The sequence below is a fragment of the Esox lucius genome, chromosome 19 (assembly GCF_011004845.1).
Source record: "Esox lucius isolate fEsoLuc1 chromosome 19, fEsoLuc1.pri, whole genome shotgun sequence".
NCBI lineage: Eukaryota > Metazoa > Chordata > Actinopteri > Esociformes > Esocidae > Esox > Esox lucius.
Genome location: NC_047587.1, coordinates 21,194,488 through 21,315,105, shown reverse-complemented (window position 1 = coordinate 21,315,105; position 120,618 = coordinate 21,194,488). Strand labels below are relative to the sequence as shown.

Here is a 120,618-nt window from a genome sequence, read left to right as displayed (position 1 = left end):
AACTGCATACACACACCAACCACATATATCCATAAAAAGGACATTCTGAAAGCGTTGTGTTGGTTGATAGAGTGCAGGAAACTCACTGACATTCCGGAGACCTCATCTTGTCTTTGCTAACAGTGTGTATGTGCGAATGAGTGTGTGTGTGTGTGTGTGTGTGGGTGTGTGTTTGTGGGCGCATGTTGTTTGACTAGACTAGATGAAAGCCCGACGCATGCGGGTAGATGGTACTCAGTGGTTGTCTCTTATCTATGTTGTGCCAGTCACCTCAAAACAAACATACCCTGGTGCCACAGAACGGCCTCGCGCCTTCTCATCACAGGATGACAAACTCTCTTTCTCAAATGTCAAATCCACATTATAGAAATTAATGTTTTATTATGTATTATTTTATTAATCTCTCTGCCATGAAAATCTCAGTGTGAGTCAGGGGTTCTGGGATGTATTGTTGACTTTCACTTCATTCTTTACTGTATTCTTTACATTCTTTACCGTATTCTTTACATTCTTTACCATATTCTTTACATTCTTTACAGAAAGCAATCCAAAATATGAATATTTCACAGTATACTGGGGCTGAGGTGTGGGTTCTGTGGGAGTGAATATTAAAGCGGCTAATACTTGAAGAGGTACTGTACTGACAGCACAACAGCACTGTGGTCAAATTCCCATTAGTGCAGCTACTACTGGAAGAGGTCCAGAAGAATGGTTAAGTGCAGCAGCAGTCATCACCCATCCACCTCATTGTCATTTTTAAGTCACCCTGGATAAGAATTTCTGCTGAATGTCTAAAATGTTAAACTACTGACTGTTGTTTCATATTCATTCTGATTTATTGCCTCATTCCGTGCACTCTCTTTTAATATAACCATGTTTTGCGGTTCCCGTAGGTTGCTCTCATAACCCGGCACAACGCTTAGTTTCTCCTACAACCCCATATTCAAATCGTACAGTTCCACATGGGGCTGCCATCTCTGGGTCTGGAAATGCTTCACCAGTTTCTCTCTAAGATTTCAGGTCGGGTCAGGACTCTGAGCCTTGTTCAAACCCACAGAAACAATGAAGGCAGTTCAAACAACACACACGCATTCACAAACACGTACGCACGGTATGAACTCTGACAGCACACCCCACGTGCACAGTAAACAAACAAGCAGCACACATACACACACATACACACACACACAGTTAAAACACACACCACAACCCTCCCCCACACACCATGGGAGTCACGGGGGGAGTCTGGTGAGACTCTGGTGTGGAGGCTCTGTCAACGGAGCTCCACAATCTGATGCCATGACCCCAAGGTTGCCGTGACCCCCACGCAGCCTCCGCATCTGCCATTGATGACCATGCGAGTGTGGGTGTGTGTGGCACGTGTTGATGGCACACCATTCCCCCTCGTTATGACTCACTTATGTCGGTGTGCGTGTTTGTGTGTGTGTGTGTGAGAGAGAGAGAGATGAGACGTGAGAAAAACCTACAACCCATCAGCAGCATCGACATCGCCCCCGCTTGCACACCTCACGATTCACAAATAATGGAAAGACTGAGAACAACTGGAGGGTGTGGATCTTATGTGACTCACCCCAACATCGTTGATCATTTCAAAAGGAGAGAGTGGGAGACCATGAGAAAGGAATGAATGCAATTCACAGAGCAAGGGAATAACGAGTGAATGGGTAGAAGAGAGAAACAAAGAGGGTCGGAGACTGGTGGAAACAACAGGCAGCAAGTGATTTAGAGGGAGATAGGGACTACAGGAGAGAGAGATTAGGATGAATGCAGAGCGAGAGAGGAGGGTGAATATAAAGAGAGAAGGGTAAATAGATGAAGTAGAGTCAAGAGAGATGGAGAGAGAGCTGGGCGAGTAAGGAGAGAACAGAGGCAATGAGGCAGTGAGATTTTCTCACTGGAGACCCAGAACCTGGCAGTCAAACTGTAATGTGGCTGTTTTCATTGGCGTGCCCTGGAACTGCAGGAGCCTCTTAGAATGCACTGGCCGGAGGTTTACAGAGGCTGCCGTCTGAAGATTTACCTGACAAGAATTCAATAGTGGCATGTTAGGATCACTGCTATCAATCACGGAGAACAGAATGCCATGACCAACAGCCGTGTTTGACTGTGTGTGTTAAATACGCTCTTTGGAGCGGTGGTTAATCTATTTGTAATCATGATGTATCCCTGTGAGATTTTCCCCTCAAATCTCTCTCCGTGTCTGTCCTTCCTCTTCATTACATCACTATGGCCTTTTGCACTGAAGATCCGCAACGACAGCTGGTCTAGGCCATAAAACACAAACATGCATGTTAACGGGTTTGTTGGAGCACATATATTAGAAAGAGTGTACAGCCGGTACCGAAAATGTTTTGGTCAGCCACTACTCAGATTGCATAGGGAACTCTGAATCCAAGTGGGCTGTGAAAAATTAATATAAATCAGATAGTCAGCAACATTTTCTTTCCCTCGGTAGGAGCTCCATTGGGGGAGCAAGAATAAATCAATGATAACACCGCTTACAGCATTAGCATCATGAATGATACAACAATAACTTGGTTGTGAAACAGGTGTATTTCACTGAATACATCCAGTTGCGTAGCCTGTATGTTGTGTCTACCTGTTTAGACTATGCTATTGGGATACTGCAGGAGAACGATATTTGATGGGTAGACGCAGCATTTTTGTTTTGTGTCTGTATCACTCAATAGATGTGCTTAGTGACTGCAAAGACATAAACCAGTGTGTGTGTGGGTGTGTGTGTGTGTGGGTGTGTATTTTTAAGTGTGTGTGTTTATTACGACAGCAGCTGGGAGGCTGAAGTTGCTGTTGAATATTTGATGAGAGAATGGATCCTCTCTGTGAACTGTTCGAATACAGTAGCCCTAGAACCCACATACAGGATATTCTCTTTTCAAGGAGCAGAGTAGCTATGATGTTTCACATCCACAGTAAATTACATTATATTATTCCCCATATACACACACCAGGCAGTTGCCAATGGAGGTGATAAAAAGCTATAACACACACAATCAAACACACACCCACTCAGCAGGTAAATGCAGTGAAGGTGATATTAGAGTAAATGCCAGATGAAAAGCACACCTGAAAGTGATACATCTCAGCATACTTTATGGGGCTCAATAAATAAGGAGACAGTCAACACACTGCCAAGGTGGAGAGCAATGGATGACAGATGTCAGAAACAGATATTCTGAGAACACCAGATGGGGCAATAATGAAATGACGTGAAATAACACTGCAATGTTCAGCCGTTTGTTTAGTTCATGTCTTATTATTGTCATCATCATCCACCATTTTTAATAGCATTATTTTAATTCAAAAGCATTTATTTTATTTAAAAAAACATGAGGTATGAAGTGCTTGCAACAACCTGAGAGAAAGAGACAGACTAGCAGGGCAACCAGAACCACTGACCTGAGCTGAATTTCTTGTCCATCTCCTTAGAATATATAGAATATATACAGTAAATGACATTGTGCGATGTCTTCAGAGCTGATCAGATGGCAGAGAACCCGGACAAGACCAGAGGAGGTGGGCTGTGGATTTATGTAAACAAAACATGGTGTACAAACACAAACTTAAAACAGGAAGTCACTGCTCAACCAATCTGGAGTACCTGATGATTAGATGTAGGCCTTTTTAATTTGTCTTGGGAGTTGTTATAACAATTGTTGTTATTGCAGTCTACATACCCTCGGATGCTATCGCTAAACTAACAATGAAAGAACTGCAGGCTGCCATTAGCCAACAGCAGACAGAACACTCAGATGGTATTTATGTGGTTGCAGGGGACTTCAACCATGCAAATCTGAGAACAGTTTTTCCCAAATTCCACCAAATGTCTCCTGCCCCACCAGAGGAGACAATACAATAGACCATGTGTATACTAACATACAAAGCCATTCCCCTCCCCCACCTGGGACAGTCTGATCATGTTTCACTGATCCTACTCCCGAAGTATTTACCCCTCATTAAATGTGTGAGACCATCAGTGAGGACAGTCAAAGTGTGGCCAGAGGGGTCAGACTCACTGCAACAGCAACATTTTCAACAACCAGACTGGAGTTTGTTTGCTACTCAAGCCACCCTTGACTCCCATACGGACACTGAAACATAGGCATCCTCCGTTCTGGATTACATCAACACCTGCATCGACAATGTCACCACCCACAAACAATAAACACCACAAACTGCGGATTGAGAATCATTTCAATAACAACTCCCCCACGATCATGAAGTGATTTGAAAGACTAGTTCTGGCCCACCTTAAGTCCTGCCTCACCCAACTCTGGATCCCTACCAGTTTGCCTACCGGTCAAACAGGTCTACAAAGGATGCCATCTCCACAGCTTTACACTCTGCCCTGACCCACCTGGACAAAAAACCAACACCTATGTGAGAATTCTATTCATAGACATTAGTTCAGCATTCAGCACAGTCATCCCCTCTAGGCTGGTCAACAAACTCCATGATCTGGGGATCAGCCCCTCTCTCTGCAACTGGAATTTGGACTTCCTAACCAACAGACCCCAGTCTGTCAGGTTAGTCAACTTCAAGCACTGAAACAACCTTGATAAATATTTTAAATTATATACGGCTAAATACTGATTTGGATAAAATAACAGTTCTGGTTCTATTAGATCTCAGTTTAGCATTTGACACTGTAGATCATAGAACACTTCTAGATAGGCAGGAAAATCAGGTAGGATGTCTCCGGGACAGTCCTTAATTGGTTCAGATCTTATCTAGATGGCCGGAGTTACTTTGTCACCATTGGTAATCATGAATCTGATAGGGTGGCTATGACATGCAGAGTTCCCCAGGGATCAGTTCTCGGACCGCTTCTGTTCAATCTCTATATGCTACCTCTGGGCCAAATTCTACAGAACAACAACATTAACTACCATAGCTATGCAGATGATTCTCAAATATATATGGCTCTCAAACCGTATGACAACAGCTCAATAGACTCACTGTTTCACTGTATAGAGCACATAAATACCTGGATGAACCAAAATTGGCTACAATTAAACCAAGATTAAACAGATCATTGTGTTTGGCAACAAACATAAAATAACTAGTATTAGTAAAGAGCTGGATTCTCGGGCCCTAAAAACCAGGGACCAAGTGCGTAATCTTGGGGTTCTGATAGACTCAGACCTCACATTTAGCAATCATATGAAAGCTATCACCAAAATAGCATTCCATCATCTTAAAAATATAGCCAAAATCAAGGGCTTGGTGCCCCAAAAAGACCAAGAGAAGCTCATCCATGCTTTTATCTCTAGTAGGGTTGACTACTGTAAAGGCCTCTTAACTGGACTCCCCAAAAAGTCTGTAAAACAGTTGCAGCTTGTTCAAATGCTGCTGCTAGAGTATTAACCGGGACCAAGAGAACAGAGCACATTACTCTGGTTCTTAAATCTTTGCACTGGCTTCCACACAGTTACAGAACAGTTTTTAAAGTGGTGCTTTTAGTTTATAAATCACAGGTTTAGGGCCCAAATACATTTCTGATATGTTTGAAGAATATAAACCGAGCAGGGCTCTTAGATCCATGAACACAGGTCAGCTAGAAGAGCCCAGAGTCCAAACTAAACATGGTCAAGCTGCGTTTAGCCGTTATGCTGTACACAACTGGAAGATCTTAGACGTGCCACAAACATATCCATTTTAAAATACAGGTTAAAAACATTTCTCTTCTCACATTCATATGTTTTATACATTTTTTATTCTGTTTCTATTTTATTATTCTATATTTTATTATTATGATGTTGTTTTGATGTTTTCATTTGAGTATTTTTTTTTATGCAATTGTATTTTAAGATTTTTTCTTTTTCTTTTTAAAGCAGATTGAATTGCTGCTACTGTATGTATGAACTGTGCTATATAAATGAACTTGCTTGCTTGCTTCTCCACCCTGGTCCTGAACACTGGTGTTCCACAAGGCTGCATGCTGAGCCCCCTCCTGTACTCCCTCTTCACCCACAACTGTGTTCCTGTACACAGTTCCAACACCATTGTCAAGTTTGCACACAACACCACGGTGGTAGGTCTCATCAGTGACAATGACGATTCAGCCTACAGGGAGGAGGTCAAGGGCCTGGCGGCTTGGTGTGCTGACAACAACCTGGCCCTCCATGCAAAAAAGACCAAGGAGCTCATTGTGGTTGACATGGAAGTCTAATGGCTGCAGTCACGCCCCAGTTCTCATCAATGGCACTGAGGTGGTGGGTGTGTCAAGCGTCAAATTCCACATCTCTGTCACATCTCTCCTGGACTCTCAACATCTCAACCCTGGTCAAAAATGTGCAGCAGCGCCTGTACTTTTAGCGGAAGCTGAAGAAGGCCCGCTTGTCTTCCCAGACCTTCATGAACTTCTACCACTGCACAATCAAGAGTATTTTGACAAACTGTGCCACAGTATGGCTTGGCGGATGCTCCATGGCCAAGCAGAAGCCCCTTACAACAGGTGGTGAAAACCGCCCAGCACTTCACTAGTGCCCAGCCATCGTGGACCTTCAGCGCAAGTGGTTTCTGTGCAGGGCATCATCAGAACCCCTTCACACTCATGTCAAAAACAGTTTTCCCTCCTACCATCAGGCAGGTGGTGCAGGTCTCTTCAGTCCCGGACCAGCAGGCATAGGAACAGCTTCTTTCCATCTACTGTAACCCTGCAGAACTCTGTGACACATCACATCACTATCCGTTCCCACCCGCCCACCGCTTAGTACTGCCTGTCAGGAACCTTGTTGAACTACTCCCTCGTACTACATATCTACCTCGGGAACCTCATTGCTGTTATCCATGCATTTCAGTTTGTACAGACTACCTAACACCTCCAACTTGATCGATAGCACAGTCAGAAATGTCATTTGTACTTGGGTTTGCCTAATCGCACAACTATTCAATCCCACTTGCACATACATATACTTAATAGTTGTACATTTATACATTTTCTGCCCTCCCATTTTTGCCCTCATTGCTCATTTAGAATTGCCATTTTGCACTGTATTCGCCTTCATTGCACATCTATACATTCCACCTGTAATATACACTTCCCTTAATACTTGCACATTTCCTGCCCTTCTTCTATACTTCTGGTTAGATGATAACTGCATTTTATTATACTGTACTTGTACTGTTCAATGAAAATAAAGCTGAATCTAATCTAATATATCAGCCATCCAATATTGTGCTCCCAATATAGTAACACCTGTAGCATCCATGTTAGACAATTTGAACTATCACCTAATGTTGTTGCTGCTTGGTCAGTAGAGGTAGAAATTAGTAGCAGTACTTCTAGATTCTCCTTTCAAAGCAGCTGGAGGAAAGGCAGCATTATAGGCATCATTAGACATCTGTGCCTTCCCTGTACATTCTCTATTCCTCTCCCCTCCTCTCTTATCCTCTCCTGCCCTATCAGAGATCACTAGTGATTTCTTACCAACGCCTGATACATTTGTGTGGGTGGGAAGAGATTAGGAGGCGTGCTCCACATTATCACTGGGATTCTGCCAGGAAAGGAGGTGGAAAGGAAGAGATAGCCCTTGATGAGAGCGAAGTAGGAAGGGAGGGGACATGGTTGACTGAGGAGTAGGGAGTGAGTAACAGACATAAAGGGACCTGGTGGAGGGCTACAAGGATGCTGGCTCTTTAAGAGTATTTTTAGAATGGCAATAAGCAATGGTCACTGGTCACGAAAACAGCCTTTAGGGTGACACATACAGAGTGATAGAGGCCTCTTTATACATGAAGGTTTTTTTTTTTTACAAGGACTCTTTTACATGACATTAATGGCTCCAACAATTTTAAAGAAGTCATGTGGGTGAGACTTCCTGTGTTAAGGAAAGGTCACATAATTCTATCCAGGTCATTAGGGGGAAAGGTCAATCTGGTCCTGGCCTCTCAAATGGGTGAACAGTTTTGTTTTTGCCCTTGCACTCCCACACCTGATGAAAAGCTTCAATGGTAGATACATCTTACTCTGGTCTGCATAATGCCACCGCCCTGCAGAGGAAGCGCCTTAGAAGGAATCATACAACAGGACAATTCATGAAATGTGAGATGTCTCAACATAATGGGACATATTCGCAGAACTACATTATTCGCTGTCCTAGTACTTGTGCTATGCAATTTGAATACATTTGAATCTCATTTCAAGACATCTCTATTTCTTTCTATACAGGTTGGTATGATAATGGCAATACAAAATGAATATATACAGTTGAAGTAAAGGGACATGATCACAGATGTTTTAAGCCCAGAGGTCCAACATTGCAATACTTCTGGAAACCCTTGGGAATCAGACTCAACAGACCAGCGTTTGGGGTCTTACAAGTGGAGGAGTGAAAAATTTGTTGTAGTTTAACATTTTCTAGAAATTGAAATACAAATCCCAGATTTGTGGAAACATCTTAAGTAGCTCAAACTGATATCACTAGTTGAAAGACATACTGACACATTTTAATTTTCATCAAATACAACTTTATATTGAAGGGATTAGTTTAATTTGCACTTGCACAGTTTGGAATGATTATTGCTTATGAGATTAGCTAGCTAACACCACATGACATTGCGTACAAGGTTGTTTTGGGATTTCTATAACTGAAGCACGCTCTGCCTATCTTAACACTATCTTTGATATTACAATAGTTATTTCAGGTGCATTCACACTGCACCTGAGCATCTAGCCCAATGCCAGTCTTAGCCTGGGTCTAAGACAGACTGGGGCAAAGAACAATGCAGTGTGAAAAGACCTTCTGATTCAGATAGTAAAGCCTGGGACAATTAATGGAGCCATCAATCACCTTTGATGTATATAAGACATCACTGGAACACAGACCATGGAGATAGAAGTAGTATGCTGTCACTGGCATGCAGTCAAACACTCTGTTTAAACAATTGGAAATTTGACAAATCTGTCATGATTTATTTATTGTAACAGGCCCACAATTTGGTGACTCAAGTTTTCGCTGAATAACATTTAAACATTGTCAAACATAAAGGTCAAGAGTTTGAAGAAGCAGTCTTTAATCTCTGTGTACTGCATCTGAAATAGCTAACCTCATTTCCAAAAAAGTTGAGTTGTGGCATAAAATGCAAATAAAGACAGAATACAATGATCTGCAAATCAATTATCCTTGTATCTACTTGAAAATAGTACAAAGACAACATATGAAATGTTGAAACTGATAAATGTAATGCGGTGTAGTGTTGCGGAGCAAGGAACCAGGTTGCAGGCAGAGATAGTCGGTGTGGTTTCTTTAATTTCATTAAACAAAAGTAACACCGAACACAAACAAAACACTATGAAAGAAAAGGCTGGCTAAAGGAGCGAAACGGCAGTACATAAAGATTCTGCAAGACGTACACACAACAACAAACACAACAAGAACAATGACCCACACTGTGGGGAGCAGAGGGGAAACATTTAAACACACACAAACGATATCAATTGGGACCTGGTGTGAAAGATTGAAAACATGTGACAGTCCGGGATGTGTTCGTGAGTGATGGGAAACTGAGAATGTATGGTATGGTGGCGCTGCTGCTCACCGCACCAGGACACCCATTATGAATTCGTTACCAGCAACATGTTTCAAAGAAGTTGGGACAGGGGCATGTTTACCATTGTGTTGCATCACCTCTTCTTTTAACAATACTTTGTAAGCGTTTGAGAATGGAGGAGACCAAGTGCTGTAGTTTTGAAAGTGAAATGTTTTCCCATTCTTTCTTGATATAGGACAGAGGTGTCAAACCGGTTCCACGGAGGGCCGAGTGTCTGCAGGTTTTTGCTCTCCCCTTGTACTTGATTGGTTAATTAGGTCACTGATTGGTTAGTTTCTACCCTCACCTGGTTGTGTAGGTATGAACTAGGAACCAATTTATAGGAAAAACCAAAAACCTGCAGACACTCGGACCTTTGTGGAACCGGTTCGACACCTGTGATGTAGGATTTCAGCTGCTCAACTGTTTGAGGTCTCCTTTGTCATATTTTTCATTTCATAAAGCGTCAAATGTTTTCAATGGGTGACAGGTCTGGACTGCAGGCAGGCCAGTTTAGAACACAGACACTTTTAATACAGGGCGGTGATGTTGTAATTTGTGCAGAATATGGTTTGGCGTTGTCTGGCTGAAATAAGCAAGGCTAATAAAGATGTTGTCTGGAGGGCAGCATATGTTGCTCCAAAACCTGTATAAACCTGTATACAAAATGAATGATGCCTTCACAGATGTGCAAGTCACCCATGCCATGTAATAATGCACCGCCAAACCATCACGGATGCTGGTTAGAACTGTGCACTGAAAACAAGCCACATGGTCCCTCTCCTCTTTACCCCGTAGGACTTGAAGATCCTGATTCCCAAAAATAATTTAACATTTTGAAATGAGTGTCCCAAATTTTCCTGTCAGACCACAGGACAGTTTTCCACTTCGCCTCAGTCCATTTAAAATGAGGTCTAGCCCAGAGAAGGTGGCGGCATTTCTGGATCTTGTTTATATCTGGTTTCTTCTTTGCATAGTAGAGTTTTAACTTGCATTTGTGAATGCAGAGACATACTGTCTTCACAGACAATGATTCTCAGAAGTGTTCCTGAGCCCATGCAGTGATGTCCACTACAGAATCGTGTCTGTTTTTAATGTAGTAGCACCTAAGGGCCCGAAGATCACTACCATCCAATATTGGTTTTTGTCCTTGTCCCTTGCATACAGAGATTTCTCCGGATTCTCTGAATCTTTTAAAGATATTATGTACTGTAGATGATGAGATCCACAAACTCTTTGAAATTTTACATTGAAAAACATTATTCTTAAATTATTGCACTATTTACCTGCGCAGTTGTACACAGAGTGGTGAACCCCCCATCTTTACCTCTCTGGGATGTACTTTTTATACTCTATCATGTTACTGTCCTGTTGCCAAATAACCTAATTAGATGTGAGATGTTCCACCAGGTAATTTTTTATAGCATTACACAACTTTTCCAGTCGTTTGTCTCCCATGTCCCAGCATTTTTAAACGTGTTGTCGACATCAAATTCAAAGACATCAAGGGTACACCGATATGAGCTTGTTGGACATCCCATTCCAAAACCATGGCCATTAATATTGAGTTGGACCCCCTTTTGCAGCTATAACAGCAACCATTCTTCTGGGAAGGCTTTCCACAAGATTTTGGAGATTGGAGTGTGACAGGCAACTGGAATACCCAGCTGATCTGACACTGTAGTTACTAAGCTATCTTAGGTCTCTAACTAGCCAATGTGTGAAGTCCCTTTAGTCAACGTACATACTAGCAGGTCGTAGCAAACAGAAAGTCAAACATTTCATGAACATATATTGGGTTTGACATCCATACAAACATACCCCAGTATAGTGTAAATTATGCTTACAAACAACTGGCTAGTTTAGCTGCGGGATGAGGAGTAGATTTGTATTCTGTCCCCCACGGCATCTTTCCCTCCCACTTTTACATTGAAGTTCCATTGTTTTGGTCAAGTTCCATTGAACTCTTCACTGCATCTATTTGTGACATATTCATTCTATATTTATAACATCAGTGGAAGCCTGACAGTGGCCCACCTGGTCTCAGAGTCATGGTCTTGCAGTGGGTAAAGTTTCGGGTCCATATTTTCCCCTCTCTGGCGCAGATATGTAAATTTAATGCCGCTGGCAAAGTGGGTGTGCTCAGGTTACTATATTGATTACACAGTGACCCTGCTCTGCTATGCTCAGCTCTGTCAGAGACTATCAGAGCAACAAAGAGACAAACCTTGAGGAGATCCAGGTATCAGCTCCATGCAGGTTACAGCACCACACCGCTCTACACCAGGGAAAGATATGCCTGGCAAAAACTGCTTTGCCTTTCTGAAAAGCAAACATCAGAGGTAAGATACAATAACAACGTTTTATTACCGTTGAACAGAATTGTGTTAATATCAAGTGCAGTCCATCTCACAGAACCTGTAAATGTTTTATGTTAATGAATGGGTCACTCTAAGCTAAAAAAAATAAGAGCACTGTACATTTTAAAGAACTTGATCTCACAAGCTCAGGTCCGCATTGCTGTCAGATGTTTTGCTGGGTGGTTGAAGTTTCAGTCTGACTTACAGACAGACAGGCTTTAATTAAAACACAAGAGTGATAAGTACTTCTGAGGATTCAGCTCTGTATGCATGGGAGAGTGTGTGTGTGTATATGTGTGTGTGTGTATGTGAGGGAGGGAGGAGGGGGGAGATAAAAGTGAAACGTTTCTGTGCTTCATGCGTGAGTGAGCAGTGAGACATTATGGGTGTAGGCTGGGCTTTGGATCACAGAGGCAGTTTATCAGAGGCATGCCCCCATCTTCACAACAGACAGGGAAGGCTCTAAAATGGCAGCCAGACTGGGGTGGAAAGAATGCTGAAAATTGCTCTCAATTAGAAGCACTGTTACTCCTATTACATTTTACTCAAGTAGACATGCTGCCACTTCAGTGACATTTTACTCAAGTAGCAGCACTGGTACATCAATTACATTTTACTAACGTAAAACTGAAGTAAAAGCAAATGGTTTATTTGCAAAGTATTCAGAATTTAGTTAAGAATGTGTGTAATAATGTGACATGTATTACCGTAGCTATGGAAATAATCTGTATTGCAAATGTCATAGAGACCTCTGCTGACATGGCATGCAATGCTGGCCACACTCGGATCGCATATTCCTTGTTCTGAATTCATTCAAGAGGTGTGCACGAAAGCTGTTATATAAAAAGTACGCTTGAAAGCACATCTGGTATTTGCTAGAGAAACATAGAATGACCCACCATGGTTAGAATATAGCAAAATAGGGATTTTGGGCTAAAATTCATAGCTCCATTTGTTGCACAACACTAAGACTCTCCATGCCTCAAGACACCCACACTACAATGAAGAATGGCGGATGCAGCATTGTGCTGTGGAGATGCTTCTCATCAGCAGGGACATGGCAATGAACCTTGGGATGATATTCACCTTTTAGCAAGACAAATGATCCCAAGCACAAGGCCAATCCCATTGAGAATACTTATTGCCATCTAAAAAATATTGGACTCCCCAAGCGTCATCCACCAAACCTTAACAATTTGGAGCTAATCGTACCAAAGTACTTAAAGTTGTTATTGCATCAAAAGGTAGCACTATATATTAATGGGTGGGGGTAAAATATTTATGCTAGAATAATTTTTCATTTTTCATACAAACATTTTAAAGTAAAACATCAGACTGAACAGCACTATATATGGCATAAACAGTATATACAGTATATAAAAGTAGCACAAGCACCCTCAAGGGAAAAAGTTGTGAGGTTCCTGGAAGATTCCCATTGCAACATTATTGGGGAGGTATATAAAGGTCCCTGCAGATCTGGCTGGGAGAGAAGAAGAAGAAAATGCTGAAGGGAAGATATGGAATCAAAAAACAACATTGAACCATGCTGCCCTCGATCTGGGTCTGCCCCAGTAACGCGTGTGCTGAGGAAGGACGAAGACAGACAGAAAAAGAAAGGTGGAGAGGCAGCTATGACCACCCGCAAGAGGCTGTCCCATAGACAACTCGGTTTGGTTTAATAAAACACAATCCAAGGCCTGGACTCTTGGAATGTGTCTGTTCCCTGTGTCAGTTTCCAGTGTATTATGTGTAATTATACAACCCTGTTTACCAAAAAGTTGGGACGCTGCGTAAAATGCAAATAAAAACAGAAAGCTATGATGTACAAATCTTTTGTCACTGTATTTATTTAAAAAGATTACCAAGAAAACATATCAAATGTTGAAATTGAGAAATGTTATTGTTTTGGATTTTCAATTTGATGCCAGTAACATGTTTCAGAAATGTTGGGACAGGGGCATGTTTACCAGTGTGTTGCATCACCTCTTCTTTTAACAGTACTCTTTAAGTGTTTGGGAACTGAGGAGACAACATTTTGCTGTAGTTATGAAAGTTAAATTATTTCTCATTCGTGCTTGATATAGGATTGCAGCGGCTCAACAGTTCTGGATCTCCTTTTATCAAGGGAAGACAGATCTGAACTTCAGGCAGGCCAGTTTAGCACCCAAACTCCCTTACTACAGAGCCATGCTGTTGTAATACTTACAGATTGTGGTTTGGCATTGTCTCGCTGAAATAAGCAAGGCCTCCCTGAAATACAGTGGTTATAAAAAGTCCACACACCCCTGTTAAAATGCCAGGTTTTGTGATGTAAAAGAATGAGACAAAAAAGAAAAATCATGTCAGAAATGTTCCACTTTTAATGTCACCTATAATGTGAACAATTCAATTGAAAGACAAACTGAAATCTTCGAGGGGTTAAAATGAAAAATAAAAACCTTACAATAACCTGGTTGCATAAGTGTGCACAGCCTCTTATAACTGTGGATGTAGCTGTGTTCAGAATTAACCAATCACATTCAAACTCATGTTAAATAGAAGTCATTACCCACCTGCCATCATTGAAAGTGACTCTGATTAATCACAAATAAAGTTCAGCTGTTCTAATAGGATTTACCTGACATTTTCTTAATTACATCTCAGAGCCATGGTCCGCAGAGAGCTTCCAAAGCATCAGAGCGATCTCATTGTTGAAAGATACCAGTCAGGAGAAGGGTAAAAAAATCCAAAGCATTAGATATACCATGGAACACAGTAAAGATAGTCATCATCAAGTGGAGAAAATATGGCAAAACAAAGACATTACCAAGAACTGGACATCCCTACAAAATTGATGAAAAGACAAGAAGAAAACAGGTCAGGGAGGCTTTCAAGAGGCCTACAGCATCATTAAAGGAACTGCAGGAATTTCTGGCAAGTACTGGTTGTGTGCTACATGTGACAACAATCTCCTGTATTCTTCATATGAATGGGCTATGGGGTAGGGTGATGGAAACCTTTTCTTACAAAGAAAAGCATCCTAGCCCGGCTGAAGATTGCAAAAACAAACATCAAGTCCCCCAAAAGCATGTGGGAAAATGTTTTATGGTCTGATAAAACCAAAGGTTGAACTTTTTGGCCATAATTCAAAAAGGTATGTTTGGCACAAAAACAACACTGCACATCATCCAAAGAACACCATACCCACATTGAAGCATGGTGGTGGCAGCATCATGCTTTGGGGCTGTTTTTCCTTCAGCCTTTTCTTCAGCCTTAGTCAGGGTGGAGGGAATTATGAACAGATCCAAATACCAGGCAATTTTGGCACAAAACCTTCAGGCGTCCGTTAGAAAGCGACCAATGACCAAAAGCACACATCCAAATCCACAAAAGCATGGCTTCACCAGAAGAAGATTAACGTTTTGGAATGGCCCAGCCAGAGCCCAGACCTGAATCCAACTGAACATCTGTGGGGTGATCTGAAGAGGGTTGTGCACAGGAGATGTCCTCGCAGTCTGACAGATTTGGAGCGCTTTTGCAAATAACAGTAGGCAAATATTGTCATGTCAAGATGTGCCATGCTAATAGACTCCTACCCAAAAAGACTGAGTGCTTTAATAAAATGAAAAGGTGTGCACAATTATGCAAGTATTTTTTCCTTTGGTTGATACAACAATAAGCGACAAACTGGTTTGTCTATTATAATAATTTTGTGAAATTAGGCTACATGATGGCGCATTGCCAAACAATTCTAAACTAGATGTAAACATACTAAAATTTAGAACCAAACACGTTTCAGTGAATTTTCTGCACCTATAACTTTCTGCAGAGCTGTAAAACGCTCTGACATCCCATGAAAACCTATGAAAACTGGCATAGTTTAAAACATATGTCCAGTATGCTCTTGGCCGTAATTCTCGAATTTTTACAGCCATATTGGCCATCAAAAAAATAAGCCTAGCATCAACCTTATTACTGACCTGTTGCCAACAGACCTGATTAGTTGTGTGATATTCAACAAAAAAAATGTACACAACTTTTACAGTCTTTTGTTGCTTCTGTTCCCACTTTTCTGAGACGTGTTGCTGGCATCATATATAAAGTGGGCATATATTTTTCAAGAATTTGATATGTTGCCTTTGTATTATTTTCTATTGAATAATGGGGTTTAAATGATTTGCACATCACTGCATTCTGTTTTTATTTACATTTTATGCAGCATCTCAACTTTTTGGGAAACTGGGTTGTGTGTATATATATATAATCCTTGCTAAATCCGTTCCCCCATGCTGATACTGACGGTGGTGATGTATAATCTCTCTCAGAGCAGAAGACTGAGTGGTCTCTAAAGTCTCAGAGCTGCTTTGCTCTTTGGAGCCACTGCCTTTTCCTCACACCCAATGGTTGGAGCGCTATATGTTGCTCAAAGATTCAGTGAATATTTGGGTTGGCAGATACAGAGTGAATATTTGGGTTGCCATATATAGACCCTAGCTTCAGAACAGCCAGAGTTTTGTAGGAATTTCAATCATTACATTGTAAAATGTTTCACTAAACTCGTATTTCAACTTTTATTTAACGGACTGCTTGAGTGTAATGAAACAATAAAAGCAGACTGCTGCTTTAGGTAGATCATTACCTTCATCTTGGAGTTGCACATCCTGAGCAGATAGAGAGATGAGACGACAGTCTGTCATCCACAGCATCACTTCAAACTGATGCTAGGCCATGGAGAGGATAGTCCAGCCTGTCTCCACTTATCACATCTGCACTCCAGAAGAAAAATTCAGCTGGGACAGGATAGGGAGACTTGATTGGAGTAGCTGATGGAGTGCTTCGGGCTTGTGGCGGATCTCTCTTCTTGCTATGGAGCTCTATGATGCATAATCTCAGACAAAAACAATTGGGCACAGAAACAGAAGTAGAGTCTAGAATAACTTATTTTTCCAATTAAAACTATATTGTGGGTCTACAGGTACAGTAGTGCTTGATTCCTAGGTGTCTGTGTAGAAGAGCCCTGAGATGGGCACACATTTTTTGAATTACATTTTAGTAACGTTGCGGATGCTTTGTCTCAGAGCGACTCGCAGCATATCATGTGTGTACAGTGAACATAGCATCACTCTTCCTTTAAGTTCCTTAAAGCGTCTGTCAACAGTGTAAACTATAACAATGCTGTCCCTTATAACACAGTCACACCCAATGTTTTCCTAGTTAAATCATAGCTAAAGAAGGACACTCAACATCGCACAGAGCCTTTGCTAATTTTGGCTCCAGATGCCCCCTGTTAGGTTCCACCAGTCACACACCACTTCACACACCACGTCACATAAACTACATCACATACACAACGTCACATAAACTACATCACATACACAACGTCACATAAACTACATCACATACACAACGTCACATAAACTACATCACAAACACAACGTCACATACACTACATCACTGCGTAGCCGCAGACCATTCAGGGTGCCCATGCTGACCCCTGTGTCCACTGCTGAAAGTGCCTACAATGGTCACATGAGCATCAGAACTGGACCACGGAGCAATGGACGAAGGTGGCCTGGTCTGATGAATCACGTTTCCTTTTACATCACGTGGATGGCTGGGTGCGCGTGCGTCGCTTACCTGGAGAACACATGGCACCAGGATGCACAATGGGAAGGCAAGCTGGGGGAGGCAGTGTGATGCTTTGGGCAATGTTCTGCTGGGGAACCTTGAGTCCTGCCATTCATGTGGATGTTACATTCACACGTACCACCTACCTAAGCATTGTTGCAGGCCATATGCACCCTTTCATGGCAACGGTATTCCCTGATGGCATTGGTCTCTTTTAGCAGGATAATGTGCCCTGCTACAAAGCAAAAATGGTTCAGGAATGGTTTGAGGAACACAATAACAAGTACAAGGTGTTGACCTGGCCTCCAACACCTTGAACTTGGTACCACATCAAACACCACGTCACATACACCACATCGCATACACCGCGTCGCATACACCATGTCGCATACACCACGTCGCATAAACCACGTCACAGGTATCATGTCACATACACCACGTCGCATACACCGCGTCACATGTACCACGTCACATACACCACGTCACATACACCACGTCACATACCATGTTGGGTACCACGCCGCATGTACCACGTCACATAAACCACGTTGCATACACCCCGTCGCATGTACCACGTCGCATATACCACGTTGCATACACCATGTCGCATACACCATGTTGCATACACCACGTCACATGTACCACGTCACATACCATGTTGCGTACCACGCCACATACACCACGCCGCATGCACCACGTCGCATACACCACGTCACATGTACCACGTCACATACCACGTTGCATGTACCACGCCGCATATACCACGTCGCATACACCACGTCACATACACCACGTCACATGTACCGCGTCACATACACTACGTCGCATACACAGCGTCACATGTACCACGTCACATACACCATGTCACATACCATGTTGCGTATCATGCCGCATATACCACGTCGCATAAACCACATTGCATACACCACGTCGCATATACCACGTTGCATACACCATGTCGCATACACCACGTTGCATACACCACGTCACATACCATGTTGCGTACCACGCCGCATACACCACGCCGCATACACCACGCCGCATACACCACGCCGCATACACCACGCCGCATACACCACGTCACATGTACCACGTCACATGTACCACGTCACATACCACGTTGCATGTACCACGCCGCATATACCACGTCGCATACACCACGTCACATACCATGTTGCGTACCACGCTGCATGTACCACGTCGCATACACCACGTCGCATACACCACGTCACATGTACCACGTCACATACCACGTTGCATGTACCACGCCGCATATACCACATTGCATACACCACATTGCATACACCACGTCACATGTACCACATCACATGTACAGCGTCACATATACCACTTCACATATACCATGTCAAATGACCACATCACAGACCACATCACATATACCATGTCACATTTACCACATCCCTTAAAGGACTGCAAACCACAAAAATGTAGCAAAGAAAATAGCATAATTGAGTGTGTACATTCAAAAGTTCCTCATTGTAAAAGACAATGTGGCATTTGTATTGGACTGATTTAGAGTATTTGATTCTGTCTGTACCTTTGAGTAACACTAGTATTATAAGGTGCCTTATTAACACATACATTTTCATGAGCATAATTCAATGTGCGATTTGTCCATTCCTGCACTTATTTTATCCCAAGTCAAGCATTGTATCGAACAGAGTTGTTTTTATCACTCTCCCTTAAAGTCCACTTCTGTGAAGCACCCAGGCTATTGTTACAGTATGCACAGTGTTTCCCAATTCATCCCCAGGAGACTAAGTCTCCTTTAGAGTAGCCATAGGCCTCTTTGTTGCCTCCCTGATAAATTGCTTTTCTCACCCAGATACAGATTATATTTTCAGGATGGTGTGTTATAGACAGGGTTAGTTCACAATATTCTGTCTATTTCTTATTCGTTTACTTAACTGTGCTCCGGCTAATATTTAATGCCTTGGAAATGTTGTTTTATATCCTACCATTGATTGGAGCTTTTGATAATCCTTATCCCGGATTTGCTTTTAAATGGTCCTTCATCTTAATTATGTAGTTTTTGTAAGAAATTGTATTAACCAACTGTGGGACCACCCAGATACAGGGGTATTTAATTGAAGTCATGTGAAACATCCGAATTGCACAGCAATGGACTCCATTAAACCAGTTTTTCTTAATCCTGGTCCTCGGGACTCAAAGGTAAACACTTTTGTTTTTGCCCAGGCACTCACAAACCTGTTTCAAATGTTGCCCTACCACCTACACAGCTGATTAACATAATCAACCTCTCATCAAGCCTGTAATTTGAATCTGCATTAAACTAATAACATGACTTCTAAAGACAATTGGTCATTCAGGTAAATCACAGAAAAGGGGATGAATACATTTAACCCAAACATTTAGAAATTGTCAAACATAAAGATCAAGAGTTTGAAGAAGTACTCTCTGTCTCTATGTACTATATCTGAAACAGCTACAACCCCGTTTCCAAAAAAGTTAGGATGCGGAATAAAATGCTAATAAAAACAGAATACATTTATCCCTATATTTAATTGAAAACAGTACAAAGACAGACTGAGAAACTGAATTGCTTTTGGAAAAATACATGCTCATTTTCAATTTGATGCTACCAACACATTTCAAAAAAAGTTGGGATGGGCGTGTTTACCATTGTGTTGCTTCACGTCTTCTTTCCTTTGTCGTATTTTTCATTGCATAATGCGCAAAAAGTTTTCAGTGGGTGCAGACAGGCCAGTTTAACACCTGGACTCTTTAACTACACAGCCATGCTGTTGAAATACGCTTAGAATGTGATTTGGCTTTGACTTGCTGAAATAAGCAAGGCCTTCCCTGAAAAAGATGTCTGGGTGGCAGCATATGTTGCTCAAAAAACCTGTATATATTGTTCAGCATTAATGGCGCCTTCACAGATGTGAAAGTCACCCATGCCATGTGCATAAATGCACTCCCATCCCATCACGGATGCTGGCTTTTGACCTGTGTGCTGATAACAAGCCGGATGGTCCCACTCCTCTTTAATCTGGAGGACGCTGTGTTCATGATTTCCAAAAATAGTTTCAAATTCTGATTCGTCAGACCATAGGGCAGTTTTCCACTTTGCCTCAGTCCAACATAACTGAGGTCAGGCCCAGAGAAGGCAGCAGTTCTGGATCCTGTAGATTTATGGTTCATGAGCCCATGCAGTGATGTCCACTATAGAATTGTATCTGTTGATGATGCAGTACCACTTAAGGGCCCAAATACCACAGCTATCCAATATTGGTTTTCGGCCTTGTCCCTTGCATACAGACATTTCTCCGGTTTCTTTGAATCTCTTAATGATTTTATGTACTGTAGATGATGAGATCCTCAAACTCTTTGCAATTTTATGTTGAGAAATGTCATTTGTAAAATGTTGCACTATTTTCCTGCACAGTCTTTCACAGAGTGGTGAACCCCTCCCTCACTTCTGACAGACCCACCCTCTCTGGAATGTTCTTTTAATACTCAATCATGTTACTGACCTGTTGCCAATTGAAATACTTTGTTGTGTAATGTTAAGTTTAATATTATAGCAATCCACAACTTTTCCAGCCTTTTGTTGCCTCTGTCCAATCTTTTCTGAAATGTGTCGGCATCAAATTCAAAGTGGGCATAAATTTTTCAGGAAACAAAAAACTGTCTCAGTTTCAACATCTAAATATATTGTCTTTGTACGATTTTCTATTGAATATAGGATTTAAATTATTTGCACATCAATGCATTCTATTTTTATTTACATTTTACACAGCATCCCAACTTTTCTTTTGTATACACATTTTTGTAATAACCCACCTTAGAATTCAACATTCATTTGTCATTCTTTTTTAATCAAAACTGACTTAATTAGGAGTTTTTGCCACTGATTAAAACAAAATGTTGATAATGTCAAAGTAAAAAAAAATATAATCTACCACATGTTATAATTTTATCACTTTTGACAATATTCAACTTTGTCTTTATTGTCCTTGTTCAACCTTGAAAAACCTATATTCTGTTTGTAATTCATTTATACATCTTGCAGATTTTTTTACTTAGTCTTATCAACATTTTGTCATAATCCATGATAAAACTCCTACTTAAATCAGTTTTCATTTAATGTTGTATGACAAAGGAATGTTGAATTGCAAGGGGGGCTAATAATGGGGTGGGGGGGGGGACTCTTTGTGACCATCTCATGGATGGTCAGTCTGAGCATCCATAGCCGTGTCTAAATAATGGTGACTGTCCACTGTGTACTGAGTAATGTTTTGCTTAAAGGCAACTTTTGAGAGTCTGGCCCCTGCTACATTTGTTGGCTCTATCGTTATTTAAATGTGGGAATACTTCGGCTCGTCAATAAATATCAGTTTTACTCCATTATGTATCTTGATAACCTGGCTGTCAGGGGTCACATAAAGCGAATCAAATATACTTGAAAGAAACACAAACAAACGCGCATTCACGCGATACGTTTGTGGGCTCTTGATTGTAGTGGGCAAATCACCTTGTCCCTTTAATTTAATTTTACTTCATGATGCATCTTGATCACCTGGCTGTCAGGGAACTGCGCATGCGCTGAGTCCTGGGAGGCAGAATCCGTGGCTTGAGTGGACGCTTTAGATTCGCGCTGCTCGGTCGGTGCCCTCCATCCTTCCGCAGCCAGGCACTCAGAACACAGAAACGGACAGAGAGAGGCGGACTGGAGGAGTGCTTAGCCAAGATGGGGAGAGACATCGGGCACGAAAGAGCTAGAACAATGAAAGGTAGCATTTACTTGGTCTTTTTCAGAGAACCGTGTGCTGTACACATGTGTTTGACATTGCTGGACATTGTGACCGCAGAAGGTGAAAGATGCTGGGCTGGAGGAAGAGGAGGGAGGGGAAACTGGACTGGATTATCCGCGGGGATGCCTCTGATAGCATGGGGTTTAATTCTCTCGGGTGACCAGAGATTATCGTGGTTCCGACTCATTCTATAGGCTTTTACGAGATGGGGTGATTGCGGGGGAATGTCAAGGGCGCACAGAGCGAATAACGTCCGAATCAAGGGTTTCTTCCTTTTCACTTCCGCGATAATCTGTGTTTTTAGAATGTCTGAGGTCTGGTACTATGCGGATTGCGTCGTGTATACTCAACTGGAGAGTAATAGCCAGGCTGTTTGTCTGACTGGCTGATGATAAATTACAACCAAACGCGGGGGTGAAATGCTCCTATTTTAAATTGGATAGTTCGATCTTCAACAGTTATGAAGGGGAATCATTTTCTTTTAAAAAGGATATATCTTTCGTAACTGCCATGACAAGAAAATTGCTACTATTTATTAGCTATTCAAGGTTACACTGTTAACACAGTTGTTACTATTTCCGGCTGAGGACTAAATATGGAAATTATATTTCCATATCAGCTTGAGTTCCCATGCATCATTTGCCTTCTTCTGCCCGGATGTGCCTGTGGTTTCTACAGAGAACGCCAGATTTGCTTTTTGTGTGTGTGTTTACTCGGGTTTGCAGGTTCTAAATCAGCCTCTGGATTTTCTATCCTTTTAGGTGTCTGGTGAAATATTGTATCCCACATTTGATGGTACGTGCCACGTTATTACTAGTTAGTAGTATAGGATGCGGTTACAACCAATCATATAATTTGAATTGGCTATGCAGTCTCTACCTCCCATGGCTGTGTAGAAGAGTGGCCTGTCCTATATTGCATTTTGGTTTGAAAGGGATCTCAGATTCTAGCTTGGTATAAACCTTAATCAACAACCTTGACTCTGTGATCCTGTCCAGGGTGCTGAAAGCCCAACAATAGACATGACTCTGAGATCCTGTCCATGTTGTTGAAAGACCAACAAGACATGACTCTGAGATCCTGTCCATGTTGCTGAAAGACCAACAACAAGACATGACTCTTGAGATCCTGTCCATGTTGCTGAAAGACCAACAACAAGACATGACTCTGAGATCCTGTCCATGTTGCTGAAAGACCAGCAACAGACATGCAGAGTTAATCAAAAGGAGACACATTTTTAAATGCCTCAGCTGAATGCACCCAAAAAATTCATTTCTCGATTATAATTATCCATGGACATTCACCTGGTTTGAATCTGTGTTTGTGTGTCCCAGAAAGTATAATTATATTCATGAGCTAATTTATTAAAATGTTTTGTTCATAAGACATCTTGTTTCTAATGTGTTTGTCAGGGTTATTTTACATTTTATTTTTCTTGTTCCTCTTTCTTCACCATCATTCATTATGTTTTTGTGTTTTCATATTCGTATATCCTTATGTAATGTAGTAAGCTACTCACTATTCAGAATGTTGCTGCCCCTTGTTCTGTTCAAAAATCCATCTCCATTTCTGTCTCCTTCTGAAAAAGGTGTACATGTTGCATCGGCAATCTGTTGCTATAACCATGCAGTCAGTGATGAATGTGGGTATTTTCAATCCCTGATATTAGCATGTGAAAGGAGAGAGGCATGAAGGAATAAGGGATGGACCTTAGAGACATTTAAGGCATTCTGGTGTTCTCATTATTTTCCAATACATTTAGAGATTTTTTTTATTTGTTTACCATCATAAACCTGCCTGGGGTAGCATGTTTAATTAAAAATAGTACATTTATTAGATATATGCTCATATTTCTCTCACTCTCATTTGCTCTCTCCCTCTCTCTTTTTCACTCTCCCTCCCTCCTTCGCTGTCTCACGTCCTCCCTCTCACTCCCTCCCTACCTCCATACCTCCCTCCCACCCTTAAACACTTTTTCATGCACACGTCCATTTCTCTCCCTCATCCCGTTATTACTCTTTCTCTCTTACTCTGTTTCTCATGTCTGTAGAACGTCTGGTGTAGAAGCTGAACCAGAGGAGAGCCCAGGTAGCAGCAGTAGCAACAGTTGCAGTGACAGCAGTAGTGGGGCTTTAGATGCCCTCGTCCCAGCCTCAGTTCCTCCCCAGGCCCCTGCAGGAGGGAAGACAGAGGACAGCTCCTGCTCTGACTCAGGCAGCTCTGTAGACTCCAGCGAAGAGGAGGAGGAAGAGAAAGACCCTGCCATGTTCTCTAACTTCTTAAGTGGGACAAACCCCCTCAGCTCCGTCTCTTCTGCTGTCAGAGGAGGTCTGTTTGGGGACAGTGCAGAGGGGGAAAAACAAAAAGCAGGCCCTCAGCAGTCTGGTAATCAGGCCCAGGCTCCCCCTAAACAGGGTGGACTTCAGCTGCAGGGGAATGGCCAGGCTGGTCAACCATCTAAACCATCTGGGCAGCAAGAGCCTGTTAAAGGTGGAGCCCAACAGCAAGGGCCTGTTAAAGGTGGAGCCCAACAGCAAGGGCCTGTTAAAGGTGGACCCCAACAGCAAGGGCCTGTTAAAGGTGGACCCCAACAGCAAGGGCCTGTTAAAGGTGGACCCCAACAGCAAGGGCCTGTTAAAGGTGGACCCCAACAGCAAGGGCCTGTTAAAGGTGGACCCCAACAGCAAGGGCCTGTTAAAGGTGGACCCCAACAGCAAGGGCCTGTTAAAGGTGGACCCCAACAGCAAGGGCCTGTTAAAGGTGGACCCCAACAGCAAGGGCCTGTTAAAGGTGGACCCCAACAGCAAGAGCCTGTTAAAGGTGGAGCCCAACAGCAAGGGCCTGTTAAAGGTGGACCCCAACAAGGTTCTCCTAAGGTTGGAGCTCAACAACAAGGTTCTCCTAAGGTTGAGGCTCAACAACAAGGTTCTCCTAAGGTTGGGGCTCAACAACAAGGTTCTCCTAAGGTTGGGGCTCAACAACAAGGTTCTCCTAAGGTTGGAGTTCAGCAACAAGGATCACCTAAGATTGGAGCTCAACAACAAAGTAATAACGCTGGACTGAAACAGCAAACTTATAAGGGACCACAGCAGCAATCCACTGCGATCCATCAGCAGCAGGTTTCCCCCAGGACTACTCCCCAGCCGAAGGCAGTTGGTCAACCCCAGTCTAAGGCTGGACCTATGGCTGAAGTCCTGTGTCCAGTGTGTAACACCAGGGAGCCACCTAACCATAACACCTGCACACAGTGTAAGACTGTCGTCTGCAGCAGCTGTGGTTTCAGTCCTCCTGACTCAGGCGTAAGTAACGCTCCATACCAGGGCTGCAAGCTTTGGATAAAAATGGAATTGCAATTCTGTTTGTCAAATATTGCAATAATGATTATGATTCATTATTGCAATCATTATTTCTTATTACAGTGATTGATTATTATTACAATGATGGTGTATTATTACGATTTTGATTTCTTATTATGATTTCTTATTACAATGATGATTTACTATTGCAATTATGATTTATCGTTACAATTATAATTTATTATTACTATTTTGATTTACGATTTTCTAACAGGGTGTAAACAGCACAGAAAAATTCACTTTAAAACCCAAATCATAAAAATGACTGCCTATACAATGTGCTATTAAACTGAATAAAAAAACTTTTAGTGCTTTTAAAACATTTTAAAAATGTAATAAGCTTGGAACAACAACTATTAGAGGTTGGCCTTAGTAGAAATGACTTATCATTTGGTAGGAGTGACCATACTGAGTGAAGTATTTGTCATCTTTTGAATTACTGGAAGGTACGCCTCCAATGGAGCAGTATTTTAAAGTTTTGATAAACAGTCGTCCGTTTTATTTTATTTATTATCTAGCCTGAGCTAGCCACATATGACATTTACATAATTTAGCTAAACTTGCAGTATTAAGTGCATTCAATCTCTATCCAATCCGCACTGCAAACTGAAATAAAAAAAATGAAATACCATTACAAATGGCCATCTTGCCTTGTTTACATTTATGTTTAACATCATTTTGGCTTTCCATTAGACTACTACGGGGATGGACAACAAGTTGCTGATAACTGTATTTTGCATTAACTGTATATCGGCACTCAAACGTTGAGACATCCATGCGGACATCACACCACCATCAATATGGCCGGAGCATCACAGAAATGTCAAGAAACTATCCAACTTTGTCTCCCCACTTCATTAAAGCAGCCCATAGTAGTAGAGTAGAGGGTTTCAGCACCTTCTAAAGGTGCTCAATCCAAATTATGCGTGTCCCTGTTGTACCTATTTGAACAAACAGGTAGCACCCACACTATATGAGCAAACCAAGACACAAGTTCACAGCGCACTGGCGGGTTGAATTTGTTCAGCCCAACACAAGGTTTCCTTTTCATTTTTGATGAGCCATGATATTCTTTTTTCATGTAACTATATACAATAATCGTTTTCATTTAAATATAAAGTGTTGGTATTCTTGACTGTGCTCTCATCAGGCATTGTATGGCTCATATTATCCCTGGGTTAGTGGTGAATCTTTTGCCAAATAAACCAAAACTGGTATCCTGTAACTATTGACAATCCATTTTTGAGCTGTACTGAAACCATACTGAACCATGACCCTCAAAGTGCAGAATATACCACACTGTGGGTTAGACGTACTGTAACATCCCCAGTGTTTACTGTAGGTACTGTTTAAATCAAGGACTGGGGGTTGAGAGCCAAGTGCTTTCTACTATGTCTTTGGATTTCAGCCAGGGATCCATAAGGTCCACCATCATGGATTTTTCTCCATTAAAAAATGGTGTGAAAAACAATCGTCCTCTGGGATTGAATAAATGCAGTTGACCAATAACCATTCACGATCGCTAGGCCAGAAAGACACATTACAATATGTTTCAGTCTCAGTCCAGACTGTCCAAGTGCCTGTGCGTATGTCACACACAATATCTCAATTCTTTACAAAAGTGTTTCTGTTTCAATATTACACTGATCGGCCAAGTGGGGTCACTTCAAGGTTTGACATGTTGATCAGTTTGCAGTTTAGACCAATTAACATGTTGGTATTATTTTTAGAAGGTTTCAGATTTTACAATCAACACAGAGGTTTTACTAGTGCAGATACGGGCTTGCTTGACCATTGCATAGTGCTGCATGTCGTACATGCACATATTTACGGAAACACACAGGTTATAGACACAATCGACTCCAGCTCTCTAGCTGCTGTAGCTCTCATGCTACATCTAATAATGCGATAATGTGAATACAACGCCTTGTGAACTGTACAGAAACAAAGTCTTTTTTCATGAAATACGCAATTTTCAAACAAGTTGTCATTGGGAAGGCATTAGCTGTTATAATTTTTTTTTAATGAAAATCAATAACTTTTACATGTGAAAACACAGAATGCTACTTATTGTGCCACATGCTACTTCATTTTCTTGTTTTGATGGTTCAGAATCACACCTGGTTCCAAAAGGAATACATTCAGCTTTCAGCTGGTGTAAAACGACTACGGCGACAGGGATAGATTAGCTGAAGTGTTATGTTGGCTGCGCTGGCTGTTTGGCTAAGCAGTTTGAGCTTGTTTGTGAGAACAGAGAATAATATGTAAACCAAAAGATTCTGCAGTATGTTGAACATTTTGAAAAATTTTCGTAAAGGTTCTAACCAGGGAGATAGACTTCATCTTGGCTTCAGCACTGTATTGTTTTTGCCTGGTGTTAGTAATGATCATGGTTGTTCAATTTACATTAAAAGGCCTTCACTTAGCTGCCACACACTGAGAACCTAACTTAAATTGTACTCTAATTCATCTCATCAGGCCTCACCTTAGACAAGCTCACTGGTGTTAGGAAACTGGTTGTCAAAGCCACATCAGCTCTGCTAGACAAATTATCATGGCTTCATTAAATTATAAGCTTAGTTAATTAAAAAAGAATCCTAAAAATATCCTCATGCAGTGGAGCATACTGGAAGAAGTTAGGCAGGTGTTGGAGTTTGGTTTGGGGAACACTGTAAGCATTTTGACTGAAACAACGTACATTGTTGTATAGAGGCTTTGGTTGAATGGAACTCCCTTCATATTGCTAAAACTCAGAATGAGACTAATTTAAAAAAACAAGTGGCTTTTCATATTGGATGTTAATGTGCATGATATTTTTATTTTAGTTTTTCTTTCTTATTTGTTATTTTGCGTGTTGATGATTTTTCGTTTTTCTTTTGTTATGTGTTTTGTGTGGACCCAAGGAAGTGTAGCTGATGTTTTTTTGCATCAGCTAACAGGTATTCTTATAAAATCTAATCAAATGGTCTCATGAAGAATTTAAATCTAGTTACTGATGCATTTCAGAATGTATTATTTTTAATTCCTTTCCTCCTTTATGAAGACTGCAAAGGAGAGTGAGACAATATAGAATTTAAATGTTACTTTGGAAAATGTTTTAAATGTAAACATATTCTTTACTACAGCATCCATAAAGTTTCTAAAACTTTAAAATATACATTCAACCAAACTTTTAAATAGGCCTACATTTTTTTGACAAACCACAACTGTTTTTCATTGCAACATTTGGAAACAACTTCCAGTTTGAAGGCTTTGATAACAAGTTAGACGCAAACAGAGAGAATAGGAAATATATAACGTGTGGTCAAAATACTTCTTACACAATTACAACAATTATTTACTTGTAAAGTTGCAATCTAGAGCCAGTATTAGTAATTCATCATTCAACTGTAATATTTAATCCAACTGGCTTATATCTTACTTTTGGACCTTAGATCCTACAACCTTTTAGAATGTATGTTACGAATCACATTCTATTTTAAGTATTTTCATATTTTTTGTGTTGGATTGAGTGTACTTAAGCCTAGCCAGTGTGATTTGATCCATCATAATATTGACTCTATTTGCCACATAACAAGCTGCTTAAAAAGAGTGATCTAATTTAGTGACAGTTCATTTATCGTTGCTCACTGCATTCCTTAAAAGAGTAGGAGTGTAATGAGCTGTAATGGATATATGGAATTACTTTATATAATAATATAATAATCAAAGGTTAATAAAAAATGTCTGACCACCTAATTAATAGTAAACATTTACAGAAATCAAACATAGATCATGCAATAATGTAAAAGTACATTATTCGTTTTTTAATCTGTAAGTTAAACAAAAATCTGTGCTAAAAGTGTCATTTTTGTTTCTTGCAGGGTACCGAGTGGCTATGTCTGACCTGCCAGATGCAGAGAGCACTTGGAGGCTCTTATACACCTGGACACCCCAAGATGAAACCCCAACCGTCACCCAACAAAACCTCTACTCCTCCTGCACCCCAAAAGGAATACACTCCAACACCAGGCTCCCCTCAGAGAAAGCCTGCCACATCAGCAGCAGAGCGACCCAAGCCAGATGTTGCTAACACAACAGACCCACAGAAACTGTCTAGTCCAAAGCCTGCTCAGAAGGCACCACAGGAGAACCAGAGAACATCAGGGTCTCAGAAACCACAAGAGCAGCCAGGCCAACCTGGGCGTAAGCAAAGTAATGCCATATCGTTCCCTCAGCAACAACCTCCAAAAGGTGGATCCTCTCCTGCCAAAGCTGTGCCACCACCACAGCCCCAGCCCCCCAAACCGGAATCTGGAGGTTTATTTGGATTTGGTGGTTCTAAATCTCAGCCGGCCCCCTCAAAACCTGAAGAATCAGTGTCTGGGAAGATGTTTGGCTTTGGTTCCTCCATCTTCAGCTCAGCATCAACTTTAATCTCCTCAGCTGTTCAGGATGAGCACCGCACCACGCCGTCAGCTTCCCCCAAGATGTCTGCAGCAGCCCAGGCCTCTCCAAAGATCCCCCCTGCAAAGGAGACCAAACCACCTGCTGCTCAGAAACCAGAGGAGAAGGCAGATCCACCCCAGCATACTAAGGTTCCCCCATCAGTTCAGGCCAAGGTGCCTACAAAGGGAGCAGCATCATCCCAACCAGTTCCCAAAACAGACAAGTCCACCTGTCCACTCTGCAAGGTGGAACTCAACATGGGTTCCAAGGACCCTCCCAACTACAACACCTGTACAGAGTGTAAGAATACGGTCTGCAACCTCTGTGGATTCAACCCCATGCCACATGAAACAGAGGTAAAATTGATTTTATTTTCACTTCTCTGTGGGCTGTGTGTATAATAGTGCTTGAAAGTGTGTGAACCTTTTAGAATTTTCTGTATGTCTGCATAAATATTACCTAAAACCTCATCACATTTTCAGTCTAAAACATAGATGAATTGTGACACACATGTCTGTATAATATCAGAGGATTATTAGGTATTTGGGCCATGTTCTCCTGCCTGGATAACGAAGGGTGTCAGTCTTTTGTTCCTCAGGAATGTGGTCCTTGGGGGGAGTAAGGTCAGTTGGCCCCTTTGGGTAAACACTACAGTAAACATTATGGCAGGAAGGATAAGGTGGGGGGACAGCCCACCCTTTGGGTAAAACCTATGTGACACAAGACAGATGGCTAGCCACTTACCACATCCCTTTTTGTATGTGATATATACTGTTGAATGAGCTATTTAGAGTTAGAGACTCCTCTGACGATTATGTTGGTAAGCGGTTGACGCATCTCTCATATTTGCATATTAGTTAATAAAACTGTTAGCATGTGCCAAGAGAACTTTGTCTCTGTTTCTTACTCCTTTAAGAGTGTCGATACATGGAATTACCATCACAAACAAACAAGACAAAAATATGATACTTTCATTTATTTATTGAGGAAAACGATCCAATACAAGTGGCAAAGGTATGTGAACCTCTAGGACACAGGTGTCAAAATGATTCCATGGAGGGCCTAGTGTATGCTGGTTTTTGTTTTTGCCTTTAAATTGGTTCCCTGTTCAGACCTAAACAACCAGGTGAGTGTAGAACCTAACCAAATAGTGACCTAGTTAATCAATTAAGTCCAAGGTTAACCGGTTTGGAACCGGTTTGACAGCTCTGCTCTAGGATACACAGTTCATTTGAAGGTGAAATTAGTCAAGTGTTTTCAGGCAATGGGATGACAATCAGGTGTGATTGGCCACCCTGTTTTATTTGAAGGACAGGGATCTATCAAAGCCTAATCTTCACAACATGTGTTTATGGAAGTGTACCATGGCACGAACAAAGGAGATTTCTTAGGACCTCAGAGAAAGAGTTGTTGATGTTCAGGCTGGAAATGGTAACAAAACCATATCTAAAGTCTTCTGACTCCAGTAATCCACAATCAGAGAGACTTTACAAATGAAATAAAATGAAGACCCTTTTACCCACCCTAGGAGTGGTCGAACAACAAAGATCACTCCAAGAGCAGGGCGTGTGATACAGTAGTCCGTGAGGTCACAATGGAACCCAGGGTAACTTCTAAGCAGCTAAAGTCCTCTCTCACTTTGGTTAATGTCAATGTTCATGAGTACACCATCAGGATAACACTGAACAGCAATGATGTGCATGACAGGGTTGCAAGGAGAAAGCCACTCCTCTCCAAAAAGAACATTGCTGTCCGTCTGCAGTTTGCCCAAGATCACGTGGACAAGCCAGAATGCTATTGGAAAAATGTTTTGTGGACGGATGAGAGCAAAATAGAAGCTTTTGGTTAAAATGAGAAGTGTTATGTTTGGTGAAAGGAAAACACTGTATTCCAGTATGGGAACTTTATTTCACCTATGAAACATGGTCAGAATCAGAAAGAGCTTTAGTGCCCAGTAGGTTTCACAACAAACAAGGAATTTGTTCTGGCATTGTGCAACAATACATGCAGATACATACATACAATACATACAGAAACAAATAAAATCAGCAGACTGAGCATAAAAACACAAGACTGCATTAATAAATTACAAAAAATATGAATGGTGCAAGATTTTTCTAGGTTTGCGGGTTGTGTTTGTATGTGGGGAGGGGTTATAGATCTGTCCAGTTGAGGGTTGTATGTATGTTGGGAGAGGGTTATAGATTTGTCCAGTTGATGGTTGGGTGTTTATGTGGGAGAGGGTTATAGATTTGTCCAGTTGATGGTTGGGTGTTTATGTGGGAGAGGGTTATAGATTTGTCCAGTTGATGGTTGGGTGTTTATGTGGGAGAGGGTTATAGATTTGTCCAGTTGATGGTTGGGTGTTTATGTGGGAGAGGGTTATAGATTTGTCCAGTTGATGGTTGGGTGTTTATGTGGGAGAGGGTTATAGATTTGTCCAGTTGAGGGTTGTGTGTTTATGTGAGAGAGGATTATACATTGGGGAGTGGGGATAGTGGGGAGAACAAGTATTTGATACACTGCCGATTTTGGAGGTTTTCCCACTTACAAAGCATGTATAATTTTTATCATAGATACTCTTCAACTGTGAGTGATGGAATCTAAAACAAAAATCCAGAAAATCACATTGTATGATTTTTAAGTAATTAATTTGCATTTTATTGCATGACATAAGTTTTTGATACATCTGAAAAGTAGAACTTAATATTTGGTGCAGAAACCTTTGTTTGCAATTACAGTGATCATACATTTTCTGTAGTTCTTGACCAGGTTTGCACACACTGCAGCAGGGATTTTGGCCCACTCCTCCATACAGACCTTCTCCAGATCCTTCAGGTTTCGGGCTGTCGCTGGGCAATACAGACTTTCAGCTCCCTCCAAAGATTTTCTATAGGGTTCAGGTCTGGAGACTGGCTAGGCCACGACCCATCTTCAATGCTCTTACTGAGGGAAGGAGGTTGTTGGCCAAGATGGCCCCATCCATCCTCCCCTCAACACGGTGCAGTCGTCCTGTCCCCTTTGCAGAAAAGCATCCCCAAAGAATGATGTTTCCACCTCCATGCTTCAAGGTTAGGATGGTGTTCTTGGGGTTGTACTCATCCTTCTTCTTCTTCCAAACACGGCGAGTGGAGTTTTGACCAAAAAGCTCTATTTCTGTCTCATCAGACCATCATGACCTTCTCCCATTCCTCCTCTGGATCACCCAGATGGTCATTGGCAAACTTCAGACGGGCCTGTACATGAGCTGGCTTGAGCAGGGGGACCTTGCGTGCGCTGCTGGATTTTAATCCATGACGGCGTAGTGTGTTACTAATGGTTTTCTTTGAGAGTGTGGTCCCAGCTCTCTTCAAGTCAATGACCAGGTTCTGCTGTGCAGTTCTGGGCTGATCCCTCACCTTCCTCATGATCATTGATGCCCCACGAGGTGAGATCTTGCATGGAGCCCCAGAACGAGGGAGATTGACCGTCATCTTGAACTTCTTCCATTTTCTAATAATTGCGTCAACAGTTGTTGCCTTCTCACCAAACTGCTTGCCTATTGTCCTCTAGCCCATCCCAGCCTTGTGCAGGTCTACAATTTTATCCCTGATGTCCTTACACAGCTCTCTGGTCTTGGCCATTGTGGAGAGGTTGGAGTCTGTTTGATTGAGTGTGTGGACAGGTGTCTTTTATACAGGTAACGAGTTCAAACAGGTGCAGTTAATGCAGGTAATGAGTGGATAACAGGAGGGCTTCTTAAAGAAAAACTAACAGGTATGTGAGAGCTGGAATTCATACTGGTTGGTAGGTGATCAAATACTTATGTTATGCAATAAAATGCAAATAAATTATTTAAAAATCATACAATGTGATTTTCTGGATTTTAGATTCCGTCTCTCACAGTTGAAGTGTATGATAAAAATGACAGACCTCTACATGCTTTGTAAGTAGGAAAACCAGCAGTTGAGGGTCATTTTGGTTCCACGGGTATGTGCATGAGGCCTACTGCTGTAGGAAAGAAACTATTCTTGTGGCGAGAAGTTTTTGCCCTGATAGACCTGGTGGTGGGAGTATTACAGGTTCCCCCTGTTTTGCTGCATCTGTGCCAGGACGGCTTGTCATGATTGATGGAACAATTAATTCTTAATTTTACCAGCAAATTCTAAAGGAAAAAGTCAGGACAACTATCTATGAACTGAATCTCAAAAGAACATGGGTCATGCAGCAAGACAACAACCCAAGCACACCCAAAGTTGTTCTACCAAAGAATGGTTAAAGAAGAATAAAGTTAATGTTTTGGAATGGCCAAGTCAAAGTCCTGACCTTAATCTGATTGAAATGTTGTGGAAGGCCCTGAAGCAAGCAGGTCATGTGAGGAAACCCGCCAACATCCCAGAGTTGAAGCTGTTCTGTATGGAGGAATAGGCTAAAATTCCTCCAAGCCGATGTGTAGGACTGATCAACAGTTACCGGAAACTTTTAGTTACAGTTATTGCTGCACAAGGGGGTCACACCAGATACTGAAAGCAAATGTTCACATACTTTACCACTCACAGATATGTGATTTTGGATAATTTTCCTCAAATAAATAAATTATCAAGTATAATATTTTTGTCTCATTTGTTCAAATGGGTTCTCTGTATCTACTTCTTGGACTTCAGATCAGATTATGTTTTAGGTCATATTTATGCAGAAATATAGAAAATTCTATAGGGTTCACAGACTTTCGAGCTCGACTCTGGGGTGTTTTTTGATAATAAAACAAACAACAGGTCAAAATGGCTGCAGTAAAGGCTGTACAAAGCATCTCAAATGATATCAAGAGTTGGTGATATCAGTTGGTCAAAGATTCACTGCTGTTATTGCACGCAAAGGATTTGACTAAATACTGGCTTTTATGCTTCTTACTTTATGCCTTAAGTTGAATTGTCTCAATATATGTACATGCATGAAATGGGGGATGGAACTCTGACAGTACTGTTATTCTTTGTTGGTAAAATATACAGTATCAATCACAAGTTTAGATACACCTACTAATTCAAAAGTTTTTCTTTAGTTATATTAATTTCCAAATTGTAGAATAATAGTGAACACTGTGAAATAACTGTGAAATAACATATAGCAACTAAACCAAAAATTGTTTAACAGATCAAAATACATTTCATATTGTAGATTGTTAAACATATCCACCCTTTGGATCTTTGCACACTCTTTGCATTCTCTCGGTGAGCTTCATGAGGTAGACATGTATCATTCCAGGCCACAGGCTATATTTGAATCTTAACCTCACTGCTGTGCTTGGTAATATTTTCTGGTTTGGAGAGATACATTTAGCATAATGGTTTTAGCTAGACATTCACTCTATATCCATGCTGTCACAGTAATTACGTTTGTGAGGTTGAGAACTGCTGTTGATGTAGCTATCTTAACCCTGTGCTGTGCTGCGCTCAGGCCTCTCTAAGGATCATCTGGCAGGGAACACCATTTTGGGTGGTGCTTCAAATGGATACTCTGTCTTCTAGGTTATTTGCAGAACATGGTACAGGAGTTTGTAATTCAATGCTCATGGTAGGGTAGCATGGCAAGGACAGTTCACGGATACTTGATCTCATGTGATGCAGGTACCCTGCAAACAGAAATGTGTCTGTAGGATTAGAGCCTGACTGATATGTGATTTTTGTACCCAATACCAATAATAATTTTTTTAATGGAACTATTTACTGATACAAATTATATCTGCTATTATATGGTATATATACTGTATATATATATGTTATTATTATTTTTCTATTATTATAGCTAAAATGAAAAATATACCTTTTTCTGCATGGACTGTTCTTAAATCCAACCTACAAAGAATCTCAGAAAGTAGATTTCTTATATTAAAACTATTTCAATGCAACAAATGTATTAAATTAAATGTTTCACTTTGTCCATTCTTTGTTACTTTGTAACAACTTTTCCATACAATGGAATGTATTGAATTATAAATATAACATAATAAAGTAAAAAGAAAATAAATAACACGAGTAAGGCAACAATAAATATGATTCGGTTATCAACATTTGCCGAAAAAATATGTTTTTTTACCAATGATTCATTAATGCACGTAACCCTATTGAAAACATATGTATTGAATTGAATGGTTCGCTTTCTTCACTATTTGTACTGAACTTTTTGCAGATAACTCTAAGATTATTTTTAAAGTAGGCAAATCATGTGGAGCTAAATAACAATTCTTGACATGGATGCAAATTATTTCCCCTATGTTCAACAGAAAGAGGCAATTTTCAAACAACCTGTCACTACCGCAATTGTAGCAACAACTAAACATGGATCTAATGCTGTATTCACTCTGAGCCAACTCACGTTAGCCAACTTGACAAAAACGAGATGACAAAAACCTCTACAATGTATTGTTATGTAGCTATGTTTTTATCAACTGTAGGAACATTGCCAAATAAGTATTAGTCATAAAATAAACTGCTTTCGTCCAAGCTGAACTCCCCAAGACAGCTAACTAGCTAACTAAGCTTAGCTATGTGATGAAACTACTTTACTTTAGTCAAAGCTAAACGTACCCCCCACCCCGTGACTGTTGTGAAACACATTTCCCCTGCCCCCCAGACCTAACTTTAGTTAGATAGCCAGCAGTCATGTAAATAAGGAAACACAAGTGGTGGCTTTTTGAAAACCCATACTGTACATCACAGCGTTAATACAAAGGGGGTCCGTTGCGACGCCCTGTTGTTATGCATCTCTAAAAATATAATGCCAGAGCTTGAATTGTGCACAAACTTTGCAGGCTCTTTACTAAAAGTAGGTAGGGCGCTTTTCGCTACGATTTCAGGAAAAATTTAACTACCATACCTTGTTACAACTGAGTATAGTCGTTTTCACAGAGTTGGGCCATAGCATCAGTGTTATGACGTGTAGCATTCATTCTTTGTCCAAAAAACTAGGCAGCTAAATCGTAAACACCTTTTTATGCCACTTTAAATTAATGTACAAAGTTTATGTGCATATTGTGGGACCTTTTTACACTGGCGCTTCTATTTAAACTCACCTTAAAAGCATTTTGTTCTCTTCGCTCCCACTGTTTTAAGGTTGTGGGTGATGTCCTGTATAGAGCGCAAGCTTACATCCAGAGAATGAGTGCCCTTTTCTGAACAAAGAATGAATTGCAAACAGATAATATCAATCTCTTTGCGTTGAATTAATTGACGATACAGATATATCGGTAAATTGATAATATCGGCCAACAGCATCGGCCAACTGATATATCGATCAGAGGCTCTATGAAGGACGTCCCTGGAATGTCAGGAAGTTGTGTGAATGCACCGTTTGCATAGTGGCCTTTGGAGTGGTTACTCCCTGATCACCAGCCTCAAACGCAAAGTTTGCAACTTACTGTTTTTCTTTTGGACAAGTCGATGCGGAGCTGCAGCTACACTTGCCACCATCTGTCATGTTTTGGATCTCTGGTACCTACGGTGCTGAACAAAAACCAGTACTGTCATGTTTTGGATCTCTGGTACCTACGGTGCTGAACAAAAACCAGTACTGTCATGTTTTGGATCTCTGGTACCTACGGTGCTGTACAAAAACCAGTACCGTCATGTTTTGGATCTCTGGTACATACGATGCTGTGCAAAAACCAGTACCGTCATGTTTTGGATCTCTGGTACCTACGGTGCTGTACAAAAACCAGTACCGTCATGTTTTGGATCTCTGGTACCTACGGTGCTGAACAAAAACCAGTACCGTCATGTTTTCGATCTCTGGTACCTACGGTGTTGTACAAACACCAGTACCGTCATGTTTTCGATCTCTGGTACCTACGGTGCTGTACAAAAACCAGTAGTGTCATGTTTTCAGAATTTTGGCATGTCATGAGAACCGAAGTATCGGTTCTCATGACATCCCTACTCCTGGATGTCCTGAGAACAGGCCCTGTTTGCTGGGTGTAGACTCATGATAATAGCCTCGTGTTGATTATATAATCCGTATAGTGTTTAAGATAATTTGGGTGTTTCAGACATTCTCTGCAGCACCATTATGGTAAGCTTGGAATAGTTTCATCTGTGGCTTGGTGAACGGGACATGTCTTTGAGCTGATGAGATCGGTTAGTGTTATCATTGAATTATGCAGACCAGTAACTCCCTTACAACTCCCTTAACATTGGGCTTTATCTTTACACGAGGCATCGGGAGGTTTGGGAAACTGTTGCACATAAGCTGTACTGATGGTCTTTGGTTTGATAATCTGCATTATGTGCTTCCCTCAGGAGGGGTGTATCCCTATCAGAGAACAGATGAACATATTAGGACACAGAGCACATGTATGTTTGGAGTCCTGAGGTCCCTGTGCCCATTTACACAATGCAGGCAACAAGCTATGTAGAGTTTTTTTTTGTAACTACTCTTCACTCTGTATGTTATTACGCTTTCAACAATGTTTTTATAGATTTGGTCTATTTTTAACTCGGCATTAGTTGCAATTCATGCTTTATCATGTTGAAATCAGAATTGCTCACTCTGCTTAGTGAATCTTTACCATACCATACAGATACATAAATAAAAGGCTATGCAGACTGTGCAGAGAATGTTATCACTGGCAGCATAAAAAATGCATGAGGATCAGTGTATTGCAATAAATGGAGGTTGACTGGGGATGCATTTTGATCAAAGTTTCTGTTGGAGAGAAATGTACGATTTAGCCCATTGGTTTCATGGTCTGATGGGTTATTCGCATCTCTAAAACTAGAGGTAATCTGAAAGTGGGACGTCCTTTCTCATGGTACTGTAAATCTTTTCATAAATGTGTTTCTTAGAAAGGAACACTGCTTCAATTTAAACCAGCAAAATATTTATTGTTGCTGGATTATTCAAGTTACTAGTATTTAACAATGTAGGATCATGTGATTTCACCATCTTAACACTGCCATGTGTTTTCAGGTGAAGGAGTGGCTGTGTCTGAATTGCCAGATGAAAAGAATGGAACCCCCCGGACCTCCTGTGATTGAACCCCAACCCTCTCCCAACAAAGGTTCACTACCTCAGAAGGCATCTGTCACAACTATTGCTCCCCAAAAGAAAGACACTCCAACACCAGGCTCCCCTCAGAGAAAGCCTGCCACATCAGCAGCTGAGCGACCCAAGCCAGATGTTGCTAACACAACTGACCCACAGAAACTGTCTAGTCCAAAGCCTGCTCAGAAGGCACCACAGGAGAACCAGAGAACATCAGGGTCTCAGAAACCACAAGAGCAGCCAGGCCAACCTGGGCGTAAGCAAAGTAATGCCATATCGTTCCCTCAGCAACAACCTCCAAAAGGTGGATCCTCTCCTGCCAAAGCTGTGCCACCACCACAGCCCCAGCCCCCCAAACCGGAATCTGGAGGTTTATTTGGATTTGGTGGTTCTAAATCTCAGCCGGCCCCCTCAAAACCTGAAGAATCAGTGTCTGGGAAGATGTTTGGCTTTGGTTCCTCCATCTTCAGCTCAGCATCAACTTTAATCTCCTCAGCTGTTCAGGATGAGCACCGCACCACGCCGTCAGCTTCCCCCAAGATGTCTGCAGCAGCCCAGGCCTCTCCAAAGATCCCCCCTGCAAAGGAGACCAAACCACCTGCTGCTCAGAAAGAAGAGGAGAAGAAAGCAGAGAAACCTCAGCAGACCAAGGTCCCCCCTCCAGGACAGGCCAAAGTGGAAAAAATACCACCAGAGCCTCCAAAGGGGGCAGCACCAGTTCCCAAATCAGACCAGTCCACCTGTCCACTCTGCAAGGTGGAACTCAAAATGGGCTCCAAGGACCCTCCCAACTACAACACCTGTACAGAGTGTAAGAATACGGTCTGCAACCTGTGTGGATTCAACCCTATGCCAAATGCAACTGAGGTAAAACTACTATATATTGATTTACTGCTGTGTAATATAGTAACTACTGCTTTATTATGATTTAGAAAAGGCTCTCTCTTTTATTGGAAGATTCTGAGCGTCTAATATAATCTAATGTGATTGTGGTATCCAATTATAGTTGTACCAATAAACTACGTTTGTCCAACCAGGAAGTTAACCAAATCTGCGTGTGTGAGATAATGTGCACTAGAATAACAGTCTCAGCTTGAGGGCACCCGACCCACCTAATGGAGTCACTAGAGTGTTATCGTAAGTTAACCCTTGGTGACGATGACTGCCCCCTAGGCAGTATTCACCACCCCGCTGGAGTCCCAGGCACAGACCGGCAATTGGTTCAGCCAATGCTGTAACTTAGACTGGCAAGCCAAACTGAAATCTCCTGCAACACTGCTGTTTGCTACATATCGTCACCTTCCTAAAATAATGGCCTGAGTAATTTTTTGACAAAAATGATTTTCTCCTCATGGTGCTGGCCACTTCTGGTAAAATTGCCTACATCCTCAGTTGAACAGGTCATGTGATTCTACACCTGTAGTATAATGGCCTATGTCAACAGTATGTCAGTATTTGGTTCAGTGTTTTGTGCTTTCTGAAAAATCTGAAAAAATTACTTGGGCCATTATTTTAGTAAGGTGACGATATTTTATTCTGCAGTCGTTTTGGTGTTTTTAAAAAGTGGGGCGTTGTACAAAAGTGCGTCTGCCATTGGATCATCTCGAAATAATCACATTGTCAAAGCCATTATCACCTTTTCTAAATGTCACTCCATCCATGTGTGTTATATGGCTCTTAATCCACTAATTGGTTTTTGGAACAAAATCAGACTATTTGGTTGTTTTTCCTCGTGGAGGTACTCAAATCCAGAATCCTTTCAGAGAAGAAACGGGGGGTGTGACATTTTTCTGTAGCAAAGAGATTGGGTAGCAAGGCAAGGACTGTGATAGTTTCCTCAGTACTGCCGTACAGAGCCTCAGGCTGCAGCACCACCCAAGATCCTGATAGGAAGGTTATCTGTCGGATTTGTAATGTCTGTACATTTTGATCAGTGTGCTTCAGTTCTAGAAATATCTTTCTTTGACATTTCAACATTGGTCTGTACACAACTTGTTAATTCAAAAAGGATTTCCCCTCAGATCAGGTTTTAGCTTTCAGGAATAGATTGGGATTTTGCTACACTGTAATTTTATTTAGTGAGTTTTTCTGGCATTTGTAAAAGAGAAACAATGCAAAGTCCCAAGTGTAGTAATTGACCCAGATTAATCATACCAACAGTAGCATTGTACTATAGTGATTAGAAGTAGAAGTTCAGATGGTTAAAATTCTTCCCTTTCACTACAATGTGATTTGCACATTTTCAACTTAGATAATACACAAAGTACAAGTCACGCTAAAGCACAAAAAACAAGAATAATGCATTGAAGTAAGCTGGATGATATACAATGTATCTTATAGAGTAAGGGGGGGGGGGTCTCATTGCAGAAACATTTCCTTGGACTGCTTTCCATTGTGAACAGATACAGTCGTAGTAAAACCATATCCAACTCTGTATTTTTCTCACAATGTGAACATGTTTCAGGTGATGGAGTGGCTGTGTCTGAACTGTCAGATGCAAAGAGCACTTGGAGTAATAGAACCTCCAGGGCTGCCCATGATGAAACCTCAGGCTCCACCCAACAAAGTCTCTGCTCCTGCTGCTCCCCAAAAGATAGGCACTCAATCTCACTCTTCTCCGCATAAAGTAGCCACTGATCCAGCCTCACCCAGAAAGGAGCCAGTGAGTCTAGCCCCTAAGTCTGTCCCTTCAAAGCCTGAAGAATCAGTGTCTGGGAAGATGATTGGCTTTGGTTCCTCCATCTTCAACTCTGCATCTACTGTAATCACCTCAGCTGTTCAGGACGTGCCCCGCGTCACACCCCCAGTATCTCCGAAAGTGTCGGCACCTGTTGCACCTCAAAAGAAGGATACTCCCTCACCAGCTGGTGTTCGAAAAGGTGCATCAACCCCAGTGTCACCCAAAATAGAGTCCCAAACACCAGCCGCATCCGTGAAGGAGGACCTCCCAATGCCAGGCTTCTTTCAGAGAAAGCCAGATTCCTCCGCATTGACTTCAAAAGAGGACCATAAACCTGTAGGCCCTCTAAAACCAGGAGAACCATCAGGGTCTAAGCAGGGGAGTATTGCACAACCACAGCAGACTCCTTCACAGGAGAAAACTCCACAAGTCCAGCCTCAGCAGACACTAGCAGAGACAAAGAAAGCAGGGCCAAAGACTCAGCAGCAACCTCCAAAAGTTGGGATCTCTCCAGGGTCTGCTCAGAAGGTAGCACAGGAGAACCGGAGATCATCAGAACCTCATGAAAAACCACAGCAGCTAAATCAGCCTGGGCGTAGGCTGAGTAGTAACATTCCATCCACACAACCCCTCAAGCAAGAGTCTGGAGGCTTTTTAGGCTTTGGTGCTCCTAAATCTCAGCCGGCCCCATCAAAGACTGAAGAGTCAGTGTCTGGGAAGATGTTTGGCTTTGGTTCCTCCATCTTCAGTTCTGCGTCCACTTTAATCTCTTCAGCTGTTCAGGATGAGCACCGCGCCACACCGTCAGCTTCCCCCAAGATGTCTGCAGCAGACGAGGCCTCTCCAAAGATCCCCCCTACAAAGGAGACCAAACCACCTGCTGCTCAGAAACCAGAGGAGAAGGCAGAGCCACCCCAGCATACCAAGGTCCTCCCATCAGTTCAGGCCAAGTTTCCAGGAGAGCCTCCAAATGGAGCAGCATCCACCCAACCAGTTCCTAAATCAGACCAGTCCACCTGTCCACTCTGCAAGGTGGAACTCAACATGGACTCCAAGGACCCCCCCAACTACAACACCTGTACAGAGTGTAAGAATACGGTCTGCAACCTCTGTGGATTCAACCCCATGCCACATGAAACAGAGGTAAGACAACCTGACCGTTTAAGTTTGCAGCGTTCAGCAAGCAGTTGTTTATCTTAAAATTCTAAATAGTGTTATCATCACTGATTTATTTTTAAATAATGGAATATCAATACATGACATGACTATTATCCCAGTGTTCCTATATTATCTTGAAGGGCTACTTAAAGCATATAATACTCGTGAAATATAATCTGACATTATCTTATTTCCTCAATATAATTAGAGAAGTATATCCTTGAAACATTTGTAATTAGTATTTTTTTCTATAAAAAAAGCATAATAAAAACAGGCAATTTCTTTAATCAGTCATGATAGGTCCAAGGGATTCTTGGGCAGGTTGGTCTATTGCCATCTATTTTAAACGTTTGTCTAAGGTATGCCATGCATATTTGCTGCTTGGAGTTGCATGGTCAGGAGAACTATCACACACAGTGCTTTTAAATTATGTTAATTTTGTTAGTACTGTAAATACTAGGCTACAAAGAACACACAAAAACAAACACACAGGCATGCACTGAATGTTAATGATATATCATGCAGAGAGAAGAGTAGAGAAGTCCATAGAGATGTATACATTGTCCTAGATCAGGGCTGCCCAACCATTTTTCTGGAGATCTACTGTCCTGTATGTTTTCTCTCCAACTCTAAATTAGCACACCTGATTCTAATAATGATTAAAAGCTTAACCGGGTTAGTCACAAATGGGAAGAGAACCTACAGGACAGTAGATATCAAGGAACAGGGTTGAGCAGCCCTGTCCTAGATCATTTGACAGTTAAATTCCACTCCACACAGTTCATAGAAATGATGTACTATAGTGTTATATTGCAGTTTCTGAACATTATTTATCTTGTGAAAAAATAATTGTTTAATGTATATTTTATATATATATATGGAGGAATACATTGCTTAGAAGGAACAGATGATCAGATAGCAGCTCAGTCAATTATTTTTAAAGGAGTATTGAGAGTGTCAAGTTTTTTGTAGTTCATTCTAGTCATTAGCTGCAGATGACTGAAATGAATAAGAAACAAAGGTAGTAGTGACTTTAGGAATGGCTAGAGTAAGGTACCTGTTGAAGCGGATGTTACAGTGTAAGGTACTTGTTGAAGCAGGTGTTACAGTGTAAGGTACCTGTTGAAGCGGATGTTACAGTGTAAGGTACCTGTTGAAGCGGATGTTACAGTGTAAGGTACCTGTTGAAGCAGGTGTTACAGTGTAAGGTACCTGTTGAAGTGGATGTTACAGTGTAAGGTACTTGTTGAAGCAGGTGTTACAGTGTAAGGTACCTGTTGAAGCGGGTGTTACAGTGTAAGGTACCTGTTGAAGCGGATGTTATAGTGTAAGGTACCTGTTGAAGCGGATGTTACAGTGTAAGGTACCTGTTGAAGCGGATGTTGCTGTTGGATGTTACTGATCAGTCTGTAGATAGTCTGTAAAAGTTATATCTGCACTGTAGATGATTGACAGACAATTGTGACTCTCTAAATAAATTGATACCCATTATTATATTCAAACTTTAAGTAAGCATCCTTTAAGTAACCCACCTGATGCAATGGTCAGGAACAAAAAAAATATACCAGTCATGTTACTTTCTATGTACATTTTCAGAAAAGTGTAAAGAAACATAGCTTTATGTTAATTGAACTGTTGGATATCAATAAGATAGCATGGAATGCTGTACGAACCTAACTCAGCATTACTCTTTCAGCAGGTGGAGTGGCTGTGTCTGAACTGTCAGATGCAAAGAGCACTTGGAGGAGGACCCTCCATGATGAAACTGTCTCCCAACAAAGTGTCTGCATCTGAAATGGTCACTCCTACCCCCAGTGCAGCCAAAAAGGACATTGCAACACTAGCTGCATCTGCAAAGAAAGACAGTCCAACCCCAGGCTCTCCTCAAAGTAAACCAGTCACCCCATTTGAAATATCCAAAGCTGAAGCTGCTAAAGCAGCAGATACTGAAGTGCAGGCAAGCCCAGCGCCTGCTAAAACAGCACCTACAGAGAACCAGAGAACATCAGAATCTCAGAAACTACAACAGCAGCCCAGCCCTGGGCGTAGGCAGAGCAGTGCCTTCCCAGCTACAAATCAACCCCCAAAGCATGAGTCAGGGGGCTTATTTGGCTTTGGTATTCCCAAATCTCAGTCTACAACCTCCAAGCCTGAAGAGTCAGTATCTGGGAAAATGTTTGGCTTTGGTTCCTCCATTTTCAGCTCTGCATCCACTTTGATCACCTCAACTGTTCAGGATGAAGCCTTCCACACAACACCAACTCCTCCCAAGGTGTCCTCACCTGTTATACCGAAACAAAAGGAGGCTACCATACTAGATGGCGCCCAAAAAGTGGTCACTATACCAGCCTCACCCAAAAAAGATCCAGAGACCCAAGCTTCAATGAAAGAGACCCCTACCACAGGCACATCACGGGAACATGGGGCTTCTCCGGCAGTGACTTCACAGCAGTACCAGAAACCTGTGGGAAAAACAACTCCACAACAGAAGACTCTACAACAACACGGTGAGCCTCCACAGCCCCCAGTCCATGCACCAAAAGCTGAGCTTGCAAAGCCGCAGCAACAGCTTCGTAAAGGCGGGACCTCTCCTGTAAAACCTGTGCCACCACCACAGGTGCAGCCCCCGAAGCAGTCAGGGGGCTTCTTTGGATTTGGTGGTCCTAAATCCCAGCCAGCCACCTCAAAGCCTGACGAGTCAGTGTCTGGCAAGATGTTTGGCTTTGGTTCCTCCATCTTCAGCTCTGCATCCACTTTGATCTCCTCAGCTGTTCAGGATGAGCACCGCACCACACCGCCATCTTCCCCCAAGGTGTCTGCAGCAGCTCAGTCTTCGCCAAAGATCCCCCCTGCAAAAGAGACCAAACCACCTGCTGCTCATACAGCAGAGAAGAAGGCAGAACAACCCCAGCAGACCAATGTCCCACCAACAGTTCAGGACAAAGTGGATAAGCTTTCATCAGAGCCTCCAAAGGATTCAGCATCCTCCCAACCAGTTTCCAAAACAGAAAAGTCCTCCTGTCCACTCTGCAAGGTGGAGCTCAACATGGGTTCCAAGGACCCTCCCAACTACAACACCTGTACCGAGTGTAAGAATACGGTCTGCAACCTCTGTGGATTCAACCCCATGCCTCATGAAACAGAGGTAAGAGAAAATGAAAGCTTACTTTTACTACGTTCAGCATGCGGCGTTGCTGAAATAAGATGGATTAAGCTATTGAGAATGTTACAAATTATACCCTCATGTTCACTGATTGGTTTTTAGATAAACTCACAGATGTCACGGATAAGATGATCCACAAAATATATTTTATAGAACAGGTTTTGAACATTTACATGTATTGTAGACTATGCAAATTATGTCGGCTCGTTCTTTTTGCCAGTGTTTATGTATCTGAGTTATTTATTCACTTTAAATTTAGATTATTTAAAGTAGTCTATGCAAGGGATAATGCATTTTGAATTTCATACAGACCTTCTCACTGGTTATGCAAATTATACCAATTGTGTAACCTGTGTCCGCATTTGGTCATTTGTAAAGTTAGATAAAAACAAACTGAACTCTGCTACCTACAACATGGAAACCTGAGTACATAGTATGTATTTAACACAGCATTACTATTTCAGGTAACGGAGTGGCTGTGTCTAAACTGCCAGATGCAGAGAGCGCTTGGAAGAATGGAACCCCTGGGAAATTCTGCAATGAAACTGTCACCCAACAAAACATCTGCACCGCAACCATTTGTTGTAACACCTGCTGCATCTGTGAAGAAAGACTGTCCAACCCCAGGCTATTCTCAAAGTAAAGCAGCTCCTTCTGCAGCTGAAATATCAAAGGCAGGACCTGCTAATGAATTAGACAGTCAAAAGCTAGCAAACCCAGCACCTCCTCAGAAAACAACACTGGAGAACCGGAGAACATCTGAACCACAGAAACCACAACAGCCATCCAGCCCTGGACATATGCTGAGTAGCACCAACCCAGCCAAACAGCAAACCCCCAAGCTAGAGTCAGGAGGCTTATTTGGCTTTGGTGGTCCTAAATCTCAGCCGGCCCCCTCAAAGCCTGATGGGTCAGTGCCTGGGAAGATGCTTGGTTTTGGTTCAGCAATATTCAGCTCTGCATCCACTGTGATTACTTCAGCTGTTCAGGATGAGCACCGCACTACACCGCCAGCTTCACCCAATATGACTAGAGCTGCGCAGGCCTCTCCTAAGATCCCACCTGCAAAGGAGACCAAACACCCTGCTGAAGCAGAAAAGAAAGCAGAGCAATACCATCAGTCCACATTTTCCCCATTGCAGGACAAAGTTGAAAAAATACCATCAGAGCATCCAAATGGAGCAGCATCCTCCCAACCAGTTCCCAAAACAGACAAGTCCAACTGTCCACTCTGCAAGGTGGAACTTAACATGGGTTCCAAGGACCCTCCCAACTACAACACCTGTACCGAATGCAAGAACACTGTCTGCAATCTCTGTGGATTTAACCCTATGCCCAATGTTACAGAGGTAAGTGATATCAAACAAGTTATTATCTACATAACTTGTTGTTTTCTTGAAAATTCTCTAAACTATATTTTGAGCATATCGTCTATTGTTTTCAGTTTAACATTTTACTTACATTTAAAATTCTACTCATATTTTTTTTTCAGCTGAAGGAATGGCTGTGTTTGAACTGTCAGATGCATAGATCGCATGGTGTAATGGAACTCTCAGGACCTCCCATGATGAAATACAAAGACCCGCTTAACAAAGATGCTACACATTATACACATCAAAAACACACTCCCACAGCTGCGACAACTAAAAAGGACACCCTCACACTCCAAAAAGAGGAGACAACTGTTCGTGCTGCTCCACAAATGGACAGTCAATTACCAGCCTCTTCCAAAATGTTATCACAAAGTCAACATGATTTTACACCACCAGATCTGTCCAAAACTGGTGAATTCCGAATGCCAGATTTACTTGTCCACAACGTTTCTGCCACTCCCCATACCAAGGAGGAACCAACTCCGGCCTCCCCTCTCATCAATGAAGCACCACCTTCACCTTTTGTCAAGGAGGACCCAACTCCTGCCTCCACTGTAACCAACACTGAACCAAGTCTTATGTCCACTCTCACAAAAGAGCAACCAACTCCAGCCTCACCTCTCATCCAAGGGTCACAAACTTCTGCCTCCCCTCTAATCAAGGAGGCCTCAACTACAGGTTTTACACTCCCTAAGACGCCTGTGTTACCTCTCACCAAAGAGGCAGTAGCCTCAGCCCCGACCTCATCCCAGAAGCAGAATGAACCTATACTGGCAGGGACACCACACAGAAAAGAGGCCTCAACATCAGATTCAACAGAAGATAGAGAGGCTGTGCAATCAGAAGAAGGTTTACAACAGAAGAAAGGAGCACCATCTTTGGCGGCATTAGAGACTAAAGAGGGGAAACCTCTAGTTCCAACACAAAGCAAACAGTCACCCATTCTAGAGTCAGCCAAAACAAAAGAGACAACAACAGTTATTACTCCATTGGAAAATATCTCACTTGACAAACAGAAACCTGATGTTTTCCAAAAGTCGGTGGAACAAACAGACACATGTACAACCAAGCAGAAAGAGGCTGTTCAACAATTTCAGGATCCAGAAAAGCTGTCTACAAAGGCTCTGCCACAAGTACAGCCCCTTAAATCTCCAAACCATGACCCTAACATCTCTCCCCCAAAGCAGGAGTCTGAGAAACCAACTAGTCCAGCCATTGCTACTAAGGCACCACAGAATCGTAGAACATCAGAACCACAGAATCCTCCACAGCAGCCCAATCAGCCTGGACGTAGGCAGAGCAGTGCCATCCCAGCCACCAAACAACCTATAAAGCAAGAGTCAGGAGGCTTATTTGGATTTGGTGGTCCCAAATCTCAGTCTACACCATCAAAGCCTGAGGAGTCAGTGTCTGGGAAGATGTTTGGCTTTAGTTCCTCGATCTTCAGCTCTGCAACCACTTTCATGACCTCAGCTGCCCAAGACAAGCCTTGTACCACACCACCAACTTCCCCAAAGGTTTCTGCAGCAAACAAGGACTCTCCAAAGATCCCCTCTGCAAAGGAGATCAAACCACCTGCTCTTCAAAAAGCAGAAAAGCATGTGGAGCAACAGAAGGCCAAGGTCCTCAGACCAGTAGAGGCCAAAGAGGACACACAACCATCAGAGCCTGAAAAGGCAGCCTCCTCCTCACAACCAGCTCCCAAATCAAACCAGTCCACATGTCCACTCTGTAAAATGGAATTCAACATTGGCTCAAAGGAACTTCCGAACTACAACACCTGTACCGAATGCAAGAACACTGTCTGCAACCTCTGTGGATTCAACCCCATGCCGAATGTTACAGAGGTAAGAATAGGATTCCTTTCTTACTCTTGCAAAATATTATTAAAATCATGTTCATTTTAGTTTTTGAAATGTGAAATACATGCCATGGTGTGTACCAAATTAATTATATTTTTATTTTTCAGGTGAAGGAGTGGTTGTGTCTAAATTGCCAGATGCAGAGAGCACTTGGAGGAGTGGAACCCCCAGATCCGTCCATGATAAAACCACAGCCAAGCAAAGTCTCCACCCAAGCTTGTCATGAAAATGAGGCCCCTACTTCAGCACTGCCCATAAAAGAGCCAGGCTATGAGCCTTCCTCCAAAAAGCCGGCAGAGTCAGTGTCTGGGAAGATGTTAGGCATTGGCTCCTCTATATTCAGCTCTGCATCCACTGTAATCACCTCAGCTGTTCAAGAAAAGCCTCAGACCACACCACCAGCATCCCCCAAAGTGTCTTCACCTGTTGCACCTCAACAGAAGGAGATTCCCAAACCTGATAGTTTCCCAAAAGTGACCCCTAAAATGGCCTCACCCAAAAAGGAGCCAGTAACTGCTGCTTCAGTTAAAGAGAATACTGCAGTGCCAGGCTTACCACAAAGGGAGGTTTCTTCAGCAGTGGCATCACAGCAGGACCAAAAGCCAGTGGATGAACCAACTCCAAAACCTGCCCAACCACCTCCACAGCAGAAGACTCTACAACAAGGCAAGCCTCTGCAGTCCCCAGCAGTGGCACCAAATGTCAAGCCTGCAGATTCTCAGCAACAGCTTCCTAAAGGTGGGACCTCTCCTGCCAAAACTGCACCTTCTCCACTTACACAGCCCCCCAAGCATGAGTCAGGAGGCTTCTTTGGCTTTGGTGGTCCTAAATCCCAGCCTGCCTCATCCAAACCTGAAGAGTCTGTGTCTGGGAAGATGTTTGGCTTTGGGACCTCCATCTTCAGCTCGGCATCCACTTTAATCACCTCAGCTGTTCAGGACCAGCCCCGTACCACACCACCGGCTTCACCGAAGGTTTCTGCTTCTGTTTCACCTCCACACAAGAAGACTCCTACACCTGCTGGTTTCCAACAAACGGCACCTACAACAGCCTCACCAAAAAAGGAGGCAATGACACCTGAAACCGTGAAAGAAAACCCAGCACCATCCCTGAATAAAGATGTAACTCCGGCTGTGGCTTCACACCAGAACCAGAAGCCAATGGACAAACCAACTTCAAACCTTGTCCAATCACCTCTTTTACAAAAGATTCCACAACAACAAGGAAAGCTTGAGCAGCCCTCAGCAGGATCACCAAAATCAGAGCCTGATTTATCAAATGCTAAAGCTGCTAATGCAGCAGGCCCTGAAACACAAGCCAGCCCAGTGTCTGATCAAAAAGCACCCTTGGAGAACCGACGAACATCAGAACCACTGAAACCACTACAGGAAATCAAGCCTGTGCGTAGGCTGAGCAGTGCCATCCCAGCCACCAAGCAACCTATAAAGCAAGAGTCAGGAGGCTTATTTGGATTTGGTGGTCCCAAATCTCAGTCTACACCATCAAAGCCTGAGGAGTCAGTGTCTGGGAAGATGTTTGGCTTTGGTTCCTCCATCTTCAGCTCTGCATCCACTTTGATCTCCTCAGCTGTTCAAGACGAGCACCGCACCACACCGCCATCTTCCCCCAAGGTGTCTACTGCAGCCCAGGCCTCTCCAAAGATCCCCCTTGCAAAGGAGACCAAACCACCTGCTGCTCATAAAGAAGAGAAGAAAGCAGAGCAACCTCAGCAGACCAAGCCCCCTAGATCAGTTCAGGTAAAAATGGAGAAGGTCCCCTCAGAGCCTCCTAAGGGAGCAGCATCCTCTCAAGCAGTTCCCAAAGCTGGCCAGTCCACCTGTCCACTCTGCAAGGTGGAACTCAACATGGATTTGAAGGAAACTCCCAACTACAACACCTGTACCGAATGCAAGAACACTGTCTGCAACCTTTGTGGATTCAACCCCATGACCAATGAAACAGAGGTAAGACTGTGAAATTTAGAACATTCAATTGGACCAACTTTTCAGAGTTGCTATGCATATTTTAAATCCAACTTTTAAAGAAACGTGCAACAAAGGCTCTTTAATGCAAATTCCAGATTCATATTTATTGCGTACTATATTACATTTGATGGAAATGTGGCCCAGTTTGTATTGTTGATATTTGTCCCGTTTTGCAGTGATTTCAGACGCTGTATGTCAACTGAATCTCTCGTTTTCTGTTACAGTGACTCATTAACAATGTAGGTTATTAGAGAGCTTTTGTGGGGATTTACTCTGGTGATGAATAATAATACCAGGCCTTGACTTCCTGCTCAGACAGCTCACTGCAGTTTACCCAGCTGTTTACAACAGGGGGCGAAATGGATGTTGACAGGATAAGGACATTATCATAGTTAAGGACATTATCATAGTTCATAACCCACCCTCTGATATCAGTGCTGCAGTGTTTTTAAGGATTTCTAAGGGCGTGGTGGGTGAATGGCCAATAAAACCATTAGTTCCCAGCAGGGACTAGTGGAGCAGGTTTCAAGATCTTTGCAATGCTTTGGGATTGGGACCCATGCAAGCCAACAACAGATGTATGTACAAAACACACTGTATTAGATGTTCTGCTGAGTTGATTCTTAGCTGGTGCAGAACAGTTCAGATAAAATAGAAATAAATAATTAAAAGGGAGCATATATATCCCCCTGGCATGTTTAGAGAGACTGAGGCAGATTTCAAAGTATGAGACCTCTGTAGTTGACAGACTGATCCCTGCATTGGAAATGTTTGAGAGATTGCCTGGAGAGCTGCCCAGACAATGCATTAGCACTGAGGTCTAAGTAAAATGGCTCTATGTAATCTTTATGAATAGTATTTTTTTCCAGAGCCCTCACACAGTATTAAAAATATACTCGAATGCACTCTGTGTAGTGTATGGCTGCCTGCCTCACCCTGTGACATCCCTTTAAAGTGGAACTGACAGCATTTAACTGCTTTGCAGATATGAAGCAAACAGACAATCAAGTTCAATTTATATGCTCTAAAAACTAGTCTATGAAGTTTTGAAAATAGTTTACATTAAACTTTGCGTTCTATGACTTATAATACATTGATGTAGTTCAATTAATAATTCATAGCACTCACCAATTTATTGTTTGGTAGTCAAATAAATAGGTATCTTGTTAAAATATCAAGCATGGGTACTGTTTGTTTCCTCTAGACATTTGTTATTATGCATGTTTCAATTTAAATGATTCCATTCCACAATACTAAGTATGGCTAGGAATATCAACAAAGTTCAACTAGTAAAAGATTAATTTTGTTATAAATTTATTATTATTTAGTATTTGTGATACAATTATTTTGTGATAGATTTATCATAAATATATTATGAACATGTCATCCACATGTACCTTACTGTATCTCTTATTGTAAATGAAATGCAATAGCATTGATTAATTGATCGCTGCAGTCAGGCAGGCAAGTACAGTTCTCATGTTGATTAAGACCAGGTTGGGGCAGAAATAATAATGTTGCAGATTTGAAGAGCTGACTTTCTCCTAGTTACATTTTGCTCTTATCTTGCTCCGGCTAATTGATGTTCTTGTGCTTTTGATATGCACAACTGATGGTGACAGATATTACCTATTTGTGGTTATATGAAGACTGTTGTATGTCTCAATGTAATTGCGATCCTGTGGTAATAACATGTGTAGTAAAACATTCAGGAGAATTTTGTGGCTTTAGCAAATGCTTTTGTAATGATCTAGTGTTAGCAAGCAGTTCATTTGCATGTTAGCACTTTGGACACTGGTCTGTGTCAGGTTAAAGACACATGTTTATCCCATACTGTGTCTGTTATTTGACTTAACGAACGTCCACTGCCCCACTCTAAATTCCACTTTTCCACGAATTTGTAATTCTATGTCATCCCCCAACACTCTGGAAGTATAGAACCACAACTATTTCAGACAGTGCTATAAAGGGCGTCATGTCGTTCCTGGAGCTGTACTTCAACATATTTTAATATAATGTTGCGTTGTTAAAATGCTGTCAGTTCCACTTTAACGGTTAGGCCTCAGTGGACGTGACATTATATAACAGCTCATGCGAGGGGCGCCTCAGCCTCTATGGTCCAGCAGCACAGAAACTATATTGCAGTGAGTTGTGCAACGGCATTAGCAAGATGGGATCTGCAGCTGCGGCTGGCTGGGGACTCTCCAACCCCCATGAGAGATGGCTTGGCCTTGTGGTATGCCAATAAGCAGAGGTGAACAGTATTCATTCCAACACAACACAGCAGGCTGCAGCCATGTGCTGCCCTCACAGATCACTGCCGCTGCACTTCCCCTTTAAACGATGTTGCTCACAGCACCAGTTGTGTGTGTTGGCTGCTAATAGCTGTACACTTGTTTGGCATTCTGTCACCATCAACACACTGATGTTAGTTGGCCAAGGGCTTTATTGTTGGTTTCCGCTCTTTTCCACTCTGTCACCTCTAGGTTAACTAAATGTGTCCGGTGCTAATCAGAAAACTGCCATTTATTTGTATACTTCTATTACCGACTCCATTTCAGGTATGTGAGAGTGTGATAACTTACTGGTATTTGACCATGTCCCGCGCTACACCACAAGTACACCCCAATAAGGTGGATTGTTGGTATTCTTTTTTTCATTAGCTAATAGTATTGCCATAGAATTTCAAGGAGAATGATTAAGTATTTTTTAACATTATAATTAGTATATTAACAACTCTACACATTCACAGAAATGGATAGTCTGATGTCACTCTTTTTACAGGTTCCCCGCTAGCTACTCCAGAGATCCAATGTAATAACATGTCATTACTCAGACCTTTCTTAGTCAAACAACTGGAGGTCTTTTCTAAAGGTCATATTTTGCTGCTTATGCCGAAGTAATAGGGCAATACCAGCACTGTGGATGTGACATTTACACACAAAATCACAACTTAGACATTTTTAAGAATAGACACAAAATGTAAATGAAACAGTTAATATTTTTGCCCATTGTACCTTTTGGGGGCAGTGTGAACAACAGAAGTGGACATCTAAGTTTACTCAAGCCAGAGAAATTAAGCTAATTGGAGGTGTGATGTATGTTTTATTAAACTGATTTTATTTTTGCTTAGACTTTTCCAAATTACCAAAGGGGTTTTGGTTTCTAAGTGTAATATCAAAACAAGGATTGCCATTCTGACAAAAAGCCCTGGCTAAACATGAAAACAATATTATTGTAATTTTAAAATGAAATCACTCAATTAATTAATCACAGGTTGCTCATATACTGTAAATTCAATTCAGCACATATTTTCACCCTAACCACATAACCTTAACTAGGTCACATTATTTTTAAGATATGAACAATTGGTAAACGTTTAAAGAATATATTCCAAACCAACCATGCACAATTTGGTAAATAATGTGCTTCTGAAACTAATATATGATACAGCTCTATTAATCACATCCAAACACACATTAACCTTTGGTATGCATTGCTTTCCTTTTTAACATCTCATAGTCATACCTAAAACAGTATTTTGACTAATAACAACATAAAAGCACTTTTGGCAGTTCAAACAAATGTCCGCAAGTAGTGTAGCTTATAATTACACGGTCTATATGCTTTATCTGATTAAAACTGAGAGACTTGGGAAAGTTTCCATTAGGGAGAGGCAGCTAGGAAGACTGCCTTTGTACTGTTACTTTACAGTACAGATTTTAATTCCTTAATCAGATAGATTTTCTTAGAAAGCTGGTACTGGTTATCCATGGCAAACATGAGATTTGCATGCCCAATGTGTATGATCTGAGCATGAGCAAAGTCTGCCTTCCTGTCTGCCCAGACTCCCCCACAGCTCACCAGATGACGTGGGCTGTGTGGCATGAATTTCCCACTGCAAAACAGAACCGCTTTGATTATCTAGTGCTGCTGAGATCTTATCAAAACCTTCCCTTTCTATGTAAAAATTGTCTAATAGTCATACAAGCAAAAAGCCAGTTCAACACTGGGTCACCAATGGTCATGTCCAAGTTGAGGTGCAAAAAAAAGGAGCTAACACCAGCAGCAAGCCTATCCATTCCTCGTCTATTTCATTTTCTTCTCAGCTAATCTTAAGCTTATCAAAAGCCTGAGTGAATGTTTTCTATTATGTAGGATACACGTGTGCCCACTCCTAGTCAGTATACTGCTGTTTTCTTTTGAGCCGCTACTGGCTGCTTAGCTATAATGTTCCCTACATATTAATAGTGCATAGTAATAATGAGTGAAGATTTGTTGCTGCTTAGCAGTATGACTGATGGCTATACAGCTGTATGCTGTCAATGCCAATATCTTAGCAACAACCGGACATAGCTATAATGTGTTGGTTTCCAAAGGACAAATCGACTTTCAAAATATATAAAGAACCAAAAGAATCAGTAAATTTCGCTCCACTTCTACCACCCGTGATGACCAATCAGACGCCTCATACCTGCAAGTATACTGTATACCTGTCGGCAGCAATCCTCACAAGTACCACCAAGGTTATTAATCAAGGTCATTAGCTTTAATTGTAATACATTTGCGGCAACTCTCTGATTGACGTTTGTTAATGTTGAGGTGTATTCCACTGTAGGCTCTGCCCTCACCTAGGCTGTTGCCTCGGTGACAAGGAGAAACCCCCTGGTGCACCTAACAACGGTTTTAAAAATAGTTCAGCTCAGAGGCGAGACCAAACACTGTTTAACTGCTACTGACTCCCTCCTTCCAGCCTGTGTTTGTAGGCTGTGACATTCATAGGATTCGAACCAACCTCTTTCAAATAGGGTTTAAACATTAAATATGATTTGTGTTTTACTTGTGATAATTGTTACAAAAAAAATGTGCACCATCGCTCACACACTTAATACCAGTCCCATGGACTATACACAAAATGTTCCAGAAAGACCATTTACCCAAACCCCGTTTTCACAGAAGTCTCAGTTTCATTCGACTGTTTTGTCGAATGAAAAAATGAGAACAAATCTTTGTAAAACAGAATTGTCACCATGTTGTTAGCATTTCATTTTTGCATCAACTGACTGGACTAATTTACTTTAAACCTCTCTAGTGTGCTGACTACCCATTTTTACAGTGCATCTGTATGTATTCACACAAGCAGGACAGCACAAGTAAATTATATGAACTTGAATACTCATGTTTTATAAAATGAAACTAACTGTATATGGTAGAAATAATATTTTCATAGAATTCAGATGCACTACTTGATGGTATTAAACCACATATGATTTCTGAGGCCTAAGAACCAGCCATTGAAAACAAAGGTTTAGAGAAATCCAGTCAAGAAGAATAATTAAAGAAAATGCCATTTTCAAGGTAGAGACAGTCGAAAAATATAGCCTCAGATGCAGGTGAAAAAACCTTGGTCGGGTCAGAAACAGGATGCTGAGGCTGACGTAGAAAACATATTTGTCTTATGACAATGACCCTTTACCTGTGTAAAACCCTTTATCCCTTGTCTTCTATGGCAAAATGTCAAGTATTGGTGAAATACTGTGACCTTTTTTTATTTATTTACCAAAGGGATTGTGCTTTCTAAGTGTAATATCAAAACAAGGATTGCCATTCTGACAAAAAGCCCTGGCTAAACACAAAAATAAGATTATTGTCATTTTAAAATGAAACAAAATAACTACTGTCAATATACATTATGACAATGTTGACCTGTAGGCCGCTAGCGTGTACATTGGATACACCGCATGTACATTCAAAACCCAGAACTTTCTGTCCCGGGCGGGGCGGGAGGGTGGGCTAAGCCCCGAATGTATTGTGATCCTAGCGATGTGAATTGGCACGTGTGACTTTTTTTGAACAATTGTGGTCTTTTTCGGTTTTTGGTACATTTCAGCTTACTTTCTAGACTTTTACAGTCTATAATACCAGTAAGCAGTAGCAGCAGCAACTGTGAGTGAACGTGTCCATGTTCATGTTATGTATGAACAAGGATGTTACTGTGTTTGCACTGTAAGTGTGTGTGTGTGCGTGTGTGTAAATTGTCATGAGTGTGTGTGTGAGAGTCTGGTGCTCATGTTTAGTGTTTTGCATGGGAGCCAATAATTATGATCCCTGAAGCTGAAATATGTTGCTTGCTATTTTGAAGGTGGACTTAGCTGTCAGTTGAGAGGGAATAAGATCTCCCCGTTCATGCATCTCTCTTAGCCTCTTTCTCTATATATTCATCCCTCTCTCATATCTCCTTTGGCTTCACCATCCTCCCCTCCCTCTCCTTCCATTCTCCTCTCGTCTTCGTCTATCTGTTGTCTTCAAATAAAACTGTGTTTTGTGTCATCCATAAGATTTGAGAGAGATCAAGATTGGCTCCTCATCTTCAGAACCAAGCACTCTGCTTATTGCAGATTAGTGGGTCAACACACTATTATCAGAGGGACAGATTGATGTGGAGTGGGAGCACCGCGGGGGCTGCTGAAAGCACACTATATTAGCCATCTACAGCCGTTGCCAAATGCGGCTGCCAGAAAATCAATAAGGAACTTACCAGCACGAGCATCTGCAAGAATAAAGGCTCTCTGACAGCCTGAAATATACTGCTTCTAACACAACCCACAGGCCTTTTATTCAGTTCAGCCCTTAGAAGGTCTCATATCAGATGTAAATGTCCAGTATGTCTATATATACCATGCCAGTAGCCATGGCTGGTGCATTGTGCTTATGACGAGAGTAATGTTATTGTTTTGTTAATGAGGACATGTTGAAAGTAGTATGTTTCCTCACAGCAGCAGTGTTGGATTAATAGGTTCTCTGGTTTCACGTTTGTTTTGAAGAGCATTATTTGCTGAGTTGTTCACCTGTGTTATTTGATATCTAAGCCTAATGTTGTAGCTAAAGCCATTGATGCTGTAGATATTGTTGTCACACATTGTAAATACACAGCGGGCCCAAAATGTCATCATTTCAGCTAGTTGATTGATGGTCCAATGTCAGTGTTGAAATGTATTTTTGTTTTGCTTGTGTGTGTGTTTGTGTGTGCTTGTGTTTGCTTGTGTGTGTGTGTGTGTGGGAGGGGGTTGAGTTATTTGGCTGTTCCACTGAGACGTGTCATCACATTGAGTACTGTACAGCAGAACAAAAGAGAATGTGTGATTTAGTGTAGAGCTCAGCAAATACACGTAGTGGTGCTATAGATTTAGAAGGCATGGGTCCCTGTGTGTCAGCATTGCAGCTTCCTGAGAGCTGTCACCGTAAAGGCCTTGTTAATCCAGCTTTGAGCCTAATCACAGTCAATGCCTGCCTCCACTGCTCCCCTGCACCGATCCCCTGTTCCTCCCGCTCGAAGCACAGAGCTGCTCCAACATATTTAATTAAAACACGGGAAGATAGTAGGCCAAGGACTCAGGGCTCACTACATGACTGGAAACCTAGTAACAGCCGTCATTACAAGGTTGACCTCTTGAACATTGTGTCTTCCACTGGGACATACGCATGTCTCTACATCCTTCTACAATCTCATTACTGTGTTTACATGTTGGGCTCCTCTGGTGCTGGTTTTCCATCTTCGTTACTGATGTTAGCGAAATACTGGTTGAAGGGATGAGGTACATATAATCTAGCGGGTGCCTTAGCTTGGACTGGCACCGTTTCGCCACATGTAGAGGTGTGATGTCCATATTTAGCCCAGGGGAGTGGAGAGATAATAGGGGACAGGGTGGTTCCTGTAGTTCTGAACAGGTACAAAGGTTCGGCTCAGCCCTCTGAGTCAGCCATTGTCATATTCAATTTCCAGCATAGTTTCCTCCACCACCTCTGCCAAGTCTTCTCGGCTGCAAAGCAACATAAGGTGGGTGTTGAAGAAAATGTAGCCTTTTCTATGAGTTATGCAAATTAGGTTGCAGCATAGACTAGTTCATTTACAATTGAAAGGACATCTCAATCTAGAAGATGGCATTTTGTGGTGGGAGGAAACGAGTAAGCATATACCTAATGTTCACCTTGAGTGGAATCATGTCGTGGTGGATGAAATTGCTCAGGTAATCGAACAGTGGAATATACTATTCTACTGTGATGAGAGACAGTGACTCGCTGATACTTAAGCTATTATTTATGAGCTAGAATTTTTTAGCTAATCGAAAGAGCGCACTCAATTATATTTTATAATTGCATAATATACCTCCTAGCTCCTCCGTTGATATTCAGCCACAAGCTCCTCCACTGAGTTTAAAAAGTCCTCAGTATTGAACAGTATTGAACAGTTGGATTCTACACAGTAGAGTTGTTGGATTTTGCTTTTATCCCAGTATTTCGGTAGATGAAGCTTTATTGCTGGTTTGAACCAACACAGTATGTTTGCTTGTGAGATAATCTTTACCCTGTGTGTTGAGTTGGAGGTAAACACAGAACTGACCCGGTAGCATGGTTTGCTGTAACGTACTGAGTGCTCTTCATTGCAGTTCCCTTCATGGACACTGCAACTTGGTTTGCAGGCCAGATGTCGTTCTTCAACCACTCAGTCGTCTAGGCTGCCCTTTTTAATTTGATGCTGGTGCGACCCGGTAGTATTCAATGAACTACAGATGATTTCAGCTTTTAGAATCCACAATGTCGTTCATTATCCAATATATCTGACAAGATAAGGCTTTTGCTAATATGTGGTATGTAGCTAAATGTGTCAATATGGATATCTGATTGCAGACACGCTTAAGGATGTTTATAAAGCTTTGGAAAGCTCTATGGCTTGCCCTGGTCTGCAGTATGTTCCATCCTTCTAGAGAGAAATAGTTTGGAAAAAAAACTGTCAATCGTGTAATAATCCTACATATTGTCTAATAAAACATAATAACCAGTTCAAATGGGGGCAGTGTGTGGGGGCAGGAGCTGGAGGGCTGGGATCTGGAGGGTTGTAGAGCTGAATCCACTAGCTGATCCCAGTCTGTGATTTGCATGATGTATCTCAGGTTGGTCACTCCTGACAGGTGAAGTGAATAACACTGAGAATCTCTTTATCATGGCACCTGTCAGTGAGTGGGTTATATTAGGCAGCAAGGGAACATTCTGTCCTCAAAGTTGATGTGTTAGAAGCAGGAAAAATGGGCACGTCTAAGGATCTGTGCATCTTTGACAAGGGACAAATTGTGATGGCTAGATGACTGGGTCAGAGCATCTCTAAAATTGCAGCCCTTGTGGGGTGTTCCTGGTCTGCAGTGGTCAGTACCTATCAAAAGTGGCCCAAGGAAGGAACATTTGTGCTGACCCCTGTCCACTGTCCTGGTCTGATGAATCACATTTCCTTTTACATCACATGGCTGGCCGGGTGTGTGTCGCTTAACTGGAGAACACATGGCATCATGATGCACTATGAGAAGAAGCCAGTGTGATGCCAGTGTGTTGCTTTGGGCAATGTTCTGCTGGGAAAACTTGGGTCCTGCCATTCATGTGGATGTTACTTTGACATGTACCACCTACCGAATCATTGTTGCAGACCATGTGCACCCTTTCATGGCAACGGTATTCCCTGTTGACATTGGCCTCTTTCAGCAGGATAATGCACCCTGCCACAAAGCAAAAATGGTTCAGGAATGTTTTGAGGAACATAACAACGAGTTCAAGGTGTTGACTTGGCCTCCAAATTACCCAGATCTCAATCCAATCGAGCATCTCTGGGATGTGCTGGACCAACATGTCCAATCCATCAGGGATGTTTTGGCGGCAAAAGGGGGACCTACACAATATTAGGCAGGTGGTCACACTGTTATGGCTGATTGGTGTATGTAACTGTAGTGCCATGTTGAGTAAGTTCAAATTATTGAAGAAATGAATCCAAAAACAAGCCCCTTTTGCTTTGTGAGGGCAATTGCAAACAAAAGGAACTTGGTCAGATATCTCACACACAAGGGCCATTCTCTTGACAGCCTTGATACATTTGCTTAGCCACTGATCTGAACATCAAGACAAGAGGAAAGATTGACCCCTACTGGCCCACCAACACCACATCCAGCAACAACAGGTTACACATCCAAGGGGCTTAGCTTCAGAAGCGTGCCAGTTGTGGGGTTCAGGGTGCTACGCTGCATTAATGGGCCGATCTACAGGAAAACAGATTCTCCCATGGGAGTATACTGAAAGTGGGCAAAACATGTTTTTTTATTTGATTGCTATTGGTGATTTTGTCTCCCCAGCACCACTCTACCAGCCCTATGTCTCTGATGAGACCGATGTGTTGGGATATACGTGGCGATCAGAAAACCAGGAAGTGTCAGAGCTTCTGATTACCAATTAATCGGCTGATTTAACCCACTGGTGAGATTAGTTGATTAGCATATGTATGAGCTAGGAGCCCTTTGCCTGTTAGTGCTGATTACATCAACACAAAAAGCAATGGAGGACGAGGAGGAGAGTGGAGAAGGGGGAGGGGTTGTCATTCAGTGACGACAGACAGAACAACTGAATTGATAGTTTAGTATTTTAAACCCTCCCACATGTTTTTACAATGCAGGTCTGCAAAAAAGATTATAACTGATCCTCAGTGTTATCTGATTCAGATGTTATCTGAATTTGATACTACACTGCTCGAAAGAATTAAGGGAACACGTAATCATTACAGTATAACACCAAGTCTGTTAAACTTCAGGGAAGTCAGTCTGTCCATTTAGGAAGCATAAGCAAATGTGAATCAATGTCACCGGTTTTGGTGCAAATGAAAGTGACAACAGTTGCACTGGAGAGGCAACAGCAAGACAACCCCATGAAAGGGAAGGGTTTTGCCGACAATTGCTCTCTCTTTGTCCATCCTGACTGATTCTTCTCTAATTTTGCGTGTTGCTAGTGTCCTTGTCACTACTCATAGTATGAGGCGGTACCTGCAGCCCATTCGGGTTGCACATGTAGTCCAGCTCCTCCAGGATGGCACATCCATATGTGCCTTCATAAGAAGTATTGCTGTGTCTCCCAGTACAGTCTCAAGAGCATGGAGGAGATGCCAGGAAATGGGCCATTACATGAGAAGAGCTGGACAGGGCTGGAGAAGGGCATCAACCCAGCAGCAGGACCGGTATCTGCTCCTTTGTGTAAAGAGCAACAGGAGGAGCACTGACACAGCCTTACAAAATGACCTCCAGCGGGCTACTGGTGTGCATGTTTGAGGGTGGCATGAGGGTGGCATGAGGTCCCAACGTCCTCTAGTGGGACCTGTGCTCACAGCCCAGCACCGTGCAGCTCGATTGGCATTTGCCAGAGAACACCAGAATCGGCAGGTCCGCCATTGGTACCCCGTTTTCTTCACAGATGAGAGCCGGTTCACACTGAGCACACGTGACAGACGTGAAAGAGGCCTCTGGAAGGAACAAGCCTTTGCTCTCAAAAAATAATTTCAAAATGCAACTGACATTTGCCAGACATCAACTGGGTAAAGACCACAATTACTTGAAGTGCGCTCAGACTCAAAGAGGAAGTTGAACTGAACATAGATCTTGGAAAAGGACAATGAGTAAACATTTCTATATGCAAAGGGTGACCATATAAACATTAGTAAATCATTTTCAGAAGGAATGCCACAACAATCCTGCAATTATTATCTGAAATGCATATAAGATCAAATTGGAAAATGTTGAACACATTTCAGTCAATCAATGAATTTCCCTCAGTTTAATAAGTTCAGATATTTTGACTCTGCTATCTCTGCTAATGAATCCTGGACATACGGGTTGCTCAGATTAATACCTTTGAATGATAAGGTCATAGTCGATAATAGCTTCAACTTAATAAATTCAGAACAATCTTTTGAGGAAGATAATTATTTCAAGATGCACTTTTACTGCTCCATTGGTTCCTGCTACTAATGCTGTTTCTCACAGAAGTACAGTTCTATGAAAAACAGACGTGCTCATGCAGCCTACTGATGCGGAAAGCAAAACGTAACTCAGAGTTTTGCTGCAAGACACCAATCGAGTCTCAGAGAGAAGCATATGTCTTGAAAGACAGATAATGACTGTTTGAGCTATTGCCTTGTGGTGATGTTGGACACAATGTAAGGTCAGAAAGAGAGCATTTCATTTCAGTCTCCGAAGAAAGCACCTATTCGTTCTGCTGGTATCATAATTAACTCTGACGGACAATTTTATTCTGTGCTGACTTTGCTCTGAGACAGTCATGACTTCTAAAGTGTCAAATTTCTTTGTCGGTCCTGTTTGGCTCTGATTAAATTGCCTACTGTCAGTTGCAATGAAATATTATGGTAACTCAGTCTTTCTATGGTATACATGATGTTTCCCATTATTTGAAATTGGCGTACAAATAGGGAGATGTAACTATTTTGTCTGTTGTAAGCATTAGGATATGAAGCCAAGGCTTGTTGGTTCTGACCCCCTGACACCAGATGTTTACATGGCAAGAGCAGGGTAGTGGACGAATGTTGGCCTTATTTCTGAGAACACACACAGGATCCCCGGCACAGCTGGGTGTGGTGTATACTAAAGGCCTAAGCCTGATCATGACAGAGGGTGGGTTACATCACTCACTAAAGCTCCCATCGGCACGTGACAACCCCGTGAAAAATATTCATTTACATGAACCAGTACTAATCCCCCTGGGGTGTGGGGTCTAACCATTGAATGTCTTCTCTTCCTGATCCAGGAACCAAACTATATCATCCTTGTCATCCCCATTAAAATGCCCTGGAGAAAAACACAATTAATATTGGATCCAACTACAGGCTTATGTTCAGTAGCTTAAGATTTTCCCACAATTGTTCCTGTGCGGTCATAAATGTTGGACACACGCATCTGGGTGTGTGTATGCATTAGAATTCCTGCAGTGATCTAATCTATTTGAAGTCATGCAAATATTAGAAACATTTTGTTCATGTGAATTGTTCTCTAAGTATCTTACTACTATTGTGTTCACAATGTGCTGTGCACGTCGGTTTATCTGATTCAAAGTGAGAGGAGGTCAATAAAGATAGCTCCATCATCTTCTGCTCTGCTTCCGTCCTCACACCGTCTCTGCAGTGGTAGTAGTGGCAATGCTGCCTGCCACTAGCACTCTCTGTTTCATCAGTCTACTGGAAATGCTTTTAAGGAATTTAATCTAAAATAAATGGAAGAAAAAGATAATGCGGCTGTGTTAAGTGATTTAATACCAATATGTAGCAGTATGATGTCATTTGTTTTCTGGCAAGGTAAGCGATTTGTTCTGTATATGCTCCTTGACAAGAGCTTGATGTGTTTTAACCTAATCGTATTGTGGAGTTTTCTTTGCTTGAGGCTCAGGCATTCTGTGGGCAGATGTGTTTATTTGTTGTTATGTAAACCTGATACATGGTTTATAAACACTAGCAAAAATGTCTAACTACTGCATGGATGGCACTAATGTTTGACTATGTCTTCCAGTGTATGTAACTGTGTTATGCAGTGACCGTTTATATCGTCCATCATTTCAGTCCACATAACCTCAGGAGTCAAATAGAGACGCACCAGAAAATTCCACGGTAGCACTTCACAGTAGCCATGAGTAACAAAAAATGCTACTGCTTTTGTATTGCTGATGAATGCTTTTTAAAAATCTTTATTACCCAGCGCATTGTTTTGCATTGTGTTTTGTGGAGAGTAGTTGTTATTTCTGGAACTCTTCTTTGAACAAAGCCATGTCATGGCATTGGAGTGAAGCCAATCCCTGTCTGTAGAAAACAATTACCACCAGTGTCATGTCCCATGTCTCTGTACTGCCTGAACAAATAGCGGTGTTTGAAAGTGAATTGACAAGTAATCACTTTGTGTTGTTTTCTCTGACAGACGGAATGGCTGTGTCTGAACTGCCAAACTCAAAGGGCTCTCTCGGGACAACTGGCAGAAATGGAGATGGCCCAACCAGAACCCATCCAAACCCTACCAAAAACACTCCTTGCAATGACATCCACAAAGTTAAAGCCCCAGCTTCCAACAGCAGCTACAATCACGACCCAAACACTGCCCAAAGCTCAGCCCCCATCCCAGACAGTTCCTCTTACCTCAGAGCCAACTCTGTATACACCAAATGATCTGGTGCCTAACGTGGAAGTCCCCAAAGTGAGCATTTCCAAGAAAGAGGCAGCAAAAATTGAACTTTCTGTGTCAGATTTTCCTACGACTGAGTTGCCAAAATCTGTACCACCTAAAACAGAACAACCCGTTACAGAAGCTGCAGCAGTAACTGCTCCTTTTGCCTCTGTCCAGGTGACTGAAGGCATGACTGCCCATGCTTCTTTATCAACCACAGTGGTTACTGCCATTGCAATTACTCCAGCCACTGTGAAGGAGAATTCAGAGGCCAAGGTTCAATCAGCAAAGCTATCTAAATCAGCAGAGGGGAAGGTTGAGAAAGACATACAGGGGAAGGTTGAGAAAGAAGCAGAGGATAAGTTTGAGAAAGAAACAGAAAAGATGGTTGAAAAAGCAAAAGAGAAGAAAGTTGACCAAGCAGCTGAAGAGATTGAGAGGCTGACTCCACAACCTGCCCCAACAGCTGCTAATGTCATGGAAGTGGTCACACCATTGGTTGAAAAGATGGATTATGTCCTTTCTGATCCTCAGAAGACTCTCCCTGAGGTGACTGTGAAGGCAAGTCTTAATTCAACAGTTGTAATCAAAGTATTGTTCTTTGTATTTGTTGTTAATATAAGAACTTTGTTTACCAAGGACTACAGATTGATGCCATAGTTGTTAGATGTTAATTTGCTACACCCATGAGGTAAAATAGACCAAAGGCGTGCAACATTCTTTTTATTTTATATCATTATCTATGAATATGTGAATGATATTTTCATGTTATGCTTCTTTCATTTTCAGGAGAAGGTGGAAGACCAGACCTCAGCCTCCCTGCTAGTGGACCAGGTAGTAGTGGATATACCATCCATCCCAGTCAGTCCATTTGAGGGGGACACAAAGACCGGGGACCATAGTCCTCAGGATGGACCAGACATACTTCCTATCTCACAGGGCTCCTATGCCTCAGAGGAGGAGCTGAAGGAAGTCAAGACACTCAGAGATGTTCTGGTGATGGACACAACCCCTGAAACAGCAATGCCCGCCAAGGAGGAAGTGAACGGGGAGAAGAGACGGCTGAGTTACATTCCGATGGAGGAGAGCAGCGGAAGTGAGCCCTCTCCCTCACCTCAGCTCCAGAGGCGAAGATTAAGTGCAATAGCAGTCAGCACAGCAGCCTCATCCAGCAGCGAGGACTACAAAGCAGACAGCCCTACAGACAGCCCTTCCGATAGCCCTGAGTCATTCGTGGATGAGGAAGAGTTCATCCGCAGGCAGATCATTGGGATGACAGGAGAGGAGGAGATGTCTCTTTCAGAGGAGGAGGAAGAAATCAAAGAAAAAGAGACCAAGGAGGCTGAGGTAGACTACGCATCAGCCAAAGCTATGCCCCTGCTAAAGAAAGACAGTATGGATAATGAAGACAACACAGGCAGGATACCCTCTCTCCCAGGGTCTGAGCCCAAAACCACTAGGGAAAGTGCTGAGCTCACTGAGCACACCACTGTATATAAGAAAGCCATGCCAATGACGAGGCAAAGAACAAAGAGCACGGATGGGGACGCTGAGGTAGAGAGCATCACAGATTCCCTGGACAGGTCCAAAGGTGAAGGGTCATCCAGCGTCCAGGTGTCTAGCTTCACCCCTGGAACCTCCCCCACCTCAGCCTCTTCTCTGGAAGAGGACAGTGATAGCAGCCCAACCCACAAGAGAAGTAGTGAGGGGAAACAACACCGCAAGGCCAAGCACAGGCAGTCTGGCCAGCCCATATCCACTATTGAGGACTCTTCAGAGGAGGAGGAGTTCAGGGAAGAGGATGATCATATCAGGGAGAAGGAGAAACAGTTGGACCAGCAGCAGGTTAAGAGGAGCTCCAAGAAGTCCAAGAGGGATAAAGATGAGCTGCGAGTTCAGAGGAGACTAGATCACTCTCCAATCTCACCCAGTAATCTGTCTCCCATTGAAGATGCCTCACCCACTGAAGAGGCAAAGCCGGCTCAGGAGTTTCATAGGACATCAGGCTCTGACTATTCTCCTAGCATGGAGTCTGATTCCGATGCCTTCCACACAGAAGCCAGGATAGCTGTCCCAAAGAAAATAAAGTTCAGTACTGCAAAGCCACTAAAGAGTGCAGAGGAAGCATATGAAGAGATGCTTCAGAAAGCTAGATCTCCTAAAAAAGAGACGGTGCCAGTCCCTGAGATAGAGCCACTGTATGATGGTATGGCCATAGAAGACTACCTCTACGAGTCTCTAGTGGAGGAGCCTGAAGCGGAACATAGTTCCACCCAACTGGAGCAGCCCCAAAAAGACCCTGCTAAAGAGCCAGGGAAGATAGGTTTGAGGTCTCCTGAAGAGGTGTATGAGGAGATGATTCAGAAGAAGGAACTTATGTTGATAGAGCAGGAGTTTAAGAAGGCTATGGACATTGGTAATCCTCAGATACATGTGACAGCACCATCTTCTGCTGCAGCTGAGTGCTGCAAAGTAGGTGAGGCAGAAGGAGAAAAGCCTATGTTAGATGCTGATTCTACATATGTGAAGAGAAAGAAACGTCCAGCTCCACCACGGCCATCTGAACCTCCAAAACGTCCTGACGTAGACATTGCCAAGCCAAAAGTTCTTCAAGACATGGTATTGAGGAGAGCTCTTTACCCTATTCCGGATTTGAAGATCACACAGTGTTCCTCTGGAGAGGACGAGACGGATGAAAGTATAATAGAGGAGTATGGAGTAGGAGTGTCCTCTGATATTACCCCTAGTGATGAGTCTGAAACTAAAGAGGTAGAGTACCTTCCAGGTTCTAAGCATATACCAATAACAGAGGCAGCTGACATTGAACCCATAACTATGGTGTCTGAAGTTCTGCTGGTTAAAGCTACTCCAATTCCTGCCTCTGCGCCTGAGACAGTTTTAGCCCCCAGTATGACCACAACACCATCATCCGTATCTCCAGTATCACCACCCACCTCACCAGCAACACCAGTCAGTCCAGCTTCAAATGCTACATCCTCTTCCTCATTCCAAGCCAAAAGCCCTCTCTCTTCTGACTCTACTCCAATCACTACTCCGACACCAGATCTGGCCAAAGCAGAAGCACCCTTTGGTTCTCAGTCTATTGCTATCTCACCACCTTCTATCGCTCCCATTATGGTTGTTTCTCCAACAACAGTTTTGGTCACTGTCCCAGATCTAGTTACAGATCCAAATCAAGCACCAACACCAGCGACAACTACAACCGATGCTACTTCTGAAGCCCAAGCCACAGCCCCTGCCCCAGTGGTGGTACAGATATCAGATCCAGTAGTTATCCAAATGCCAGACCTGGTTACATCCCCATCCCAGATATCTGTTCAGGGTCCACCATCTGTGCAGGTCACGGCACCAACTCCAATACCAAGCCCAGTAGCATCTCAATTACCTTCCCCAGTTCCAGTTGTTCCCAGTGCAGTGCCAACTCCGGCTCCTGTCCCTGCTCCAATTACTGCCCCAGCTCCAGTTGTGGTCCAAATGCCAGACCTTGTTACTACCACCTCTGTGGTTTCACACCAAGCCCAAGCTCCTGGCCCAGCTACAGTTCTGAATTCAGTGCCTGTCCGAGCTGCTGCTCCATCTCCAACCCCAACTGTAGTCCCTGCTTCAGGGACACGGCGAATCCAGAGACAAGCCTCCACCAAAAAGAAACCACCTCCTCCTCCACCTCGCTCTACATCAGTCTCCCTGCCCCAGACCTCAGCAGAGCCTACCTCAATCAGGGCCATTCAACATGTCTCACCGACAATGACGACCACTACAGGCATGGGAATAGGTCTGAATGGGCAGCCCATACAGTCTTTGGTAGTGGATATACAGCCACATGTGGAGCAGGTCTGTCCAGAGGGTGGGCCTATCCCTCAGGTCATGATGACCCCGACCAGACAAGAGCATGTGGTCATTGTAGTCCCAAATGTGGAGAATGTGTCTGTGCTCGGCCAGACAACCCGAGACCAGGTGGCAAACTCAGTGGCAATGACTACCACCTCTGCTGGGGTTGAAGGCATTAGTCAGATGATCACTGGGCCTGTAGTTGCGAGTGTTGCTCCTTTCCCGATTGCTCCCCCTCTTCCTGCTGTGCTCAGCTCAGACAAATGTAGACCTGCAGTAGATACTCCACCTCCTACTACTCATCCACCACCCCCTGCCACACTACCCAAGCCAGCTGTTTATCCCAAGAAGCCATCTGTTTCTATCCTACCTTCTGTCCCAATTGCAACTGTAACAACCACAGGCCACAGTCCAGTACATAAATCCTCTGCACCTCCTCCAGTCCCCCCCAAGCCTGTGTCCATCCCTGCAGGGCTGGTGTTCAGTCACCGGCCTGGGGAAAGTGTGAAACCTCCAGTAGTTCCTACAGCCAGTCACACACTTCCCAGGGCCAGAGAAGTGCTTCCAAATGACAGTGTATCACAGCCATTCACAGCAACAACACTGCCTAGGACCAGAGAACCTCCCAATGCCCTGTCTCTGAGTTTAACCACCCCAGTTGAGTCTAAAATGAGTGCTACCTCACCCAGGTCCCCTATGTCTCCTAGGTATGCCAAGTGTCTGGAGACATATGTGGTGATTACGCTTCCCTCAGAGCCTAGCACACCCACAGAGGGTATCACAGTCCAAGCACCTATCAGGAGAGGGTCCATCCCCTCCACTAAGCAGACAGGCCCAGAGGTAAGGACTACACCATCAGAACAACCGTCACCCATTGAAGCCTTCTCAGCCCAAGCAACTATCAGGACAGCATCAGTTCCCTCACTAAGGCAGCCACCACCAACTGCTGCAATAGTACCAGTTGAAGCACCAACAGCCCCAGAGGCAGTTGCTGTTAAAGCTACAGGAAGGCCGCCTTCAATACCATCAGATATGCAGCCTCCACACGGTGTGGCTGAGGTGGTGACAGTTTCAGCAGGGTCAGAGACCCCTATTCAGGTACACAGTGTCCCAGCTCCAGTCAAGAAACCATATATACCGCCAACAGCCCAGCTAGGCCAAACAGTATCTGAAGTAATGACAGAGCCACAGGTTTCTGTAGAAATGTCTATACCTCAGGCATCTGGAAGAAGGACCTCAATACCAGCTGTACCTCAGCAGCCACAATATGTGGCAGAGGTAATAGCTTTGCCATCAGTGCAGGACATACTTACAGAGGTGGTTTCAGTTGATGACCTAGGTAAAAGAACATCAATACCATTACAAATGCAGCAACCACAAACCTTGACTGAGGTATCAGGAATGTACTCAGATGCTATACCCTCAACCATGCATCAGTCATCATCACTGATAGAGGTGGTTTCAACAACGGCTGTTTCTAGAAGAGCATCAATACCATCAGAAATGCACCAACCACAAACCATGACAGAAATATCCACAATGCCCATACAGCTGGAGTTACCTGATGAAGCTGTCGTCAGCCAAGTTCACCTAGAATCTACACCATCAACCATGCATCAGTCACCATCACTGATAGAGGTGTTTTCAACTGACATCATGTCAAGAAGGACATCAATACCATTAGAAATGAAGCAACCACAGACCATGGCTGAAGTATCAGCAATGTCCTTACAACAGGAGATACCCAATGAAGCTCTCTTCAGCCAGGTCCACCTGGAAGCTGTACCCTCATCCGTGCATCAGTCACCATCACTAACATTAAGAGAATCAACACCATCAGAGATGCAGCAACCACAAACCATGGCAGAGGTATTTACAATTCCTTCACAGCAGGAGATACCTACTGATGCTGTGACAGGCCAAGTCCGTGTAGAATCTACACCTTCAGGCATGCATCAGTCACAATCACTGATAGAGGTGGTTTCAACTGATGCCATGTCTAGAACTGCATCAATTCCATTAGACATTCAGCAGCCACAAACCATTCAAGAGATATCAGCAATGTCTTTACAGCCGGAAAGACCATCAATTCCTTCATCTTCACAGCAACAACAAGCATTGACCGAAGTGATAACTTTGCCTTTAGAGTATGTAATGCCTATTGAGGCTATAACGACTGAGGCTTTTACCACTAAAAGGACATCCATATCCTCTGTAGGCCAACCATACACAATTGCCTACCCATATGAAACACCCATCCAGGTGGTTACAACTGAGGCTATTTCCACTACAAGACAAGCATCAATAACAATGCAGCAGCCCCAAAGTATGGCCCAGGTTATCACAATGCCTGCAGAGATAGAGGGACCTTTAGAGACATTTCATACTGAAGTCCCATACAGGAGAGAATCTATTACCTCTTTAGTGCATCCGCAACAGGCAGTGTCAGAAGTCTTGACTTACTCATCAGAGTATGGTACCCCACTAGAGATCATTACAACTGAAGCCTATGCCAGAAGAATGTCAGTTCCCTCTGTCCAGCAGACTCCACAGGCCATCACTGTGGCCCCAGTCACCATCACCAGGAAATTCCACCAGGAGTCAGTTGAGAGTCAGGAAATTTGTGGGCCTGAGAAGGTGGTTTCCAGCCTTAGCCACGTGTACTCCACCTCTATTTCCACCTCGGCCCAGCCCCCAGAAAGTCTGCCAAGCCTGGTCACTCAGGTTGTTACCACCGAGGTCCAGAGAACCACTGTGTCTGTGGTTCATGAAAGGCTGCCTCAGGTTGCTGCCTCCAATGCAGTGGCCATCACAATCCAACCAGACCTTGCTAAAGTTCAGCCCTCTCTAAAACAGAACGGGAAAACCTTCTCTGGTGATGCCATTGACCTCCGCACTATTAAAGTAGGTGTGAAGATGACCGATTCAGGGATGGACTTGACACCTCAGGAATCAAGTCGCCAATCCATCTTTAGCGATTCTAGAGGTCGACATACAGCAGTGCAGCCAGAGATAGTGAACCTCAGTGCTGATATCACCCCTTCAACGACGCTGTCTGTTGTCACTGGTAGCATTACTATCGTCACTTGCTCAGCCACCATTTCCTCATATACCAACGAGCCAGCAGAAAAGCCATTAGATCTGCAGGGATATGTTTCCTCAATGCCTCTCCCTCTCACTACATACAAACCTTTTGAGCCTCTGGCACAGATAGTGTACAGGCGGATAGACTCTCCCCCTGTCGTCAAGACGGTAGCAGTTGTAGACACAGAGACACCAATCAATCTGTCATATGGAGCCACTGCAGTAGACAGCAGGCTTTCGGTGGCCATGACCCCTGCTATCACCAATGGGGGGATTATGCCCTCAGAGCCGGCAGGGGCTGTTGATCTGTCCACCTCGAGACCACTCAGGGCCATGGTGGCTCTGTCCAGCACCAGCCCGGGTGTAGTGACTAATGTTGTACAGGATGATGGGACACCTATTGATCTGACGTCTGGCAGAAGTGTATGCTGTGATGTCATCTACAAGCTACCCTTCACAGGTAGCTGTAGGACAAAGCCACCGGTTATTACCCAGCCTGACAACCGATTTGGGTACCGAGACGACCACTACCAGTATGATCATGCTGAGGTCTACAGCATGAAGGGTATGAACGGCAAGGCCATGTCTGAGACCAACCTGGCTGATGCAGATCTGTTTCTCTATGATGGAAAGACTGGATATGACTGTAGTGGCGCCTCAGACAGCGCAATCGACCTGACAGCGGGTAATATGTCAGCAGGTTAGTATGGTGGACATACATCTGCTAGTTTCATATTTATGCTTGTTTTATTTTATTCCGCAATTATCACTCTGTTCTTTTTTGTATGACTTGAATTGCCATTAACTTTACTTTTGCATGATTTCTTCAAAATCTTAATTTCTGTTTCTTTTGTCTTTTTACACAGATGCATGCGTATGCCTGCGTGTTCTCCCACACTATTTTGGCTTTGCGTCGTGCTAGCTGGATAGACTAAATACACCTGCATGCTTAGTGACATGATCTCCCAAAATAAAATCTGCTTAGCTTTTTCTTGTGAAGAACATGTATATAATGCTATCATCATTGCCCTAAACCTACATTTCTGGACCCACCATGACAGGTGAAGCACTTGACTACACCAGTAAAGCTGCTGGGGTGTATACTGGGATATCCACTGCTCCATATTCCCAGGTCCCTACTTATAGTGTCCTAAGATCCTCAGATGGAATGGTGTACTCTTCCATACCAGCCCCTGTTCCTTCTACATATGCCATCACCACCCAGCCAGGGTCCATCTTCAGCACCACCCTACCCCCTACCGGAACCCACCAGGAACAGCTAGCCCCAGCTCCACACCCCTATGGTTTTACTCTCCCTACCGACCCTGGCCAACAGATCATCAGCATGGATACTAAGAACCTACTGCCCAGCGCTTTGGCCAACATCATGACAGGCTTTCCTGACCTATACTCCGACCAGACTCTGGAGGCCATTGCAGCGTCTCTTGATGCCCTGGCTTTATCACCCATGTTTCCCGGCCTAGAGGATAGCAAGATAACACAATACCAAATGGAGCGGGAGTTTTTGCAGCTGGAGAAGCTGAAGCAGCTGTGTCTGGCTGAGGAGCTGGAGTGGGAAAGGCAGGAGATCCAACGCTACCGGGAACAGGAGCAGATTATGGTGCAGAGAGAGCTGGAGGAGCTACAGGTACACATTTGTGTGCATATGTTTCCTGTGTTAATATATGATGCATGGTTTCATTCACTGTTCATGCACATTTTCAATGGGCTTGTTTCTATTATTGCAATATGATGGCCGTGATAATGTAATATTATTCAAATTCATAGGCTCTGAAACAGCAGCTCTTAATGCAACAGGAAGAGGAGCACCGGGCACACCTTGTAGCTCAGCAGGAGACCTACAACCAGCAGAGGGAACAGCTAGAGCAGATCCAACAGCTCCAGGTGCAGCTACAGCGCCAACTACAGGAGCACTACGGCACTACAGGATCCTCAGACAACCTCCTAGAGGCACAGTATGCAGGGGTAGGGGATAACGGTCAATACTGGCCTGTTAGGGATGAATCCAACACCTCGTCATCTGTCACCCAGCTAGAAGGGGGGGTACAGTATATGACCAGCAGGGGGCAGAGAGACGGTGGTGGTCAGGACCAGCTGGCTCTCGGTAGGACACTACCACCAGGGCTGAAGCAACCAGGTGACCAGGGGTATGGAACAGGGGTGGTAGGGAAGAGGATAGTGGACAGTGGCGTCCAGACAGATGATGAGGACTCATTAGACAGGGCGAATGTGGGTAGAAGGAGGAGAAACAACAGAAGGGGTATAGACAGCTGCATTCAGACTGATGACGAGGAGGACCAGGAGGATGAGTGGGACGCGCCTGCCCGGTCGAGGCGGCGTGCCCGCTCAAACAAACACAGCAGTGACGGAAAACACAGCGGTTCTAAGGTGTCCAGCATTGCCATCCAGACTGTGGCAGAGATCTCTGTCCAGACTGACCACTCCGGTAGCATCAAGCGCCCTGGCATCCAGATGGACACCAAGGTGGAGATCATCAAACACATCTCAGCCCCAGAGAACTCTCAGAGAGGAGGCAGTCTCAGCTGCCAGACAGACACAGATCGAAGGCGCCACTCGCCAGTTAAGGCAGATCTCGCCCCCAAGTCCCCCAAGGTGCTATACTCTCCCGTGTCCCCACTCTCCCCTAGTAAAGCCATGGAGGGAGGTCAGAAGATGCTGACTGCTGACCTGTCTAGGTTTTCCTCCGGCTCTAGGATGCTGAAGCCTGGACAGAAGTCTCTGTCGGACCCCAAGTCTCTCAGTCCCACGACAGAGGACAGGATGAGCTACCACTACACAGACATATACTCTGTAAGTCACTGTAGTTAAAATACTTCACACAGCATAGCAAAACACAAAGATTGTATGCGGTTGTCATTTTAAGTAAAAACATAGCTTTAGTAGCTGTTATCATATACTGCTTGTTTCCTGTTGGTTGCTCAGGGCCGGGGTTCTCCGTCAGGCACTGGAAAGAAGGTTAAGAGGACCCTTCCCAAGTCTCCGCCAGAGGATGACCCTTTGACCGGCCCTTCGGGTTTCAGCACCAACTCAGCTCGTCGACGGCTTGGCCGTAACACCACCATGGCCCGGGCCAAGATCCTGCAGGACATTGACAAGGAGCTGGACCTGGTGGAAAGGGAATCGTCCAAGCTCCGCAGGAAACAGGCTGAGCTGGACGAGGAGGAAAAAGAGATTGATGCCAAGCTGAGGTCATTCATTCGTTCATGTGTGAATCAGGCAAATCAGATGTAGAAACCGATTTTATTTAGACTACATTTAATGTTAATGTAATCCCAACAGGTACTTGGAAATGGGAATCAACCGTCGTAAGGATGCCCTGCTGCAGGAGAGGGAGAAACGGGAGAGGGCCTACCTGCAGGGTGTTGCTGAGGAGAGAGACTACATGTCAGACAGCGAGGTCAGCAACATCAGGGAGACCAGAGGGGGCAGCCATGGCCTGGAGAGACCCAGGACAGCTCCGCAGTCAGAGTTCGACCAGTTCATCCCCCCTCAGACAGAAACTGACTCCCAGTACTCCACTCTGACTAGTCCCTATTCCCACTATGCCCAGTACGTCCCCCAGACCCAGGCCACCAGCCACTACCCCGAACAGACCCTGTACCAGCAGCAGGCACTCTACCAGCAGCATCCCTACCAGAGTCAGTCAGTCTATTCATCTGTGTCCAGTCTGTCCTACCCCGAAGGCTCGCTCTCCCATCAGCAAGCCCAGTCTTCAGGCTACCAGTCCAAAAACACCACAAACTATGAGGTGATTCGGAACCAGCCCATGATCATCGTACCTTCCTCCTGCGATGGGGGGTATGGGGTCGGGAAGTACGGCAGCCTGGAACTTAGGATGGGCCTGGATGAGAGGAGCCTGGCCTACAGCCCCATGTCCAGTATCTCTACTGAGTCATTCTATGCTGACATCGACCACCACAATGCTAGGAACTATGTTCTGATAGAGGATATAGAGCAGCTAACTAAAGGCTCCACAGGGCTGGGATCTGCAGCGCTGGGCTCAGGGTTCAGTCTGCCTGATAAGGACCTGTCCAAGGCTGACAGGCTGCTCCGGGCCGCTGAGGCCAGGCGCACTGCAGAGGTAACTATATACATGTCTATGTTATTTTGTGGCATGTGGGCTTTCTTTTATAACACGTGTGATTTCTGCATTTTCCTATTCACTGGTGTTGTGATTATGATAGTGATGATGACAAATGATGGTCTTTGTTTAGGTTGCCGAGTTCCTTGGTAACTCAAGGCTTCACAGCTACGGTAAAGGAGACGAGAATTCTATGGAGGAGCCCTATGAGTTAAAACTCCTGAAACAGCAGATAAAGCAGGAGTTCAGACGGGGTACAGAAGGTCTAGAGCACCTCTCTGGCTTAGCCATGCCACAATACATCCCCACAGACCCTAGCTACAGGCATTTTCCTAAGGCTGATAAGTACAGCATCAGCCGTCTCACTCTGGAGAAACAGGCTGCCAAGCAGCTTCCTGCTGCCGTACTCTATCAGAAACAGATCAAGAACCAGAAGAAGGCTGCCCTGATGGACCCTAAGATTACCAAGTTCTCTCCTATCCAGGAGAGCAGAGACTTGGAGCCAGACTACAGCAGCTTCCTGGGCTCTGGACCCTCGTCAGCCACAAACCTGTCCAATAGAGCCAGACAGCTCCAGGATGAGATCACCTTTGGCTTGAGGAAGAGCCTGTCTGAGCAGCAGAAGTACCTGGGATCCTCCCTTGGAGCTAACCTAGCAGGTTCTTTAGGCCACAACCTTGGTCAGTCCCTTGGCCTAGGGGGACCAATCTTGAGGTCAACCCTACAAGACGACGCCACCTACCCCAGTGGCACGCGCTCTCGTCCCTCCTCACGACCAAACTCACGCCCCACTTCTGTTTATGGCCTTGATCTGTCCATCAAACGGGACCTGTCCAGTTCCTCTCTCAGGTTAAAGAGCGATGGGGAGGCCCTGGATGCAGCGTTCAGCTCTGGGGTGGCCAGGACCAAGCCTACCAGTCTGCCTATCAGCCAGAGCCGTGGGAGAATCCCCATCGTGGCCCAAAACTCTGAGGAGGAGAGCCCTCTCAGCCCAGTGGGGGAGCCCATGGGCATGGCCAGAGCCTCAGCCGGCCCTCTCCCACCTATCTCAGCCGACTCCAGAGACCAGTTTGGCTCCAGCCACTCCCTGCCGGAGGTTCAGCAGCACATGAGGGAAGAGTCTAGGGCTACGCGTGGACACAGCGGGGTCTTTGACAGAGACATAGCCTTCATCATGGACGACCTGGGGGGAGCCATGTCTGACAGCGAAGGTAACTGGCTTTTGAAGCTGTCCCAGCACCCTGATTATGGGTAGCTACCGCATGGTCCTGACTGCTTGTCTGCCTGAGACCTCTTCGACTTGTCTCCTCTGGTGTCCTAATCACTTATAATTTCACATCTTGCTTTCTTGGTTTTGTCAGATGACTGTTTTGAGTTTTATTCTGGTTTCAGTGTCTGTCTCGTTACATCTCTGCATGCAACACTACATTTTACAGTCTCCTTCACTGATATATAACATTGTTGGTATCACATATGAGATATATGTGTCTGTGCTGCAGAATCTATCATGTTATAGCATGCTTCTCCTTCTATCATGTTGCCGTCCTGCTTTCATCTCTGACCAAATGTGTATTATGGGGTACAGGGCTTCTTCTAACCATACAGAGCAATAACAATATATTAACAATACATTATCATAAATAGCACACAACTTAAGTGCCTCAAATATATTTGAACAAGTGGGAGACTAACTAATATATAACAATAGCTGGTAAACTCTACAATCTGGATACAATATAGTCTATAACCATTTAGGTACTTATAGAACTTATAGAATGACAGAAAGAGAAAGCATCATGTTACCACACCACCTTTTAACACCGCCTCTTTACTCCTGTTTTCTCCTCCTCTTCTCCAGACAGAAAACAATGTCAGACATTTATAGGAAATAAGTCAGGCTTTTATCCAGACATATATTTACTTTTGCAAGCACCCTCCTAGCTATTGTGCAGCTTGGCATACTGCTTAACTGCTACAATAAATGTGGGTCTGGTTCTAATTGCAAATTAGCAAAGTCAGTTATTTATACAACAATAATACAACAATAATGATGCAGAGCCATATTTATGCCTTTGGCCAGGTCGTTTTTGAAAAATGAGAATTGGTTCTTAATTGACTTAACCTGGTTAAATAAAAAATGAAAATTATATTGCAATGCAGTGAGGAATATGTTGATAATTTGTTGTATTGTAATATCAGATTTGGGCCAATGTTGATAGTGGATGTATTTTATGATTCTCACACTACATACACTACCAGTCAAAAGTTTGGACACCTACTCATTCAAGGGTATTTCTTTATCTTTTACTATTTTCCACATTTTAGAATGATAGTAAATACATCAAAACTATAAGCATATGAAATGATGTAGTAACCAAAACAGAGTTAAACAAATCAAAATACATTTAGATTTTAAATTATTTAAAGTAGCCATCCTTTGCCTTGATTATAGCTTTACTCCTGGCACCTCAGTAAACTGGTTGAGAGAATGCAAAGCTCTAATCAAGGCAAACAGTGGCTACTGTTACATATTTTTACTGTCTTCACTATTATTTACAATGTAGAAAAGAGTGAAACTAAAGGCATTTCCTTGAACGAGTGTCCATTTTTTGGTATTGGTACTGTATACATTTATTTATATCATATTCATCTCGGTCCATCTTGTGCATTTTCGTTTTGTATTCATGCATGTTGCTGTGAGATAAACGTGTTTGAGTTTCCATTTCAATAAAGCCTTTTGCATGATGTTGGTTGCATTCTCTTTCCTGATTTTCAGTATTTTAATGTGTTTTCTACCCATCTCCTCCCTGGGACTTAGTGTGAAATGACTGCTGTCCTGAATCCCTGTTTAATAACCAGGCTCACAGTCACTCTAAACATGCCCCTATGCTTAAGCCCCTATGTTTCTATTGGGCCTGCATAGCAACACCTTTTCACATAAGTTCTCTTTACATATCTGAACATATATTTTTGAAAAAACAGAAACACATACACACAAAATCACACACACACACAAACTCCCTAATAAACATGCATATATTGTTTGTCTGAAGAGCTTTTTGTTATACATTTACTACAAAACTGACTATGACAATAGATCCGTGAGTAGTTGATAATCAGCAGAATGCTCTTCCTAAACCTTCATAAATAAATGTCTATCTGCCTTGGTTCCAGCCCTAACTGACTCCATGCTGACACTGAACAGAGATGATCCCAGAATCTTTCATGAGAGTATCAGACACGGTAGAGTATTCTAGTTTAGTTCCTCGCCACTGGCCCTGCCGCCTGGCCTCCACTACTACAGTCAGCAGCACCATGTTAAAGGAGCACTTCACAATATGACATCATTACACACAGCCATGCCTCAAAGGAAGGGCACCTTGCCAGGACCAATTAAGTCACCCCATTATGATGTCATATATGAATCTACCTTTAATGTTTAGACTGCTTCAGTCCCGGTGCCTTTAAGTAATCTAACGCAATGCTATGCATCTGATATATATATATATATATATATATATATATACATTAGTATATGCCAATGTTTAGAATATACTATATGCCAATTTGTAGGTCGATCATTTTATAATCAGTGTACATTTGCTGTATTATCACGTATCTTTCATCCATTTCTCTTCAGAAATGCAAACTCCTTGAAAGACTACAATGTATTTATTTGCTTCCAAAGCATGTGCTGACTTAGGTTTTGTTCAGTGCATGTGGTACATAGTATTAGTGGACCTTGCGTTGCCCTTTTAGATTAACTGACGTCGTCTTGTAGTGATTTCTAAAACGTATAACTTTACACCCCAGCCGGAGGCCCCAACTGGAACATAGAAGGTGAGAACTGCAGTGTGAACAGTCCAGACCACACCCGACCCCATGTAGCTTACAGAATGTCTGCCTCCACCCCTCCACCCCTCCACCCCTCCACGCACCGTGGTGCTCAATGGCCTTCACACACACACATGTCAGACCCATTTCTGGAATGACCCATATTTGGATGGTAATGTACTGTAAACATATCATATACTGTTGTGGTGAACCAATCCATTTCGGGAATGATCCGCATATAAATGATTCTGTACGTATTGTATATCAAACCCATTGCTAGAATTTCTATTTATGCAGTATGACAAGGTCACTCAGATATGGCTTACAACAACAATAATATGACTGAATAGTAGGTACGTAATACTTGAGAGTCTATGCTATTACAGTATAGGCTATTAGGTCACCCAGATAACACTAAACTCTACTTGGATGTCACCCAGGCTACTGTCTTCCACTTCCACCCTCAGTCTGTGTAATGTGGCCATGACCTACTTGCTCTCTGCATGATCTGTTTATTCACATACACAGGGGACCTCTGCATGTCCATGCACGCATGCCAAACCAAGTTCTACTACATCCATCCGCATACAGACTCTGTAGTGCTCACTGATCTGAAAGTGCTGAGGATAGGACGGAGCTGGGATTCCACCACTCTGTATTCACCTATCCGTCCAACTCTCTGATCACTGCTCACCCGGGAGCTGTAGACATGGACGTGATGTGTTTACGTAATATTCTAAGGGAGTGTTGATCAAGTCACTAGATCTAAAGATCCGCCAGAAAGTGATTTAGAGGAAAAACAATATTACCAGTTAATAACGGCAGATGTGCACGAGGGGCGTGAAGATGCGGGGTTAGAGGCTAATGGTTGATTTGGAAAAAGTTATTTCAGCTTGTAAATGTTTGGCCATTGACTGTCTCTCCTCTGTGTCACTGTCCCCTTTTCTCCACCATATTCCTCGTCCCCTCTTCCTCACCCTGTCTCCACCTGTCCTTGTCTGTCCCCTCTTCTACACCCTATCTCCACCTGTCTCTGGAATGACCCATATTTGAATGGTAATATACGGTAAACATAATATATACTATTGTGGTGAACCAATCCATTCCATCTGTCCCCTCTTCTCCATCCTGTCTCTACCTGTCCTTGCCTCTGTGCCCTCTTCTCCATCCTGTCTCCATCTGTTCCCCCTTCTCCACCCTGTTGCCCCCTGAATCTGTGTAGCATACCACCTGAGGAGTGAGGACACCGACTGGTTTGACAAGCCTGCAGAGAGACAACATGGGGAAACCCGACAACCTCAAGATAGAAGACAGGTGAGGAGCCGGAGTAAATCAACCTATTGTAGAAACAAACCGCTCTTTCCATAAAGCCTCATTATATACAGTAAATTATGGTTCGTGTTTGGTCATGGTGACATGCTGAGATGTAATCCATGCTCCTCTTCCAGACAAAGCTGATTCGCTATACATTCCCTCATACCCGGATCAAGCTACAGAGAGACCCCAAGGACACCAGTGTCTCGGGTAGAACATAGCACCCCTCCCACCAACCACAAACACATCAAATATTCTCTAAAATGGAAATAATTCTCATGGAATTGCACTGTTCCATCCAGGTAATGGACTAGGGATTCGTCTGGTGGGGGGGAAGGAGATTCCCGGGAGTCGTGGGGAGATCGGAGCCTACATTGCCAAGGTTACGCCTGGAGGAGTGGCCGAACAGACAGCAAAAGTAGTGGAAGGTATGTGTGTGCACATTCATCTGTATGGTGTAGGTGGAATATGAGAATGATTCAAATTAAAATGGAAGAAATGTCTTATTTCAGAAGTGCATTGGAAGACACTGTAGACTTCTCAATGTCAGATGACAGCTCAGTGCAGATTAGCTGATGGTTTAAGTAAATAATCTATGATACTGCATTAATGTTATCAGGCCAGTGACAGCTCACTGTGAGTATCTTTACCATGCTTTCTGAGGGCGTGTGACTTGTGTGTGTGAAAGAGTGCGTGCATTCATTTGTTTACGTAAGTATGTGTTTGTAACTGACATGTCTTATTCTCTGAGACATACACTAGCTAGACGATAACTGGACCCACTTCGCTCCTTCACAATGAGCATCACATTTAGCACACACTGACACACAGACGCAACCTGTCACATTAGAAACCTTATTTAGCACCCCTCCCCCTCTTTCTGTCAAATCACTGTTGTAACAAGGAAAGACACAGAGAACCTACACAGGACACGTGTTCAGGACTGTAGGGCATTGTTAACACTATTAGATGAGGAGAAGAGGGAAGAAGACACGTTTTCAGGACTTTAGAGAACTGAATTAACATTACTAGATTAGGAGGAGGGAGGACACCTGTTCAGGACTGTATGGCACTGTAGCAACACTGCTATACAGTGGCGCCAGCAGGATTCAATGTCATAGTACGCACAAGACCCGCCCGCCCGCTTGGAGGCTACCATAATCGTGTAGCCATGCGCGCACATACGCACATACGGATTCTACTAGTGATGAGGGTCGTTCGCGAACGATTCGTTCTTTTTGATTCATCTCAGTAGGTTCTTCGGACCTTCGAATCTCGTTCACCGGAAGGAACGATGGACGAAATGAACGGTGATCCATGGCTCTTTCGGATCTTCGAATCTCGTTCACCGGAAAGAACAATAAACGACATGAACGGTGATCCATGGCTCTTTCGGATCTTCGAATCTCGTTCACCGGAAAGAACAATAAACGACATGAACGGTGATCCATGGCTCTTTCGTATCTCCGAATCTTGTTCACCGGAAGGAACGACAATGAGAAAGAGAAGATAGCATAAGTCTTTTAATCTTTTGGATCGCCAAGTCTCATTATCAGCCTTATACAGAATTAATGCAAAAAAGGTATTTGGTCTATCATCTGATAGATTAAAAGTAGGCATACGCTAGTATTAGTACATTTTAAAAGTTGTAATTATAGGATAAATATCATTACTTTTAGAAATAACTTTTGTTACTATTTTCTAATGATTTATTTTGATCCAAATGGAACCTTGATTTTAGCCTCTTCATTATGACTCTGGACAATGGTTTGTGCGTCTTTTGTACAATAATGAATGCCCCCTGGCCTGCAGTTTTACAAGTCTTCTAATAACACACATAATGAACATGGGTTTGTTGATAGCTGTAACGCATGATATGTTGCATTTATTCGTAGTCCCCATTAACAGCGGGACTACGGTTCCTTCCTATTCCCATCTTTATAAACAAGTGTAGCCCGACTCAGTGATTTTAGCAGGGGTGGGGTGGGGTGGGGGGCTGAATCGAACGAAATGAGTCGAAAGATTTGTTCCTTTTACTGAACGATTCGAAAAGATCAGTAAAGTGAGTTGAACTTCCCATCACTACAGTCTAATCAGCGAGAGCTAGTAAGAAATATTGATCAATTGTATTGTTTTTTATAGCCCAGAAAAACATGCAATAAAAGTTGGTATTAAGCAAAAGAAAGACAAAAAAGAAAAACAAGCGATAACGGTTATTCTCTTGTATTCTCAAAACAGCGCCTCACGTATACACAGCAGGAAACAATAATTCGTGCTGAACTGTGACTAACAAAACCAATATATACTGAACTAATGACTAAGTGACAACAGGTGCGTCCCCAGGGTGTGCTGCTGCCATCATTCTCCGGCAGGTGGTTAGCGCTAGATAGGAAGAGGAGCTGCGGTTAGGCGTAACAGCAATATGCAACAGCAAAACCAAATCAAGCTGCTACAATAAACAATCTGAAATGCCAAATGAGAAAATAAAATGAAATAGCATTCCTCCCTACCTATTTGAGGTTAATTCTGCGTGTCCCCGTTGCATGGAACTCTTGCAGGACAATATAGTTCGCTTTCTATTTTCAAAAGCCTGGAAATGTTTATGGTTTTCGTTTCCTAATTTCTTGGCTATACTTATTTGCACACAAAATACTGTTAAGGTCAATTTAACAATGCGAACGTCAGTAACGATTAACAAAAATCTTGATCATGCAATGACATATCCACTGGCCAGTGACGTTAAAATCAATCATTGGCCTTCAAATGTCACACGGCTTGAGTGTTCGTTGGCTTATGCTCAGGTCTACTGTTCAGGCGCGGAATCCCCTGCAAAAGCGCGCCTTGCCTCAGATGGCCGCCTATGGGTGTATTTGCTATGGGTGTTTGTTTTTCGGCGGGGGAAGTCTGTGTTGACATCTCTTCGTGGACTTTTTTTTTTTGTTTAACATGAAACCAACCAAAATTCTTGTTCTCACTCATGGGCAAAATAAAAACACAACATTATCATGAGCACTATATAATGTGTGTTTAGTGCTCAGGCAACAGGTTTCTGTGGTGCTGCCATATAAAACAAACAAATCAATGCTAAATAAACACAGCACATTTTAATTACACAGCACATTTTAATTACACAGTGCTAACTTAAAAAAAACAAAAAAACACCTGGGACACCAACAATCTCTGCCCCCATCCTCTAAGCCTGGAAGGCCTCTCCCCCCTTCTCCTGGCTGAATTTCTTCAATGAGAAATTCTATGAATTTCTTCTATGAGGGGAGGCAGCAGTGCAGGGGAACCTGCCAGCCTTCTACCATGGTGAGGCTGGTCAAAGCTAATGGAGTGGCGTATTCAAAACACTGTACACAGTAGTTGATAAGTACAGGCTACGAGCTGAACAGAACAACTGTTTCAGTCAACAGTCGAAATACTTGCAGGAGAAAAGTTTTAGAAGCAAATCAGGAGTTTCAGGAATTTATACAGGAAATAAATATATTTCTACAGTGGTTAGGTGACAGCTGTTTCATTAAATATTTTAAACAAATTAACTTTTCACAGTCTTCCAACATGACTTGATGAAGTTTTGTGACATTCCCCTATCTAGAAACCATGTCAAACTAGTCATGACAAACATCTGTTTGACGGCCTAATTACACAGGAGCTATATGTGGGAATATTAAAAAACATACTGTTATATTAATATATAAAACATTTAACAAAAAGGACAGGGATTAGAAATTATGCAAATAAAGTTATTTGATACAAATGTTTGATCATCCAGCTCTGCTGAGTTGAATTAGAGGGTAAGCTTGGTTCTCTATCATTTTACAGCCTAATCCCCTGCCGTTAGGGATGTTTCTAAGGGTGAGACAGGGTTCACATAGTCACTCTGGCTGTCACAATGACTTTATGATTACAAAAAGAGGTTCCAAAAGTATTTGCAACCTTTATGGTTCGATGCAGAATTCTTAGCGGAAAGACTTCTATATAGAACCAAAAAGGATTCTAACTGGAAGGGTTCTTTAAAGGGTTCTCCAATGGGACAGCTGAAGAAACTTTCTATGTTCTAGATCGCACCTTTCCTTAAGTGTGCTGTGATGTCACACCCTGGGAGTGACACCAGTGAAGTGGAATAGACTTGATTTGACTCTCAGAAGAGGGAGGAGTCGGATGTACAAGCACAGACAAACAGTAACGCTTCCTCTACATTCTGCAATTGATTGCTTTATACAGACAGTGGAGTTTTTCTTTTCTCTGTTGTCTACTTGTGACAGTGTTTGGTTGTTTTTGTTAGTCTACTATTTTAAACACAGCTGCCCTCTTAGGAATGGAAACAACCAGGGTCGTTGTGTTGTTGTGCTGTTGTGGTTTTAGTGGAGTTTTTCTAGTGGACTAGATTGCCATTATGCCGTTGCTATGTTTAGACTTCAGTGAAAGAGACCGTAGAACCGAACGCTTGTGCCCTCAGGTACAAATAGAGTAAGAATGACAGAGATAAGAGGGGAAGGGATGGGGAGTGGGGGAAGGACAGCAGGAGCATATTGTAAATGTTTCTGTGGTCTTGACTCTAACTGCACAGAAGAGATTCAATTCAATCCTTTGTCACGGCAGCCAGCGTTTTGCTTCATAGGCAGGAGTCTCATCTGAAGACGAGATTTCATTTGTGTAAGTGCAGCCACAGTGCTGAGGCAGGCATGGGTTTGAGTTTGTGGTGCTTTCTCTCTTTCTGTTTCCATCCAGTTGCTAGACTCTCTGGCATGCTGCGTGAGCCTTACCTGCCCTGTGAACTAAACTCGACACCAGCGGCCATTTAAGCCTTGTTTGAGTTGTGCTTTGTGTTGTGCTGTGTTCTATTATTCATTAAGAACAAGACATTTAGTCCTGGCCTGAACTGGTCTCAAGGCCCTGCCTCCATGATTAACAATTGACCTGTGTTATAGCAGGTTGAATCATGTGTTAGAAACAGACTGAAACAGACACAAACCAAGTCTGATATTACGGAGTTAAGTAGCGTTATATTATATTACTGACATCAAAGTACTCTCTGATGACTTGGTCTCTCTCTGTCTCTTTGTCGTCCTATTTCTCTCTCTGTCTGTCACTCTCTATCACTGTCTGTGGATCTCTGTGTGCAGGAATGCAGGTGCTGGAGTGGAATGGAGTTCCCCTGATGGGCAAGACCTATGAGGAGGTGCAGTGCATTATTGGTCAGTCGTGTTCAGAAGCAGAGCTGTGTGTGAGACTGTAAGTTAGACATATTTTACACCCCTCTCCTCTGATCCCTCCCTATATGTTCTCCTCCCTCTCTTTAGTTCCCAATAAATGTAGATAAGAACTGCATATGACGTTTGACCTTCCCGTCTTTCAGTGATTTGAACATGCTGTCCGACCCTGAGCATCCTCTGGCCCTGGAGAACCATGCCCAGCTGAAGCCTGGTACATCACTATATATTTGAAATGCTTCATAATACAGCATGTGGCCATAATAATGTTTTATAATATTGCCATCACTTTGTCGTTCCTGCTTCATAATATCTACTGCAGGTTGTCATCATAATGTATTGTCATGCATCTCTCACTGTGTGTAGGTGATAGGCAGCGTTCTCCAGGAGTGGACCCTAAGCAGCTAGCTGCAGAGCTGCAGAAGGTGTCTCAACAGCAGGCCCCTGGGATGGGAGTTGGGGGACACGGAGGAGTAGGTGTCCTCTCTGCCCTGGATCGTTCTGCTCTGTTACACTCAGGCAATGCGTCGGCCAGCTCCAGTGCCGTCCCTAGCCCGGGCCAGCCTGCTTCTCCAGCCATCAACAAGAAACAACGCCACAGTGCCAAGGTACTGCCATCAGAATTAGTACAGGAGGATGCTGTAAGCCCATAGCTCCTTGGCTGCATAAAGCGTGTTATCACAGCCCCGTGTTATTATAGATGCATTCCGTGATTTTGGTCTATGGTTGTAAAAGTGGGGCTGTATAGCCAAAATTGTTTACGTGTAATAGTGTTAAACATGCAGCCCAAGCAAATAGGTTTCAAACAATGAGACAAAATGTGTTGAGTACATTTGTTTAGATAGGTACATTTAAAGAATAAGACACAGGGTGGTACAGTTCATGGGCAATACACCATTCCTAATGACTCATCTTAGGCACAACGTAATGCAGAGAGCCTGTACACAACCCTTAGCAGTAATGTATTGACATTATACCACACCCCATCATTCCTTATTGATTGAATGTATGACAAAACTCAAAGATGACTTATTGCTATTATAAACTTATTACCAACTCAATTAGAACTGTAAAAATATGTGTTTTGTTTTATGTGTTGTATTCTGTCTCATCAGACTTTATCAGCTAATCAGCATTCAAGTTTGAATCACCTGTTTGATTATGTAATATGTAAGCGATAAAGCACAAGGTTTGGTATACAGCCAGTGTACCGAGGCTTAGAGCTGTTCTCAGGAGCAACACAAGACAGAGTGCCTGGACACAGCACACAGCTGTGGTATATTGACAATATTTAACAAACACATGAGATGCCTTACTGCCTTCATAGACTGGTTACCAAAACAATTAAAGCAGTAAAAAGTGTCATAACTGTGGTACATGGTGTTTCCGAAAAAGTTGTGAAAGAAAAACAGTGGAAAATGTGAAGAAAAACAGAATTCAATGATGTGAAAATCTTTTATAACCCTATATTCAATAGAAAATAGTACAAAGACAACATATCAAATGTTGAAATTTTGAAATGTTTTTGGGTGTTGAAAAATACACCAATCAGCCATAACATTATGACCACTGACAGGTGAATTGAATAACAATGATAATCTTGTTATCATGGTACCTGTGAGTGGGTGGGATATATTAGGCAGCGAGTGAACATTCTGTCCTCAAAGTTGATGTGTTAGAAGCAGAAAACATGGGCAAGCATAAGGATCTGAGCGACTTTGACAAGGGCCAAATTGTGATGGCTGTCCCCGGTCTGCAGTGGTCAGTACCTATCAAAAGTGGTCCAAGAAAGGGAAAGCAGTGACCGGCGACAGGGTCATGGGTGGCCAAGGCTCAATGATGCACATGGGTAGGAAAGACTGGCCCATGTGGTCCAATCCAACAGACAAGCTAATATAATTAAATTGCTGAGAAAGTTAATGCTGGTACTCCTAGAAAAGTGTCAGTAGCTACAGACCAGTCAGGGTGCCCGTGCTGACCCCTGTCCACTGCCGAAGCACCTGCAATGGGACCACGGAGAACTGGACCACGGAGCAATGGAAGAAGGAGGCCTGGTCTGATGAATCACATTGTCTTAAACATCACGTGAATGGCCAGGTGCGTGTTCATCGCTTATCAGGAGAACACATGGCATCAGGATGCTCTATGGAAAGAAGGCAAGCCGGTGGAGGCAGTGTGATGCTTTGGGATATGTTCTGCTGGGAAACCTTAGGTCCTGCCATTCATTTGGATGTTACTTTGACACGTACCACCTACCTGAGAATTGTTGCAGACCATGTGCAGCCCTTCATAACAGCGGTATTCCCTGATGACATTGGCCTCTTTTAGCAGGATAATGTGCAGTGCCACAAAGCAAAAAGGGTTCAGGAATGGTTTGAGGAACACAACACCTTGTCCAGTTCAAGGTGTTGACTGTACCTCCAAATTCCCCAGATCTCAATCCAATTGAGCATCTGTGAGATGTGCTGGACAAACAGGTCCGATCCATGAAGGCCCCACCTCGCTACTTACAGGACTTATAAGATCTGCTGTTAACGTCTTGGTGCCAGATACCACAGCACACCTTCAGAGGTCTAGTGGAGTCCATTGCTTCGACGGGTCAGGGCTATTTTGGCAGCAAAAGGGGGCCCTACACAATGTTAGGCAGGTGGTCACAATGTTATGGCTGATCGGTGTATATGCCCACTTTGAATTAAATGCCAGCAACACATTTAAAAAAAGCTGGGACAGGGGCAACAAAAGACTGGAAAAGTTCTATAGTGATAAAGAAAAACCTGGTGGAACAACTCACAACTAATTAGGTTAATTGGCAACAGGTCAGTAACATGATTGGATATAAAAAGAGCCTCCAAGAGAGGATGAGTCTTTCCGAAGTAAAGATGGGGAGGGGTTCACCACTCTGTGAAAGACTGCGCAGGCAATTAGTGCAACAATTAAAGAATCAAATTTCTCAATGTAAAATTGCAAGAGTTTCGGGACCTTATCGTCTATGGTACATAATATCATTAAAAGATTCAGAGAATCCTGAGAAATCTCAGTATGCAAGGTACAAGGCCGAAAACCAAGAAACGCTGTCGCCTTCACTGGGCCTGAGTTCATTTATGATGGACGGAAGTGAAGTGCAAAACTCACCTGTGATCTGACGAATCAGAATTTGAAATTGTTTTTGGGAATCATGGACACCACTTCCTCTGGGCTAAAGAGGAGAGGGACCATCCGGCTTGTTATCAGCGCATAGTTCCAAAGCCAGCGTCCGTGATGGCATGGGGGTGCATTTGTGCACATGGCATGGGTGACTTGCACATCTGTGAAGGCATTGTTTATGCTGAACAATATGTGCAGCATTTTTGGAGCAGCATATGCTGCCATCCAGACAACTTCTTTTTCAGGGAAGGCCTTGCTTATTTCAGCAAGAAAATGCCAAACCACTTTTTGCACTTGTCACAGCAGCATGGCTCCGTAATAAAAATGTCCAGGTGTTAAACTGGCCTGCCTGCATTCCAGAACTGTCCCCTATTGAACATATTTGGCGCATTATGACAAAAATATGACAAAGGAGCCCTGGGACTGTTCAGCAGCTGAAATACAAAACCAAGCAAGAATGGGAAAACATTTTACTTTCAAAACAGCAGCAACTGAGCTTGTCAGTTCCCAAACACTTACAGAGTATTGTTAAAAGAAGAGGTAATGCAACACAGTGGTAAAAATGCCCCTGTCCCAACCTTTTTGAAACATGTATTTTCCAAAAACAATACACTTTCTCAGATACAGCATTTGAAATGTTGTCTCTGTAATTTTTTTTAATTAAATATATAAATGATTTGCACATCATTGCATTCTGTTTGTTATTTGTATTCTACACAGCATCCCAACTTTTTTTAGAAACAGGGTTGTTATATACCATGGCCGTCAGCCAATCAGCATTCAGGATTCAAACCACCCAGTTTATAAGAGATGCCCAGTTTATAAGAGCTACTATGATACTATGGTTATGACATCAAATACTTTTTTTACTGTTATTATTGTGTTTGTAATGGGTTTATAGAAGCAGTATATCAATTTTGGGGGAATGCTATCCATCCATCATCTTCCGCTTATCCGGGGCCGGTTCGCAGGGGCAGCAGTCTAAGCAGGGATGCCCAGACCTCCCTCTCCCCAGACACTTCCTCTAGCTCTTCCGGGGGGACACCGAGGCGTTCCCAGGCCAGCCGGGAGACATAGTCCCTCCAGCGTGTCCTAGGTCTTCCCCGGGGTCTCCTCCCGGTGGGACGGAACCGGAACACCTTCCCAGGAAGGTGTTCCGGAGGCATCTGAAACAGATGCCCAAGCCACCTCAGCTGACCCCTCTCGATGTGGAGGAGCAGCGGCTCTACTCTGAGCTCCCTATCTCCCTATCTCTAAGGGATCGCCCAGCCACCCAGCGGAGAAAGCTCATTTCTCCTGTATCCGGGATCTTGTCCTTTCGGTCATGACCCAAAGCTCATGACCATAGGTGAGAGTAGGAACGTAGATTGACTGGTAAATCGAGAGCTTCGCCTTGCGGCTCAGCTCTTTCTTCACCACGACACACCGATACATCGACTGCATTACTGCAGAAGCTGCACTGATCCGTCTGTCAATCTCCCGTTCCATCCTTCCCTCACTCGTGAACAAGACCCCTAGATACTTAAACTCCTCCACTTGAGGCAGGCACTCTCCACCAACCTGAAGTGGGCAAGCCACCCTTTTCCGACTGAGGACCATGGCCTCGGAATTGGAGGTACTGATTTTCATCCCCACCGCTTCAAACTGTCCCAGTGCATGCTGAAGGTCCTGGTTAGAAGGGGCCAACACGACAACATCATCTGCAAAGAGCAGAGACGAAATTGTGTGGTCCCCAAACCTGACACCCCCCGGCCCCTGGCTGCGCCTAGAAATTCTGTCCATAAAAATGACGAACAGAACCGGCGACAAAGGGCAGCCCTGCCGGAGTCCAACATGCACTGGGAACAAGTCTGACTTACTGCCGGCAATGCGGACCAAGCTCCTGCTTCGGTTGTACAGGGACCTGACAGTCCTTAGCAAAGGACCCAGGGCCCCATATTCCCAAAGCACCCTCCACAAGATGCCGCGAGGGACACAGTCGAATGCCTTCTCCAAATCCACAAAACACATGTGGTTGGGCAAACTCCCATGAACCCTCCAACACCCCATATAGGGTATAGAGCTGGTCCAGTGTTCCACGGCCCGGACGAAAACCACACTGTTCCTCCTGAATCCGAGGTCCTACTATCGGCCGTATTCTCCTCTCCAGAACCCTGGCATAGACTTTCCCGGGGAGGCTGAGAAGTGTGATCCCCCTATAGTTGGAACACACCCTCCGGTCCCCCTTCTTAAAAAGAGGGACCACCACCCAGGTCTGCCATCCCAGAGGCACTGTCCCCGACCGCCACGCGATGTTGCACAGGCGTGTCAACCAAGACAGCCCCACAACATCCAGAGACTTGAGGTACTCAGGGCGGATCTCATCCACCCCCGGTGCCTTGCCACCGAGGAGTTTCTTGACCACCTCTGTGACTTCAGCCCAGGTGATGGACGAGTCCACCTCTGAGCCCTCATTCTCTGCTTCCTCAATGGAAGACGTGACAGCGGGATTGAGGAGATCCTTGAAGTACTCCTTCCACCGCCCGACGACATCCTCAGTTGAGGTCAACAGCTGCCCACCTCTACTGTGCACAGTAGAGGTGGGGAATGCTATGTCCTGGCAATCCACTATGTGTCGTACCTATGAACAGTTCTTAACCATGGTATATTGGCCCTATCCCCTTGTGCCTTATTGGATATATAATATGAAGAATAAATTTTTTAATGGACCTCCAATAACTATACATCATGCCTTTTCCAAATAGTTAACCTTCTTCTAAGCTTTTAGTATGTTTTGGTTAAAGTTCAATTTCTGAGATTTATCTGGCTTTTTAGTTGTGTGCACAACAATATAAACACTTTGAGACACCCGCAAAATAAACTACACAACCACCTAATTTCTTTGAGGTCTATAATGGCAGGACAATGCAAAACAATGTTTATCACTCAAACTCTGGTACTTCCTGCTTTGTCCTTGTCTAGGAACGCTTATCTAAATCCATGCACTGCTAGTCTCTTGCAAAGCCACAGAGACCTCCAAAATCCCACTGAGACTTTTTTATCCTCTGAGCCTGTTTCTCAAAGCTAATAGTGTTGATGTCTACTTAATTTAGTCAGTGAGGCGAACAACCCTGAATGTACCACAGCTGAAGTAGCTGGTCCGTTTTTTTCAGATGCACAACTAGTGATGTTTGCCAAAAAACAACTGAATCACATTTTGTAATGGCCCCCGCCAAAAAAACTTTTGTCTTAAAATTTTGTGTGGAGATGTTTTACAATAGGTTTTGTGGTGAGACCAACCCCCGAACTTTGACCAAAACAACTGTCTGGTTGAAAATGAAAATCTGGTCTAACATGCTACAAAAAGTATTTAAGTAGTACATCTCTTCCTGGTTCCTATAGAGTCCATTCTAAAAGTTCTACTTCTTATACCTAGGACAGGAAACTAGCTTTCAAGTTATATGGGACCAGAGCTATCCTACCGAGGGCTGTCCATCACAGGTCTGTCCATCACAGGGCTTTCCTACACAGGGCTGTCCATCACTGGGCTGTCCAACACAGGGCTCTCCAACACAGGGCTGTCCTACACAGGGCTGTCCAACACATGTATGTCCAACACATGGCAGTCCAACACAGGGCTGCCCAACACAGGGCTGTTTATCACAGGGCTGTCCTACAGAGGGCTGTCCATCACATGTCTGTCCAACACATGGCAGTCCAACACAGGACTGTCCAACACAGGGCTGTCTATCACAGGGCTGTCCTACAGAGGGCTGTCCATCACATGCCTGTCCAACACATGGCAGTCCAACACAGGGCTGTCCAACACAGGGCTGTCTATCACAGGGCTGTCCTACAGAGGGCTGTCCATCACATGTCTGTCCAACACATGGCAGTCCAACACAGGGCTGTCCAACACAGGGCTGTCCAGCACAGGGATTTCCAACACAGGGCTGTCTATCAAAGGGCTGTCCAGCACAGGGCTGTCCAACACAAGGCTGTCTATCACAGGGCTGTCCAACACAGGGCTGTCTATCACAGGGCTGTCCATCACAGGGCTGTCCAACACAGGGCTGTCCTACACAGGGCTGTCCAACACAGGACTGTCCAACACAGGGCTGTCCAACACACAGGCAGGCCTAAGGTCACACAAATAAACTCTGACTCACATGGCAGTGTGTGTGTGTTTGTAAATGTAGTGTGTGTGTGTGTATCCAGATATACTGTAGGTGTTAACATAGTGTATAATCAATGCTTGTGTTTGTTTTTAGTCAGCAGCAGACGTGCAGGTTTTGAAGCCTCATCCTATAACTGGAGAAATACAGGTAGGCCTGGTGTCTGAGAACCTAAAGAGCATCTGCAGTCTAAGCAGTGCTATTGTATAATGATGTCCACCAAAAAAGATTCTTCCAACATTTTCTAGATTGTAGTATTAAATGCAGACGTGGCAGTTTAACCATTACAGATTCCATCTCTAAGCCAATAGCTTGATGATTGGTCAGTACCAGGAGTCCTGGTATGCCTGTAGAATCTAACCGACCCTAATGTGTCTCCTCCAGCTCCAGATCAACTATGACAGGAACCTGGGGAACCTGATAGTGCATGTTCTTCAGGCCAGGAACCTGGCTCAGAGAGAGCCCAACGGATACTCTGACCCTTTTGTCAAGGTGTATCTTCTACCAGGGAGAGGGTAAGACATAACGTCACAATATTTCATACTTGACTGCTCTCTCTCTCTCTCTCTCGGCTTTGCATTATTTCTCCACTCTCTCCATTTCTCTGTTTGTACTCTAAGGAGTATTGAAGGTTATTTGATTTACATGAATTAAAATTAAGTTGGGTTGAATGTGCTATGACTTCTCTGCACAATATTGATTCTATGGGGACTTTCTACCTTGCAGTTCAAATCCTGGTCATGACATAGTCATGTGACTCAGCACTATCCAGCATTGGTAGGGCTGGTGCCAGAAAGTGGTTGCCTTGCCTTGTCATGCTTTAGTAGCGTATTTTCGTTGGACCTACAAGCTCAATCCTGCTGGTTCGCAGTTAAATGCATTCTCCTCCAAGCGTTTAGGTGCTGGCTAGTACTTCCAGGTTATGTGAGCAGCTTTGGAGAGATGTGGTTAGGGAAACATGTCTTGAGATTCAACTCTCTTACCTGCCAGGTGCTGCAATGAGGGATGGCAGTAAACCTGAATAGAACTTGAATACATTTGGAGTCAAAAAGGGTAATATTGGCGGGGAATAATCTCTTCTATCATAAAGGTGTATTTACTGTATGTAGTGCCAAAGGCCTGGAGCCCATTAAACTACATTAGAGTCATGGTAGTGTGTGTGTGTGTGTTTTCTTTACTTAAAAAAGCTTAGCTTTTATTCTCTGATGTGATTGTGTAGTAAGGTTCCGCCCTCCTAGAATCAAATGATTATCAGTTTAGCAGCATCTGTTCTTTCAGCCTCTGTATCCCCGTCTCCTTCCCTCCCTTCATTCTTGTCTCTATCCCTCTCTTCCTGTGAAAAGACAGAGAGATCGATAAAGTCTTTATCTGACCTGTAACATTATCTGCTTTCTACTAATGGCCCTATCAGCCCTGTTTATGAGATTAGAAACAGTACAGTTCTCCACTTACACACACACACACAAACACACACACACGCATAAATACACACAATCAAAGATCTGAAAGGACTGTTTGACCTGCTTAAACAGTAGACAGTTGTAAATAACCTATGTCGTTATGTTTCTATGTTGTCTTTCTATGTAAATCTCCTTCCCTTTATGTGTCTCTTTATGTTTCTCTGATGCTTTGTTTCTTTTTGCTGTTCTTGTTGTTGGTTGCCTCTACCCTCTATCCCTCCCCTGGACTCTAAGACAAGTCATGGTAGTCCAGAACGCAAGGTAGTGTAGTGCTTCTGCATCTCTTCTCTCCTCCTCAACTTTGACCCTTCGCCCCCTGTCTCCTTTCCTTCTCGTCTTCTTTTCTTTCCTTTCCTTCTCCTCTTCCCCCTTTCTTCTTTCCTATCCCCCTTGGCTCCTACCACTCTTTCATTCTGTCTTCCTCTCCTTTCCTTCTGTCCTCCTCTCCTTTCCTTCGGTCTTCCTTTTCTTTCCTTCTGTCCTCCACTCCTTTCCTTCTGTCCTCCTCTCCTTTCCTTCTGTTGTTCTCTCCGTCTCTGTGTTCAGTGGGCTTAACCCATGTCAGTTTCCCCCAACAAAGTGCTTTTACTCGTTGTCTCCACATCAATATTTGTCATGTTCCGTTTTTATTTTGATGTGTTGATGTGGCGCTATTCTGCTTTTCACCTCTCGGTTACTTTCTTCCCATTCTTCTCTCTGTTCCTCTCTTCTATTTCATCCTTAACAACTCTGAAGCAAATGCAGCCAAGAACATTGCCGGGTTGAAATCAAGGTTGAAATGTGAAGTCATTTCATGAGTCAGATGTGTTTTTTATACCCAAACCTCATCTGCCACAGGAGTAGAGCTGGTCCTTGAAGTCAGTTTGACTTTTTTGGATTATTTCTTTGATGTTTCGATCCAGTCTAGCCAGTGTACCTATACATGTGACCTTCATCCAGACATCATGTTTAAACAAAGTATGATGATATATTGAATTAGATATTCAATTATTTACATCCTGCTATTTTTAATCATCTCTATATTTCATCAAAGGTCATCTGCGAATACATATAGCATTGTGGCAATAGTAATATACAAATACTCAATCTGAAACCTAAGTGTGTCCCTTTGTTGTGACATCACAGTGCTGAAAACAAGAGGAGGACCAAGTACGTCCAAAGGAGTGTGAATCCAGAGTGGAACCAGACAGTCATCTACAAGAACATACACTTGGAGCAGGTAGGAACACACCACATGGACCTAAAGCATTCCTCGTACTCAATCTGGATTACCACCCTGAACGTTCATTGATTTATTGTTAATGTGACTTCCAGTTGGATTGTTATTGTAATAAGATCATTCCCATAGCATGCGCTTTGGAGTTATCAATTCTGTCATTCTGAACACAATGGGTTCCCAAAGGAACCCATTTAAAGTTTCTATTAATGACATTTATGAACTTGTTTCTTACTTAGTTGTGAAAGAAAGTATGTTACCAAAACAGAAATTTTCGCTGAGGCGTGCGTTTTAATGCACTCTGTCTTTTGCTCTCCCCCCACGTAAACCAAACACTAAATCTATTTTTATCCGCTACTTTCTCTATGAAAATGAATTTCAGTTTTTTTTCACTCACTAATTGTTTATTGTTCTAATAATTAATTACCAGTTAATTTTTATCCATTACTGACTTCACTTGACTGAATTAAAATAAAATGAATCTAAACTAAACAGAATGCTTTTTCATTTAGAATTAAAATAGATTGATTTATAATGGTTTTTACGAAGTTACACAATGTAACGTTGTATATGATGGACAGCTATCCCTGGATAGATATATTGGAATAGTGAGTAACTATTCCAGTTAACAAGAGAAGATAGTGAAGAGTATGTATTTATATAACTTCATAACATTCAAGAATTAACCTTTATGTGTTTGTTAAGGAATACAGTGAACTACTGCCATATATTCTGTTAATTAAGAGTTTGAATTGTTGACCTCAGAGATAAAAACAGAATGCAATGATGTGCCTATCATTTAATCCCAATATTTCACAAAAACAACACACCAAATGTTGAAACTGAGAAATGTTATTGTTTTTGGAAAAATACATGCCCATTTTGAATTTGATGCCAGCAACACATTCTCAAAAAAGTTGGACAGGGGCATGTTTATTACTATGTTGCATTTCCTCTCTTTTAACAAAGCTCTCTATGCATTTAGGAACATATGAGCAATTGCTGTTGTTTTGAAAGTCAAATGTTTTCCCATTCTTGATTGATAGAGGATTCCGTGTCTCCTTTGTGGTCTTTTCTTATTTTCTGCAGATCATTAATGTCAAACGAGTGAATACTGTCATTATTAGTATAATTTCTGCACCCCCCTTTTTTTTCATTTTTTTTTCTTTTTCTAATACATATTCTCACACTCAATCACACAATCTCACAATCTCACACAAAAAGACAAACACACACAAACCAAATACTATGTAAGTAGTGCGTCATCCCTTGCTTGTGCAGTGGGGAGAACAAGTATTTGATACACTGCCGATTTTGCAGATGTTCCTACTTACAAAGCATTTAGAGGTCTGTCATTTTTATCATAGGTATACTTCAACTGCGAGAGACAAAATCAGAAAATCCAGAAAATCAAATTTTTTAAGTAATTTATTAGCATTTTATTGCATGACATAAGTATTTGATCACCTACCAACCAGTAAGAATTCCGGCTCTCACAGACCTGTTAGTTTTTCTTTAAGAAGCCTTCCTGTTCTCCACTCATTACCTGTATTAACTGCACCTGTTTGAACCCGTTACCTGTACAAAAGACACCTGTCCACACATTCAATCAAACAGACTCCAACCTCTCCACAATGGCCAACATCCGAGAGCTGTGTAAGGACATCAGGGATAAAATTGTAGACCTGCTCAAGGCTGGGATGGGCTAGAGGACAATAGGCAAGTAAATTGGTGAGAAGGCAACAACTGTTGGTGCAATTATTAGAAAATGGAAGAAGTTCAAGATGACAGTCAATCTCCCTTGGTCTGGGGCTCCATGGAAGATCTCAACTCGTGGGGCATCAATGATCGTGAGGAAGGTGAGGGATCAGCCCAGAACTACACGGCAGGACCTGTTCAATGACCTGAAGAGAACTGGGACCACAGTCTCAAAGAAAACCATTAGTAAAACACTACGCCGTCATGGATTAAAATCCTGCAGCGCACGCAAGGTCCCGCTACTCAAGCCAGCGCATGTCCAGGCCAGTCTGAAGTTTGCCAATGACTATCTGGATGATCCAGAGGAGGAATGGGAGAAGGTCAAGTTGTCTGATGAGACAAAAGTCTAAACTCCACTCGTCGTGTTTGGAGGAAGAAGAAGGATGAGTACAACCCCAAGAACACCATCCCAACTGTGAAGCATGGAGGTGGATACATAATTCTTTGGGGATGCTTTTCTGCAAAGGGGACAGGAAGACTGCACCGTTATTGAGGGGAGGATGGATGGGGCCATGTATCGCAAAATCTTGGCCAACAACCTCCTTCCCTCAGTAAGAGCATTGAAGATGGGTCGTGGCTAGGTCTTCCAGCATGACAACGACCCGAAACACACAGCCAGGGCAACTAAGGAGTGGCTCCGTAAGAAGCATCTCAAGGTCCTGGAGTGGCCTAGCCAGTCTCCACACCTGAACCCAATAGAAAATCTTTGGAGGGAGCTGAAATTCCATATTGCCCAGCGACAGCCCCGAAACCTGAAGGATCTGGAGAAGGTCTGTATGGAGGAGTGGAGTGTTTCTGCATTAATGGTGCCTTCACAAATGTGCAATTCACCCATGCCATTTGCACTAATGCACCCCCATACCAGAACACATGTTGGCTTTTGAACTGTGCGCTGATAACAAGCCGGATGGTCTCTCTCCTCTTTAGTCCAGAGGATGCGGCATCCATGATTCCCAAAAATAATGTCCACCTTTCCAAAATTGAAATTTTTTGCACTTCACTTCAGTCCACCTTAAATAAGCTTGGACCCAGAGAATGTGGCTGTGTTTCTGGATTGTGTTGATATCTGATTTATTTGCATGGTAGAGTTTTAACTTGCATTTGTGGATGCAGCGACATTGGTTTTTGGAAGTTTTCCTGAGCCCATGCAGGGATGTCCACTACAGAATTGTGTCTGTTTATAATGCAGTGCTGCCTGAGGGCTTGAAGATCACGGCCATCCAATATTGATTTTCGGCATTGTCCCTTGCGAATAGAGATTTCTCTGGATTCTTTGAATCTTTTAATTATTTTTTGTACTTTCGATTATGAGATCCCCAAACTCTTTGTAATTTTACATTGAGAAACGTTATTCTTAAATTGTTGCAATATTTGCCTGCACATTCTTTCATAGAGTGGTGAACCCCTCCCTATCCTTACTTCTGAAATTCATTAGGCCTATATCACGTTCATATACGATGTTGGATTTATTTAAAAGTTGGTATGTAATAACTATTTGTTAAGTCCCATTAAAACAACATTTTCCGGAAATCAGAAATCCTGGATAATGTTTTCTGATAAAAATGATTACTACAGTCATTATTAAAACACAACAAACTATTAAAAATATATTGCATTCAGGAATATATATTTTGACTGAATAAAACCTCACAGTTAACAGACATCCTAAGATTTCCTAAGATATACAGGCTATAGATTTTTTTATAGTCCCCAAATCAAGCGTTGTTAATTATATTCAAGTTCATATTCCCCTCTTCACTTTTACGAGGCAAGGTAACCTCTCAGTCCACACTTCACTCATTCTGATCTATGGAAACTATTTTTTTATTCAGGCTTCTTTAGGATTTAGGCTCAGTATTTTCATGTAATGTAGGGCCTGGGCTGTGGCTTCAGATAATACAGCTTGACTCAGACCAGGCATCAAGTTTTAATCCTGATGACAACTCTAATAATGAGCGTCAGGAACGGCATGCTGTAACACAAGTATGCCATTGACTGCAGCTCCAAATTGCACTGGAGACAGGATATCCCAATGGAATTGGGAAACCGCCAGGCAAAGACAGCAAGGGTGGTTTGTCCATCCAGTGCCTTGCCATTCACCTTCACAGCCCTGGGCCAGACTGCACCTAATCATAGACCCTACTGAGGAGATGAAAACTCAGCTCACATTACTCAGTAGATCAATTCCACATTAATGGAGTTCTATAGGAGAAAGCCCCCCCTCCAGCTGTTTGTTAAAAATTGTTTAATGTCCATGAAGGTATGCACATTAAAGTATGCACTTAGTAGGCAAGTGTGGAGAGATTAGTATTGTAGTAAAGTGATAACATATTTGGGTTCTAGTGAAGATTCTAGCAGCTGTATTTAGAACTAATAAAAAAACAAAAAAAGATAAAAGTAAGATAAAAGTTGTTTTTTTGTCTAATGAGTGTGGACAGAAAGATTAGAGATGCAATATTTTCTGTGCAAATTGGTTTTAAATTAATTGCAGTCTATGATGAGGTCTGTGACCAGACTGGAGCATTTTGTAAATATTATTTGTTTTCAAGAAAGCAGTGATTTGATGGGAAACAGATTTTTTTTAAACATTTGCAGAAGGTACAAAAAGGTATTAAATGTATCTTGATCTTGGTTTTGCAGTTTTAAAAGAGGCTTTATTCCTGCCACTTGTAGTAAGTGTGGCCCATATCAAGAGGTTATTCCACATAGATTGGCCTATTTTATTTGGAATTGGGTTCATCTGTAGGTTTCAACATTTTGAGTGATACAGGATAAAAATATTTTGGACAAAGCCCAGGTAGTAAATTACCATTCCAAGGCTTTTTGTAGAGTGTAAACATGTAATCCTCTAACGGACACAACTGAGTTCCACAACTCATCTCAATTGATATTGCTTTAATCCATTGTCTGCACTCAACTCCCAGTACTACTGGGATGCTTCTCGGTCACTTCACTGTAGATCTTTTAGTGCCCCTGTGGTTACCAAAACAAATCCTGAATACAAAACAGTATTCCCATTATAGCAGAGAGTGTCATTGGAATTCTCCATGAGCATATCAAAGTCAACAAACAATGGAATATTATCCGCCATGACTGCAACGTCCGATGAGAATTTGGGGAACTCTTCAAGGAATGCTGTGTACAGCTCAGGAGCCATGTAAATGGTAGCTCAGCGACATAATGACAGATTTGTCACCTTAACATGGAAGCTCTGGGATTGAATATTTTAGGCTTTTGGTTACTGGTCAAATTAATCAACTGCTAGGCCACCCGTCAAATTGTGTTTGGTAGTTAGGAATATTCTGGCTATCCTTCTGCTGCTTCGGATTTCAGGACCGGATTTCACCATGCTGAAGCATATATTTCCACTCCCCTGGCTGGGCTTAACAACCCTGTACGCCTCTCAGATGGAGCCCTACAGACTACTAATCATCAGAGACAGGAAGAGACCGACAGAGACATCTTCATTCATCCTAACAGTGTCTCTGAGGTGCAATTCAGACAGTTTGAGATGAACTGAGTCTATCAGTAGAGTGCTGTCTCTCAGGAAACCGTATTCAGTGTGAGATGAATACAGTCCGTCCATACCGCTATGTTTCTCAGTGGACAGGTTTCAGTGGGATTTGAATGTAGTCTATCCATGCGGCACTTTCTTTCATTAGGCAAACGGCAAGGTGGGCTAGAGGTTAGGGTATCCGACCAGTGTCCGAATGGTTACCAACAGCCAAACACTGTCCTCTGGCCCTGAGCGAGACAGCTAACTTCCCCCATAGCTAATTGATAAAAAGAGGAATTGGTTCTTAATAAACTTGCCTAGTTAAATAATGGTTAAGAAAAGACAGTGTGTGATGAATGCTTTGTCTCCATCCAGTGCTGTGACTCAGTGGACAGTAGTTGTCTAGTCCAATAAGTCTGCTGTAGTCTATGTTCAGTCCACAGATGTTGTAAATGGGACTCTTATCACCTACTCCCCTACCAAAAACACACACATAGGTTTCTAGATAGATATCTATCAGTGTTGATTGCCATAAAAAATCATGTCTTTACTAATCCTAATGTGAACCATTAAATTAAGATTTTCTGGTTTTTCTATCTATATGGGGATCTTTGTGATAGGCTAGTTAAATAAGATTGGTCTGTGTGGGTGCTGTACTTGGCATTACATGCATTTGTTCATTTGATCGCTTCAAACACCCCAACTGCTTTTTCTCCCATTACTTCTTCTCTTTCCTCACTCGCTCATTTCTCTCACTTTCTCACTCACTTTCTCCTGCTCTGTCTCCTAGCTGAAGAAAAAAACTCTGGAAGTGACAGTGTGGGATTATGACAGATCTTCTTCCAACGACTTCCTAGGAGAAGTAAGTGTCTACAGAATCAGACACAATCTGGTTGGAATGTCACTTACATTTACTTCAGATATCCCTTTACCCTAATGTCTACAGCTAACAGAAGCTTATAATTCCAAACATACATTAATTTTCTTCAAAGCTAATTAATCAGTTTGTCAATATGGAGACTGAATCTAATGGATTTCGGTCTAAATAAAGATCCTTCATGTTTGGTGATATTTAAAGGTCAAATTATTACTTAAAAAAGAAAAATATCCTTTGTATCCAGTAGAGATAAAAATCTGTTGCAACTCCTACGCTCTCTGTCTCCCTCTCTCTCTTACACATTCTCACCCATTCTTTCTCACTCTTCCTCTTTCTTTCTCCAGGTTTTGATAGATCTGTCTAACACATCCCAGCTAGACAATACTCCTCGCTGGCTGCCTCTGAAGGAGCAGAGTGAGAGCATTGAGCACAGTAGATCTCACCTCTCCACCCAGGGGCCTGGGGGACTAGGAGGCTCAGGTTCAGGGGCAGGACAGGGGCCCACATCAGGGCCAGGATCAGGACAGGGCATGGGGCCAGGGATGGGCCAAGGACATGGACAAGGACCTGGACAGGGGCCCGGACAGGTACACCCCTGCTATTATTTCATTGTCAATTGTGTTCGTAACATTCCTAAGTTCTTTGGTGGTTCAATGTCTTCCTATACCTTTTTTTTATGTTGTAATATTACACATTATAATGAAAAATGTGTTGATAGATGGAGGAGTGCCACGAGTCCCCCAAGAACTCTGTAATAAAGAGCCAGAGCCACGGGATCTTCCCTGACCCCGCTAAAGGTAGACAAGTCTTCCTCCTGCCTTGTCAGCCTGCTAATTGACAGCTTTTCTTCTTTAATTATTTTTCTGATTCTCTGTTGTCTCTGATGTCTTAGAGATATAACGTAGTCACGTTCGCAGTTTTACAACTCCACTGTCATGATTATACTTTTAGAGCCAGTCCTTTTGGCTCAGTGCTCGCCATGTTATTTTGAAGCTACAGATTAGTGTCAAAGTACATGCACAACTGCGGCATGCATGTTACGTGTACGTACTTTGACCCGAATCTATAGGGACATTTACACTAAAGTCACTTTAAATGTATCCCTTCGGGTCCTTCCATATGCCCTCTCTCCTAGATATGCAGATGGTGACTCTAGAGAAGTCCCACAGTAGCCCAGGCAGCTCAAAGTCCTCATCAGACGGCCAACTTCGTTCCCACGGCCCATCCCGCAGCCAGAGCAAGAGTAGTGTCACACAGACCCATCTGGAGGATGCTGGGATAGCAATAGCTGCCGCAGAGGCCGCCGTGCAACAGTCCCGCCTCCAACCAAGTAATCGCCGCCCCTTCCTGTGACACACTTCCTCTCCACTTCGCCATGCATGCTAACTCATTTTCTTTCAGTTTAACTCTCCTAGCATTCTATCACTCCTTTTCTCCTTTTCTCCCTTCAGTTTTGGCCTTCTGATTGGTTCCTATAAGTAATTAGTTGATTCTTCCAATCAATCACTATTTTGCTGTGTTTTACTTTAGTGGTATAGCACCCACTAAGCTAGTTCATCATTAAAACATTGTATGGCAGATCACATAGTAGACATTGGCCCCTTGGGGAAATTATCTCAATCTAGACTAAATAGGAAGTTCACGTGAAGTTTAAGCTTGTTTTTTTGGTCCCTGCAAATTATTTTGTTGGAAAGAAAATGATGACTTTGGTGATTTTGTTACAAATCAAAATAGGTAAAAAAGAAAATGGTTTGGTTGGGATGAACTAAATACACATAAAGAGTGGAAATAAGGACAAGGTGAACTTAACTGTTAAAATACCAAATAAAGTTTCATTAAATTAATTTGTTCACTGCCGTTCTAACACTAAACACATTGAATGCGTATGGTCCTCCGCCCCTCTGACGTGAAGCCTGCAGGGCTCGGAAAGGTGGGCCAAATCATTGTTTAAGCTAAATTAGCATATTTACGTCATACACGCATCAGATACACAGCAGCCCAAAAATTAATAGGAAGTATAGGGAAGCCCCTCAGTCACTTTTTATAGAGCTTAACACCAAGGCCACAGCATGCAGTCCCTCCTCTTTGGACCTCTCCCCAAAACAACCTGATCTCTGTAGTTTAGATGTTTAGGTTTAGATGATTGTGTGTATGTCTATGTGTGTTTGTGAAAACTGACCCCTAAGCAGGTCCAATGTAAAGATACACACGCCCTGAGATGCATAGTCTAGCAGTACCCAACCCTACTTCCCTCCCTTACCACGCCCAATGTGATGAGGTTGTAAATGCCACCTGAAAATGACAAGACACACCAGGAAGTACAGACACTGCAGCATGGGGGTCAAAGGGCAACAGGAAACTGACTCTTCACTCACCGGCCAGTGAGAGTACAGAAAGAAGTCAGATGACCTTCAGGGGAACAGCAGATTCTGGGGAAGGTGAGACAACAGGATAGGGTATAGACAATCACCGACGAAAATAGAGCCTCACTAACCAAATTTTAGCCCATGCTTTTGACATAAATTAAACTTAATCAACCATTTATATAGCTTTTGAGAAATGTGTAAATGTTCAAAAACATACAAATTAATTGCACAAAAAGAATTACAATAAATATTATTTTAGGATCACTCTTTTCTGTTTCAAAATTGTAAATCTGTTACCCATACTTTTGCTTTTACATCCATTTTTATTACTTGGTTTAAATGTTATATAATGCTTTAAAACACATTATAAGCATTTATGAGCTTTTTATAACTTCTTATAAGAAAACGTAAAATGGCTTCGGAAAAATATTCTCTCTCTCTACATTTAGTCATATTATAGACTGATATTAGAATGAACTATTATTATTTTTCTGCTATTAATCTACACATAATACCTCATTAATTACAAACCGTAAACCTGCATTACATAATTATCATTCATTGACCCTAAAACAGTATCTCTTCATCTATTCAAGCTGAAGAGACCAAACCAACTACATTAAGTGTACAATAAAAATAATTTAAAAGTATATGTACCCCTATTTAGTGTGCTAAAGTACAACTTTAATGGTTCCACACTTAAGTACACTTCTTTTCTGGTATAGGTAGCACTAGGCATTCAGGCCTAGCAGTTGATTCTGATTAAAGGGGCCACGTTAATGGACCGACAACGCAACTGAATTATAGAACGACGTTTGGGTCTTTGTCTATTAAGAAAGATTACACTTATTGACCTCATCACCTGATTATGAGTTGAGGCCCCCTGCTACAAATTATATTTTAAGGTAGTCGTTACACTATCACTTTATGGATATGTCACTGTTATTTATCGTATGCTAGAACCACTTTCTCAAGTACTGGTATATCTGGTCAGAATAAACGAAACTAGCTGATTCATTTAAAAGATGTTCTCGCCCAAAAACATATCAAAACAAATGTTGTATCTGTTTCAGTTATCTGTCACATCGTCATCGCAACAATACTCCTAATTATTCATAAGGTAGTTTTCATGGATGAAGAAATTTTTTCTTTAGCTTCATAAACTGAATAAAATTATTTCAACAGCTCTGGTGAACATTCCTGCAGTCAGGATTTCCGACAGTCTAAACTTGGTTTTGTATTGAAAGATTCTTTTGTTTAGTCTGTGGAGCTGGCTTAGAGATTGGCATTATAAGACAAAAAATGTTTACTAGAATCATGTTTTAACTTTGACAGGCACATCTAATACTATATTCAGTCTATAACAAAACAGAATGTGGAGAAAATGAAAGGACCTCAAAAATGTCCAAAGCCACTGTCTATGTTATGTCTCTCTACAGTCATATGAAAAGTAAGTACATCCCCTGGAAAGTTGCCCTTTTCTTTCAAATGTTTTAGACATTGAGCTGAATTTGAAACACATTAACTGATAAAGTTCACTCAAAAAATGTTAACTTTGAAAGCATTTATGCAATTTAATAAAGAAAACTGCTATTTACTTTTGCTGAAAAAGTTAGTACAGCCAATTCTTTATCATAACATAAAATGGGTAAAATAAGAAACGGGTGCACCAGAAAAAATCAGTTCTAGTTTGGTTGTAACGCTATGGGTGTGTGGTAACACATCATGCCAATTTCAAAAGACCTATCCGATGCCCTCAGAAGAAAGGTTATTGAGCCTGGGAGGGGTTACAAAGCTATCTTCAATCAATTGAAAGTACATCATCACAAAATGCCATAGTGTAGAAAATTCCAAACCACTGGCAATTTACAAAGGGCTTGTCATCCCACCACATTGGGGCCAAGAGCTGAACGAAAGATGCTCATAGAGGTCTCTAAGAACCCTAGGGTAACACCATGGGTTCTACTGGCCTCTCTTGTCACTATCAATGTTGACACGCATGAATAAACTGTCAGAAATAGAGTGCACACTCTTGGCCTACTTGGGAGGTCAGGAAGGAAGAATCCTCTGCTCTCAAAAAAGAAAATCAAGACAAAAATGACATTTGCTAGACAAGACCTGTGTAAAGATAAAAGTATTGGAACAGGGTGCTCTGGACAATCAAAGATCAGGTGGGATGTTTAGTGAAAATGAAAAACTGCCTTTGAAATTAAGAACATAATACCAATTGTAAAGCATGGAGACAGTGATATTTGGGGCTGCTCAGGGCCAGGCCAACTGTTCAGGATCAGGCCAACTTGCTATCATTGGGCAAACATGAATTTCACATTGTACTACAGAACTCTTGATGAAAATGTGAGGCCATCTGTCAAAAAGCTGAAACTGAATCTTGCAACAGAAAAGGATACAAAACACTAAACTCAAATAGAAGAAATGGAGGGTTATGGAATGGATGAGTCAAAAACCAGATGGACATACTTTCTGTATGTTGTGGGGAAACTTGAACTGAGCCTTTCATGCAAGGAATCCCTCAAACATGACACATTTGAAGCATTATTGTAAAGAACTGACATAAGAATCCTCCCAGTTGATGTAAGAGACTGATGGACAGTTACAAGAAACAGCTACATATATTTATAAGGTGGCAGCATCAATTACTGAAGTTAGGGGTGTACTTATTTCTTCCACACTATTAAATTGCTTTTGATTTCTTTTGGTGAATATATGATAAGTACAATCATGTAATTTGTTAAATTAGTTTACCTCTATCTGTCGGTAAATAAGATTACATATCCAAATGTCCAAATATGTAAAATATGTACTTCTTCACATAACTGTACATTCCATCTCAAGCTGGCTGTTATGTGGTCAGGATCAGTATGAGACCTTATAAACCTGATGGTTGGAATACAGAATGCTGATTCTATGGTGTATATAAGTGGGGTTATGGTATGGTACATGGTACATTACAAAACTTTTTATTGCTCTAATTGCATTGGTAACCCGATTATAAGAGCAAAAATGCACAATATGGCCAGTGTACCCCAGCTAAAAGCTGTTCTTAGGCATGATACATCGTTGAGTGACTGCCTGGACACAACCCTTAGCCATCGTGCGTTGAAAATATCACAAACCCTTGAGATACCCTATTGCTCTTTTAAACCTGTTAGCAATGCAGTGATAGCATAAAAAGTGATGTGATGTCATACATGTGGTATAGGGTCTCATAAATCACAGCTATCAGCCAATCAGCATTCAGGATTCAAACCATCTGGTTTATAAGAGACTGTACAGCAGGAGTAAGACATCACATAATGTTTCACTGTTAGGCGATTTGTAGTAAAAATAAGTAATCTCTGAACCCAGGAAGAATAGAATTCCCAATGGTAACCACTAATAAGATCCAAATAAACAAGTAAATAAGCATTGTGTCTACACTGTGTTGCTGCCTGCAACTGTTGGATTCTTGTTAATTTCGCAACAGTAAAAACCTTTTTTATACTGTAGTTTATAGAACATTAAGGACACACCTAAAACACACCTTAACCTTTAAGGGGTGAAATGGTTGTCACAGTCTCTTCCCCCTACACTCACAAACTTGCTGTCACTCTCTGACTCTTCCTCATTCTTGCTCTCTCTCTTCCTCCCACCCCTATGTAGGGCCTGGCCACAGGTTAGGGGATTTGTCTGGGCAGGTGGTTTCCTCAGCCCCCAATCTGGTGGAAGGATATGGTTGTCTGGATGGAGAAGAAGGGGCCGGCACAGGGGTTGACAGTGCCATCTTTCAGGTCCCACGCATGTGAGTTAACAGACTCTTCTGCACACTCAACTTCCAGTTGAAGGTCACATCCACTACAAGACCATGGTGATAATAATCCACTACAAGACCATGGTGATAATAATCCACTACAAGACCATGGTGATAATAATCAACTACAAGACCAGGGTGGTAATAATCCACTACAAGACCATGGTGATAATAATTCACTACAAGACCATGGTGGTAATAATCCACTACAAGACCAGGGTGGTAATAATCCACTACAAGACCATGGTGATAATAATCCACTACAAGACCGTGGTGGTAATTATCTACTACAAGACCATGGTGGTAATAATCCACTACAAAACCATGGTGATAATAATCCACTACAAAACCATCGCGATAATAATCCACTACAAGACCATGGTGATGATAATCCGTTTCAAGACCATGATGGTAATTTTCTAGTACAAGACCATGGTGGTAATAAACCAGTAAAAGACCATGTCTACAGAGAAGCAACATGAACTGTCCTTCCCTACGTTCAAGTAATTTAGATGAAAAACAAATTGTATGGACATGCTTGAATCCACAAGAAAGTACCTAGCCTACAGGCTTGTTTTGTGTAGATAATCTGACATTATCTATCATATGGTGTCTGTCTATTTAAGTTAATGTGTTCCCCTCCAACAGAGGGAAGGCCATTCCCAACGGCACTGATAAGTCTGGAGGACTGTCAATCTCACTATCAGACAATGAAGGTAAGACTAAGCATTTGTGTGTCTTTCTACGAATAACGTCTGAAGTCAATGTCAACATTTCAAAAAGATTTCATATACAGTACATGTTAATATGATTTCATGATATGTAGTAAGAAAAATACAAGTAAATAAAAGTTTGAGGCCTTAACACCTGCATGTTATTCATGTCACAGAATGGACTTTATTAGCTAGGCCTGTTTTCAACATTCCTGGCGAATAAAACGGATTATAGCATTTCTACATTTTTCATTGTTGAGATATTAGAATATAATGAAATAAGAATACAATAAAGTTGTATTTTAGTGTGTTTTAGGAGGGAGGTGAGGAATAGAGGGAATTGCTGTGTACTCTTATAAATCCTCATAAGAGCCTCATGAGAGACAATTGTGGTTCAAATGCATTTTAATTTAATTAGCAAATTAGTAAAAGTAATCGCTTTACTAGGGACAGAGTGGTGCAGCTTCTCCAGGCTTGCGGCCATAATCAGAACAGTGAACCACACCTGAAGTTTCCTTTTATACGTTTCTGAACAACCAATGATAAATCACGTATTAACATACTCACTTTCTGCAACGTTTGTCAGATAATTTAACCTTACTGTGACTATACACAACAGGAATAAGATGAGAAACTTAATTGCATTTCCTTGATTCCTCACTTCCTGTCTTCTTAATAAATATTTTGTAAACTCACTGCATATGAAGAGAGGAAAGGGGTATTAAGGAAATACTATTGAGATTATACCAAGGACAAAAGAAGCAAGCATTTGACAGCTATACATTTTTTATACAGTCTGAGTGTGACATGCCTAACCAGGTACCATAATGCCTATTGCTTGTCCAGAAGCCTTCCCTTGTCCTCCAGAATCTAAACACTTGTGGAGATCTGAGGATTGTTGGGTAATGACTCGGTGGTAGCTTCACCTTATGGGGAGTTTGATATTTATTTGGGGAGGGGGCAGGTCAAACTCTAGGTATCAATAAAAAATAATCCTCCGTTGTGTCATAAAATCTTTCATTGGGTGACATTTCTGGAGTTAGGGAGGGCAGTTCAATTGAAAGTCATTCTATCCTATTGTATCTATAATGGCAGGTTTGTGCTCCATAGCATATTTGTAGATGAAAGTTCCAGAAGGGGTAGCTAGTGACCTGCACAGCAAATTCAGAGTAGTAAATTGGAAACTGTGTACACTTGTTAAGTGTTTATTTGAGAAACAGAAGTTTTGATTTAAATTTTTTCCCTGTTTGCATTTTCAAACATCAGTAGTGTAGACAGTGTTACAAAAAGACTACTTGAAAGATCCAGTCTCAATCATTTCATAGGTGACAAAGTAAATAATTGTAATTTACTGTCGCAGTTCCAAGCCGCCTCCTTGCTGTTTAAACAGTTTTGTTGCATTTTTATAGAATGTTTTTAGGAATGTTTACAATGGGGAAATGTTTGAAGGTGCACATGCCAAAATGGAGCAGATACTGAAAATATATTAGGTGATTGCAATACTTTGGAGTGTTGTCCAACTGATTATTTTTCCAACACCAGTGGCATTACAGTTTTACACTGAAAGGCACATACCTATGATGTTCATATTAGCATGTTTCAGTTAATTCCAGCTACCATATCAAATATGTACAAACACACATTAACAATACCAGGGAGCATAAAAAGTGTGTCTATATGGAATCTTTGACTAAGATACCAATGATTAGGTAATAGGTAGGATACAGAATTTGCATATTACAACATTTTAGTAATTTAACAGACACATTTATCCAGATCACATAAAGTGGCACATGGTCCTCACCAGGATAAAAATCTGTGTGTGTGTTTGTGTCTGCTTGCATGTCTCCATTCCGTTGCCAAGAGCTTTGTCTTTTAGCAAGGATGGCTTACATGTGTACAGTATGCCATCTGCTGGACAGAACAAAACGACAATGGGCTTCAACAGGCCTAGCGCCAAATGCTTTCTTGGTCCGCTGCGTAGGAAATATCTCTCTCTGAAAGATTCATAACTAAGATTTAGGTACAGGTCACATTGGGAGAGGTCACATTACTCTTGAAGCTTCACTCCATAACAATAGACCAAAAGCTCTCTTTCAAACCTTTACTGAAAAAGAGTGCATGTTTTCCAATTTGGTCTAGTTACAGCCACAATGACGTGGAAGAGAGTGGTTTCCTGGACTATAACTGAGTTAAGTGAAACCTGAGCGTGGAGATTCCTTTCCTAGGTCCATTCTGGGGCAGGCAGTAAGTCATAATATACTGGCGTTGAATCATTTACAGCAGCAGAGAGGAAGGGTCCATAATGAGCTCTCTGTCTGACTGTTTGTCTCCTTTCCTCCCCCTCCTCCTCCAGGGGGTGGGGGAAAGACCCAGGTGATGGGGGAGATCAAGGTGGCCCTGAAGAAGGAGGTGAAACAAGAAGGAGATCAGCTGGTCCTGGAGGTCCTACAGTGTAGAAACATCACTTACAAATTCAAGAGCCCAGATCACCTACCAGGTGCATATGCGTGTGTGTGTGTTTTATCTGTGTGTGTGTGTGTGTATGTTTTATCTGTGTGTGTGTGTGTGTGTGTGTGTGTGTGTGTGTGCACGTTTGTCCACACATGTGTGCGGAGGCAGCACAGTCAAACATGCTTGCTGTTACCTACTGTACCTGGCCATCTGCCAAACGTTTTCGAATTTACTTCAGAGAAATGTAGTGGTTAAATTCTACTTTACCAACATATTATTTTTATCTATTGACTTTTTACCCTACTTCTCTACTCCGGGATTCTATTTGGACATAATAAATGGAGCTACTCAGCCCTGAACACCTGAAGCTAAGTAATCATTATGCCTACTCACTGTAGTTGTAATTTCAACATGGAGAACTATCGTCTTCAGGTAGTGTACGATCCCCGGCTGATTCTTTAGTTTAATACTGCGGGTAATGGAGTTTGCCGGTGACTAGAGTTTTCAGTTTTTCCTAGGGATGCACCGATACCACTTTTTTCAGACAGTGTACAAGTACGAGTACATTTGGGTACTTGCCAATACCGAGTACTGATACCAAGTACTCAAATCTGCACTAGGTAGGATTTTTTCAGTAAAAAAACGAAGGTTTTGTCCCCAATAAACATGTTGTGAACCGGGTTCTGGTGTTTCTACGATTCTCTCTTTTCACTGGATGAAAATGTCAGTTATCATCACCTATATTGATAGTTATTGTATCAATGTCATTCACAAATTATATAAATATAAATAGCTTTGTCAGTGTAAAGTTCGTCTTCAGTCTAGCTAGCAATTGCTCAATTCTTATGACTTTTCCAAGTAATAAGATACTGGGCCTATTTCAGGCTGATAGGCTATTAAAACGGCCACTGGCAAAAGACATACTGTTCATAGATGCTATTTCACAATAAAAATTAGTCAACTTAACATGATTCTTAGTGGTGACTAGCTAAATATTCAAACTTGGTGGGATGTTAATGTGTGACAAAATCATCTAATGTTGATATGCAATTTTAAGACAGGTTAGTGTGTCCCAATCGGTCCTAATACTGGCATACAGTGTCCAAAATTCACTTTTTGGCTCATCTGCCCAGGGGAATGGTAGATGAAAAAATCCACCAGCCAAGCCATTTTTTACTGGGATAATAAGATTGAGATAATAAGATATTTTGTTGTATACAAACCTTTTATTTCCGATGACCAATTAGTTGTTTCTGCTTTTATCTTTAGCATACTGGCCACACACAGAAGAACGTGTCACCACAGCCTCAGCATCATACTGTAGCCAGCCTCTTGAAACTCCTTTATCTCCAAACCTCCAATACTCACAAAACATTATTTTTCTATGTGATGCTACAAACATGTTTTTTATGTATTGCAATAACATCATTCCTTTACATCAGTCTCTCTTCCTTTTCAACTGATACTTATTTAACATAATTCCCTACTAACCTAAGTACCCTCAATTAATCATTCTCTAATGAATCGCCTCCAAGATTTATAACACAATCCCTCTCCAAACCTAAAGAGCTAAAGCAAATTAACAACAATAACATAGAAAATCTGATTTTCTTTATATTAAAAAAGGTTCTCTAAGTTAACTTAGGGTCTAACCATTTCTCAAGCCATTATTTTTCTCATTATATATGCTGTCTCTGGGTGATGTCATCCGGAATCACAATGTCAATTTTCACTGTTATGCTGATGACACACATTTGTATATTTCAATGAAACATGAAGAAGCTCAAACATTAGCTACTTTTGAGGCATGCGTTTCAGATATTAGGAAGTGGATGACAAAGAACTTCTTGCTTTTAAACTCAAGAAAAACAGAAATGCTTATTTTAGGGCCCAAGAAACAAAGAGTTTTGTTGGTAGATCTCACAGGTAACCTCGACGGCTGCATGATTGTATCCCAAAAAACTGTAAGAAACCTCAGCGTTACCCTCGACCCTGACCTCTCCTTTCATGAACATATAAAATATATCTCCAGAGTTGCTTTTTTCCGTCTTCAAAACATTGCTAAAATCTCTGCAATGCTCTTCTCTCTGGTTACACTGATAAATCAATGAACACGGCTGCTAGAATCTTAACTAGAACTAAACAGTTTGAACACAGGTCCAGTACTAGCTTCTGTACACTGGCTGCCTGTTAGGGCTAGGGCTGATTTTAAGGTTTTATTCCTTAACCTATAAAGCAATAAATGGTCTTGCTTCTATTTATCTCACTGAAATGATCCAGCCATACATACCAACACGTAACCTAAGATCACAAGATGCAGGCCTTCTAATTGTACTATTGAATTTCTAAACAAACAGCTGGAGGCAGGGCTACTGGGGAATGATCTGCCAATTAAGGTTAGAAATGCAGACAGGGCAAACTTTCAAGTGTCTACTAAAGTGTCAACTAAAGACTTGGCTCTTCAGCATGGTCTATGATTAAGTGCAATCTGGCCCAAGGTTGTGGAGGTGACCGGAAAGGCTTGATACTGTCCACCCTTGCTCTCTTGCAAGGTGGGCTCTCATCACCCTTGGGATTCTCTCCCTCCATAGCCATTTTGGGGCGGAGTCACTGGCTTGTTGTTGTCTCTCTGTTGCACCCATCGTGTAATTGGGGTGAACTCTCCTGGCAATACTTGGCCCTCCTTTCAGGGTGGTTGCGGTTGGCTGGTGTCCCTTTGGTTGACGCTTGGCAATGTGGGTGGATTGATTTCCGGCCCTGTCCGTGGCCTCCCCTGGGTTGTCCCTATCCTTGTCCATTTGGTCATGGACTAGGTTTTATAGACTCTGGACACAGCCCACGTGCATTTATTAATTATTACAACTTGTACTCTTAAAATGTTCGCCCAGCACAGCCAGAAGAGGAGTGGTCACCCCTCTGAGCCTGGTTCCTCTCTATTTTTCTTTAAAAAAAAAAATCCTAGCCACTGTTCTTCAATTTTGTTGTTGCTTGCTCCTTGGGATTTCAGGCTGGGTCTTTTGTAAAAGCACTTTGTGACAACTGCTGATGTAAAAAGGGCTTTATTAAATACATTTGATTGATTGATCTTATATGTTTATGTTTTCTAGGGGGGTGGGTTCTGTCTGCCGCTCTGTCTGATTGCTTTACTTATGATCTGTCTGTCTGCCTCACAGAATGTTGGTCTGTGCCTCTGACTGCCTCACTTTCTGACTGTATCTGTAGATCTCTATGTGAAACTGTACGTGGTGAATGTGGCGACTCAGAAGAGGATCATCAAGAAGAAGACAAGAGTCTGTCGTCACGATAGAGAGCCCTCCTTCAACGAGACCTTCAGGTTCACCCTCAACCCTACGGGACACTCCCTGCAGGTGACACACACCTCAAATAGACACCTCAGCTTCATTCATACTGATTACTGTTATAAAACATAGCCTATTGATTGCATGTAACACTACAAACACCCCCACACACACACGCACATACGACACTGACTATAGTGTGTGTGCTCCCCTTGTCCCTAGCTGTTCCTGGTGTCTAACGGGGGTAAGTTCATGAAGAAGACTCTGATCGGAGAAGCCTACATCTGGCTGGACAAGGTGGACATGCGGAAGAGAGTGGTCAGCTGGCACAAGCTGCTGGTTAGCTCCACACACAACCTGTCCTAAGAGGTCAGCTTGAGAGGTCACAAGGGGTCAACCAGAGGTCAGTGAAGGTCATACCTTGGTCAGTGGTCAGTGTTTGTCAGTGGACAATAAGAAGAGGAAAATGGTTGTGACCAGGGATCCAATATTCTCCATCATGTGTGTCATTCACCGTGGCAAGAACAGAAAGAAAATGGAAATAAGAGAGGAGGGAGGAGAAGAAGTGAGAAAAACAGATCCTTCCATTCCCCCTCCCACTGCCATATATGGACTGCACTCTGATTCGTGATTGGACCAAAGACTGTCAGAGATCGTAACTTGATTGAAAGGAGAGTGACGGCACACACACTCTCAGAGAAACGACAACGGGCACACATATCAACATCTCTTAGCTCTCTGCTGGACATTTTGGATGGAACACCTGACCCCAGTCAGTACCCTGAAGCAATATCAGAGATAGGGACCAAGCTGGAACTGTTGCGTTTTGTCTTGTCTGGATCTTCTTTATGGTTTATCAGGTCTTCATCATCATTATCATCAACACCATCATCTTCATTGTTGATCTGTGATTTAGCCAGTCAGTGATGTATGTTTGTTTGTTTCCTGGATTGCTTGACAAACTATGGAATGTTTGATTTATGATACTATTCATGGGATGTACAAAAATAAGGTTTAATGTACAGTACATTGCAGTTGTATGGTTGACATTAGGTAATTGAACCGGAACTCTTCAATCCACTAAGTGGCGGCAATTCGCCATTACTTGTTGTTGCCAGCTGGCATACAACCTCAAACTATACCTTTGTTGGACAAATGTAAATGTACATTCAGATGTAGATAGATATTTGTGAGAATATGAATCATATCAGAGATAAAGTGTACAGATAAATGTTATTTATGAGTATAGAGTTGATAATAATAACAGATACTACAGATGATTTGAGGTGTCTCAACTGTAGGCTATATTATAAAGATTTCACATTTTCTGTACAGAAGAGAATATGGTAGGAGCACAGACAATCCAATCACTTTAGCTCTGGTGTTATGCAGTGGAAGAATAGGGAAGCTACATTGAAATTGTCAATGTGCAACCTTTTGCACAAATTAGAAATTAAAAGGTTATAGCCTGGATAAGACCCCCCCCCCCCCTCTTTTGGGTGGTCAGTGGAGAACGCATAAAAATAGGATTTCAGGTCTCTTCTCTTCAAACTCAAATCTGTCTAATATGTTCATTTGTTAGGGAGCTGGTATTGCATAGGCAAATACAGATGTCATCGGAATTGCTGAAATATTCCCATCAACCAACCCTTTTGGTCATTACTCACTGAGGAAGATCACACTGTTTTACTGGGCTGCTCAGACATTTGATAGTTCTGTATTTTGCTTAAACAATAGTCTTGGTTTGTTTGAGAGAGAAGCTCTGGATACCTCCCTAGTTTATCGGACATGCATTCAGGCAGATAGATGTGACTATCTTGTCTTCTTGTAGCCACCCCTGAGTCTACCACTGTCTTTAATTTGGCTGATGATACCTGTTGTGTGTCAAAGCAACAGGTAGACCCAGACAGAGCCATGTCATTGAAATAAGGCTTTGATGCTTGTACTCTGGGTTTGTCTGACATTCTGGGTCTGCTTCAGTATTTTGTCCGTACGTGTTAGTGTGCGTGCGTGTCCGTGTCACTGTGTGTTTGTGTGTATGTGTTTGTGATGATTTCGTACCAACGGAAGATGTCTCCTATCCAATGTTGGTGTTTAAAAGATGTTCAGACTGTATACTTTTTTTTTATTTGAATTGTATTTCTTTTACTAGGTGTTGTTTGGTTTCCAAAACACCCAACACAGCGTGCTATACACATAACATTGAACACAGTACATTGCTGCATGCTGTGCAATGTCAGTGCCTGTGGAGGCAATGCCACAACACAGTGAACCAGCCTGTGTCACTGCCTCTGAACAAAGCACTAGCTAAGTCATTTGTTATGGTTCGCTGTAACACACGTGACCAGGACATACCGATTCAGCATACTGGTGTTGGGGTTTTGGTACTGTCCGTCATCATCAATAAGTTGTGTCATAGTGAACATCAGGTGACCCAACAGACCCACACCCTCAACTCTGCTGGCTGTGTTTGAAGGCATATCACTGAGGACCTAGGGACCTATGTCCTAATACATGGAGCCAGACACTGAGTCAAGATGTCACCAAAAGGTTCACAAAACAATAAGAAGAGGGATGAAAAGGGTTGGTTTTTAAGTCAATCTAATTGTTGTGCCAACCTTGTTTTGTAAGCAAACCCATTGGTTCTGTTGAAGTAATTCTATGCAACATAGACTTTGTGTTTGAATGCATTTTCTTAACATTAAATATCAGTAAACGTTGTGTCTGAAAATAGGTATCTTGCTTTTATTTTCAATTTATTTTGATGTATATATTATTAGAGGAAAATAGGATTTTTTTAAGGATTTAACTAACAGCTGTTATTATTTTCATGAAGCTTGTGCACTTTAGTATTACATGGCTGATTGATTTCCTCGTCCTGTGTACCTTTGTCATGACATGCAAGTGTCTGTTCCAGTTTGTGTCTCTGTGTTGAGATGATATTATGTCTGTGCTGTATGAAGGAGTTCAGACAACAGTTGTTTTGATTTACATGGCAAAAAAACACATTAAATGACAGACAATTTCCATCTTGTTTCATAATGGACAAATTTGAGGAGCTAACATCTAGCCACCAACACGTCCTGTATGTATGCTATGAAACCATATTGAGGAATGTGAGGAGAATTCAAATTCAACCCCTCCTTAGACTTCACTTAGCGAAAGAGTCAACGCCCATTGTTCCTCAGTCATTTGCTAGTTACCGTGAAATCAGTCGTGTTCATCTGTGAGGAGTGTGTGACTGTTGTATACTCATCTAAACTGTAAATACAAAGTGTTTTTTATTTTCTACAAAGACTGTTTTATTGTCTGAGGTTTGAGCATGTAAGTGTAAAAAAAAAAAAAAAAAAAGAATACAAAAAACGATAATCTGTCTGTCTGTGTCTCTTTTGGTTTGTGTGAGGATTTGATGATGTGATGAGACTGTAGTTGTCCACCCGTGGGTGTCTGACTGTACAACCATGTCACAGATGTCACTGAGCCAACCAGAGGGGACAAATGTACTTTACTTCTCCAGTTGTCTACGACTTCCTGTTATCACACTGGATGTTGCATGTTCTGTTGGTGGCCTGTCGATATTTCTGCTTCCAGATTATGTTTAAAAAGAGACAAAGAGAGAATATGTATAGATTTATCGGAAGTTGTATGCCGACTGTATAAAGATTATGCTTGTAAAATTGTATTGTTTTTCACTCAGTGTAAAAATGGAGAATCTGGAGTTCTGGTTTTGTGGTTGTAAACAGGATGTGTTGAGATATTATTATGCAAATTGTGTTGTAAAAAACGGCTGTTTCCTTAAAGTCTAAAGAATAAATATAAAAAGAAATGTATTCCCCAACCTAAAAAGGAGTTTTGGTTTCATATATTGTCAATAATGTTCTCTCATCTATGCATCCAACCCAGTTAATTGCTTTCAATCAGATGTACCCAACAATAGTATTATTTCATATACTGTATGTCCAGTAGAGGGTAGCATCCTCTCAGAAATGGACTACGGGAAGATACACAGGCCTGCACACACACAGGATGCATGCAAAAGGCAAGGAAGAACACGTACAAACACACACAAGCACTTAGTGAGAGTGTGTTTGTAGGTATCAATCTAGCACCTCTGCATTCACATTCTTTCATCTCAAGGCTGGAGGCTCCGTCTTAATATCTGAGGTCTGTCAAGGCCTGACAATGTCCTGCCCGGTAGTACATCTTTTCGTTGATTCTTCTCACTGACTTTCCTCTCTCTGCCTAAGCAGACCTCAATGTAGAAATAGAATACATCACTATGGTACATCTGCTCCCTTATTCACAGCTCTATATGAAGGACAGAGAGTGAGAGAAGTAGAGAGACGGGTGAGACGGGTGAGACGGAGAGAGATAGAGGGAGAGAGAGGGTTGAGATAGAGAGAGATGGATGAGACAGAGAGAGATAAAGGGAGAGAGAGGGATGAGAGAGAGAAATGGATGAGACAGAGAGAGATAGAGGGTTGAGAAAGAGAGAGATAGGGAGAGAGAGGGATGAGACAGAGAGATAGGGAGAGAGAAGGATGAGATAGGGAGAGAGAGGGATGAGACAGAGAGGGGGGGGAGAATACAAGAGACATGGTGTGTGGTTGCTAAGCAACGATTGATAACCAAATCCCCAAGCATCCAGGCGGTGCCCTGCCCTGCCTCTTGTGGGACTGTCTGACTGACTCTTCTTTTGTCCAATCAGGCCTGGCCTTTGAGAGCCTACTGTAACCTGATATTTTGCTATACCTGTAGATACAGTAGATTGGTAAAATAGTTAATTTTTCAGTCCGTTTAAAGATTGAAAAATACCAGAAAAATTGTTGAACACAAACCATAAGCAAAACATACAGCAAAGGTAGTCTTGTCATTACATATTAATTGTAACCCCTAGATCCTGCCTCATGTAATAAAACATACAAAAGGCAAAGCAGTGCTTGTACAGGTATATCTTCTAGTAGCATCCTTTAGATCCGTCACATTGTGAAGGTTTGAATTCATTCTCTAAATCCTTATCCCATATCTGAGGCTGTTCAGTTGTGAGATCAATAAGATATTGGTCCACTC

At 42.5% G+C, this 120,618-nt stretch overlaps 1 protein-coding gene across 11 annotated transcripts; it reads left to right on the top strand.

The window, feature by feature from the left end:
• The first annotated feature begins 11,884 nt into the window (after positions 1-11,884).
• Positions 11,885-118,899, top strand: pclob (piccolo presynaptic cytomatrix protein b). 11 transcript variants are annotated; one of them, XM_020040324.3, is made up of 38 exons: positions 22,164-22,318; positions 23,101-23,134; positions 24,390-25,638; positions 29,559-30,479; positions 39,064-40,005; positions 41,603-42,961; positions 44,673-46,121; positions 46,604-47,488; positions 47,632-49,359; positions 49,482-51,338; positions 65,141-65,944; positions 66,173-73,001; positions 73,378-73,964; positions 74,105-75,148; positions 75,281-75,546; positions 75,638-76,439; positions 76,573-77,650; positions 79,614-79,682; positions 80,253-80,279; positions 81,496-81,587; positions 81,722-81,797; positions 81,890-82,015; positions 86,717-86,825; positions 86,950-87,017; positions 87,170-87,411; positions 94,198-94,251; positions 94,486-94,616; positions 95,796-95,822; positions 96,687-96,780; positions 102,822-102,893; positions 103,253-103,495; positions 103,627-103,705; positions 104,044-104,238; positions 108,935-109,073; positions 109,731-109,798; positions 112,152-112,295; positions 115,472-115,617; positions 115,771-118,899. In XM_020040324.3, the coding sequence occupies exons 3-38, from the start codon at positions 24,604-24,606 to the stop codon at positions 115,912-115,914; spliced, it is 23,931 nt and encodes a 7,976-aa protein (XP_019895883.3). In that variant the 5' UTR covers positions 22,164-22,318; positions 23,101-23,134; positions 24,390-24,603; the 3' UTR covers positions 115,915-118,899. The 11 variants fall into 11 exon arrangements, with proteins under 11 accessions (XP_028970714.2, XP_019895883.3, XP_028970711.2 ...); XM_029114878.2 differs by having other exon boundaries at positions 66,173-73,016; XM_029114881.2 differs by lacking the exons at positions 22,164-22,318; positions 23,101-23,134 and adding an exon at positions 11,885-11,915 and having other exon boundaries at positions 66,173-73,016.
• The last annotated feature ends 1,719 nt before the right edge of the window (positions 118,900-120,618 follow it).

Coding starts and splice junctions, on each gene's coding strand:
- pclob (XM_029114881.2), top strand. CDS start 24,604: ATGTTCTCTAACTTCTTAAGTGGGACAAACCCCCTCAGCTCCGTCTCT. Junction 80,280..81,495: donor CCCCAACTGGAACATAGAAG/GTGAGAACTGCA, acceptor GAATCTGTGTAG/CATACCACCTGAGGAGTGAG. Junction 104,239..108,934: donor ACAGTCCCGCCTCCAACCAA/GTAATCGCCGCC, acceptor ACCCCTATGTAG/GGCCTGGCCACAGGTTAGGG.